Source organism: Heterocephalus glaber, unplaced genomic scaffold (genome assembly GCF_053883595.1).
Source record: "Heterocephalus glaber isolate CG9 unplaced genomic scaffold, H.glaber_assembly_v1.0 deba00001141, whole genome shotgun sequence".
Classification (NCBI taxonomy): Eukaryota; Metazoa; Chordata; class Mammalia; order Rodentia; family Bathyergidae; genus Heterocephalus; species Heterocephalus glaber.
Window position 1 is genome coordinate 611,401 of NW_028258201.1, and position 121,223 is coordinate 732,623.

General features: G+C 55.0%; 7 protein-coding genes and 1 long non-coding RNA gene across 48 annotated transcripts; 4 read left to right on the forward strand and 4 right to left on the reverse strand.

Moving 5' to 3' along the window:
- The first annotated feature begins 1,846 nt into the window (after positions 1–1,846).
- Positions 1,847–26,036, forward strand: Ddr1 (discoidin domain receptor tyrosine kinase 1). 20 transcript variants are annotated; one of them, XM_087210400.1, is made up of 20 exons: positions 11,035–11,075; positions 11,539–11,626; positions 14,849–14,938; positions 15,814–15,952; positions 16,040–16,142; positions 16,289–16,517; positions 17,433–17,580; positions 17,745–17,844; positions 18,226–18,412; positions 18,513–18,759; positions 19,187–19,282; positions 19,377–19,528; positions 20,785–20,950; positions 22,033–22,143; positions 23,134–23,375; positions 23,493–23,620; positions 23,727–23,945; positions 24,273–24,507; positions 24,881–25,030; positions 25,141–26,036. In XM_087210400.1, the coding sequence occupies exons 4-20, from the start codon at positions 15,862–15,864 to the stop codon at positions 25,279–25,281; spliced, it is 2,745 nt and encodes a 914-aa protein (XP_087066526.1). In that variant the 5' UTR covers positions 11,035–11,075; positions 11,539–11,626; positions 14,849–14,938; positions 15,814–15,861; the 3' UTR covers positions 25,282–26,036. The 20 variants fall into 20 exon arrangements, 19 of the variants coding, with proteins under 19 accessions (XP_021115812.1, XP_012928356.1, XP_087066530.1 ...); XM_013072901.3 differs by lacking the exons at positions 11,035–11,075; positions 11,539–11,626 and adding an exon at positions 11,840–11,858; XM_021260151.2 differs by lacking the exons at positions 11,035–11,075; positions 11,539–11,626 and adding an exon at positions 11,842–12,180.
- A 4,475-nt stretch (positions 26,037–30,511) lies between these two features.
- Gtf2h4 (general transcription factor IIH subunit 4) lies at positions 30,512–36,328 on the forward strand. 6 transcript variants are annotated; one of them, XM_004847056.4, is made up of 14 exons: positions 30,513–30,757; positions 31,296–31,438; positions 31,660–31,764; positions 32,268–32,399; positions 32,747–32,843; positions 32,930–33,018; positions 33,313–33,424; positions 33,566–33,634; positions 33,813–33,896; positions 34,105–34,237; positions 34,400–34,530; positions 35,260–35,307; positions 35,464–35,542; positions 36,040–36,328. In XM_004847056.4, the coding sequence occupies exons 1-14, from the start codon at positions 30,521–30,523 to the stop codon at positions 36,210–36,212; spliced, it is 1,632 nt and encodes a 543-aa protein (XP_004847113.2). In that variant the 5' UTR covers positions 30,513–30,520; the 3' UTR covers positions 36,213–36,328. The 6 variants fall into 6 exon arrangements, with proteins under 6 accessions (XP_012928339.2, XP_012928340.1, XP_004847113.2 ...); XM_013072885.3 differs by lacking the exon at positions 33,813–33,896 and having other exon boundaries at positions 30,512–30,757; XM_013072886.3 differs by lacking the exon at positions 31,296–31,438 and having other exon boundaries at positions 30,512–30,757.
- Positions 36,329–36,337: 9 nt separating this feature from the next.
- Positions 36,338–50,623, forward strand: Vars2 (valyl-tRNA synthetase 2, mitochondrial). 14 transcript variants are annotated; one of them, XR_015450986.1, is made up of 30 exons: positions 36,338–36,488; positions 36,856–37,086; positions 37,211–37,292; positions 37,382–37,482; positions 37,726–37,847; positions 37,933–37,999; positions 38,098–38,195; positions 42,563–42,644; positions 42,773–42,892; positions 43,317–43,428; positions 43,978–44,066; positions 44,709–44,799; positions 44,916–45,043; positions 45,149–45,252; positions 45,411–45,492; positions 45,747–45,838; positions 45,919–45,994; positions 46,210–46,315; positions 46,479–46,549; positions 46,621–46,746; positions 46,841–46,945; positions 47,060–47,128; positions 47,207–47,321; positions 47,417–47,544; positions 47,655–47,807; positions 48,565–48,771; positions 49,487–49,611; positions 49,764–49,939; positions 50,064–50,192; positions 50,295–50,623. XR_015450986.1 is itself a non-coding variant. In XM_087210409.1 (30 exons), the coding sequence occupies exons 1-30, from the start codon at positions 36,393–36,395 to the stop codon at positions 50,388–50,390; spliced, it is 3,366 nt and encodes a 1,121-aa protein (XP_087066535.1). In that variant the 5' UTR covers positions 36,338–36,392; the 3' UTR covers positions 50,391–50,623. The 14 variants fall into 14 exon arrangements, 12 of the variants coding, with proteins under 12 accessions (XP_087066535.1, XP_087066536.1, XP_012928333.3 ...); XR_015450987.1 differs by having other exon boundaries at positions 47,243–47,321; XM_087210409.1 differs by having other exon boundaries at positions 49,500–49,611.
- A 3,536-nt stretch (positions 50,624–54,159) lies between these two features.
- Positions 54,160–59,456, reverse strand: Sfta2 (surfactant associated 2). 2 transcript variants are annotated; one of them, XM_021260148.2, is made up of 4 exons: positions 59,407–59,456; positions 54,697–54,957; positions 54,457–54,545; positions 54,160–54,321 (listed from the first exon to the last, which is right to left on the reverse strand). In XM_021260148.2, the coding sequence occupies exons 2-4, from the start codon at positions 54,755–54,757 to the stop codon at positions 54,235–54,237; spliced, it is 237 nt and encodes a 78-aa protein (XP_021115807.1). In that variant the 5' UTR covers positions 54,758–54,957; positions 59,407–59,456; the 3' UTR covers positions 54,160–54,234. The 2 variants fall into 2 exon arrangements, with proteins under 2 accessions (XP_021115807.1, XP_004847101.1); XM_004847044.4 differs by lacking the exon at positions 59,407–59,456 and adding an exon at positions 58,892–59,130.
- A 2,785-nt stretch (positions 59,457–62,241) lies between these two features.
- LOC147828305 (uncharacterized) lies at positions 62,242–75,635 on the reverse strand. 2 transcript variants are annotated; one of them, XR_015450989.1, is made up of 4 exons: positions 75,054–75,635; positions 65,206–68,400; positions 63,772–63,872; positions 62,245–63,024 (listed from the first exon to the last, which is right to left on the reverse strand). It is a non-coding gene; the product is annotated as an uncharacterized LOC147828305 (long non-coding RNA). The 2 variants fall into 2 exon arrangements; XR_015450988.1 differs by having other exon boundaries at positions 62,242–63,024; positions 63,772–68,400.
- Positions 65,721–68,205, forward strand: Mucl3 (mucin like 3). The gene is made up of 2 exons (XM_021259446.2): positions 65,721–67,568; positions 68,059–68,205. The coding sequence occupies exons 1-2, from the start codon at positions 65,721–65,723 to the stop codon at positions 68,203–68,205; spliced, it is 1,995 nt and encodes a 664-aa protein (XP_021115105.2).
- Positions 75,636–84,530: 8,895 nt separating the features above from the next.
- Positions 84,531–103,702, reverse strand: CUNH6orf15 (chromosome unknown C6orf15 homolog). Of its 2 annotated transcripts, XR_015450990.1 has the most exons (3): positions 103,556–103,702; positions 98,202–103,370; positions 84,531–89,244 (listed from the first exon to the last, which is right to left on the reverse strand). XR_015450990.1 is itself a non-coding variant. In XM_004847166.3 (2 exons), exons 1-2 carry the CDS (start codon positions 103,620–103,622, stop codon positions 102,547–102,549), a joined length of 891 nt encoding a protein of 296 aa, XP_004847223.1. In that variant the 5' UTR covers positions 103,623–103,702; the 3' UTR covers positions 89,288–102,546. The 2 variants fall into 2 exon arrangements, 1 of the variants encoding a protein (XP_004847223.1); XM_004847166.3 differs by lacking the exon at positions 84,531–89,244 and having other exon boundaries at positions 89,288–103,370.
- A 1,634-nt stretch (positions 103,703–105,336) lies between these two features.
- On the reverse strand, positions 105,337–111,045 carry Cdsn (corneodesmosin). The gene is made up of 2 exons (XM_004847043.3): positions 110,946–111,045; positions 105,337–108,860 (listed from the first exon to the last, which is right to left on the reverse strand). The coding sequence occupies exons 1-2, from the start codon at positions 111,028–111,030 to the stop codon at positions 107,458–107,460; spliced, it is 1,488 nt and encodes a 495-aa protein (XP_004847100.2). The 5' UTR covers positions 111,031–111,045; the 3' UTR covers positions 105,337–107,457.
- Between the last annotated feature and the right edge of the window lie 10,178 nt (positions 111,046–121,223).

Consider the following 121,223-nt stretch of genomic DNA (forward strand, 5'->3'; position numbering starts at 1 on the left):
CTAACAAAAACCCAACCAAACAAAAAACAAAGAATAACTTGATCTCTTCCTCCTTCTAGTACATATTTAGATATATTCAGGCTCCTTGATCTTATATTTTCTTGTTTTGTGACTGTTAGGAAGTGGGGCAGTGATGGTCATTCTAAGTGGGAAATTTGCCTCACTCTCGATATACTAGGAAAACTTCAGGAAATATTATTTTAGTTGTTTATTTGAAATAAATATCCTTTAAAAAATAAAATAAAGGGGCCTGGGATTTAGCTCAGTGGTTTCCCCACCTGCTGCACAAGCGCAAGGACCTGAGTTCAATCCCTGGTACCAAAAAATAAAATAAAATAAAATAAATATCCTTTAGCATAAGAAAGTACCCTTTTACTCCCAGGTTCTAAGAATTCTATTAAAAATATATACATACAGGACTGACTGTCCAATTTTTATCAAATTTCCATATATTTTATTTCCTTTGGCCTGTATACATGATATATTTGAAAATATTACGCTATCTTTGTACTCTTGGTCACGGTGTATTATTCATTTAATATTTCATGCTCAATTAACCTCCTAAGTCCACCCGGTTCCCAGAAAACCACCTACAAGGAACTTCTCAGAAGAAAGACATTTTCACTTTGCTCTTTGTCCAACATCAAAGGAAACGTCCAAGCTTGAGGTGGTCTGGCTGCTGATACCCACAATTCAATTCTGATGAAATCATAATATAATAAATAATCATTGCATATCGAGCGCTTACTCTGAACCAAGTGGGACTGAGGTAAATTATTATTTTGCTTAAGCCTTAAAATTACACCTAAAGCATACTTGTTTGAAAATGATGAATAAACAATGTCTTAAGCAATATCCCTATAATAAAGACAATAGGGGAGTTTCTCACTTGTGTTTGAAAGAACTGCTTGTGATAGTAATTTTCAAACATACACAAAAGCCATGAGACGAATATAATGAACACTGCTGTCGCAACGTTTTAAGGTCAGCCAGAGAGTGGCCGTACTCACTTAATCTGCCCCTCGAACATTTTCTCTGGGTATCTTTTAAAACAAACTCCGGATGTGCTATTTCAGCCATAAATTCATCAGCACTATGTCCGGTTCTGATTAAGTCTCCCTGAGATGGGAATGCAATGCCAAGGCATAATTCATTGTAAGAGATTCTATCAAGGTCTGAAATAGTCTGGTCAAAATTCACGGTGCTGTGAGTGTCTGAAATCGAAACACCCCAGAGCTGGAGCAATGGACGGTGTATTTTTCAGGATTCCTCTCTGTGCTTCATTTTCCTTAACTGAATTTAGTGGGAGGAAGTAAAAGAGGGTTGATGTTCAAGTTTATATGTTTTGGCAAAAAATTAAGAGTGCAACTCATTCTTGTTTGGGTTTAAGAAAGATCCATTAACCAGAAAGTAGTCTTGGCACCCTCGAAGAAAAATTCTACAGCCTGACAAGATGTGTGGCACCCAGTCTGTGCACAGCCAGCAGCACGACTCCGGGCAGGGCTCTCCGAGCTCAGCTCGCTTCCCTTGGAACAGTGTCTGAAGACTGACAGCTGGATGAAATAAGCCAGACCAAGAAAGACTGTACACTGTATGCTTTCATTTATACAAAACTCTAGAAAATGCAAACTAATCTACAGAGACAGAAAGCAGACCAGCGGTTGCTTGGAAATGGGCTGGGGAGGGGCAGGGATTATGCAGGACTTGAGAAACCTTGCGGGAGGGTGGACACCTTTGCTGGATACCTTGATTGGGTGTTGGTTTCCACAGGACAAAACTTGTCAAAGGGCATACTAGAAATCTGTGCGGGTTTGTTGTGTGTCAGTTGCTCCTCAATAAACCTTTTTTCTTTGTCTTTAAGTGAATAGCCAAGGGGCTGAGTGGCGGAGTAGATGCTTCCCAAGGTGTGTGACCAGAGCCCCAGGTCTGGGTGGTGAATGCGGCTGCGACAAGAAGAGACAGGTCTGAGGCGGACAGCGACAGCTGAGCTCCCAGGTCAGGAAGCCGCTCTTCGGGCGCACACAGCCTTTGGTGCAGAGTTCTCGGCAGCCTATTTGAAATAAGCTTCAGTCTTTCTGTTATCACTGCTTAGCCTAACCTCATGGAGGGAAGGTGGGATAAGGAAGCAACTGTATTTGCATTTCTCTCTCTCTGTCTCTTTAAGTCCATTACGGGGTTTGTTCTCTTTCTGCCTCTCAAAATTTGGGGCAGGTTTGATGACATTTCAAAGGTAATCTGAGCACTGTAATTCCACAAACCTATAATTAAATGGCTCAATTTCAGGTAAGGGTAAGGACACCAAACTTTATTTGGAGGTCTTTTCCCTTTGAGGTGCATGGTGATGGTCTCTCATTTCCCACCTTGGGCTTAGTGGCACAAACTGCTATTGTCCCCCAACATCCACCCCCTCTTCAGTTTTTTGTTGGACTTGAAGCCACCCTGAATAGCGATTGTCTCTGCTGGCATCCCTTGGAGCTAGGTATGGCTCTGTCTGTAACTTTTGACCAACAGCGTCAGAGTCAGCAACAACCTTTGTTCCTGAATGGCTGGGGTAATGCTCTCTCCCTTGGCTACAGTAGGGAGCCAGGTGATGTGGACATAGGGCCAGGTCACCTTCCCAAGTGGAAACAAAATCGAAGCCCTCAGGGAGTGGCAGAGCAGCAAGGTAGAAGGAAGTGGGGTCCTCAGCAACACCATGGTGTCTCTGCAGTTAAGTCCCTGACTTATGAACATTCGAGCCGCGAACTTTCACAGCTGCACTGTATAAGACTCACTGTGTTAATTTATCAGTGAATCCAACTTCTGAACAATTCTAGACTAGAACTCATTCATTAGTCAGGGACTTACTGCACTAACCACACGGGCTTGTTTCGTATGTGCATTTCCATCCTTCCTCTCTCATCTTGCTACTTTGGACCTTGGACCTCTCTGGGTGCTTTGGTTTAGATGGAGAATGTTTCTCCTGTGCTCAGAGGTGGGGCTTTTGGAAGGTGATTGCATCCCAGGCATGAGGTGCTCATCAGTGGACTCATCCACTAATGAGTTAAGCAACTGAGTGTGCTGTTAGGAGGTGGAGCCTGGATAGAGGTGGGCCACTGGAGCCTGATTGGAAGGGTGCATCTCCCTCCCTGGCTTCTCCTTTTGCTCTCTATTTCCTGGCTGCCATGATATGAGCAGTTCTCCTCCGCCCAGGCTCTTCCACCATGCTGCTTCTGCATTGCAGCTGGCTAACCATGGACTGAAACTTCTGACACCCTGAGCCAAAGGAAAATTCCCCTTCTCTAAATTGTGGGTGACAAGTATTGTGTCTCAGTCATGAGGAAGTGACTAAGACGCCAGAAGAGGACTTCTCTGGCTAGAGGCATTGTGAGGTGCCATCAGCTCTCCCTGTATTGGTGGGCATAGCTGACATTCTCTCTATTTAGCACTTTCATCGATTTTTTTTAACATAACACTTTCCCTTTCTGGCATTGCTCATCTCCTGACTCCTTGATGCAGGTGAAACTGTTCCTTGGCCTACTGCTCAGCCAAATGTCCTCCTGTGGCTTCTAGGATCCCTCTTTTGGGATCACTGAAGCCATCGGGTGACCTTTGGGGCAGAACCTAACATAATCCTGTGCCAGCTCTGTTATACCAGCCCCACATCCGGTCCGTAAACCAATCCCCCAGTCTTGGAAGGCTAGTAGGCCCTCAACCCCGCAATCCTCCTGCTCCACCTCCCGGGCAGCGAGCGAGCTTCCCGTGCCTCTTCTTCCCAGACAGGAGCCTCACACTAAGGTGCATCCCCAGCCTTTTAAGGTTTACAGTCATTCATTCATTCATTGATAGGGTCTCACTAAGTTGCCCAGGCTGGGCTTGAACTTGTCCTCCTGTCTCAGTCTCCCAAGTCGCTAGGGTTACAAATGTGCAGCACTGGGTCTGGCTAAGGTTTAGACTTTCGAGCAGCTTTTTGTCTTGTGTGAGAGCTACTGTGCTTTGCAGACGCCAAGCCCAGCCCCTCAGCCTGTGTCTTTGGGGCTCCACAGGGGCACTGATACCCCTTGAGTCTCTTGCTATCTGGACTTCTGGTCAACTTCGACCAAGGCCATTTGCAGCCAGGCCTTGGCCTAGGACCTGGGGCTCTTCAAGGTCCTGGTTTGCTTGGGGCAGGAGAGTGGGGGCCTGAGCATGGTGGGGTGGGGCTTTGCCCTCCCGTGTTCTGCTTCACTGCAGGGCGCCCAGACCCGCCGAGTGCTCCGAGTCCTGTAGAGCCCAGGCATCTGGTGGGCACTTGGCTCTCTGCTGGGCTCGGGAGGGGCCAAATCAGACATGGTGACGAGCAATGACCACTTACCCTTTCTACTCAGCAAAGGTTCCCTGCATTCCTTTTCTGCACCAGCCGCATGGTGCACAAGACAAGCACAGTCTCTGTGTCCACAGAGTTTATAGTCTGCTGCAAGACCAAAAACACACAAACAAAGAAAGCTCTCAGGGTTTAACATCCAAGACTTTTTCACTGGGTCAAGTTCATCATGCCTGGCTGCCGCTTCTGCTTGGGTGAGTTTTGTCTAAAGCCTGTCACTGCTCAAGCAAATAGGCCCTGACAGCCTGCCTCTCCACTGGGCCTCCAGCTCTAGCCAGCCTGCTGTGGGCTGCCACCCTGTGGGACATGAACCCTTGCTGTGCTGGAAGTGTCTGGTGACAACCAGACGGAAGCACCATCCCCAGGATAGCTCCTCCCTCCTATCCTACACGGTTCCCAGTGGCAGGAACAGGTAATAGAGAGGCTGGCCAGGCCTACGGTGACCTCACAAATGCAGCAGGGACCCGGGCTCTGCCAGGCCCAGAGAAAGCGGGCTGCTTGGCGCAGGACCAAGAGGAGCTGGGGCCTCTGGGAAGGCGAATGGAGGTGGACTGTCGAGGGGAGCGGGCAGGTGGAAGGCAGAGGAAGGAAGTGCGGTGAGGAGCAGAAGGAGGTCTCAGAGGGACTTGTCCCTGGGCTAGCAAACACTGCAGAGATCCAGGGCCCGGCGCGGCACTGTGGTGCAGTGACTGATTCATCTCAAGGCCTCTGGCGAAGATGAGGTGCCATAGCCCAGAGCCCCAGCCGAGGCTCCTGCTGGGACTGGGGGCAACCAGACCACACTCCAGGCAGAACTGTAGCCTCCTGGCCAGGACTCATCATGGAAATTATTCCATTGCTTGCCATTGAAACTCCAAGGCCAGGTGTGGTGGGGCACAACTGTAATCCCAGCATTTGGGAGGCTGAGGCAGGAGGATCACCACAAGTTCAAGGCCAGCCTGGGCTACATAGCAAGTTCAAGGCCAGTCGGAACTGCAGTGAGACCTTGTCTCAAAAAAACAAAAAACAAAACAAAACAACAAAACAAAAACAAAAGAACAGAAACTCCAGATTCCTCTGTTATTTGCCTCCCTTCTGACTGATTCTGATTGATTCAGAACACGGGGACTTTGGGTCCCCCCCTCCCCTGTCTCTGCCAATCTGAAAAGCACAGGATGAAGACTTTAAGAAGACCCTGAACAACTTCATGCTGTCATGAAGTCAGTTCAATAAATTAAATGGCCAATCCCATTAGATCCCCATAGACTAATGTTCTCCCTCCCTCTGCCTGTGGTCCTCAGGCCAGGGCTCAGCCAGGCTGTGGTGGGATTCCTCTGGGAGAACAGGTCCGGAAGCAGCCAGCAGGCTGCACCTGGCCGGGTGTGGGTGTGGGCAGGCGGCTGCTGCAGTGAGGGAGCTGGAAGCGCCCCAGAGCCATGACGGGGCTTGGGTCTCTGCGGACGAGCAATGGCTGTGCGCTGGCGGCTATGGGCTGTGTGTCAGCACATCACTGTCACCCTGAGGCGGGGACAGGTCCTGTGAAGTCCTTGCCAGTGTTTTCCCTGCAGTCCAGCTGAGAGGTGCAGGAGAGCTGGGGACCCCCCCCCCCACCGCCGTGTCTGAACGGGCCGCAGTGATATGGTGGGGAATTGCAGAGGCAGACTTCCCCACTCACGTGACCGCCATATGTGAAGCCTCCCACCTTGGCCTTGAGCCTTCAGGAAGCCCCACCATCCGCCCCAGGCAGGGGCAAGCCTGCTCTTCCCATGGGTCAGCTCCGCATACGGCTGCAGAGCTGGGGCTCTGCTCCAGGGTGCCCAAGTGGCCATTCCTGCTGCTGTGACCCAGCAGGCGCGCCCCTCCTGGGTTCCTCCCGTGTGCAGGACTGGGAATGAGACACACACACACGGAACAGCCCCTTCCTGCCGCCTGTGCCACTAACCTCATTTCATCCCCCCTCATCTGACTGTGCCCAGGCTCCATTTTCTTCATTTTAAAGAGGCTTCCCGGAGCCCACTGGGTAGGGGCCAGCCCCTTTGGCCCGGTGGGCAGTTCCCTTGCAAAAGCGTGTCCGATGTTCCGGAAGCCTCTCCCAGGAGATGCTTTTGGAGCCCACAAAACAGCCACCCCTACTTCCTTGCTGCAAGGATTTCACAGCTTACTACACTGGTGAGCCTGGGTGGGCTCAGAGGAGTCTGAGGGCTCTTCCAGCTTCATTTTGGGGCTGCCCTTCTGTGCACTCAGGGACAGGATCCCTCCGTGGGCCCCGGGTTGCTGTCAGGATTGGTCCAGGTGGCCAGGCGCCTCCCTTGCTCCTCTTGAAGGGCTGGGCCTGGGCCGGGGTGGTGAGTGTGGCGGATCCTAGGGTGGCTGAGGGCGCTGAGCTGCGAGTGGCCATGGGACCACTCCACACGCGGAGCAGGGACACGAAGGTGGAAAGAAGCCATGTCCTTGACGACGCCATTAAGCCCGAATTAACCCAGAACCTTCCAGGGTTTCTGTTCAGGCGCCTGACACTCGCAGCCACAAGCATTCGGGGAAACTGACCTAGAGCCTTTCCCCTCTTTCTGCTTGAAGCCATTTCCTTTTTAAAATTGTGCATATTTAGGGAAAGATTCTAAACAGTCTCATTTCAATCTCGATTGTGCCCTGTAACACTGCCCCCATGCCCGCCCTGTGACCCCTCACTTGTGAGCCCCCTCTCTATAGCCCAGGAGCCCCAAATTCTAACCTCCCCATACTTGGCCTTGAGGCTGGGGAGATCTGTGAAAAGTATCGAAGCATGTTTGGATCATACGTGGCTGGTCGTGGACCTGCTTGTGAATGCCTGATTCACGCCGGGTTTACTTATGGCAGGTTTTCTTGGAGACTGCTGAAATTTAGTTTAGTTCCACTGTGAGGACGAACACTTTGGGAGGAAAACAATTTTCATGGACTTCAGCTCTTTCTATAATTCCATGTTTCCCCAAGACCTATGTGGAAAATAAACCCTACTGGTGGCTGCCATGGTGCTGCCCAGTGTCCTGCCGGTGACAGCTCGCCGGCCTCTTGTGCGGTGGCTTCTCTGCTAGGCAGCAAAGGCCAGGATAGGCTGATGGGGGCTGGTGCGTTTGATCTCTAGTTTTCCAGGCTGGTGATTTTCCGGCTAGGTCTTACTTCCCTGGAAACATGATTTAATCGTGTGCAAACTACATGCAGGCCCAGCTAGCCAGGAATTCCTTATGCTTCTTTTTTTTTTTTCCTTATGCTTCTTATTTAAGACATTACAAGGCCGGGGATTTAGCTCAGTGGTTCCACCGCCAGCCTTGCAAGCGCAAGGTCCTGAGTTCGATCCCCGATACCAAAAAAAACGCCCCCCAAAACAAAGTAGCAATTAATACAAACAAAAGTGGAAAGGTAATTTTAAACTAACATTAAGTTAAAGTGATGAACAGTGTTGCTGAGGCGGGCTCTCGGGAACTGGCTGCCTCTCACTGTGGGCCGGTGCCTGGATGACTCAGCTCTTCCCTTTCCCCAGTCTGTTCACAGAGCTGCAGAACACGTTAGTGCTTGCCTCTGGCCCTCTCACTGCATTGGCACAACCAAGACAACGGAAGCGCTAATGGATAAACAAACTTCAAGCAGGCACGCATGAGCAGGCCAGGACGAGTTACCTATGATCAAGTGCCTTTTTCAAAAATTTCCAAGGAAATGAAAACATGGGATTTAATAATTCTCCTGGGGTATCCATGGTTCCACAGGAGTTCAGAAACTTTACTTTGAGGAACACGGGTTGTTTTTTTTTTTTGGTACCGGGGATTGAACTTGGGACCTTGAGCTTGTGAGGCAGGTGCCAGAACCACTGAGCTAAATACCCGGCCCAAGAAACACTGTATCAGCACTGATTTGACTTGCAAGGTGGCTTTAAGTAAGTCATTTGCCTTTTTTCTTTTTCTTTTTTTTTTTGGTACCAGGGATCGAACTCTGGTTCTTGCGCTTGTGCAGCAGGCGGTGAAACCACTGAGCTAAATCCCCAGCCCTTTTTCTTCTTTTTTTTGAGACAGGGTCTCGCTGTGCCATTCAGGCTGGCCTTGAGCTCATTATGTAGCCCAGGCTGGCCTCAAGCTTGTAGTGACCCTCCTGCCTCAGCCTCCCAAGTGCTGGAATTACAGGCATGTGTCATCATGCCTGGTGACTGTTTTTGGGGACAAGGTCTTGCTATGAGTCTGCCTGGCCTTGAATTCCAGTGATCCTCCTGCTTCAGCCTCCTGAGTGCTGGGATTACAAGCATGCACCACCATGCCTGGCTTTCATTTGCCAATTCTGGATCTCGATACTTCTCTGTACACAAACAACAATGAGTTGAGTAACAGTATTCTTGGGAGATGAAAGAAGTTGGAAGAGTTAAAGACCTCATCCCAAGATCTTCAAGGACTCTGAATTTATAAATTATAGACCTTAGGGCCGGGGATTTAGCTCAGTGGTTCTGGCACCTGCCTCACAAGCGCAAGGTCCCAAGTTCAATCCCCGGTACCAAAAAAGAAAAAAAATTGCACACTAAATTATAGAGACCTGTAGCACTCGAAGTGATGATGGCTAAGACCCCGCAGTCTAAGTTTGGGCTAAGGCTGCGGGTCAGCAGTATAGTGCATGCATGAAGACTCGGGTCTGAACCCCAGCTCCAGCTCCACAGTGCTGCTCACAGAGGGGCTGCAGGCAGGAAGAGGAGTCTGCAGGGTGCTGGGGGCAGAGTTGGGCCCGCTGGGCTCATGGTGAAATCCCTGCTACTGAATGTGGTGATGTCGCACCCTAAGCAGCCCTGTGGACACCTGCACTGCATTCAGCCTTGCTCAGCTGGGTGCAGTGCGCACCTGTGGCCCAGGCCGGGGCGGCCTGGTGGGGTGGGCAGCCTGGGCTACACAGCCAGACCTATCAAGCGGCTTTCAGTCCTTTCCCAGTGGCTGGCACCAGTCACCTTGCCACGGGCGCCGCCCGGTGGCCTTCCTGCTCATTGCAGGAGCTGTGAAGCCCACCAAAGGGAGGTTCCCCGGGGAAGCAGGACTCAACCCTTTCAAAAACCCAAGTGATGGGCCGGGGATTTAGCTCAGTGGTTCCGTCGCTTGCCTTGCAAGCACAAGGACCCGAGTTCGATCCCTGGTACCAAAAAAAAAAAAAAAAAACAACAACCCAAGTGAAGGAGTCTGAGAAGTCCTGGGCGGGAGGTGGCGACTTGCCATGGACCTAGGCAACTCCCAACTTCTCCGGGCCTGGTTCTCTTCCTAAGAGCCTGCTGCACCCACCTCGGTGGGCAGGGAGACCCCTCCCCAGGGCACAGCTCCCGTCCTCCGCTCCTGGGGGTGGGGCCCGGGACCACCGAGGACACGGGCAGGACTCCACAGGCTTGGCTCCTTCCCTGCAGCCACTGCCCTGAGGGAAGCCACGCTGGAGAAGACACAAACCTGATCCTGTCGCAGGCCCTTCCTCCTCGCTCTTGGAACAGCCCAAGCTGCTAAGGAGAGGCCCAAGTCGGCCTTTCTGCCCTTGCTCCCCGTGTACCCTGCTTCCAGCCCCAGCTGGCTCCCACACACCCATGCCAGCTCGGCCTGCAAGTCTCACCCTGATCTAAGGCCGGTCAGGGTTGGCTCCTGTGTGACACCCTCCTCTGACTCCTTGGGTCCCCTCCTGCCCGTGCTGGAGCACCTGGGTCCCCAGCCCTTCCCGCTACATCTGCACATCGGCCAGCCTGGCATGTGCAGTCCTGTATACATACACACACCTGGCCCTGGAGGAGGCCGTGGTGCCTGGAGGGCAGGCGTGCTTGCCTCAGGGAGCTCCCAGAGCTCTGAGTAACGGTTGGGGGAGTGGATTAGGAGGGGCTCAGAGGCAAGTGATGCATCTGAAGGCTTCGGTCAGGGCAGTTCGGTGGCTGCTTCATCAGCCAGGCCTTACTTGACAGACGCCACCTCGTTACCACCCCGACTCCTGACTCCTGGCGCTCGCGGGAAGTGGCTGGCAGAGAACACAGCCCAGGGGAGCCGTGTGGGGGTGACAGGGAGGCTTCTCCCCTGGCAGGTGGCCTGGCTTCCCCTCTGCCGGTGCCAGTGCCAGAGCGATGCCAGCACTCCCCAGCCTGGTCAGCTTTGTGGGGCTTTGGGGTTGAGAATTGGAGCGCGCTGTTTGACAGTGCCATTTGTTACAGGTGACAACTCGGTGCGCGTTTGAAATTGGAGGCCCCGGGTGCTTCCTGCGGCCCTCGGTGTGATTAGGCGTCGCTGTGGAACAGGTCGGGGTGGCCGGCTACAGGTTCTGCTTCTCCCCAGGATGCAAAGCCAAGTCCGGGAGGAGGGAGGCCTTGTCGGGACCCGGAAGGAGGCCAGGACACCAGGGCCACCTCGGGTCGCTCTTCTCCCACTCTGGTCCTCCCAGCCCCCTTCCGCCGCCCTCCATGCCCCAGCTACAGCTTCTCAGGGCTGCTTTGGCTCCTTTGCTTCCCTTTGTCTGGGTCCCTTTGTCTGGGGTCTCACAGTTCTCAGTTCTCCCCCTTGCTCCCGGCCTGGCTGTCCCCTCCCTCTCTGCGGGGGCCGAGAGGCTCAGTGAGGGGAGCGGGCTGGGTTGCCATGGTCACATCGAAGCCGGCCGCAGCTGGCCCGGGCAGCTGCTCCTGGGCCTCGGCCCGGACGCTCGGACAAAGCCAGGCAGCCTCAGCAGCTCCAGAGCCGGAACCCCAAAGGCCTGAGACGGCGTGACGGGGACCCAGAAAAACCCTGAGCTGGAGGTGAGAGCCGCTCTGGGAGCTGCGCCGCCCTGTGGGAGGGACCTGGGGGCCGTGGGCAGCAACCAGCCGGGGTGGGGGGCAGGGCTGCCCGGGGAGGCAGCGGCGCGCCCTGCAGCAGGACGAGGTCGGGTCCCGGCCGCTCGCCCCCTCCCGCAATACGCTGCCCACTCCTGCGCATCTCAGTCCCAGCTCTGTGCGCCCATCTGCTCCCACCCCTTCTCTCCTTTGTCCTTGACACCTTCCGCTTCACACTCCTTGCCTCTGTGTCCATCAGGTTCCCGGCCTCGGGCCCCTTCCTTCCTGTCCGGGCTCCTCCTGAGGCCCCCGCTGCCCACCCTCTGCTGTGCGCTCCTTCCCCCCCCCCCGGCCCCCAGCGTCCCCAGCCTCAGAGCTCCCTCACCGTCGTCGACCCATCTGACCCCGTGTCCCTCTGGTCCCCTGCCTCTTCCTCCTCCCTCCCCAGGCCACCCAGAGCTGTGACCTTCCTCTCAGAGCCATGAGCTCTCGCACACTCCAGGCCTCGGTTTCCCCTCTGACTCGGGGGCCCTAAGGTTTGACTCCTCCTGGGGCCTCCTCCACCCCCCTGCCTGTCCCCCACCAGCGGCTCCGCACTTTCCCCAGCTGCTGACCCAGGCTGCCCCCCAGAGGCAGCTGCCGCGCGGGGGAGGGGGCTGTCTCGGCGTGCGTGTGTGTGCGTGTGCGCGCGCGTGCGTGTGGCTCCTTGCTCCCGTCCTCCCATTTTCTCAGCTGCTTCCTGTTCTCCTTCCTGGGCAGCAGGCCAGGGTGTGAAGGGCAGGCCGGCCGGGCTGGGCCCACCTGGGCAGTGGCGGGGTTGGGTGGGGAGGTCGCAGGGCACCGGTGGCCGCGGGTGTGAGCCGTGGATGGCCCGGCAGGCTCCCGTGGTCTCTGGCGCCGCTCTTGGCCCGGTTGGCTGGGGTTTCCCTCTCTGGCCCCTAAGACTCTCGGCTCCGGGCCCCACATTCCAGCCGGCTCCAGCCCCCTTCGGCTGTCACTTGACCCCGGGGGCCCCAGCCCGGGCAGGGGCGCGGTGGGCACCAGCGCCTGGGCATTTCCCCCGGAGGGCGGGAGGAGGGCGCGGCGCCAGGTGAGCTCCGAGGGTGTCCCGCCCCGCCGGCTCCTCCCCGCCGCCGCTCGGGTCCAGACGCGCAGCGGCCGGCGGAGTGGTAGGCGCGGGTCGGGCCGGGGCGGGGGCTCCGTGTTGGGGCCGGGGCTGGATGCGCCGCGAGGGCCCGAGGACCCGCGGCTGGGTGTGGGCGGAGGCGGCGCCCGACCCCGCCGGGCTGCTCCTTAGGGTCTCGGGTTCCAGGGTCTGGGGCCGCGCCCGACCCACGGCGCTGCCGCTCTGCTCTTCCCGCGATCGACCCGGGCCGGGAGGCGGGGAGCGGGCAGCGGTGCCGACCCGCGGGCCCCTCCCTGCTGCCCGGCGGGGCGGGAGGCGGAGGCGGCGCCGGCCCGGCCGCGTCCCCGAAACAGGCCCCCGACAGCTGCCGAGCCGCCTCTCGACACCCGAGCTGAAGTCGCCGAGGAGGCCCCGCTGCCGGCCGGGCCGGGGCGCGGGGTCGGGAGCGGCCGGGCCGGGACAGGTGCGCCGCAGCCCTGCGCGCTCGGCGGCCCGGGGCGGCCTGGCCTCCCCGGCTCTGTCCGGGGCCTGGTAGCCTGGGCAGGGCGTGGGGGCTGGGCCTGCTGCGGCCCGCACTTGGCCGCGGCAGCCCGGCCTCCCGGCAGCGCTCGCAAGTGCGAGCCGCGGCCGCCTCGGAATGGGCGAGACCCCGGGAGGCCGTGCGGGTGCCCGAGATGGGGCGCCGCGCCCCGCCCGAGTTTCCAGCCGGCCCGGGCGGTGTGCGGTCCGAGCGGCGCGTGTGCTCCGCTGCGGGGCCTGGGCGGGGAGCGGCCTGGAGACGGGGCCAGCGCTGAGGCCGCTCCCCCCCCCGCTGGCTTCTGGCTGAAGGGGCCCAGAAGGGCAAGTGCGTCTTCGGACCCGCTGCGGCGTGGGTCCGACCCAGCGGAGGGGTGACCGGCGCCGGGGGCTGAGTCCCCACGGGTCGCTGGGCAGCTCTTTCTCCCTGGGCCCTGCGCCTGTTTCTGAGCCTGCTCTGTTTAACTCTTGCTTTGTGTCTCTGTCCCCCACCCCCGTCCTCTGCCTGGCTTTGTATCTCTGCCCTGGGCTCCTCTCAGCTCCGTCTGGCTCCAATGACTCATCTGGGAGAGACATGAAGGTTACTCAGGGAACAAGGGCCTGCTGTTCCCAGGGAGGTGGGGGTGGAGAGGCGCCCAGGAATCCCCCACTGCTCCTGGGACCCGGCAGCCTGTCCCTGGCCCAGGGCAGCGGGCTCTGGGAGGGGCCACAGTGCCTCCTGGTTCCCGCCTCACCTTTGATACCCTAGGGCCTCACAACTCACTCAGGCCCCTCAGCTGGTGCCTCCTTGCTAGGGGGTCTCAGCTGCCTCTTACATTCCTGCCCTAGAGGATTGTGGGAGCAGCTGGAGGAGGACAAAGGGATGGGGAGGTGTCCCCCACTCCTCCTACCTCCTGGGGTGACCTGGCTTCCCAGTTGCAGGCCCGCCCTCATCTCCAAGGCGACTCAGCCTTTCCCCTGCCCTGCCCTCTTCCTTCTGAGGCAGCTGGTGTAGAAAGTGGACGCTGGGGCAGGTGGGACGCCACAGACAGAGCAGGGATTTGGGGGGACCCGGTGGCAGGGGTGGGTAGAGGCGTGAGAGGTGCAGTCGGGGCCCCTCAGGATCACGGGGGCTGGAGAGTTCAGTACCAGCTCCGGCACGGGACAGGAGACAGCTTTCCCTGTAGCCAGGCAGGGACAATAGATGTGTGCCTTGCAAGGAGAGCGCGGTTGGAATGGTTTTGGGTTGGGTGTGTGGCCCAGGTTACGATGCAGATTTGACTTGGCAGATCCAGGTGGGCCTGAGGCTCCGCATTTCCCCTAAGTTCCCGAAAGATCCGAGGTTGTCGGTCCAGGGATGCAGTGGGCCTAGGGGACTTCAGGGGCTTTGGGATTGGAAGGCGCTGGGGTCCTGCAGTTCTCTTAGATTCTGGGCTCGACGGTGGGAGGGGCCCAGGGTCTGCTGGTGCAGGCTTAGCTGAGGTTTAATTCATGGCGTACTCAACAAGGAGTGCCCAGCCTTTTCTAGGACACCTACCTGTATTAAATAAAAATAAAAGTAATGTTTATATTCTCTTCTATACCCCTACATGAATATGTGCTACTATATTTACTAGTTTTAGGAAAACAGCCAGATTGTCTTTCCCTTTTTGTTTGCTTCTCCCGTCACGCCATTCATTGCTGGCTCCTGTTCTGTTGCACACCCTGTCTATATGTGTGCACAGACGTGCACAAGCCCAAGGGCTCATTCTTCCTTTTCAGGAGGTGTGCTTTTTCATACATCTGTGTATGCTTTTCACGTTCTATAGTGGCACAGAGAAATCGCCCCAGTCAGACCTGTATGGCTACTTTGTTTCTTTGCATAGCTCCATGCAAGCTCATGACCCTGAAAGCAATTTTCTGTGGCTTGCCGGCTGGGATGCTCACTGAGAAGGCCGCAGTGGACGTCCTTGTGCATCTGCTCTTCCTCCTAGGGCTACACTGCTCCCTTTGCTCAGAACCCTGGGGGCCTGGGGTTCAGAAGATGGGGTCTTTAATTGTATCAGATACTGCCGGATTGCTTTCCACATAGATGATGATATTCCATGCCTGCCATTGACTGCAATGGCTCCTTTTTGTCACTCATCTGTCACCACAGGGGACATGGCCTGCCATAATCTCAGCCGCTCGGAATGCTCAGGGGTGATCTGTGGAGCCCAAAGTGTCCAGGGCCTGCCTGAGCAACACAGTAAGACTTGGGTCAAAAATTCTTTTCCTGGGCCAGAGATGTAGCTCAGTGGTGCCGCCGCCTGCCTCACGAGCGCAAGGTTCTGAGTTCAATCCCTGATACCAAAGAAAAATTCTTTTCATTAATCTGATTGGTATTTTCCTGACTCTAGTGAATTTCACTATTTAAAAACAAATATGTAAACCAGGTGTGGTGGCGCACCCTGTAATCCGAGCACTGTAGGAGTCTGAGGTGGGAGGACTGCACATTCAAGCTCAGCCTGGGCAACTTAGCGACTGAGCAAGATCCTATCTCAAGATAAAAGAATAAAGAAGAGCTGGGACAGAGCTCAGTCAGGACGAGGCCCTGAGATCAGCCCCCAGCACTGCATTGCAAAACATAAATAAAAACAAATAACAAGCACAAATGTTTGTTGGTGGTTGGGCTTTGCTCTTCTATGACATGACAATTCAGATTCTTTGGCCATTTCTCTACTGGGTTGTTTATATTTTTTTTCCTTGTCAATTTGAAAGTCTTCCTTACTTTTCTGTTACACTTATTGCCCACTTTTTTGCAGCTGTGTTATTTGTTCGAAGCTGCTGTCCGTGGGTATTTTGCCTCTTAATGGTTGGGGGAAGGGGGTTGAGGCACTGATGATCTCCACTCAACTCTCTAAAGGGTTAAATATGGGCAGTGACAGAGTCTACCTTATAGCGTGGCTGCGAAGATAAAATTATGGATTCCACTGAAGGGCTTATCCCAGGGGCGGGTACTAAACATAGAGCCACGCTGCTGAGCAGTGACCATTCTTGTGATTTTACTGCTCGCATCCCCAAAGCAGTGTCCTGTCTACCCGTCCCCTGCTCACACCTTCCTGCCCATCTCGTCCCCTGCAGAGATGCAGATGCTGCCCCCACCCCCTTAGGCCCGAGGCATCAGGAGCTATGGGGCCAGGGGCCCTCGGATCTCTACTGTCGCTGTTGCTGCTCTTGCTGGCAGATGGAGACGCCGACATGAAGGGACATTTTGACCCGGGTGAGGACTGAATCTTGGGTTCCTAAGGGAGGGCTTGGAGGGCAGAGGGCTGGGGGCCTTGACTGTCGCACGCCTGTGTCCATCCAGCCAAGTGCCGCTATGCGCTGGGCATGCAGGACCGGACCATTCCGGACAGCGACATCTCCGTCTCCAGCTCCTGGTCGGACTCCACTGCGGCCCGGCACAGCAGGTACCTGCACACCTCGGCTGCCCCTGGGCCTCGGGCCTCTGCCTGTCCTGAGCTGAGAGGCAGTCGACAGGGTGCATGCCCACCTGCAGTCCAGTGCCAGTGGCAGGGCAGACCCAGCCAGGCAGACTAACCTGTGCTCCCCCTAGGCTGGAGAGCAGTGACGGGGATGGGGCCTGGTGTCCCGCGGGGCCTGTGTTCCCCAAGGAGGAGGAGTACCTGCAGGTGGATCTCCGGCAGCTGCACCTGGTGGCCCTAGTGGGCACTCAGGGACGCCACGCTGGCGGCCTGGGCAAGGAGTTCTCCCGCAGCTACCGGCTGCGCTACTCCCGGGACGGCCACCGCTGGATGGACTGGAAGGACCGCTGGGGTCAGGAGGTGAGGCTGGCCCTTCCCTCCTCCAAGCACACTCCTCGGCCCCTCCTGGGCCTCACTGCCTCGCCTCGGTGCTCAGGGCATCCCATTCCCACCACGGACAGAAGAGCAGGCGGAGCTTGCTCCCCGCCCCGCTGTGCTGGTTTCTCCTGTGTTTTTCTGCCTGCAGTCAAAGCTCCACCTCTGCCCTACACACACTGGGCCGTAAAGTGTAAATCAGACCCGACACAGCCCCCTCCGGCCTCCCCAGCTTCTCGGCAGTGGGCAGAGCGCTTGGCTGCGCCTCCTGCCTCTTGCTCCATCTTGGCCACACTGCTTTCCTGGAACAAGCCGGGGCTCGCTCCCCAGGGTCGGGACGTTTGTGCTTGCTGTGTCTGCGCTGGCCGCTCTGCGCCTGGCAGGCTCCTCCCCCAGACTCTGCAGGATCTCCCGGCCTAGGTGCCTTTGGGCCCCTGCAGGGCTCTGTCCCCACAGCTACCCCCTGCTCCTCACAGCTGCTTTCCCTGGAGTCTCCGTCCTGGGAGGGGAGGGGTTCGTGCCCACGCTGAGAACGTGCCTGGCACAGAGCGGGCACTGGGCTGAAAGCTGCTGAGTGAACAGAAGGAATGCGGTGAAGCAAGCAGGGAGCTGAAGTGGGGTGCAGGGCTCTACAGGACATGAAGGATCCGGGTGCAGTGGCGTGAATACCTGGAGACAGGCGAGGAGTGGGGGACTTGGCGTGCAGTGTGGCCTGTCAGGGCTTCGGGAAGAGCCCAAGGTCTGCGGCAGACCCCGTGTCCCCGTGTCCCCGTGTCCCCGTGTCCCAGTGCGGGCTGCACCCGAGCACCGTTCTCAGCCCCTGGGTGGGGAGCAGCTGCTGCCGGGAGGCTGGATCCAGCCGCAGTCCCCCCCACATGCACCCCGTTTCCTGACCCACAGGTGATCTCAGGTAACGAGGACCCCGGGGGTGTGGTGTTGAAGGACCTTGGGCCCCCCATGGTAGCCCGACTGGTTCGCTTCTATCCCCGAGCCGACCGCATCATGAGTGTGTGTCTGCGGGTTGAGCTCTATGGCTGCCTCTGGAGGGGTGAGTTGGCCGCGCCCCGAGAATCTGCTTCTGGGCTGGGGACTGAACGTGGGGCACCTGGGATCCTTGCTCCTGCCTCTGGGAGGTCGGGGTCTGCCCAGGCCTGGCGCAGGGGTGGGGCAGGGGCTCAGGTCGGTAACCTCCCTCCTCCCGCCCTGCTCCAGACGGGCTCCTGTCCTACACAGCCCCCCTGGGGCAGACCATGTACTTATCCGAGGCAGTGCCTCTCAACGACTCCACCTACGATGGATTCACGGTCAGCGGGTGAGATGCATGGGCCCTGCAGGGTGTGGAGCCGGGGATGGGAGGGAGGCCAGGCTGTGCAGCGGGTGCACACCAGGGGGGCCTCAAGGGATAGCAGGGTGAGCGCTGGCCCGCGGGGCGCTTAGGGGGAGTGGGAAAGCGCGTCTGCCGGGGCTGCAGCACACGCACACATCGCAGGTTGAAAGGCGCTGCCTTTCTGCAGCGTGCGACCTGCCAAGGACCTGGGATGTCCTTGGGGTGGTGCAGGGGAGAGGAGAGAGAGCTTCATGGGGTCAGGGTGGGAGGGGACAGGTGGTCAGGGGCCGCGGGGGAGTGTGCAGGGCCAGTGGAAGTTGCTCCCTTCTCCTCTCCGACCGGCCTCCTGTGGTCCCTGCCTCTCAGGCTTCAGTACGGTGGTCTCGGCCAGCTGGCGGACGGCGTGGTAGGGCTGGACGACTTTAGGCAGAGCCAGGAGCTGCGGGTCTGGCCAGGGTATGACTACGTGGGATGGGACAACCACAGCTTCCCCAGCGGATACGTGGAGATGGAGTTCGAATTTGACCGGCTGAGGGCCTTCCAGGCCATGCAGGTGGGCCAGCCCGGCGCTTGGGCTCTGAAGCGGGGCGGGTGACACTGGGCTGGCCCCGGCTCTCCTGGCCTTGACTCTGCGTCCCTGCTCCGTCCCCCAGGTCCACTGTAACAACATGCACACGCTGGGCGCCCGCCTGCCCGGCGGGGTGGAATGTCGATTCAAGCGGGGGCCTGCCATGGCCTGGGAGGGGGAGCCCGTGCGCCATGCTCTGGGGGGAAGCCTGGGCGACCCCAGAGCCCGGGCTGTCTCTGTGCCCCTGGGCGGCCGCCTGGGTCGATTTCTGCAGTGCCGCTTCCTCTTTGCGGGGCCCTGGCTACTCTTCAGCGAGATCTCCTTCATCTCCGGTGAGCCCTGGGAGTGCCCAGCCCCTGGCCCGAGACTGCCGACGACCTAGCACACTCCCTCCCGGGCTACTATCTGCCCTCCCCCACGGGCAGCCCATTCTCTCCCGCTCCCTGGGTCTGCCTTTTCTCTCCGGGCCCCTCACTGAGCCAGGACGACAGGAGGGGTCAAGTCTGAGATGTTCTGACTAGTTGAGAGACAGCCTCTTCTTTAAGCCGCTCATGCCCCACATCCTTCTGGGGGAGCACTCCGATTCCCTGCGGCACAGCACTGGTGCTAACGGGCTGATGTTCCCAAGCGGGGTTCCCGCGCTCTGGCCCTGGTCGTGCCTGGTTGCTCAGAGGCTCACGTTGTGGCCCCTGCCCTTGCTCGGTTTCCCTGGCTCCCCTGCTTCTCGCCCAACTCCTCCTTGCTTCTCTTCCTCCCCAGATGTGGGGAACGACTCCTCTCCAGCTCCAGGGGGCACCTTCCCCCCAGCACCCTGGTGGCCGCCCGGCCCTCCTCCCACCAACGTCAGCAGCTTGGGTGAGCAGCCTCGGGGCGCATCCTGTTCCTCCCAGGGCTCCCCCTGCAGTGGGTGCGGAGCTTTCCCGGGTGCTGACCCTTCTGTCTCTGCTAGAGCTGGAGCCCCGCGGCCAGCAACCTGTGGCCAAGGCAGAGGGCAGCCCGACCGCCATCCTCATCGGCTGCCTGGTGGCCATCATCTTGCTGCTGCTGCTCATCATCGCGCTCATGCTCTGGCGGCTGCACTGGCGCAGGCTCCTCAGCAAGGTGGGCCAGGCTGGTGGGACGTGGCCAGGCGAGAGGGCCAGCGTGCGTCCAAACCCCTGCGTAAGGCAGGCTCTCTGAAAGCATAATCACACTCGAAGTACTCACAGTGGCGGGCCAGTTCCCATCCCAGTCCTAACGGGTGAGGGGACACTGCCGTCACCAGGCTTGGGAGACCTGAGTCTGGACAGGGTCCCCGAGAGGGGCACTGAACTGGGGAGAATACAAGGGATGATTGAAAAAGTTTAAAAATGTATTACCGTAAAGACACATTACCATTAATCCCCTCAAAATAGTCCCCTTTGCTTCAAACACACCCACTTTTCTTGCTACTTTCTGAAGCAGCTCTGGAAGTCCTCTTTCCTATCTTTCCGAGGTTGGATTAATAAAGCATTTCATGGTGCTGCGAGCGCCATCTAGTGGAAAGGCAGGCTCATTAAAACAGTACGGAGGGGTTCTGGGGATTTAGCTCCGTGATTCCCCCGAGCCGAGCCTGACCCGCAAGAGCAAGTATTCGATCCTCGGTACAAAAACAAACAAACAAAAACAGTGTGAAAGGTCCTCATCCACCTGATTCACTAGACCTGGAACTTGTGGCTCTTTCTCAAAGTCAAAATGGCCATGAAAGACAAACGTTTTGAGTTGTTTCAGTACATCCAGGAAGCCAGGACAGTACAACTGAACACACTCAGAAAGAGGACTTCAGCACTGCCTAGAAAGTGACAAGGACGATGGATGAGTGTGTTTGAAGTGAGGGAGAGGATTCTGAGGGGGACTAATGGCAGTGTCTTTTACTGCAGTAAATTTTAAAAAATGTAAACACTACGTTTTCTGACCACACCTAGTAAGTGCCCTGCCTGCCCCCCACACTGTCGGGCTCTTCTCTGGCCCCACTAACCCACCTGTGGCCGCTGCTCAAGTTGGTCAGCCTGCTGGGGCAGAAGCAGGTGGGGAAAGACAGAGACGGGACCGAGGGGGACAAATGGAAGGTTTGTGGCCCCCGAGCCCATGTCTTCCCTGTGGTGACCAAATTAAGGCTGATAAATACGGGTGGTCAGATTTGGGCTGGGATTCCGTCACGGGACGTCAGGGCCTTACGTGCATGCCCTTGAGGTCCAGTTCCTTTAACGAGGAAGTGGAGCACACAGGATCCACAGCCGCAGGACTGCTGTGAGCATGACAGGGATGGCCAGGAGACTTGCGGAGCATGGGAAGCCCTGGTGGCTAGGGCCATGCCTAACACTGCCCCTTCCCCACAGGCTGAGCGCCGGGTGCTGGAGGAGGAGCTGACGGTTCACCTCTCTGTCCCTGGGGACACCATCCTCATCAACAACCGCCCAGCCCCCCGGGAGCCACCCCCTTACCAAGAGCCCCGGCCGCGGGGAAACCCGCCCCACTCTGCGCCCTGCATCCCCAATGGCTCTGGTAAGCCCGGCTGGCTCCAGCCCCACTGCCATCCTCTCGGCCAGTTCCCTCATCAAATCCCTCTCCCTTTCCTTTCCTATTCTCTTCTTTTCCTGTCTTCACCAGTTTCAACTCATTTCCTTATTTCCGTGTCCCTAGTCACCCTCTATCACTTCATGTCTCTACCATCCCATTGTCCTCAAGGATTTCCCATCTGTCACCAACAATCCCCAGGGGTCTCATCCTGTCTCTCATGTCATGGTACATTTCTCCACCTTCTCAGTTGTCCTTTCTTACTGTGTCTCCTTGGACTGACTCACCATGTTTGTTCCTTCCGTCCATCTTTTTGTGCACCCAACCATCCATCTCTATTCACACATCCATTTGTCCCTCATGCATCCATCCATCCATCCATCATCCATCCAACCATCCATCCAACATCCATCCATCATCCACCCATCCATCAATCCAACTATCCATCCATCCATCATCCATCTATCATCTATCCATCATCCATCCAACCATCTATCCAACTATCCATCCATCCATCATCCATCATCCATCCATCCAACTAGGCATCCAACTATCCAACCATCCATCCATCCATCCATCCATCATCCATCCATCCACCATCTATCCATCATCCACCCATCATCCATCCATCCATCATTTATCCATCCATCATCCATCTATCCACCATCCATCCATCCATCATCTATCCACCCATCCATCATCCATCCATCCAACCATCAATCCATCTATACAACCATTCATCATCCATCCATCTATTTATCCATCCATCCAACCATCCATCCATCATCTATCCATCCATCATCCATCCATCCATCCATCCACCATGTATCCATCCATCCAACTATCCATCCATCATCCATCTGTTCATCCATCATTCATCCATCCATCATCCATCCATCCATCATCCATTGGTCCATCCATCCAACCTTCCCGTGCTCCTTCTTCCAGCCCATCTCTGTCTCAGCACACGATTCCCATTGGCCCTGGCCTGCCCTATTCTGGGTCTCCCTGTCTGTCTAGCCTTGAGTCTCATCCCTTCCCCGTGTCTCCCCCCCTCCTTCTCCCGACAGCGTTGCTGCTCTCCAATCCAGCCTACCGCCTCCTTCTGGCCACTTACGCCCGTCCCCCTCGAGGCCCGGGCCCCCCCACACCCGCCTGGGCCAAACCCACCAACACCCAGGGTAAGCCCCTCTGCCCGCTCCTCCGGCCCCCACACTGCTGGGGCAGGGAGAAGCCCTCACATCGTGCACTCCTCCTCCCCCGCTGCAGCCTCTTCTGCTCTCCTGAGCTGGGGCAGGACGCTCAGTGCCCTTAGCTCACTCTGCAGCTTCTTGCTCCTTCTGCAGCCTCCCCTTGAGCCTACCCCAGTAGAAAGCTGTGGCCTCAGCTCTGCTCCTGCTCCTCTCCCACCCATCTCTGCAGCTCTCCAGAGCCAGAGGGGCCGCTCCCTGGTAACGCCGCCTGTTCTCCCCTCTCTCTAGCGCTCCGAGGAGGAGGGCCTCACCCCGGGCACTCGCCCTCTTCCCCTGTGTCCTCTCCACAGTCCCAGAGGTGAAGGCCCCCGCCCGCCCTCCTGTCTGCTCCTCCCCCTCTGTGTCACCTTCTCACTGTGCCCCCTTCCCCGGGGCCAAGAGGGGACAGCTCTGCCTCCCTCCTCTCCTGTCTTCTGTGGTTAACTTGTGGGGCCCATGAGGAGTTGTTGCCCCCTTCCCCGTGTGCTCTGTCTCTCCTGTCTCTGAGCTTGGTGTGCAGGGCTGGGGTTGGTGACAGGGCAGGGAGGGGCCAGGCTGAAGGCCCTGGGGGAACTGAGAAGGGAACAGGGGAGCGGGCTAAGGCTTGGGGAGTGGCCGCGGCCCGTGGCTGGGCCACCCTCTTCCTGCCCCCTCCAGCCGCGATGCCTCTGGGGGTCTGGGGGCTGCGCTGGGAGGGCTGAGAGGGCACGACTTCACAGCTGCTTTTGCTCCCTCATTCCCAACGGCGTGCCGCTCTCCCCAGGATAGACACTCTTCTCTCTGGCGGTGCTTCTCCGGTCAGCTTTGGTGTTTGGTGTCGGGGAAACGCGGGGAGAGGCACAGACCTGGTCCCTGCGGCTGAGAGGTGGGGTATGCAGCGCAGCCCCGGGCTGTGCCTGATGCCTGTCGCCTGTCTGTCTTCTCTCCCTCGCCTTCTAGCCTGCAGTGGGGACTACATGGAGCCTGAGAAGCCTGGTGCCCCGCTCCTGGCCCCTCCCCCCAACAGCGTCCCGCACTATGCCGAGGCTGACATTGTCACCCTGCAGGGCGTCACCGGGGGCAACACCTATGCTGTGCCTGCACTGCCCCAAGGGGCAGCTGGGGATGGGCCCCCCAGAGTGGACTTCCCTCGGTCGCGGCTCCGCTTCAAGGAGAAGCTTGGCGAGGGCCAGTTTGGGGAGGTAAGGAGGACACCCGCCCAGCCACCCAGCGTCTGCCTCGGTGCCCGGCCCGAAGCCTTGCCTGTGCCACGTCACTCCACCAGCCCTGAGACCTTCTCGCCAATGGCCCTTCTCCAGGTGCACCTGTGTGAGGTAGAGAACCCTCAAGATCTGGCCAGTCTTGACTTCCCCGTCAGCGTGCGCAAGGGACAACCCTTGCTGGTAGCTGTCAAGATCCTACGGCCTGATGCCACCAAGAACGCCAGGTGAGGGCTGGAAATGGCTTCTGGAAGCAGGGAGGGCGGGGTGTCCGGTGCGCCTGAGCACAGCGCAAGGTGCAGCCCTCGCCCCTGCCTCTCCCTGCTGCTCCAGGAACGACTTCCTGAAGGAGGTGAAGATCATGTCTCGACTCAAGGATCCAAACATCATCCGGCTCCTGGGCGTGTGTGTGCAGGACGACCCCCTCTGCATGATCACTGATTACATGGAGAACGGTGACCTGAACCAGTTCCTCAGTGCCCATCAGCTGGAGGACAAGGTGGCTGAGGTGGCCCCTGGGGACCAGGAGGCTGTGCAGGGGCCCACGATCAGGTACCCGAAGGCCCAGTGCATCCCAGGAGGGAGGGGAGAAGCAGAGGGCAGAAGAGGGAGAGGCCCCAAGAAGGGACTGGAGGGTGGCCACGGTAACCAGGGGCAGAGAAGGGGCAGAGCCCACCTGGAATCCCTGAGCCCAGCCGTGCATCCAACAAAACAGGAGCTGGCCGGCCAGAGGGGCTGAGTGGGGACTGCCCTCCTTTCCACACTGGACAGGAGTGGCCGACCAGGGTGGGTGCAGGGGCTCCCCGCTCTCCTGGTAGGCATGGTGTGACATGGGGGAGCCCAGGGACCCCCGTGACCCTGCGGTGGCTCCCTCCTCAGCTACCCGATTCTCCTGCACGTGGCCGCCCAGATTGCCTCAGGCATGCGCTACCTTGCCACACTCAACTTTGTGCACCGGGATCTGGCCACACGGAACTGCTTGGTCGGGGAGAATTTCACCATCAAAATCGCTGACTTTGGCATGAGCCGGAACCTCTATGCTGGGGATTACTACCGTGTGCAGGGCCGGGCGGTGCTTCCCATCCGGTGGATGGCCTGGGAGTGCATCCTTATGGTGAGAGCCCTTGAGGCCGGCAGTGACTGGACAGCAGCAGTCTCCCAGCTGTCACTGAGGAGCCCTGTGGCTCGGGCCCAGAGAGAGGGCGTGGGGTGTGATGGGGTGGAGTCAGGGAGGCAGAGGGCTAGAGGAAGCAGGGAGCTGCAGGTGGAAGGGGCTTAGGGGAAGACAGAGGGCCAGGACCGGAAAGAGGAGGGCAGGCAAGGAAGGACCAGGGGCACCGGAAGAGCACAGGGAGAGAAGGCAGGGCCCAGGAAAGGCCTGCTCAGAGGGAGAGGGGTGGGGAGGATCAGGCCGGGGAACTTGGGCTTTGCCACAGCTTCACTGCCTGAGGTCCTTCTCTGCCTTTGTTGCCCTCTCCACGTGCCAGGGCAAGTTCACGACGGCGAGCGACGTGTGGGCATTTGGGGTGACTCTGTGGGAGGTGCTGATGCTCTGCAGGGCCCAGCCCTTTGGGCAGCTCACAGATGAGCAAGTCATCGAGAACGCCGGGGAGTTCTTCCGGGACCAGGGCCGGCAGGTCAGAGCAGAGGGAGGGGAGCTGGACCCACTGCCAGGCTGGGAGGGTGGGGTGCGTCGTCCCAGAGACTGAAGGAGTCTGTTCTCTGCTGTCACCATGCTGCTGTGCAGGTTTACCTGTCGCGGCCGCCCGCCTGCCCCCAGGGCCTGTATGAATTGATGCTGCAGTGCTGGAGCCGGGAGCCCGAGCAACGACCACCCTTTGCCCAGCTGCACCGGTTCTTGGCAGAGGATGCACTCAACACAGTGTGACGACGCCCAGCTGCCCTCTCAGGAGCAACCTGGGGGAAGCCAGTGACACTAACAAGAGGACCTGCGCCTCCCTGCCCCCCGACGGCCCGGCACCTGAGAGGCAGTGAGACCGTGGGGGTGGGCCTGCCCACCCTGGACACAAGCTCACATCTCTTCCCTGAGACCCACTGCCCACCCAGCTGGCCCTGTGGATGGGATCCTCTGACTTCCACCAGCCATCCTTGGGGAAGGGGGCACATGCAGGGCAGACACTGGACGTGGCCCACGGGAGCTCCTGGGCCTTACTGGATGACACTGGCTCTTGGGGAGGTGGCTCTGCCCAAGCCTCCCTCTTCCTGTCATACACTGGACCCCGCTGGCTGGAGACGGGGTTGAGGAGGACACGAAGGGACAGAGCTGCTCCCTGGTGCTTATCCCTGGAACTGGACACACTGGACCTGGGGTGATCCCAGCCCTATCCTCCGATCCTCCCGCATCCCCACTTCCCACCTGCCGTGCTGTAGCTAGGACTTCCCTAAGCCTGTATGTTTCTGTGGAGTAAATATTGGGATTAGAAGGACAGAGGGAGCAATGGCCTGTGGCCCTGGGGTTGGACATCTCTATCGTAGCTGCCACATTGGTTTTTCTATAATCACTTGGGGTTTGTACATTTTTTGGGGGGAGAGACAGATTTTTACACTAATATATGGACCTAGCTCGAGGCAATTTTAATCCCCTGCGATAGGCAGGTAATAATAAAGGTTGAGTTTTTCACAGGTGTGAGTGGGTTTCTTGGGGTTTTGGTCAAATCTACTTCCTGCCCCATCCTTCTGCCCCACTCCCTTTCTTTCTTCTCCTCTTGCCATTACCACCACCTATGTTGTCGGGCACGGAACGTCTCCCAGCGAATGCGTGAAAGTACGACTCAGGAACTGGACTCGGCAGCAGCGCAGGCCGGGGTGCTCTTCCCACACGTTCAGCTCCGTGGCCTGGATAGTTCTCGAATCAGACAGCCTTCTGTCATCAACCGTGGCCCGCAGAATGGGCCTCCCCAAGACAGCTCTGCAACGATGGAAATGCTCTGTATACCTTTCCCACTCAGTAGGTGGCCACTAGCTTCCTCCGTTGAGCGTCTGAAATAAGGCTAGTGAGATTGGGAAGCAGACTTCAGTTCATTTAAATTTAAACAGCCGGCAGGTGGCTAGTGGCTACCACACTGCACAGCACAGCCTTCAGAGCAGAGGTGGCGAACTTGACACCTGTGCCGCAGCCGGCAGAGCCCTCTGTCCCTAAGCGAGCCAAGTCGCCCCAGTCTCGCCAGCAGCCCAGCATCAGATGTTGCACACAGGGGTCACGCGCATGCTCAGAAAGGAGCGGCGGCGCTGTATGATGACGTCACGAGCAGCCGTGGGCGCTTTCACCGGGTTGTCAGTATTCAGGTTTAACTGCAGTGTTGGCGCTTTGCCATAGTTAAGTGAGTTTTGGGTTGCTCCGTCTCTAAAAGGTTTGCCCTCACTGTTTTAGAGTATAGGGAGCCATGACGTGATCTGCCCAGCTCCACTTTGCCTGCTCCCCTCAAAATGAAGCATATGTCCTCTTTCAGGTTTACAAACACACAAAAGTTTCTTACCAAGTCAGGCGTGGTGGCACACGCCTGTAACTGTAATCCCACCACTCTGGAGGCTGTGACAGGAGTATCGCCATGAGTGAGTTCAAGGCCAACCTGGACTACGTAGTGAGATCCTTCCCTCCTCCCCCCCAAAAAGTTTCTGACAACGATGCCTCAAGCGTATATGCCATTTTGTATTTGCTTTTCTCTCCCTATTGATCAGTCATAGATAGCTCAAGTATGCCTACAGGGATTTCCTCTCTTAGGAGTCCCCAGTATTCTACATTGTTACAATGACCTACATTTTATCTAAGGAACCCCCAGTGTTATACATTTGGGATGTTACCATAACAACAACAAAAACACTTCAATAAACATCTTGGCATGTATATTTCTGTACCTATGTGGGGGAATTCCAGTATGATACATTCTCAAAGGTGGAGTTGCTTGGTTAAAGGAGAATCACCTTAAGATTGTTCGTAGGTACACAATCTCATCATATATGTATATATGTATGTATGTTTTTTCTATACATACATATTTGTGACAAAGTTGATTTTAAAAATTAGGCAGAGGGCCAGGTGCTCAGTGCTGCTGCCGCCTGCCTTGCAAGTGCAAGGTCCTGAGTTTAATCCCTGGTACCAAAAATAAATATATAAATAAATAAAAATTAGGCAGAGTGATAAAAAGGAACAACTATAACAATATACTATAATGTTATTTACATTTTTATTTACTTTTAGAATTTTCTATTTAATATTGTTGGATTGTCTGAGGGTACCTGAAAAACTGCAGAGGTAGAGCTATAGCTTGTATTTAGAATATCCCCCAAAAAGGTGTGTTAAAAAGGCATGACTGGCTGAGGGTGAGAGAGAAGGCCACATTCCAGGTTGAGACTCTGAAAATAACCCATTTCTCCCTCTGTTGCTAGCCTTGCACTGCGCAGTGGAAATTCTCAGTTGTGATTTTTCAAAATCTGGGCTTGGATTCTTGGAGCAGCTGAATTGCTATTGCTCAGCACTCTATTTTCCAGCAGTTGAGATTTGAAGGCTTCTGAGTCCTCAACAAGAAGTTCTTGCTGTCCTCATGGCTTCCAGTCAAAGGAGTCAATCCTGTGAGGGTTCAAGCTCCTAGCAGGATACACGCTTCTCTCACATCCTGCAAGATGTGCTCCTAAATGCCAAGTTATGTAAGTTGGTTCCATTTCTGCTCCATAAGTATCAAAAGAAGGAGCAGATCACCATGAAAGAAATGCTGCACGTTGTGCCCCATGATTACTGTAAGGACTTTCGTCTGAAGTTTTGGGAACTTTGGGTTGCATCTGGGCTTTGGCATTGAAATCAGGAAAGTGAATCTTTCTGGCAACACAGATGAGCTAGTTCCCATTTTGGGTCTTACGTACAATGGGATACTAGATGGCAATGATGAAAGAATCACTCTGAAAATCGACATCATTATATTTGTACTGTCTGTAATCTTCATAGAGGGCAACCATATCAGTGAAGAGGACCTAATCCAAAAAGTGAAAAGATGGGACATGTTAGCTCGGTCTGAGCGTATTCATTTTGAGGAAGCCTGGAAATTCATCACTGAGGATTTAGTACGGAAAGAGTACCTGATGTACACACAGATTCCTAACAGTGATCCTGCTCGCTATGAGTTCCTGTGGGGTCCAAGGACCCATGCTGAAACCAGCAAGATGAAACTCCTAGTTCATAAGGCCCATCTTAATGGAACAGATCCCAAGTCTTACCCAGAACTACATGAAGAGGCTTTGGAAGCAGAATTAGGTATAGAGCCAGTGTCCCTGAGAAACGGGATATTGCACAACTGTGTCACTGACTTTGTTCCCACCCCAGAAGAGATGAGGCCCATTTTCATCTCTCTGGAGAGCAGGCAGTTTTCTAAGTAGGGAAGGGCCAGGGGAAGGGGTAATACCACGCACAGCATCTTGCTGTCTTTTCTATTTGGGTTACTTAGAAATGGACAGGGGCCTTCTTTATGGTTTTTTGAAGTATTCTTCCTTTTTGGGGGAGACTGAAGTAGCTTGCATATTTATCTGAATGGTATTGATCTCCCACGTATTTTTAGTTTTGTGATGTTGATGTTTGCGTTTTCTGATGGGAATGTGGTTTTGTGTGACATTGATCACAAATGGAGTACCTTTTCCATTCCAAATATCTTTCCTGTTTTATCATACAAACAGGGAAACCATTCAATTTATTTATGGTAAAATAGGAGTGGAATAGGAATTTCCTTGGAAATTGTAAGAAGTTTACATCAAGTTAGAGGGACCCTAGAAATAGTGATAAGGATGAAAATCAAATCTTGGCTTCTTATTTTTTTTCCCCTGTTGAGCTATACTATTAAAATTATATTTATTGCAAAAAAAAAAGGTATGACTACATCAACCTCCAACACAGTATGCTCTATACCTGGCCAACACAAAACTGCCAAACTCTAACTTGTTTATTTTGCTTATCTTTTATTGTTTAATTTCTGATATTTTTGATCCTTTAACTTATTTTTCTTTAGTTTCAAATTAAGTTTTAAAGTCATTTCATCTCTTTAAAGCATTTGTATTTTTTGTTGATTCCTTGTTTTTTCTTTTCCAATCTGTTGTTTCTTTTTCTTTTACTACTTTGTAAAAGCTGTATGCATTTTGTCTTTATGAAACATTTCTTCCCAAGTTCTGATTTGTCTTTTTAAACCTACTTAGCAGTTGCCATAATGAAGCTTTGCCAGTTTTGTGGTGAACTTGAAGAATTTTAAACATTGATTGCTAAACAGGGAACAACAAAACACGGAAGGGTGAGCTACAAAGCAGAACAGTCTTGTGCATCCTTACTATTTTGGTTCTGGCAATCCTGCTTCAAATCCCAGCTTGGGTACTTTCTGTCTTATCAGGGCCACATCTTAGTCTCTCCAGCCTCAGGTCTCCTAGACTGTGAAGTGAGAATGACAGAGTTTGCCTTACAAGAATTTGGGGGAAATGTGAGGCTCTGGCCTTGGCTGGAGAGTTTCCCTTGGCTTTGAGAAATTTATAAATCAAATCAGAACGAACAGTTGGTTTCTTTTAGAAACTATATTTGAGTCTTCTCACTACACGGGGGTTGGAACTGTGGTGGAGGTAGAAATGATTTTTTTTTTTTTTTTTTTGGTACCAGGGATCGAACTTGGGTCCTTGTACCTGCGAGGCAAGCAGCGGAACCACTGAGCTAAATCCCCGGCACGAAGCAGAAATGATTTATTGAGTACTGACTTGCCAAGGAAGGTGCATGCATGGACCGTGTTAACCCTTAACTCGTAAAAACGCTCTGCAGTGGGCGTTGCCCCAATTTTACCGGGGAACAGCTGAGCTCAAGGAACCCAGTTTTGCCGACTCTCAGCTTAATTCTTCCCCTGCCTGGAAGCCCTCGGGTACTGTGACTCGCTGGTCCGCCTGCTGCCCAAGCCGATTTAACTCGCCGTTAGCTCCGAAGTCACAGAGCGCGGCGGAACCAAATAGCCAGGCTTCTGGGGTCGGGAAGCTCAAGGAATGAAAACCCAGCTTCTCTGCGCCCGGCACCCTCGCTGTGACTTTCGGGAGTTGTAGTCAGACGCTCCACAGCCTGCTCCGGGGCGGGCGCGGAGAGGACTCCAATTCCTAGCATGCTTCGCGGCGGGCGAGTGCCGTGCCTCCTCTCATCCCTAGCTCTTTGGACCCTTTCCCTCCCTTCACTTGTAAATTCTCTACTCAGGGCTCCTGTCTGTGAAGTCTTTCGTCGCTTTCCCATCGTTTTCTCGTATTTTTCACCATCCTTTGTCCCCGGGAGCCAGAGCGACCCATTGGCTCCGATTAAGGGACTGCTTGAGATCCGGGGTGCGCGACGGGATCGACACCAAGTGGTGAGGAAACCCAGGAGGGCGTGTGAGAAGGGTCGCTGGGCGAGGGGCGAGGGGTGGAGGGGAATGGAGAAGTTGGGAGGCTGGGCAGTGTAGGCCTCAGCGAGAGGGGACGGGGCAGAGGCGTGTTTAGCTTTGGGAGGCATGGAGGGGAGAGGTAATTCATTGCCGCGTCCAGCAGACGTGGCCCGAGAAGATCGGAAGGACAGCTGGAGCTTGTAAACTGACCTACCCCGGAGCGGTGGGAGAGAGGACTAGGCTGGAGCAAGAGATAAGATGAGACAGTCCTTGAAATATGGAATGATCTTGCAAATACAGGACAATAAGTAATTCCGTCACTTGGAAATTGAGAAAAAACTGGAGTCTAGGGCAGAATTGGGATGAGAAAGCGGGAAGGGAGGGGCAGTTGGTGAGGTTTTTGAGGAAGGAGAGGAGGTGAGTGACATGGCAGAGGAAATCCCGGAAAGGACAGGGTTATTGTGGGCCTGATGGGTGGGGTCAGGGGGTACCCTGGCGGGGACCTGACAGCAGCATCTCCCAGGTGATGGAGAGCGCCCCTACCAGGGGTGGGCTGAGCCGAGTGCACCTACAGTGCCGGAATCTGCAGGAATTCCTAGGGGGCCTGAGCCCTGGAGTACTGGACAGGTTATATGGGCACCCTGCCACGTGTCTGGCTGTCTTCAGGTGAGGGGTGTCTTTCCTCGGGAAAGAGGGACTGGTGGGAAGCATAACGGAGCCTGCAGACCACATCACTTATCATGGGTCGAGGCTTTGCAGCCTACTGGGGTCTCCTGGGCAGCAGGACGGTGAAGATGTGGACATGAGATGTTTGAGAGGTAGCTGAGGGCAGAGATGCAGCTACGAAGTAGCTTTTGCTATTAATATTTGACCTCTGCCACCTGTAGGGAGCTCCCATCTTTGGCTAAGAACTGGGTGATGAGGATGCTATTTCTGGAGCAGCCTTTGCCTCAAGCTGCCGTAGCCCTGTGGGTGAAGAAAGAATTCAGCAAGTGAGTCTCTACTGTATTCCCAGACAGACACAGATTTCTTACTGCTGAGTTTTCTTAAATTCCGTTCCTTGGAATGCTTCAAGGAAATTTCGTGTGTGTGTGTGTGTGTGTGTGTGTGTGTGTGTGTGTCTGTGTGTATTTTTTTTTCCCCCTGGTGGATGGTTCTTGGATTGAACCCAGGGCTTTGTAATGATGCTGAGCAGATGCTCTATCACTGGGCTGCATCCCAGCTCCTCCAGGAAATATTAATGGTTATGCCACGAAACTTGAATTAAATACATTTGGGAAAGAACCTGAATTAAATAAGTTTGCTAAACTGCATGTTTTTCCTCTTGGAGAGTTTTGATGTCTTATCTGTAACAAGGCTCTTCTAGGCGTTGTGGTAAAGCCATTTGTTTTAAGAAGACACTCTAACTCTGTAGGAGTGTTCCGGGGATCACCAATTCAGAAAAGGCAGAAGTGGGGGCCTCGTTTTTGCTGCTCATCTCTTTGCTCTGTTCCAGGGCTCAGGAAGAAAGTACAGGGCTGCTGAGCGGCCTCCGGATCTGGCACACCCAGCTGCTCCCTGGTGGTCTCCAGGGCCTCATCCTCAACCCCATCTTCCGCCAGAACCTCCGAATTGCCCTTCTGGGTGGGTATGTTACTTCCATCTCTCTCTCTCTTTTTTTTTTTTTTGGTACTGGGGTACTTTGTGCTTACAAGGCAGGCGGCAGAACCATTGAGCTAAATCCCCAGCCCACTTCCATCTCTTCTTAAGGTAGGCCAGGGGAACTGCTAATTAAACTGCTGGAGTGGCAGCTCCTGAGGGGCCTCCCCAGAACCCTGGGTGGCCACTTTGGGAGTTCTGTCAGGAATAAGTAGGACCAGATGTGGCTGCAGGATAGAAGAAAAGTTTCCCACTCATGGGGTCAAGGTGGGAAGGGCCGAGGAGCAGCGGGGAACAGAGACAGAGCTCCTTACCCTTGGCCTGTCCTGGCCATAGGGGCAAAGCCTGGTCTGATGACACAAGTCAGCTGGGACCAGACAAGCATGCCAGAGATGTTCCCTCGCTTGACAAGTACGCCGAGGAGCGATGGGAGGTGAGGATGCGGGCCTCCATGTGTCTACCACGCTGCTCCCTGTGACCCTCGGAGGCCTCTGTTTTGCTTCACTCCTCTGTTCCTAGGTGGTCTTGCACTTCATGGTGGGCTCCCCCAGTGCAGCTGTCAGCCAGGACTTGGCTCAGCTGCTCAGCCAGGCTGGACTCATGAAGAGGTGAGGAAGCCTGAGCCACAGCTGCTCCCTGCTTCGCCGTGCCCTTGGGTTCCTCATAAATGGGGTGTTGGGGCTGGGGTGTGGCTCAGTGCAGAGTTCTTGCCTAGCATATACAAGGCCCTGGGGTTGATCCCCAGCACCACAAACAATAAAACAAAAACCAAACAAGGTGTTTGGGGGCAATTTAGGATTGAAGGGAAGTGACTGAAAAGGGAGCTGGAAAAGCCTGAGGACACCGGTGGGGATGGTGGAATTGCTCTGCTTATCTCCACTCTTGTCCCTCTCTGTCTCCAGTGCTGAGCCTGGAGAGCCCCCCTGCATCACCTCCGCCGGCTTCCAGTTCCTGTTGCTGGACACCCCTGCCCAGCTCTGGTACTTCATGCTGCAGTATCTGCAGACGGCCCAGGTGAGGAGGCCAGGCCCTCGCCAGCGTGCGCTGCTCTTCTCAGGTCCCACCAGGAGACACCCTGTTCCTGCCTCTCCTCTGCCCCTCTCCTCCATTCTCCCCTCCCATCTCCCTTCCTTTGTCCCTCCTCTTTCTCCCCAGAGCCGGGGCATGGACTTGGTGGAGATTCTCTCCTTCCTCTTCCAGCTCAGCTTCTCTACACTGGGCAGGGTAAGCAGGGGGCTGGAGGACCTGCAAAGGGGAAGGGGAAGTCAGATTGGGGGCAACAAGCAAGAAGATAAGAGCTGCCACAGAACAAGCAGAGAAGGGGAAAGGGCGGATGAGTGTGTGGGGCTGAGGGAGGGAAGTGGGATATTTTTTGGACCCTAGTTGGCTTTCTCTTCCCCAGGATTACTCTGTGGAAGGTATGAGTGATTCTCTGCTGAACTTCCTGCAGCATCTGCGTGAATTTGGGCTTGTTTTCCAGAGGAAGGTGTGAGCACCCGAATGCCTGGCTTGTAGGGCAGTGGGGTCCTGGGGCAGTAGCAGGAAGCAGTGCCAGGACTGAGAACTTGAGTTCCATGGGGGAGGAAGTTGAGGGTTTAGGTTCTCTGTGATGGACGGGATCTGATGTTCCAGGCAGGACGACGTAGGGCAGTGGCACCTGAGAGAGGGTCTGTCTTCTCCTTCTGTCTTCCCAGAGGAAGTCTCGGCGTTACTACCCCACGCGCCTGGCCATCAACCTTTCGTCAGGTGTCTCTGGTGCTGGGGGCAGCGTGCATCAGCCAGGCTTCATTGTCGTGGAAACCAACTACCGACTGTACGCCTACACAGGTGCGGCTGGACGGGGTCCCTGGAAAGTGGGTGAGGGTGGGAGAGGGAAGGAAAGGAACAGCAGGGAAGGCCGCTTGTGCTCGGGTTTGCCCGCTGCAGAGGGGCTGTAGGGAGGCCCGGGGCAGGGGCCACCTTCTCATCGTCTCTTCTGTGCCCGATCAGAGTCAGAGCTGCAGGTCGCCCTCATCGCGCTCTTCTCTGAGATGCTCTATCGCTTCCCCAACGTGGTGGTGGCTCAGGTGACCCGGGAGAGCGTGCAGCAGGCCATCGGCAGTGGCATCACGGCCCAGCAGGTCTCCACTCGGGGTGGGGGAGGGCTGTGCCTGGCTGCAGGCTGCAGGGCGGGCCCAGCGTGGAGGCTCTCGGGTCCGTCGCAGCAGTTAGGGTGAGTTGTCTGTGTGTGAGCAGCGGTCACGTGAGGAAAAGGCAAGGCTTCTGGTGTGGGACTAAGTAGACCCGTGCAGGGGAAATACACACAGGAAGTAGGCAGTGCTCTGGCTGTGTCTGCCCCGCGACTCCTAGCTGTGGAAGTGGCCTGGCTGCTCTCCCACTGTGAGTCTCCATTTCCTTATTCGGTCAGTGACAGGTCTCACCTCACACGTTTGTTGGAGGGATTTGGCGGAAGCTTCGAGTTAAAGCATTTAGCTGGAGCCTGCTGAGCAGTGGGTGCTCAAAATATAGTAGTCACTGCTACTTTAAAGAAAGAAAAACAAGACTATGGAAAGAACAAGTGTGCTGGAGAAGGAATAGCAGACTTGACTAGTGGGGAGCAACCGGGGATAAGAGCTGAGCGGGGGACAACAGGGCTGTGGGTGAGTTTTAAACAGTAAGCTGTTGGGGCCGGGGATTTAGCTCAGTGGTTCTGGAGCCTGCCTCACAAGCACAAGGTCCCGAGTTGGAGCCCCGGTACCAAAAAAACCCAACAAAAATAGTAAGCTGCTGCTCCAGTGATGCTAAGTGGCACTTAACGGCTTTTCCTGCCTTCCCGCTTGAGCCCTCACTCCATTCTCCTGTTTTCCTAGATAATCCATTTCCTAAGGACAAGGGCCCACCCGGTGATGCTCAAACAGGTACGGACAGGTACCTGGATGCCTGTGTGGCATCCCTTGGCACCTGCCAGCGAGAGGTGGAAAACAGAAAGGAGCCTCCAGATGTGGGGCCTGGGAGCAGGCTGGGTTGTGTGGGGAGGTTTTCCCCGAATCCCTACGGCCACCCTTCCCCTTCAGACTCCTGTGCTGCCCCCAACCATCACCGACCAGATCCGGCTGTGGGAGCTGGAGCGGGACAGACTCCGGTTCACGGAGGGTGAGTGGCTTCTGGCCCTGCTCACTGGCCAGAGGAATGGCCAGCAGTTTTGTCCTGATGACTTGAAAAGGGTTTTTTGGGGGGGGGGGTTGGTACTGGGGATTGAACCCGGGACCTTGTGCCTGCCGCAGGTGGCGGAACCACTGAGCGAAATCCCGGCCCTTTGAAAAGGTTTTTGTGCATTTCATGTTTTGCTTACTGGAATGGAAAGAGAAGCTGCCAAGACACTTTTATTTAGGAGTCGGCGCACTCACAAGTTGTCCCAAATCAGTGCACTTTGGGTTTGCTGGGAGGGGCGGAATGGGAATTTGCTGTCTCCCCGAGTCTGGGGAGCAGCCATGGGCTGAACGGAGGAGTGCCTTTCTGACCATGGCGAGATCAGGAGGGCGAGCCTGAACGGACAAGCTTCGAAGATCCTTGTAGAACTGCCGGGGCCGCGCGGACCCGCTTGGGGGCTGCCCACCGCGGCCTCACCTGCCTGTCCCGCCCGCCTGCAGGCGTCCTGTACAACCAGTTCCTGTCGCAAGTGGACTTCGAGCTGCTGCTGGCCCACGCGCGGGAGCTGGGCGTGCTCGTGTTCGAGAACTCGGCCAAGCGGCTCATGGTGGTGACCCCGGCCGGGCACAGCGACGTCAAGCGCTTCTGGAAGCGGCAGAAGCACAGTTCCTGATCGCTCGGGGCGGGGCCGGGGCGGGGCCCGGGGGGGGGGGCGGGCCTCACAACTCAGGTGTTTTCATTTATACGCCGGGACACTTTAATAAAGCCGTCGGAATGAGCTTCGCGGCCCGCGGGCGCGCCTCACTGCTTCAGCAACCGGCCGCGAGCTCGCGGGGCGGGGCGGCTGCCGCGCATGCGCCGCGCTGGCCCCGCCCCCACGGCCGCCGGTTCCGGGCTTGTGTTCGTTCCTCCAGCCGCGGGGCACCCTGGGACAGCGGCGGGTCGCGGGGTGAGCGCGCCGGGGCGGCCTCCCGGAGGTGGGAGCCCTTCGCGGTGGGGCTGGCGGGGAGGCGGGCCCGCGCGCGGCCCCAGGCAGCCGCGATTGCCGTGACCCTTGGGGCTCTCAGCGCGCCGAGGACGCTCACGTGCGGGGTCCGAGCCCTCCGCGCCCCGTGTGTCCCGGGGCAGAAGCGCCCGGTCTCTGACCCAAGGCTGCTGGGCTTGTACCACAGCCCCCTGCCCTTCAGCCCTCGAGGAAGGGTGTGCCGGATAGGATGAGACCACCGCTAGCGGGAAGCAGGGAATAAAGGGAGGGCTTTGAAGCTGTGAACCCCTGCACACCCTTGTTCTCCTAATGTGCTGTCTGCCCGGGACAGATCTCGCTCTTTCTCCAAACACTCCGGATGCCTCATTTCCCTCTGGCCACTTTTCTTCGACCGCCACTTTGGGGGCTGAGGCCCTCGCGGAGTCTTCCCAGGCCACGGCGCCTTTCTGCGCAGTCAGAGCCCCATGGATCACCCATCACCAGGAGGAACCGAGAAGCCAAACGGAAGCGCCTGCGGGAGAAGCAGGCGGCGCTGCAGGCTGGAATAGCCGGGGAGAGCGAGGTTGGGGTGGGACAGCTCGGCCCTGGGCCTCTGAGACGAGGAAGGGGGTTGAGAGGCTGAGGTGGGGTCCAAATGGCTGGGTTACCTGGGAAGCGCAAGCCTGCCCCTCTACCCTCCCCCATAGTCACCTGGAGAAACCAGGAAGACCTGGAGTCCCAAGGAGAGAGTAGTATATGGAGTTCCCACGGAGCCTGGCGAAAAGAAAGGTGACCAGGGAACCTGATGCCCATTTGGTCTGCTGAAACGCAGCTGGGAAGACAGATCGGTATTTAGTGGTGCCCTCCTCTGTCCGCAGATGTCTCTGGGGCCCTACCTCTTGCTTACAGCCCCCAGTATGTGGAAGCTGTTTGGTACCAGTGGTGGGTGCGAGAGGGCTTCTTCAGGCCAGAGTATCAGGTTAGTGGAGCTTGGCAGAGGCTGCTAGGTGGTCTCCAGATGGGCACCGCTGAGCAGAGTCAGGCTCGAGGTGCAGCGCTCGGCTTCCTTTGCCTGTGGCCCTGCAGAGGTTTCTCTTGGCGTCCGACCCCGGCCATTTGCTGTTGCTTGCCCAGGACTTCCTTGCGGTTCTGTCTTGGAGGTACCAGAGCGTACTGTTCCCCCAGGCATCTCTTGCCCTTTGACTTTCCTTGTTCCTCCTAGGCACAGCTGCCCCAGGCTACAGGGGAGACTTTTTCCATGTGTATCCCACCTCCCAATGTCACAGGTGCCCTGCACCTCGGCCATGCTCTCACTGTGGCCATCCAGGACGCCCTTGTGCGCTGGTAAGGGCCGTGGGGCTGCTGCAGTTCTTGGAGGGGAGGTAGAAAGCACAGGTAGAAAGCTCACATGAAAGTGTTTCTGTTGTAGGCACCGGATGCGTGGGGATCAAGTGCTGTGGGTCCCTGGCTCGGATCATGCAGGAATTGCTACACAAGTGGGTCTTTCCTCGTGTTCTCCTCTGGTTGGTTGAAAGTATGTTTCTCCCCAGAGGCGACCTGACTCGCTGTTCATTTGCCCCTACTCCGACTGCAGGCTGTGGTAGAGAAACAACTGTGGAAGGAGCGGGGAGTGAGGAGACACGAGCTGAGCCGGGAGGAGTTCCTAAGGGCGGTGTGGCAGTGGAAGGACGCGTGAGTATGCAGGCAGGCAGCAGGGCCGCCCAAGGATGGCTGCTGGGTCTGCGCACCCACTACTTCCGCTCCTGGCTTTTGCCTCAGTCCTTTCCATCCGGCCCTTACCTGAGATGGGAGCTCTGGAACTCCTTGGTATTTGGTGGGGTCTCCACGTATTTTTTAATTCTTTGTTTTTGTTTGGTACCGGGGATAGAACTCGGGACCTTGCACTTGCAAGGGAGGCAGCGGAGCCACTGAGCTAAGTCCCTGGCCCCCTTTATTTTTTTATTAGTACATGTTTGGAGTAGATAATGATACCTTCCTCGTGGAGAGCTGGTCCATGTGCATAACAAATCTTAATTCTTTTTATCATCACCTTATCCCTTTTTCTCTGTCTTGGTTCCCTTCCACTTTGCAAAAGATCTATAACCTTTTTCCTTTTATCTGTCTTTTATTTTGTTCTTTATGTATGTTTTTTGTTTTAGTCTCAATTTCAGTAATTTCTGCTCTGATCTTTATAATTTCAGTCATTGTACTAGCTTTGAATTTGGATTATTCTTGTTGTTCTAGGACCTTAAGATGTGGTACATCATTAGATTGTTTATTTGGGCTCACTGTATTTTTCTGATGTTGGCATTCACAGCTGTAAATGTCCCTTTTAGGACTGCTTTCATTGTGTCCCATAGGTTCTGGTATGTTGTACTGGCATTATTGTTTGATTGTAGGAACTAATTTCTTGCACGATTTCTTCTGTGACCCACTGATTGTTTAAGAGTGTATTATTTGTTTAATTCCCATATGTCTACATAATTTCTGTGGGTTTTTGCCTATTGATTTCTTAGTTTCACTGCACTGTGCATATTATCAAATGTGCATGGGGTAACCTTGGTTCTTTTACACTAGCTTAAGCATGCTCCATGGGCAGTATGTGGTCTGTTTTGGATACTGTCCCATGTGCTGCCGAGAAGAATGTGTATTCTGTTGTTGGGTGGAACAGTCTAAGATATCTATTAAGTCCATTTGTTCCAAGGTTTGGTTCAACTCTTATTTTCCTTTGTTGATTTTTTTAATCTAGCTGATCTATTTCTGCCAGTGTGGTATTAAGGTCACCCACTATAATTGTGTTGTTTATCTGATCTTTTACATTCTGTAGTGTTTGTTTTATGAAGTTGGGTGTGCCAGTATTCAGTGCATATATGTTTTTAATTGTTATCTTTTCCTGTTGGATTGTTCCCTTAAGCAATATATAGTGACCTTTGCCTCTTCTGATCAGTTTTGGCTTGAAGTCCACTTTGTCTGAAAATAGAGTAGCTATTCCTACTTGTGTTTGGGTTCCTGTTGCATTGATTTTTTTCTTTGAATTTCTTTTTGGGTTAAATGTGTTTCTTGTATACATCATACCAATGGATTTTTTTTCTTGATCCATTGTGCCAGTCTGTGTCTTTGGGGAACTAGGACCATTCACATTGAGAGTTATTACTGAAAGGTATTGAAACATTCCTTTCACTGAATTACTTTCCTGTTGCAGATTCCCTTTTCCCCCGTCTGTTAACTGCTCACCCTCCCTAGTGCATTCATTCTATTAGTCCTTTTGGCATTGTTACCTTCATTATCTCTTTCTCGAATATTGAAAATTCTTTGGAGTGGTGGTTTGGTGATTCTGAGTTTCTTAAGGTGCTGTTTGTCGTAGAACAACCTTATTTCTTCCATCACTTTTGAGAGATAGTTTTGCAGGATTTATCAGTGTGGGTTGGAAGGTGTTTTTTTTTTGTTTTTTTTTAAGAGCTTGAAATATTTCAGTCTCTTCTAGCCTTTAAGGTATGTGTTGAGAAGTCTGCTGTAATTCTAAGGGTTTACCTTTACGGCTAATTTGTTGCTTTTCTTGAACAGCTTGTGTTGGACTTCTGGGATTTTGGCCATCATGTGTCTTGGAGAGGTTCTTTTCTGATCATGGCTATTTGGAATTTTACATGCCTCACTGCTCTGTCTGTCTAATTCTTTCCCTATATTTGGAAAGTTTTCTGCTGTTACTCCTGTAAACAGTCTTTTGATAATTTGTGCTGTCTTCTCATTTTCACTAATTCCAGTCCATCTTAGGTTAGTCTTTGAGTCATCTAGCAGCTGTTGGACCCATTTTTCATATTCTCTTGGTTTTAAAGTTTCTCTGAGTAATGATCACCTTAGTCACATCAGCCTTATCTTCTAGTTCTGCCACTCTGTCCGACGTTGCTCATTTTTCTTTTTTGGTACCGGGGATTGAACTTGCAACCTTGTGCTTCTGAGGCCGACAAGCGGCACTGCTGAGCTACATCCCCGACCCCTGACATTGCTCATTTTTGCTGCCCATACTTTGAATAGAAGTTTTATCTCCCAGATTTCTGATACCTGTTAATTGACTAATTTTTTTCTAAATTGGTCATTTTTAAAAAATCATTTTGTTTAGCTCATCAGGCTTTTTAATGGGGTCTTCTGTAAACTTGCTAATTGTTTTATTATATCTGTTATCTATTTAGTTAATTGGAAAAATTAATCAATGGAAGATGAGACAGAGAAACAAAGTGAGATGAAGGATCCTCTTAAGAAGTAAAAGGAGGGGCTGGAGATGTGGCTCAGCAGCACAGCGCCTGCCTGGCAAGCACAAGGTGCTGAGTTCAATCCCTGGTACCAAAAAAAAAAAGAAGTAAAAGGAAATTAAAAGAATTAGATAAAAGCGACAGGAAAGAACAAACAGGAAAAAGAAGGGAAAAAACAGAGGAAATTAAGGGCAAAATGAAATATTGGAAAAGAATTTAAAAAGGGGGAAAAAACCCCAATCCCCTAAAAAAAGTAATAAAACATTTTTTAATTGAGTGCAATAAAAACAATTCCTCTGTATATTTGAATGAGTGAGGTTTTTTTCTAGGATCTGCAGTCCTGAAATCCAGCCAGCTCATGGTTTTCTCTACCTAGCTTTATGGTTTGTAGCTTTGTTCTCCTCCCAGTCCACCGGTCCGTTCACCCCAGACTGTGGCAGCTGTCTGTTGAAGTGTGTCCTTGCCACGGGGGCAGAAGGGGAGGCAGTCACACCCTGTCCGTGCTGTTCTCAGTGGGGCAGCGGCCCAAGCCGACCACTGCCCTGAGGGCCAGCATGTTTGGGCCCAGCACAGCCGCACTGCCAGGCCTGGCTTCTCACTGTGGAAGACCTGGCCTCGTGCTGTCCTGGCCTGAGCGTGACCTTCTCAGGGGTCTCTGTATCTTGCCTGCACCCTCTCTCTGGCTGTCTCACCTAGTCACTGTGATGGGGTGACATTGCAGTTGGAATGAAGTTCGGTCCTGAACAACCCCTTCCTGCAGTGGCTCCTGATTAAACCCTCCCCAGCCTGGTGGGTGCTGCACTGAATTCCTCTTCAACTCTCGCCCACTGTGAAGGAGTTGCTTTCGGAGTAAAACCCCACAGTTTTCAGTTTACAGTGGCTGTGGGCTTTCCTGGGGGTAGTGCTGCTGGCCTTGCTTTGTTTCTCCCTGGTGTGCCAAGCCTGTGGCACTTGCCACTTCTGGGGCATTGTCCTCACCTGCAGTCAGGTCGTTGGGTCGTTGGCCCCTCTGCTGCCCCGTGCTGAGGGGGAACAAAATGCAGTGCGGGCCCAGAGTTGGCAGGTGGCCAGGGCGCAGAATGCATGGGTCACAGAATTGGCTGTTGCACGTGTGGCTTCTACCCTCTAAGGTCTGTGCATAGGAATGTCCTACATGGACATTAGAATGTACGTGTTTATGTGTGTGTAGATGTATGTGCATGCCAGGTGTGGTGGTGTACACCTGTAATCCCACCACTTGGGAGGCTGAGGCAGGAGGGGCTACAAAGTTGGCTCAAGGCCAGTCTGAACCACATAGTGAGACCTTGTCTCAAAAAACAGAAGCAGGCCGGGGTTTTAGCTCAGTGATGCCGCCACCTACCTCACAAGCATAAGGTCCCAAGTTCAATCCCCGGTACCAGAAAAACCCAAAAAACAAAAAAAGATTTGTGTGCACGTGTACGTGTGTGTATGTATTTTTTTCTTTCCTCATCTCATTTTCCTTGCTGAGATTTCATCCTCTTGCCACCAAACCATTCCTTTCCTCCAGGTGCCATAAAGTCACCCTCACTGTTCCAGGTCTCTTCCCGCATGCCGTCTTCTCTATGCAGCTTTCTTGGAACCCCCAAGTGGCTGCCCCTCTGTTCCTGCAGAGCCTCGTGCTTCTCCTGTTGTCACAGAAAGCCCCGACTGTCTGCCCATCGCTTTTAGAAGCAGGACCGGTGCCGTGTGCCTTTGTTTTCCTCCAGCACGTGGCACGGTGGGGCATCACTGGGACTGGGATATGGGAGGCGCTTGGCCCCCTTTTGGTGACCAGAATCCCTGTGGGTGCAGGAAAGGAGGAGAGATTTGTGAGCAGCTTCGCGCGCTGGGCTGCTCCCTGGACTGGGGCCGAGAGTGTTTTACCATGGATGTGGTGAGTGTTCCGTGCCGGGCCCGAGGGTGCTGCTGTTGGGCCTGTAGGGCAGGGGGAGTGGTGGGGTCCTCAAGCGGGCAGGGCGTGGCTGAGAAGGGCTGGTAGAGGGGACACTCAAGTGCCTCTAGGGCTCCTCAGTGGCTGTGACTGAAGCTTTTGTGCGACTCTACAACGAGGGACTGCTGTACCGGAGCCGCCAGCTTGTCAGCTGGTCGTGTGCTTTAAGATCAGCCATCTCGGATGTTGAGGTGAGGCGGGAAAGGGGGCTGGTGAGGGCCCTGAGGCCGGGCAGCCCGCGGTTAGGCTCAGGCTCTGCAGCCAGACTGGCTGGATTCTGGGCCGAGTGCCGTCGCTCCCAGCCGTTGACTCCCAGGGCTGCGGAGCCCCGGCGCCCTCGGCCTGTCAGCCAGAGATGACGGGACGCCTGCCTGGAGTGCGGGCGCAGGGAAATGTGAGGAAGTGTGCTCAGCACAGCACCCTGGCCGTGGCTCACGTGCGCGTGGATATTCACTGTCACTGACTGCGTGGCTCGGGTGAGGGGCGGGGCTGGCTCCCGAGTCCTCTGAACGGGGCTTGGGACCGGAGCGAGGCCCGGCTGGGAACATAGGTGGCAGTGGGAGCCCTGGTGTGAGCTCCCCGAGCGGCTGCCCTGACCGCCTCGTGGCCCCACAGGTGCAGAGCCGGCCCCTGGCTGGGCGCACAGAGCTCCAGCCGCCAGGCTGCCCCAGCCCTGTGTCTTTTGGGCTCCTCATTTCTGTCGCCTTTCCGGTGGACGGAGAGCCGGGTGAGTGCAGTCCTCGGAGGGTCATGCGCTGGCCTCCTCTCCTGTGATCCCAGGCCGTGGCAGGCACCTTGGTGTGTGCGTCAGGTGGCTGAGCCCTGGGGAGCTTGGTGTAATTCTAGTCTCCCCCGCCCAGGGAAGAGGCAGATCAGCCAGTTCTCAAGTGTGGCTTATAGGCGTTGCACAGAGTTCAGAGGAGGGGAGAGACGGGCAGGACATCCCGGGAGTCTTGTGTAGTGGAGGCTGGTGCCAGCCCTGTGGGGTGCAGAGAGACCTGTGCTGAGGCCCGAGAGCCCTGGCTGCTCTGGGCACGCGCAGCGTCCTGGCTTCCCTTGCACGGTCCTAGGTCCTGTCCTCTGCAGGCTGCCGAGTCGCCCTCCCAGGCCTCTGGTCATTCCCCATGAGAAGCCCTGGCCCTCAGTGCAGCTCCTAGCTTCCCCACTCACTGCTCCACCTCGACTGCTCCCTGCCCTTCCCGCTTCCGGTTCTCCTGGCTTTTTCGGTGGGGGCGAGGTGATGACCAGCTGTGGATGCTCCAATGTTTGTTTTCAGATGCGGAAGTCGTGGTGGGAACCACGAGGCCGGAGACTTTGCCTGGAGACGTGGCGGTGGCCGTTCACCCCGATGACCCCCGATACTCGGTAGTTAACACAGGGTGCTGCGTGTACCCCGGTCCTCAGCCCTGTGGCCCACTCTTCCTTCCTTGTAAGATTCTCGTTCCTTCTCTCTGGCTCCTGCTTCATTTTATAAAACTTCTCTCAGTCTGGCTGTGCAGTGGTTTTTAACTCTATTCCCTTCTTTCTCTCAGTCTTGTTTTGAGGCGGAGTCTGGCTCTGTCTTCTAGGCTGGCTTTGACCTCACTCTGCAGCCCAGGCTGGCCTTGAACTCGCTGCCATCTGAGGGCTAGGATTACAGGCAGTGCCACTGTGCCTGGTCGCACTTTTCTTCTTCATGTTACACTTTGTCTGATTCAGTGGTTGACCAGCTGTGGCCCCTGGGCCAGATCCAGGCAGCCCTGCTTCTGTGTGAGCCACACTCGCATGTTCACGTGTCCGCTAGGGCTGCTGTGATCGTATGTTCTCTGAGTGTCACAATGGCAGCTAAGCTAAGCTAGTTGTGCAGACTGAATTTGCCGGTTGGCCCAAAGCCTGGGCTGTTCACCCTCTGGCCTCTGGACAGAGACTTGGCTCCCTTTCCTCTTGCTCTCTGCCTTCTGGTTTCCACTCTGCTGTCCTGGGGCCCCCGTACCCCCGAACCTCCCCGAGCCCTGTCCTTCCCTTCAGCATCTCCATGGGCGGCAGCTGCGTCACCCCTTGACAGGGCAGCTTCTGCCCCTCATCACGGACACTGCTGTGCAGCCGCACGAGGGCACAGGTGAGTGGTCTGGAGAGGAAGGAAGAGGGGGCAGCAGCCGGCAGAGAGGCGGGCGGTGGGGCGCTCGTGCAGCAGAAAGCGAAGGCAGGGCCGCACCCACCGCCCTTGTACCACAGGCGCAGTGAAGGTGACTCCAGCTCACAGTCCCGCGGATGCCGAGATGGGAGCCCGGCACGGCCTGAGCCCCCTCAGTGTCATTGAGGAGGACGGGACCATGGCGTCGCCTTGCGGGGACTGGCTGCAGGTGGGGCCAGCCGCGGGTCACCCTGTCCTCGGAGGCAGCCCTGCCCGCCCGCCACGCTCTCCTGTTTCTCTGGAGGCCCTTAGCGTCCTCTCACTCCTCCCACAGGGCATTCACCGGTTTGTGGCCCGGGAGAAGATTGTGTTGGCCCTGAGGGAGCAGGGCCTGTTGCGGGGCCTCCAGGACCACCCCATGGTGCTGCCCGTCTGCAGGTAGCCCTGTTTTAACTTCTCTACTGAGGCCTACCCTGAAAGGGAGAGGGTGGGCTTGCCGGCCCCCCTGGCCCCCATCTGAACGCAGGCTCTGTCAGTTGGGTTGCTGCTGGGCCCGGGTGCCGAGGGTGTGGCGGACTCACCGGGCTGCCTTTCAGCCGCTCTGGGGACGTGGTTGAGTACCTGCTGAAGAGCCAGTGGTTCGTCCGCTGCCAGGAGATGGGGGACCGAGCTGCCCAGGTGAGGCCTCATGCGGGGGCCTGGGCCTGGGATGGCGGAGGCCCAAGGCTCGGGATGTGGAAGAGACCCCAACCCCCTTGGCCGGGGCGGCGGAGGGTGCGCTGTGTGGGTGGGGAGTGGCCCAGGGGGGCGGCTGGACCTCGGGCAACCCCGGGTCCTCTTGGGATGCTTCCGAGGTCCTTTCTGGGCTTCTGACCACCTCCGAGCCCCCTCGTCTGGGCCTGGAGGTGCAGGCACGGGAGCGCTGGCTGCAGCCCCTTTCCCTGCAGGCCGTGGTGTCGGGTGCCCTGGAGCTCTGCCCCTCCTCCCACCAGAAGAGCTGGCAGCACTGGTTTGCCCACATCGGGTAAGGGAGAGGCAGCGCCTGCGACGTGGGTGGGTCCTGCCAGGTGCCCAGCCCTCACTCACGTCTCCGTCTCCGGGCAGGGACTGGTGCATCTCTCGGCAGCTGTGGTGGGGCCATCAGATTCCAGCCTACCTGGTGGTCGGGGAGCCCTCGGAGGTCAGTGGCCGGAGACTGGGTGTGGCAGGAGTCGGAGGGTGGCAGGGCCTGTCCCGCTTCTGCCCAGCAGCCTGGGCCCCATTGCCTGCGGGTGGCCGGGCGTCTTCCTTTGTTCCAGAGGGGCCGGTCCCTGAGGCCGCAGGAGAACGTGAGAGCGGAGAGCAGTGTCGCGCCTGCTGCTGTGCTTCCCCTCAGCCCCGCTCTGCATCTTGCAGGGTGACGGGGAGGAGTGCTGGGTGGTCGGGCGGTCGGAGGCTGAGGCCAGACAGGCGGCAGCGGCACTGACCGGAAAGCCAGGCGCCGAGCTGACCCTGGAGAGGGGTGCGTGCTAAGCAGCAGGGCGGGTGGCGGCCTTTGAGGGGAGCAGTTACTCGGTGGGGACGGTGGGCTCAGGGACCCAGAGCGGAGCAGGGCCGAGCCCTCGGGTCAGGCAGGGTTGGCCCAGAGCCTGTGCAGACGCGGAGGTTTGGCTGCTCTTTCCCAGATGCTGACGTCCTGGACACGTGGTTCTCCTCGGCTCTTTTCCCCTTCTCCGCCCTGGGCTGGCCTCGAGAGGTGAGGAGGCTGGGAGGGCCGGCGGCCAACCGAGGCGCAGAGGGAGCCCTTACGGCCCGTCTTTCTCGCAGACCTCCGACCTGGCCCGTTTCTACCCCCTGTCGCTCCTGGAGACGGGCAGTGACCTCCTGCTGTTCTGGGTGGGCCGCATGGTCATGCTGGGCACCCAGCTCACGGGCCAGCTCCCCTTCAGCAAGGTAACGGCCTTCCGTGTCCCCAGGCCCTGGTGCGGCACTGTCTGTGCTCCCTTTTCCTGGTTCACTTCCTCCCTGCTGGCCCTCCACTCTCCAGGTGCTCCTTCACTCCATGGTTCGGGACGGGCAAGGGCGGAAGATGAGCAAGTCCCTGGGGAACGTGCTGGACCCGAGGGACGTCATCCATGGGGTGGAGCTGCAGGTGCAGATGCAGGGCGGGCTCCAGGCGGGCCAGTCTGGGAGGCAGAGGGTAAGGGACGGGGCGACCCTTGCAGGGCAGGCCTGTAGCCCGGCCGGTGACTTCCTCACCCCCCAGGAGCTGCAGGCAAAGCTGACCACCGGGAACCTGGACCCCGCGGAGCTGGCCATTGCGGCTGCAGCACAGGTGAGTCTGCGGCCCCCGTCTGGGCCTCCAGCTCTCAGCCTCCGCTTTCCCCTGAAGGCCAGGCCTCTGGTCCTGCAGCCGTGTAGGCATCTGCCCCTTCCTCCACGGCTGCAGAAAAAGAACTTTCCTCACGGGATCCCTGAGTGCGGGACAGATGCCCTGAGATTCGCACTGTGCTCCCACGGAGCGCAGGGTAAGCTGTGGAGCAGAGGGCAGTGGCGCCAGAGTGGAAGGTGGCGGGATTCCCGGCTCCTGCCGCCCGTGTGCACACTCCCGCTTCTCCTGCAGGGCGCGACCTGCACCTGTCTGTCCCTGAGGTCCTGGGCTGCCGTCGTTTCTGCAACAAGATCTGGAATGCCCTGCGCTTTATCCTCAGAGCCCTGGGGGAGGGTTTTGTCCCCCATCCATCAGAGGAGGTGAGAGAGGCAGCAGCGGTACCGGGAGTGGTGTGGTCGCATGTCCAAGGGTGGGGGCAGGAGGCAGGCGAGCAGGGCCGAGCCATGTGGGGCTGGCCCTCTGCCCGCAGCTGTGCCCCTCCTCGCCGGTGGACGCCTGGATCCTGAGCCGCCTGGCCCTGGCTGCCCAAGAGTGTGAGCGTGGCTTCGTCACCCAGGAGCTCTCGCTGGTCACCCACACCCTGCACCACTTCTGGCTGCACAGCCTCTGCGACATCTACCTGGTGAGTGGCCGGGTGCAGCTTGGCATTTCCCGCCTGTGGCCTGTTTTCCGTTTCCCGGAAGTCGATCCAAGCCCGAGAGCTCTGGAGTTAGCGCCTTCCTAGTTGTCCCCTCAGTTGGGCAGGGAAAGCATGGGGAGTCCTGGTCCCCTCTTCCCAGGCCCTGCTGCCTGTCTGTCCCTGGCCAGAGGAGGGGGCAACTTCCTGGAAAGAAGCAGGCTTCGACGCAGGGAGCGTTTCAGTCCCCACCGTTGCCGGGAGGCCTTGGGCAGGTGGACCCTGGGGACCCTGAGGGCAGCGTGGCGGGCTGCAGACTCGGGGTCCTCATGCGGGGATCAGCCTGCTGCGGGGCTTGTGGACCACATGTGACCCAGCTGTTTCCAGCACGGCTCTTCCTGTGACGGGTGTGGAGGGTGACGTCCGTTTCCTGTCCCCGGCTGCTGCTGCTGGCTGATGCCCCTGCTCGCTGTTTCTCAGTTCTCTTGAAGCTTTTGTCCCTTGCGATAAGCAAAACACTGATTTGTCCCCTAAACCGCACGTCTGCCTGGGATGTCCTTCTCACCCCCTCTGAGAATTGCTGCCCTGGATCTCCCCATTTTCCTGTTCATGTGCCCCATGTCCCGGGACAGCCGGTGGCCCACACATGCCAGGTGCTTTGTCCCTGTCCTGGAACTGGCCCACCGCGCTCCCCACGGCTGGGACAGTGGCTGGAAGGCGGTCGCCATGGGCCCTGCGTCCTGACCCTTGGTGCTCCCCACAGGAGGCTGTGAAGCCAGCGCTGGCCCGTGTGCCTTGCCCACGAGGGCCGCCTCAGGTCCTCTTCTCCTGCGCGGACATCGGGCTCCGCCTCCTCGCCCCGGTGATGCCCTTCCTGGCCGAAGAGCTCTGGCAGAGGCTGCCCCGCAGGCCCGGTGGGCCCCCTGCCCCCAGCGTCTGTGTCGCCCCCTACCCCAGTGCCCGCAGCCTGGTGAGTCGTGGATGTGGGACTTGGATGGGGATCTGGGGAGGCTCCGGACCAGGGCTCGCTGCTGTGGGTTGTGTTGTGTGGTTTGCAGCTGGCTGGAGCCTCTGGGGAGATGGCTTGTTCTGCAGGACCGCGGGGGACCAAGGGTCAGGGCAGAGCTGGGCCCTTGCTGTCAGACTGGTATTCCCAGCCACACGACTGTGACACTGTGACTCAGTTTCCCCGTCATATTAGTAAATGTCACAGTGCTGAAGGTTAGATGACTTAGTATCAAGGTGTTCCCCCAAGCCTCAGGGCAGCTTTCATAACCCTAGAAAGATAAATGTTACAAATTCATCCAAAAGTTGTTTTAAAGTCTAAGTTTCCTTCACATTTAGTTTTGTGAATTTTGAGTAGTGTTTTTTTTTTTTTTTTGGTACCAGGAATCAAACTCGGGACCTTGTGCTTGCGAGGCAGGCACCGGAACCACTGAGCTAAATCCCCGGCCCTTTGAGTAGTGTTTTAAATTCTAATTTGGTTTTAGTTCTTGGTCACCATCAGTCAGAGTCACTAAACAGACAGGAGCTGGTGGTCGCCCCAGGCCTTCTTAGCTGGAGGTGGAGCATTTTGTGTGCTGTTGAGGGCAGATCTGTTGTCCTGGGACCCGAGGCTGGATGGGCCAGGGACAGAGCCAGGAGAGCTGATGCAGGGTCCCCGGGATCCCCTTTCCAACTTCCAGTCCCCCTTGGCAGGAGCACTGGCGCCAGCCTGAGCTGGAGTGGGGCTTCTGCCGGGTCCAGGAGGCTGTGCAGGTGCTGCGGGCTCTCCGAGCCACCTACCAGCTCACCAGAGCCCGGCCCCGAGGTGAGGGGGTCCTGGGCCCCCGGGTGTCTGCAGGAGGAAGGGGCTGGTGGGCAAGGGGACGACCTGGAGGGCAGAGCCAGGGCAGGGGTGCAGGATGGCAATGAGGCGGGAACTGATGCCTGGGCCCTGGCCTGCCCTCCCCGCTCCCCCAGTGCTGCTGCAGAGCTCGGAGCCAGAGGAGCAGGGCCTCTTCCAGGCCTTTCTGGAGCCCCTGGGCGCCCTGGGCCACTGCGGGGCTGTGGGCCTCCTGCTCCCAGGCACAGCAGCTCCCTCTGGCTGGGCCCAGGCCTCTGTCAGTGACACCATTCGGGTCTACATGGAGATACAGGTGACCAGGAGGGATTGGAGGGACTGGGGAGAGTGCTGGGCAGGGGGGAAGGGCTGGAGAGGGGCCTTCGGGTGGGATGAGTGGAGGCCTGGGGATGTCTTAGCTTTCTCTCTGTTTTCCTCAGGGCCTGGTAGACCCCCAGGCCCAGCTACCTCTGCTGGCTGCCCGAAGGCAGAAGTTGCAGAAGCAGCTTGATGGCCTCGCAGCCCAGACTCCATCAGAAGGGGAGGCAGAGACACAGAGGCAGCAAAGGGTGAGGCTCAGGAGGCCGCGAGGGAAGACCTGGATCCTGAGGGAGTGTGGGCCGGCCTGTGGGCTCAGACCTGTATGCTCACCGTGTTGTCTCCTCACCCAGCTATCCTCCCTCCAGCTGGAATTATCAAAGCTGGATCAGGCGGCCTCTCACCTCCGGCAGCTGATGGATGATGCTCCCAGCCCCGGGGAGCGCTGAGCTCTTAGCTCGACCTGTCTGTGAGGACAGTGAGTGTGCACTGTCTGGGTGCGACGAGAGCTCAGAATGCTCAGGAGTGCAGTCCACCACCTTGTTTGGTAGGCGAGGAAGCACTAGGATGGTCACTGGTGGTGTGGCCGCGAGATGCGCATGTTGTCTCCCGCCACCTCCTGTGCAGTCCCATCTGGAAGTTTGGGAATGAGGAGATTCAGATAAACTTAAGAACCCAAGCATATCTGCCTGTGGCCATTTATTTATTTATTTATTTTTGTTGTTGGTACCTGGGATCGAACTCAGGACCTTGCGCCTGCGAGGCAGGCAGCAGCACTGCAGAGCTAAATCCCCAGCCCTGTGGTCTTTTGTGCTGCTTTTTCGTCAGTGGTGACTTTCTTGTCTCTGCATTGTTCTGGGAGGGCCTGGTCTGGGGAAAGAGGAAGGCGGCCTCTCAGCTTCAGGCTCTGGGCCACGGGCAGTGCAGGTGCTGGGCTGTGCCTGCCTCACACTTTTGAGTGGTGGGACAGCCAGGAGCTGCCATTTCCACCTGCTTCCCAGACTTGCAGTGCCCTGGCAGCTCAAGCCCTTCCTCTTCCTCACCAGATGCAAGGCTCTCTGCTCCTTCACCTACCCCTAGAGATGCTGAGAAAGGGCTGCAGGCCGTGCTGAGAATTGTGTGTGCCTCTGTGACCTGAGGCCCAAGCACTAGAGGTGCACCCTGGCCCTGAGTTACATGTGATGCACGGCTACCGAGCCCCAAACCCCTCCTCGCATCTCGGTGGCATGCAGGACCTTGGTCCTTTGAGCAGATGTGACTGCTTATGGTGAGCTTGTCCTCACTTGTCCTCCATCCTCGGTCAGATGTGCAAGGCCAGGTAATCCTACAGAGCCTCACAAAGTGAGTTGCCCTGTTTTGGAGATGAAGAAATGTGCCCAGAGAATGGAAGTAACTGTCCAAGCCCTCACTGGGGAGTTAACCTAGTAACTGACTTAGGTCCTTTCTGGCTGTTGTAAGCAAACTTCGTAGTAATAGTGGCTTCGACAAGGAGGCTCTTTCTGTTGCTGGGCATGAACAGTAATAGGCTGTGTGGCAGTGGGGCCCTACATCTTTTAACATGTTCACAGTGGGCCATAATTCATATGTCTCACTGCCAGGCAGCTCTGGTTTAAATGTGTTCTGTTCACCCTGACTTGAACCACTAGTGGTACACGCATGACTGTCCCATCAGGCAACATGGGACTGTTTCATTGGGTGGTTCAAGCCAGCAGGATGCGTTAATTTTTCCTTCCAATCTGATGTACTTCCCGACTTCAGGTCCAATACCTGCTCCAGTCTCCACCACCGGGTCTGCGTTTTTATCCACAGGGAAGAAGATAAGGGGCTGGGAGGTTTCCTGCCTCTTTTCCCTGGGTTCATTGAGTTTTTCTTGAGCACCTACTCTGTGCTGGTCCTACTCTGGACACTTGGATTCATCAGTGATGGAAACAAAGATCTCTGCCCTTGTTCTTTCATCCCACCAGAGGCAGTTAGAACAGACCAATGCACGCAAGTAAGTAAGTTACATAGTGTGTTTGAAAGTCATAAATGGGCAAGGTAAGGGGACCTGTGTGTGTGTGTTGGGTAGGTTATAATTTTATAATTTTACTGGGGGTCTGTAGATCCTGTAAAGTGAGATTTGAGCAAAGACCTGTGGGAGGTGCAGGAATTAGCTATATGGTTGCTGGGGTGAAAACTATTCCAGATAAAGTGAAAAGCCAGAGGAACACTAAGATGGGGGCATTCCCAGGATGCTCAGAGCAGCAAGGAGGCCACTGCACAGGGCAGAGCAAATGAAGGGGAGTCCTGGGAGGTGAAGTCAGAGAGCTGGGGATGCGGTGGGGAAGAGGGAAAGCTCAAGGGGGACCTTTGGGGCTGTGCTAGTTGACTACTTAAAGCAGTTAAAATGAAATAGCGGGAAACATTCAGTTCCTCAGCTACACTGGCCAAATTTCAAGTGTTGACAGCCCCACGTGGGTAGTGGCTACCACATTAGCCAGCGCAGTTATAAAAATTGCTATCGTCACAGAAATTCTATTGGAAAGTGTTGATTTAAGACCGTGTGGGCTGTTTTAAGAACTGGATCATTTCCCTCTGAAGTGGGAGGGAATCCTTTCCATTCAAGGATTATCACCTGGAAATTTACACTTCCTTTCTACATCCTGTGGGACAGAGCCTATTCACATGTCCACACCTAGCTGCAAGGGAGCCGGGAAATATAACATGATGAGCTGTAAGCCCAGCTGAAATGCTCATGACTATCCAAAAGGAAGAGAATGGCTGTTGGGGGTTGGTTAGCCCTTCTGCCACCCTCAGCTCTTGTGATACTCTCAGCTTTTCTCTTCACTGCACTGCTGTATCTTGGGTCAGGGAAAATAATTTTTGGAGCATAGTCTGGAAACCACACTCTGCGGATCACAAGTCCTAAGATCTAGGGACCAGGCTGAGGAGCAGTTTGTTTTCTGCTTCTCCAGCCTTTTGGGGATTCAGATATCCAGTCCCCCAATTTGTCTGGGGCAAATTGTGACCTGACCTATGGAGGTCACCTGCCCACTAGTGCAGGCGAGGGAGGGACAAGTCATGAAATACTGGTTCCCTTTGGAGCCTTCTGACTACCTCCTTAGGCTGAATGTCCCAGGACAATTGTAAAGGAAAGTAGATGAACTGTTTTTGTCCCCTTCCCACTTTCTGTGCCCCCTCATCTTCAGGGATGAACTCTGCTCTTCCCATGGGGAGTCGGGCTTTGCTGTCTGGTGGTGGTGGTTGGATGGGGATGGTGGACTGGGGTGGGGGCTGGGGAGGACAGAGCAATCATCTTAATTCCCCCACGTGGCCAGGGCATCAGGGTTTTTTTTTGAGACTAGAACTTAGGCATCAGGATGGGTTTCCACCCTCAGGGCTGCCTCCCTGTATGACAGGCTTTGTGGTTTGTCCCCAGGAAGCTTGGCCCTAGACCCTCACAACAGTCCCCCACACAGGCACTGTTGTTGTCTGTTCTGCGGATGAGGGCATAGAGGCTTGGGGAGGATGAAACTCACCCACTCAGACTCAGCCTGTGTAACCACATTCATGTCACCAGCTGCCACAAGCTCAGCTGCTGCCCTCTCTCTACCACTTGGACCAGGCTGGGCACCTCTCATCCCTGAACCCCTTGCTGTGCCCCTGAGTTGTCCCCATCCCACTTCCCACCCCGACTGCTGGTGTGAATCCCTGGTTGGGGGACTGTCCTGGGGGTGTCTCTTCCAGCGGCATCCCTGTCTGGAGTCCCTGAGCCCCTAGCCCCAAGCTTAAGTCAAGAAGGATGAAATTAAACCTTGGTAAACCAAGGCACATGCCTAGGGCCTGATCTGCGTTGCTGTTGGACTCAGGCCAAAGCTTTGATTTCCTCATCTGTAGAATGGGACAAGGGTACCTATCCTGCTGCATTCAGGATCACCCTAGGCACCAGGGCAGGGCAGCAGCAGTCCTGGAACAAAGGAGGAATTTGATAACTTACTTTCCTTCATTCCAGGGTTAGGGCCAGGGATTTAGCTCTGATTCTTCAGGTGAAAGTCTGTTCGTGTGTGTGTGTGTGTGTGTGTGTGTGTGTGTGTGTGTGTGTGTTTCCCAAGCAGTTAATCAAATCCCCAGCCTCCCGCTGTGGTGTGGGACCAGGCCCTCCTTGGTGCTGGCCAGTCCAGTCGGGGACTTGGGGAGCCCTCTCGCTTTTCCTGCTGGCTCTGTGCTCGGGGACCCGAGTCAGCTGCTGACGAGCACATTTATTGGCAGGCAGCAGGCCTGGTGAAGGTGGGTTGAGCATGGCCCACAGCAGCTTCAGGCTTTGCAGATGAGGTGGTGTCGGGGTCCCTTATGATGGAGGGTGACATTGGTCCCTGACGGGAGGCAGAGGAGGAGACAGAGCTGGGGAGCAGAAAGGGACAGAAGGTGAGGCATAGGAAGGCTCCTCCTTCTGGCCCCTGGAGACAGCCAAAACCCCTTGAATCAGCAAGACCCAGGTGACTCAGAAACAGCCCGCCTGCCCCTCCGGAGAACTACCTTTCTGAGCAATTCCAGGAGGCTGGAGTCGTGGGAGACGCTGGCCTGAGAAGCCTCCTTCAGCTTGACTTTCAGAGTCACACTTGGCCCTGGGGGTCCAAAAGTGCAGCTCAGGACCCTCGGGGGACCCAGGTGCCCTGCTGCCCTCAGCTCTCTATGCAGGGGTTCAGCACAAGTCCTCCAGGTCAGGCCTCACACCTCCGCCACCCTTCCTCGGCCCAGGGCTGCTCCAGTGCTCACCTGTTCCTCTCGAGCTGCCAAGGAGGGCCAGGAGGAAGAAGAGCAGCAGCTGGGATCCCATGGTCGCCCCAAGGTCTCTGGTGGGAAGAGGTGTCTGAAGTCTCCTGGCGCCAGTGTTCGGGCACCGGACGTCCTGGTTCTCCCTCCAAGGAGAGGGCTTTGATGGGCGCTTGGAGCAAGTGGAGGGAGGGCCCCTTTCTTCAGCTCTGTGCCCCACCCAGGCCCAGGTCTGCGGGCTTGGGGGAGGGTTGGTGCCTGGGCCTACGAAGAGGGGAAGGGAGAACGGAGGGGACCAGGGAAGTGGCCTGCAGGTGCCTGGGCCCCGCCCAAGCCTGGGCTTCTCAGTGCTCTTAGGAATTAATTATTAACTATATTAATTGTCATTCCTGCCACCAAAGGGTTCAGGAATGTGGGTCCAACAGGGAGGGGTGGATTAGGCCAAATTTCACTTAAGTCCGTGTCCTGCTCCCTCAGTCCTGGTGACTTTCTAGGTGAGAAACCTAGCAAAAGAAACATTCACCTTTGAAAGTTCAGTTGCTCTAATACACCCTAGATTCTGGGTGGACACCCCCACCCCTTCACACCCATCTAAGGCAACACTGGGGACTCCCCACCAAGACCTGTATCAGGTGCACCGAAGGGCAGGCAGGAAGGCAGGTGTGTAATGGCTGTGGGCCCGAGCTTACTGCCCTTCTTTACGAACTAGGAATCTGAGGCCCCTGTGCAGAGGGCTCAGGACTTGCTAAGATCGCCCAGCAGGTTGTAGGAGTGGTTAGAGCCCGACCTGCATGATGCCGGACACGCGCTGAACAGGCTGACAGTGCTATAAACCCCCTCACTTGCAAGGGCACAGGCCCTGTGTCTCCCGCCTGCCTCTTCCCTCGTCCCAAAATCAGGGGAACCAAACGCAGAGCAGTGGAGGCAGAGGGCACTGGGCAGAGCCAGGGAGAAGCAAAAAGCCAGCACTGGGAAATGGGCGAGAAAGATCGTCTGCAGCCTGAACTTGTGCGATAGAGCAGCAAAACCTCAGCAGAAGGAAAATGGGCGAAGAGCAGCAGACACAGGAGCCATGAGAGAAGAGAGGGCCTGGAGGGCTTGGGGCGTCTGGTCTTCCTGAGGCAAGCGTGGGGCACCCCACTCCGGGCTCGTGTCCTCCCTTCTGCAGGACCGCAGCTAAAGCGGCCGTGTGCTGGGTGTTGCTTGAGCACCCGTAACAGCCCTTCGGAGTAGGTCCCTGCTTGCCCACATTACAGGTGGGCGTTGATGCAGGCAGAGCTCGTGACTTGCTGGAGGAGGCGCAGCTCGCCAGCTTCAGGGCTGTCTGCACTGTCCCCGAAGGTGGCTCGGGTGTCCAGCCTTCCGCCCTGCCCCAAGGTCGCCTGAGGGTCTTCCCCTTCCTGGACTTGCAGGAGTCAGGTGAGCTGTGGACGCTGGACTCAGCCAACTCTTCAAACTCCACCCCGTTGCTTTTCTTTGTCCAACAGCTCAGCAGACCCCACCAGGGAACTCTGAGTGTACGGAGGTCTCCCCACCATCTCTGGAAGTTTCTCACGGTCTCTCCGACCCCTGGGGTTTTCAGGCTTCAGCGCCTCTGTTCCTGGAAGCACTTCAGAACTTTCTCCGAAGTGGAGGGATGTTTCTTTCCCCACCCATCCCTGGAGAGCTCTCAGGCTCTTCTTAGGGCTCGGCGGGGCTTCCTGTGCTGAGTGGTAACGGAAGCTCCCAGCCCCTCGTGGGGAGCAGCACCCTTGCTCTGTGGTTGGTGTCTTTTATGCCTGCCTAACGCACTGATTTTATTGTTTTGTTTTGTTTTGTTTTGTTTTTTGCTTCAAAGTCATGAAAGTATTCTCCTTTTCATGCTCTTGGGAGCTTTACCATTTTAGCTTTCAAATTTAAGCCTATGATCCATTCCAAAGATCCATTCCAAATTAATTCTGTGCTTGGAGTAAAGCAGAGGTCAGGATTAATTTTTTCCCTTTATGAAAAGCCAGGTACCTCAGAACTATTCTTTTCAAAGACCTTCCCTTCACACCCCCTCAAGTTGTGAGGAGTTTTACTGAGCCAGGTGAGCACATCGGTGTGGTGTCTGTCTCAGCTCCCTCCTGGCCTGTGTCTCCCATCTTAGCCGGCACCACGGGGCCTGATGGAGCTTTGTGGCTCCCGAGCTCTGACGGTGCAGGCCCTCCACATTTACTTTTCTTTAAGGTTGTCTTGGCCATTTTCAGTGCTTTGATTTTCATAGAATCAGCTCAGCTACTGCCAAAGCCTGGCAAAGGTTTTGAGGGAGGGTGGGTGCATTGGATGTGATGTCAGCCTTGTTCTCTTGGGTCCCCTCCAGCTGTCCTAGGACCTCCCTCCACCCAGCGGGCCTGGCACCACCCAAGGGTGGACTCCACATGCAGCATGGCTATCTCAGGAGGCTCCGCCACCATAATGGCTGGAGTGGCCACCATGTCCCTGGTACTCCTAGTCACATGACACCTCATGATGGGGAGCATTCTGAGGACTCTGTCCCCAGGTAATTTTGTCATTGGAGTGTGGATGGGTCAGTCCCTCAGGGCAGCCTCTGGTGCTCAGGGAATGTGTTGGGGCCGGGCAAGGGCTCAGTGGTAGAGCACTTCCCTCACAGGCAGGAAATAAAAATAAACATGGGGCCGGGGATTTAGCTCAGTGGTTCTGCTGCTTGCTTTGCAGGCACAAGGTCCCGAGTTCGATCCCTGGTACCAAAACAAAACAAAAGTAACCCAGGAAAACATGACAGGCGGGAGGCTGCTGCCGGCAAATGCATACTGTTGTGCAGTAAACCATGGCGGGGGCCGGAGGGACTGTGGTTGAACCCGGGGCCTTCACACTGAACTACATCCCCAGACCTTTCCTTTTGTTCTGAGACAGGGTCTTGCTACGTCGGGAAGTTGTCCAGGGTGGATTTCAACTTCAAGCCTCCTCCGTCTTCAGCCTCCCAGAGAGCTGGCGTAACGGAAGGTTTTTTTTCTTTTTAATCAGTAGGACCACACTCTAATGAGAAAGGAATAGTAAATCATAGGCCAGCTGCTCCTTATCACTGTCAAGCAGTGTGTGCCATGCATAATGACTGGCAGTTTTTACCACCACAAACCACAGGCAAGGCCTTGTGCCTTGCCACAGTGCCGATGATCTGAAGTGGCAGGGACTTTTCCTCCACTGCGCCATGTGTGGCCCTGGCTAAACACCCTAATGTGGGTTACCTCCCCATAAAATACTGGCCAGGCCCCCTCTGGGCAGCGGCTGGCGGGGGACAGGAGCAGGGGGACACTGGCCAGCACCCTCCCAATCCCGTGCAGTGTGGAGTCTGCGGCGATCCTGCTCCCTCCGTGCAGGGTCCTGGCGGGGAGCTTGTCCCTCCCCACCCAGGTGGTCTGGGGGCAGGAAGTGAGTGGGGAGAAGATGGGACAACAGGCTCCGGTTCCCCTCAGGGACTGGGGTCGTGGTGGGAAGGGGCTGCACAGGGCCCAGGAAGGAGAGGCCCACCTGGCGCCCCTCAGTGCCAAGGGGGACACAGTGCCGCTGCTGTGGCACAGTCCTGGGGGGCTGGGGGGCTGAGGAAGGGCCAGGTCGGGGTCTCGGGGACTCCAGCCCTCAGGGGGCCTGCGCCCGGGGCTCGTCTGGGCTCTGTCGCTGAGCAGGTGCTGGGCCAGTCGGGGGAGACGGTGCCAACTTCCTCGGCTGTGACTCAGCAGTTCAGGACGCCCTGCGCCCCGCTGAGTCAGGCCCACCTCTGCCGGCCACAGCTCGGCCGTCTTGGCCTCCGCATGCCCGGGCGCCTCCTGTGCGGGCCGTGCTCCGTGCAGAGTTCTCCCCTCGGCCTGCTGACCGACTGGGCTGGACCGTTCTCGGGCGGGGCGGGGCCGCTCCAGCATCGTGTGATGCTCACAGCACCCGCAGCCCTGGCCCCAGCAGCACCCCCCCGACTGCCCAGACTCCTCCAGAAATGGCCCAGCGTCCTCACAGAGAACCGCTGCCCGAGAGGCAGGGTCCCTGGAGAGGGGACGGGGCTGTGCAGAGAGGGGTGTCAGTCGCCCTGGGCCCCACGGAGCGGCAGGGAAGGGGCCGTCTGTGCCCCACGCACGTCCCTGTCCCGCTGCATGAGGCGCCTGGTGCTGCGTTCCTGCGCAGTCCCTCTCGGCCTGACCCGGCAGCCTCATTAATCCCCCATTACCTGAGTTAATGAGCACCTGCCACTGCTCCTCCCGGCCCAGCCCTGCCGGGGCGAGGGACCAGTCACGCCAGCGTGACGCGGGCGCACGGTGCCCAGCCCGAGGTGTGGCTGCCCCTCCCTCCGCTGCACACTTTCGGCCAGGGCCGCAGCGCCCGGCTTCCCCGCGGGGAAGCAGCCACGGACGAGGCCGCGGCACCCAGGCGCTTCCTTTCCGCCTCGGGAGAGCAGCAGCACCGGAGAGAGCAGCGCCGACTCTGACTCCCTGTCCTGCCCTGCGCCGGCCGGCCCGGGAGAGCGCGGGCTGTGGGCGGGGAGTGAGCAGGGAGGGGCGCGGGAGCCTCTACCTTTCCGAGTGGGGAGACGAACGGGGAGACGGCTTCGGCAGGGCCAGCCTGCGGGGCGCTGTGCCCTCAGCCTCGCCTCCGTCCCTGCTGAGCCTGAAGCCCCTGTGCGGCTCCTGGGCCCGCGCGGCCCGCGCGTGGGCTCCCTCCCTGCCCAGAGCCGTGCTCTCTCACCTGGTCCTGCGGCCGCTCCACCCAGCGCAGAGGAGAGCGCGTGTGTGAGGACCGGGTGTGGACCTGGACACCAGCCAGGCCCGAGCCTCCTCCCGCGCCCGCCCCGCAGCCCTGCCCTCGCCGGCTCACTCTCCCCAGCCCTGGAGGCCGCGCGAGGCCAGTCCCCCTCCAGGGCCTGTCAGGAGCCACCCTCCCAGCCCACAGCGGCACCCAGGTACCTGGCTCCGTGACAGGCAGCTTCAGGGACCCTTATCAGAGGGCTCTCAGGGTGGGGCGGCTCCATTTGCTTAAGGCTTAGTCGTGAGGGCCCCAGCCCCATTACGTCAAGCCCGGCCCCATATAAGACGAGGGTCCCAGCCCCTGGTCCCAAGCAAGTGCCCAGCTCCAACATGGCCCAGCTGCGCCATAGCCTCTGCTCCACTTTTGGCCTCCTCCTCCTCCTTCTAGTGCCTTGGGCGGCAGGTAAGATGCCCTCAGGGGTGAAAGGTCCCCATTGTAGCAGGATGGACGTCAGAGCGGCTCTTCCCTTGGTTTTGTTGGGTTGGATGGCCAACCCTAGAGGTGAGTGAAGGATGGCAGGCATGGAGGTGCTGCGTACAGTTGCCCAGAGTGCTCACTGCTCAAGTTTGCCAGCTAGGGGACATGTAGGAGGCGCAAGCCAGCCCACGCTGTGTTCCTTGAGATGTGGCCTGCAGGGCTCCCTCAGGATCGGGCTTCTTCGAGCTTGCTTACGGCACGGGGTGGGCTGGCAGCCCTAACTGGCAGGGGCAGAGCTCTGGCATTGGTTGAGCACCTGCTATACACAAAGAACTGGAAGAACATGGGCCGGGGATTTAGCTCAGTGGTTCTGCTGCCTGCCTCACAAGCAAAAGGTCCCGAGTTCAATCCCTGGTACCAAAAAAAAAGAACTTGAAGACACTCATGATGCTGCAGCTCAATTCATCTCCTCACCGAGGTGGTCAGTAATCCGCATCTTCCAGCTGAGGAGCCTGGAGAAGTGAAGGGGCCCAGGCAGAGACGCAGGCTGCAGTGGCAGGCGGGGATGCCACGGCCTGCCTCCTGGGTGGAACACGGAGCCGCCTGACTCTGCACCTGCCCCGGGCTTGTGGCCAGGGTCCCTGGGCCTCCTGGTGCCCGCTGTGACCTGGCCTCCCTCGCCACATTGCCATCCTCCGGCTCCCAGGTCCGCTTCGTAGGTGGCATGGGGTGGGGAAGTTGATGGGTGAAGCAGGGACAGAGAGGAGTCCAAGTCACCTCGTCCAGTCAGGAGAGGGCAGGGCTGGGCCGGGCGGAGGGGCCAGACTGGGGGCTGGGCGAGGCCAGGGTCTGTGCCCCCCCCGTATAGGGGCACCCCTGGGCCTGTGCCCCGGAGCAGGGGGTGCAAAGGGTGACCCAGCTCGCACAGGACCTGGCAGCCGGGGAGCTGCCCTGGGCTCTGTGGGCTGCGCCTGCTGGAAGGCGGAGAGGCCGGGCGGGCGTTGAGCCAGGCAATGCTGGACCCCCCTGCAGTCACTCTCCAGTCCCCACCCGGCCGGTGTAAGACGCAGGCCCAGACAGGACAGAGGGAAAGCGGGGCCAGGCACTGACTTCTGCTGGCAATCAACTGGGGCAAAGGCGAGCTACGTGCAGTTTCTATGGAAATTAATGTAAACACGGCACAGAAAGGACAAGACAAAGCATTCTGGAATTAGGAACAGAACAGACCAAATATGTGGTTGTAACTGGAACACTGTCCTTCTGGTCAGAAGGTTTTAGTTGTGGGAACGGAATTTGGATGCGAGCTGCTCTGGCCTTGGCACCAGCTGGGCCCACTTCTATACACTGCTTGGGGCACGATCAGTGTCGCCACCCTCTGCGGGGCAGGAGGGAAGAGGGCGCCTGGAGAAGTGACGCCCTCTGCAAGACGGTCTTGGGGGCCCCTGGCATCTGCCCTGAGCCCAGTCCCTTAAACCAGCTAAGCCAGCCCAGGGAGCTGGAGCTGGGTCCTGAGGGGACCCGCTTTTCATGACTTTGCTTTGGGGGGGGCCACTGGGGATCAAACTCGGGACCTTGCACTTGCAAGGCAGGCACTGGAACCACTGAGCTAAATCCCGGCCCCAAAAGGACAGTTTTGTACCATAAATGTTATTTAATTTCATATTTTTGACAAAGGTAATGAATGCTCATTGTAGAAACTGGAAAATCGAAAGAGCATAGACTCTCTGAATACCCTGTTGTCCCCAGGCAGTCGGTACATTTCCCTCCAGCCTTTCTTATACCTTTATCTGTGCTTTAAGTCACATATTGAGCCCAGAGCTGGGCGTGGTGGAGCACACCTGTCATCCCAGCAGTCAGGAGGCTAAGGCAGGAGGATCACTGTGAGTTTGAGGCCAGCCTGGGCTACATAGTGAGTTCAAAGCCAGTCTCAACCACACAGGGAGACCTGTCTCAAAACAAACAAAACAAAAGCCCCACATATTGAGCTCATACTGCAGACATCTAACAAGTGCTTATCCGCCTCCTCCTCATCATCATCACTATTGTTTGTGGTACTGGGGATCGAACCCAGGACCTTTGCCCTGAATCACACCCCCAGCCTTTTATGTCTTATTTTTATTTTGAGACAGGGTCTTGCTCAGTTGCTAAAATGCCTAGGCTGGGCTTAAACTTGCAACCCTCCTGCCTCGGCCTCCCAGAGTGCTGGGGTTACAGGCATGTCCCACTGTGCCCAGGTTATTTTTCCACATTATTGCAAGTGGGTTAAGCTACTTTGTCAGGGGCGGGAGAGCAAGAAACACTAGGAATAATGTCTTGACAAGGCTTCCCTGACAGGAACTCCAAGGCATGACTCACTTAGCAGGATGTCTGACATTTCAAACAAGCAAAGGGAGCTGATGGAAGAGACCTTTGGAATTGTACAGATTTGATGTTGTGAGATTTGTTTTTATTTTTTAAATCCAGGTTGAGCAGCTATTTACATTAAGACCACAATTTACTTTTTGCACTACCTGCAAATACTTCAGTGGCCAAAACAGTTCTTTCCAGGCCCTTATTGCTGTAAGTGAAATAAAGATCCCCTGATAAAAGCCTTGTAGGGAGATAAAACTGCCACCAAGTAAATCTACTGGGGAGAGACAGGTATCCCATCCTGGGGTTTGGTCACCGAGTTAGCCTGAATTCTAAGATCAAATCAAGAAATTTCCCGAACTTCAACTCCAGATTTTACCATCTCTGGTCCACGACTGCACGATTTGAATCTGGGATTTTAAGAGCTGTGACCTGGCTCCAGTTGCTGACTGAGTTTGTGGCAGGGCAGTTGGCGTTCCAGCTCTGGCGGGCCAGAGGCTTCTGTCCACCATCAGCTCACTTCAGTCACTTCGCAGACGTCACTGCTCGGTCTTGCAGCCTTTGGACTCACGAACGTGCTTGCTTTTGGATAACGCGCACAGCTGGCAGGGCTTCCCCGGCCTTTCCCAGTCTTGAGCATCCTCTCACGGGTCTGTTCAGCAAATGAGCACGCGGAGCCGCCTATGGGCCAGACGCTGCTCTAGGCTGGGGTGCAGCCCTGAACGCATCGATCGGAGTCCCGGCGTGAGGGAAGCTGAACCGAGTCTCCCGCGTGCTGTGCGGGCGGGAGGGCTGTGGACAGAGCACGGCGGGAGGCCCGGATGAGAGGGGGGCCGCGCGAGCGGAGCAGGGGGTGAGGGGGAGTGCGCGGCGCGAAACAGTTTCAAAGACCGCAGTTCAGATTCAGCCGCACCTCAGAAGCTCTCCTCTGCGTCGCACCTAAGCTCTGCAGGCGACACTGACGCCAGTCTCGGTGAGAGCTGAAGACTCGGGCTTCAGCCAGCGGAATGGTCTGGGCAGAAGCAAAGCTGAGGACGGCAGAGCCTGGACTCGGCCGGCCTGGGTCTGCGGGGCCGCTGGGCTGTGCCGCTGTGTGCCGCCTGCTCACCAAGCCCTCGGGGAGCCTGTCTGTCCCTTGGCATGCTTAGCATGAAGCCTGACTGCCAGTTACTTTGCCTCTTTGTTTTAAGTATTATTATTGCTTTTTGAGACAGAGTCTGGCTCTGTAATTCAGGTTGGCCCCGAACTCATGGTGCTACTCCTGCCTCAGCCTCCTGAGCGCCACCACACCCAGTACTATGCCCTTTGAATATCCTTTCCTCATGCGAAAAACTAAGCTCATACCTCTTGTTGCATGGGTTTGTGAAAAACATGAAGTAAACAGATATATGAACAGCACAGTTTAGGGCTTCTACAGATGTGTCCTTCCTTTCCCAAGAGACAGGGCTGATTTATAAGGTGTTTGCTATGGTCTTAGCCCGTAAGACAGTGCGCCTGGAAGTCAAGAACGTGTGTTCAGATTCTGGGTTCACCTCTTACCTGCTGGTTGCCCTTGAGGAGATGACTTAACGACTCTGAGCCTTGTTTCCTCATGCAGGAAACTGGGAGAATAGTAGATAGTTCTCAGCCACAGTGGGCTCCTGAGAAGTCAATGCGTTAGTGTCTGTTGTCCTGCCTGCCTCAGTAGTAATGGCTCAGAAAGACTGGCTGTGACTATTGCTGGAGGACTATGTACAGTTATGTTTCCTCCAAGAGACTCCAGTCAGGAGAAGTTGACATTTTCCAAGGAGCCTTGTTGGGGTCAGGTGATAGTCACCAAAGAGGGGAATCCAGAAAAAGAAAGTCTGTGAGGGAACCTGGCAGTGTGTTAGCATTCTATTACTGTAACAAAACACCTGAGATAACCAACTTATAAATAGGAAAGGTTGATTTCAGATCATGGTTTTGGAAGGCTGAGTCCATGAGCCCTTGGCACCTCTGCTGTGGGCCTGTGGAAGCCCATTATGCTGGGAGCCCGTGGCAGAGCAAAGCCATGGTCAGAAATAACGCACATCTGGGGCCCCGCTGTCCTCTTCAACCTGAAGGCAGGCCCCAGGTCCCATCTCCTAAGGGTTCTACCACCTCCCAACTGGAGACCAAACCTTTGAAACATGAGCTTTGGGGGACAGTCCAGATCCACTACAGCACTTAGAGAAGGTGCCTGAGAAGTGACAGCTGTTACTGGGATTGCTGTCACGGGAAGCAGAGAACGGAACTGGCAGAGTGGAGTGAAAGCCTGAGATTTCAGCCCTTCTCTCTCCCCGAACCTCACCTCCCTGCAAGGGCGAGGCCTCCTCCTTGGCCCTCACCCTCTTCTTGTCCCACCCGTATTTCCTTTGAGGCCTGTGTCCCCCAGCCCACCCTCCTCATCAGCAGAGAGGTGGGTGGGCCGTGGTTTCCCACAACTGGGAATGGGCCCAGGTTCTGGCTGCCACCTTGAGCTAACAGAAACTTGAATCCCAGTTACATAACCACACAATCTCCCTCACGTGTTGGGATCTCCTGGTTCTCATTCTTCTTGCCAGATATCAGCGCGTGTCCCATGTGCCCTATCCAGTTGTTTCCCCGTGGAATTAAGGCCCATATCTGCCCCTTGATAGGGGTGTTTCCTTCACACCCTGTCCTTAAACATAGTTGGTTCCTCCTAAGACCTCGCTGCCTTGTTCACTCCTGTCAGGACCTCCAAGGAGATGTCTTTTCCTGTCAAGAGGCCCCTTCATCTGTCCCCAGATGGCATTAGGAGCGTAAAGAAGAACCTAATGGAACCACAAGGGTTAAGTCAGCTTATCTATTTCCCCTTCCTGACTAAATTTCATCACAAAAATGGAAGTTTCCCATCTCGCTCCCCTCCCCATCCGCCATTTCTCTCATACTCCTCTCACTCACAACTTCTGTCTGCCTAATTTCTACAGAAAATTCTGCCGGAAGTCTTACCTCAGCCTCTCACACTATTACATTTGGAATGCAACTGGAGCATCATGAAAAGATGGAGACTCTGATATTTGTTCCTTTTCCTCGCAGTTCTGCCATGGAAAGGGAATTCTATTCCTTAAGTCTGTGAGCCCTAAAGGAACACCTGTAAAGCAAAATACTGGTCAATCCTTGCTCTCACTACTTCACATTTGATAGGCATGGTAGGAAGCTGATGTTGACAGGGACCAAATGACTATAATGCCAAGGTGAAGGTGACAGGATGGAGTGATTAATAAAGATATTTTTGAGCACTGCAATGAGTCCTTTCTGCTTAGTGGAACCAGGGAAGATGCCGGAAGGACTTGAAATTAAGAGTTGAGGAGGAGGCATGGGAACAGAAGGAGGCAACATTTTTGCAGAAGGCATGGTTTGAGAAAAAGTCTAGAAGCTGGAAGTAAGAATGGGTATTAGGTATTGTGGTATTCTGAGGAGACTGGCTGGGGAGACATATCTGGGAGAACCAAGGGACCCTAGAGATGGAGGGAAGAGGGAAAGAACTTAGGGGGAAGATTCTTATTTGCTTCTCTCCCTCCACAGGTGCTACATCTCAAGAACTTCAGAAAGCTGGTGAATCCTCAACACCTGATCACTTATCCTCCTTCACCCCAGGCCTTGTCCATAATGCTCCCTCTGACCACACTGCTCTGCATTCAAAACAAAGACCTCCAGACCTCCCCAAACCTACTGAAATTCAGAGGTCAAAACGCCACTGCAACACCACACGCCGTACCAGGCCAACTCCCAAACCTATAGACAACTCCAGAGGTGCAGACTATGAGGGCTCTGGAGTTCACCACAGACCTCCTCCCACTTCTAAACAAAACAGCAGCAAGCAAAAAGAGGAGCCAGTTATCCAGGAAAAACCCTCTAACCATCATGTGGACTCCACTAACATACACAAAAGATCACCTAACCAACAGCATTCAACCTCAGCACCCACGAGGAAAACAACTTGTAAGTCCACAATAAGAAAAACAAGAGTAACAAAAAACACAGCTACAACCGTAACACCTGTGGAAAAGACTGCCATTAGTTTGAATAATACAACCATCATCTCCCACAAGACTACAATTCCTTTTCACAACTCAGTCAATTCAGAGACCAACATAAAAAACACATCTTCCTCAGAAAAAAACACGCAAGCCACAATGATATCATACAAAACTACAAAAAGCCCAGAAAAGTCAGATGGAGCTGAAGACTATAGGACTACAGTTGTCTCAGGCAATCCCCTCACAAACACTATGAAAGATATAAAAGAGACATCAGCCAGTGAGAAGGCCACAGGAGCGCAAACAACACCTCCAGAACATGGAGGAAAGACCACGTTGGCCCATAAGCTCACAGGACCCCACACAATACTTCCAGAACATGGTGGAGAGACCACGTCAGTCCATGAGCTCACAGGACCCCACACAATACTTCCAGAACATGGCGGAGAGACCATGTCGGTCCATGAGCTCACAGGACCTCACATAATACTTCCAGAACATGACGGAGAGACCACGTCAGTCCATGAGCTCACAGGACCCCACACAATACTTCCAGAACATGGCGGAGAGACCACGTCGGCCCATGAGCTCACAGGACCCCACACAATACTTCCAGAACATGGCGGAGAGACCACGTCGGCCCATGAGCTCACAGGACCCCACACAATACTTCCAGAACATGGCGGAGAGACCACGTCGGCCCATGAGCTCACAGGGGCCCAGGTGACACCTAAAGAACTTGAACAAAATACCACATTGGCCCAGGAGAAGACCACAAAAGCCCAAACAATGCCTCTAGATCATCAAGAAAAGACTACATCAGCCCAGGAGAAGACAACACAAGTCTCGCCAAAGTCCACAGAACACCCAGAAGAGACCACATCAACCATAGAGAAAACCACAAAGATCTCCAAAACTCCTATCGTGTACCCAAAGAAGACCACACTGACCACTGAGACCACAAAAATCCTCGTAAAATCCACAAAAACCCCAGAAAATACAGCACCAGCAGCAATCACAGAGACTACAAGACATACAGTCAAGGTCCCAGGAGCCACATCAGGTGCCTCTCCTCATTTGAACACAACTGAGGTCACCCATCAAGAGTCGGCTGGTTCTTTGCCATTCACCACCTCTGGAATGGACCACAGCTCCATCACGTTAGAAGCCCCAGGCAGTAAGAGTCACCCACAGCAGAGTAGCGGTGCCTCACAGACAGGCCCCTACACTGGAGAGAAGGGGGCAAGCGATTCATTCCCTGCATGGGCCATAGTTATTGTGGTCCTGGTGGCTGTGATTCTCCTGCTGTTGTTCTTTGTTCTAATCTTCTTGGTAAGGGACAGAGAAATGAGTCCATGAAATAAGGATTGAGGAGGGATCAGGGGCCAGAGTGAGAGGAAGTGGTGTGTCTAGGAAAAGAGGTGGTAGAGGTGGAGCTTGGAAGCGGATGGGTGGTAGTGAAAGGTAAGGGAAAGGAATGAACACACAAGATGTGCAAGTGGGAACTGGGGAGAAGGCTGTGGCTGAGACAAAAAGGGTGTGCAAGAGAGGGATCTGGAGATTGGAGGTAAGAGTTGCAGGTGTGAGAAAGACAGGTGTAAGGGCAAGAATAGGACAGGGCGGGGCACTGGAGGTAGAGTCTGGGCTCAGAGTGTTGGGTCTGGGCCTGGAATAAGGCTGGGAGCTTGGACGGAATCTTGGGAAAGGAGCAAACTGAAAGGCCGGGGACTGGAAGAACAGAATCAGGCCTGAGATGTGGGTGCTGAGGAAAGCGAACATGGGGCAGATGGTTCTCATCCCTCCTTTCTTGTTGCAATCTCAGGTCTCCTTTATGACTCGAGTACGCCGTGCCCTGACCCGGAACATGGAGGACGATGGCCTACAGGATCACGAGGGCCCCAATTCCTACCCAGTCTACTTGATGGAGCAGCAGCATTTGGGCACGGGACAGATCCCTTCCCTGCAATGATCTTTTAGCAGGCACCCAATCCCAGCTCTTCCAGGCTCTACCACTCCCCTGGATGATGAGTCAGACTCGCAATTCCTATTTCCTGGACTCCAGGAAGGGCAGAGAATCCTGACAGTGGACAGCATTAATCCGACATCAGCCTTGTTCTCAGTTGAAACTGGTTGGAGGATGAGGTGATTATGAAGGGTGTAAGTTCTGGGGAATGAGAAGAAAGAATTATTAACACAAGCAAGTGTTCCCTGGAGAAGGTGACGATGGAGAATACGAAGGTGCCTTGCGGACGCGTGGGGTGGGGACCAGCACGGGTGCCGAGTCCTGGGCCGGGGAGGGCGACCCCAGGTCCCACTGACTTGAGAGTGGGGATTTGGGGAAGCAGAGAAAATGAGGCCAGGGCTCCCAGCTCCGGGACTGACACATGTGACTGTCTTTTGTCACCTAGACTTGTCTCTCAGTTCCTAGAAAACTTGCCTTTCCTTCTTCAATGGAACCAAACCAAACCAAACCGGATCTAAGCAGAAAAGAGGATTACAATACTTCCTTCTCCACTATCTCTATTCTCGGAGAAAGGAATATCCTGGAAATAATCATAAGTATCTCTCATTCAGATGGTTCCTCTCTTCTCCTGAATCTCAGTTTCCCCAAATGTCAGGGTGGGTTTCCTGCTGGTCTGGGTGGGCGCAGGGCGGGGACTTGCTTTTGGCCTGGGTGTCACCCACCCTGGCTGCCTTCCTCACCAGAAGCTAGCCTGGGGTTCATCTGCCCCGCACCTGTGCCCGGCTCCGTGCTCCCCTGGGCGTTTCCTCTGCGTGTGCTTTATGGATTTTCTCACGCATTGTAGCCTTTCACCTACGAGCGATTGGGTAGAGAGGAAAGGACAGCAACAGATCATTTCCTTCTTTGGGATTTTTTAAAAAATAAAATGCAACATATTTATAAAGTAAGGACTCAGAGGCCCATCTTTGGGGGAACGGACTGTTCAGCTCTGGCTGGGACCTTAGGGATGGCCCCGGGGAGGAGGGGCTGGAGAACAGGACAGGACAGTTCTTCGGAGCCCAAGGGAGGATGGCTGGGTTTCTATTGTAAAGGCAGTTTCTGGGTTTAGATAAGAGCCCGTCTCAGTTTACTCGTACGATCACAAAGTGAGGGGGCAAATGTGTTGTTTAACAGTGTTTAGATACCCATTATAGCATCTGTTGAGGATATAAAGAAATATAAGATGGAGTTCCCATCCGAGACAGGAATATAGGAAAATTAAAATTAACCCACAACAGTTGTCACAAGGAAGTGCAGGATAAAATAAAACAATACCCCAATCACTGAACCCAATATTTATGAGGAGCGACCAGAGCCCTGTTTATGTGAGAACACCAGCCCTGCTCTGCAACCGTTCTGTGCCCACGCCTCAGTCCCAACGGAGCCCTGCCCACCTCCCACACGGGCCTGGCTGTCACTCTCGGGGTGGCGCCGTCGCAGGGAGGAGGGCTAGGGTGCCACACTCGGGCCTTCCAACACTGACTCCACCTGGAATCCACCAGCAGGGCCACTGGTCACCATGTGCTACTTTGGGTGTCCCCTCGTGCAGAAAGGGGACACCTATCCCAGTCCGTACCCTCAGCCTGACATGGTGTCACCCGATTCTCTGGCTCTGGTGGGGCTCCCTCAGGCTGAGGGTCTCTCTGCGTCCCCCTTTGCTGGGAACAGAATAGGTCTCAGAAAGGAGGCCCAGGCGCCCAGCAACCCAACAGGTCCCTGGGGCACGGGAAACATCCAGGTCCTGGAAGAGGGCTGAGGAGCCTGAGGGAAGCAGAGGACCCACCTGGCCTTCAGCTGTCTGGGCACATGGTGACTGGCGGGTGGCAGCTGCCATCACACAGGAGGGGATGCACAGACCCCTGGCCCCAGCCTCTAGCTATTGAATTTCCTGAGTGTGGAATTAATTTTTTACATGAAAAGCCAACCAACAACCAACAACAAAAACCCAAACCCACCTCTGCCCCCAGAGTCCTAAACATCCAAATTCCCCTGCCAGGCACCAGAAATGGAGCCCTGTGGGCGGGTGTGAGTGGCAGGGGAGGCTCTTCCCACCCTCAGGGGACTTTCTTCTTACTAAGTATCCCCGGGAAATCCATGGGAAGCCCTCTAACAAGCCAGGACCTTCATTAGGGTAAGTACTTGATGACAGGTTAGGAGGGAACCCTTCCCTGCACCCCGGCATCTGGTCCCTGGGGCCACCGCGGTGGGAGGAGGGCGCCTGGACGGGACATGAGGAGAACAGTGGGCTTGGCTTGTGGAGTCTTCTGGCTCCTCCTTCCCTCCCCCTGGAGGGTGACTTGGATTTCCCTGGGGAGCAGCCCAGTGACTCTGCACCGCGAGGCTGCACTTCCTGGCTCTTCTAAAATCACGGTTTCTCACCAACTCCACACCAAATCATCCTTAAACTAGCAAAGCATGTCTGTGCTGTCACATGGCAGCTGTCACCCTGGGCTGCTTGTTCTCGCTGCACCTCTGCGCCCCTCTGCTCCTCAGGGCCCCAGGCTCCCAGGGAGGCTCCCAGGGAGGCTGTGGCATGGCCGGGCTGGGCGGGAGCTGGGGCCAAAGCTGGACAGCCCTTCTCCGGGTCAGGTCTCCTCCTGCAGCTCCTTGAACTTCCTGTCTTCCACTAGCCTCAGCCAGTGGTGTCCCCTCCAGCCCGGTAGGTGCTGAGACACAGGAAGTGTCCAGCTCCGTCCTCCCCGCCAGCCAGCACCCTTGGCAGCTGCAGTAATTCATGTTCCTCCCCTCTGCCTGCTACAGAGGCCCCTGATGAGAAACGGGCATCTGCGCGTCTGGGGGGTGACGATCTTGTCCCCCGCACAGCTTATCCCTCGCTCCCCCACCCCGCTCTGTCAAGGAGCTTGGCCTGAGACACAAGAGGGACTAGAAGTGGCAATGATCAGTGCCACAGTATGGCCAAGCAGGGTCAGAAATTCAGCCAAGAGACTGGGGTGCCGGAGCCCGCTGGCCCAGCACCCTGCCTGCCCCCAGAACCTGCCCCAAGCCACACTCCTTGGCAACCGCAACACGCTTGCAGCTTCAGGTCCCGCTGAGACGCCAGACCTCTGCTGTGTGTCTCTGCTCTCGAACCCAGGCCTCTGGATGCCCACTTCCCACACCAGTTATTTCAAGGTGAAGGGAAGGAAATGAGCTCCACTGCCTGCACCTGGGTGCTGCCTCTCTTCGGAATCATGGGACCTGGTAAGTGAATTTTCCACTAAACAACCAGGACATAGGGGCCTTGAGACAAAGAGTCTGAAGGAGACTCTTTCTTGTGTCCTCAGCCACTCTGCCCGCCTATCCCCATCTTTTTCTGGAAGCAAAGATGATGGAGCGCTTTTTTTTTTTTCTGGTACCGGGGATCGAACTCAGGTCCTTGCGCTTACGAGGCTGGCGGCGGCACCACTGAGCTAAATCCCCGGCCCTGGAGCTCTTTTTCTGCTCATCTGGGTGCAAGTCAGCACCGCTCTATGCCCTTTAGGCCCGGCCTCTGCCCCTCCTGCGGCCTCCTCGCGGCCACACCCCCACCCTCTCCCCAGCCTTGGCCCCAAACTAGAACCGGGCCGCAGCTGCGCTTTCTTTCCTATCAATCGATGGCTGTCAGGGCTGCTTGGTGAGTAGTTTGCATTGAACTTGAAAATCCTAGTTTCGATATCTTCCTTAATTCCATATTGGAGCTCGGCTCCAAGCCTAGGCCGAGCCAAATAAAAGATCCCTTTCAGAAACGCAGCCTGGATTCCACTCCGGGGGCCCCAGGCCTGGGGCTGTGGGAGCTGAGCGGGACACTGGCCTGCAGAAAAACTTCTCTCCCCACCCTTCAGAGTCTCAAGTTTTCCCTCGTTACTATAAGCACCACCAAGGACCTACAAAGCTCCTCGCTCCAGGTGAGGAGAAGGTGCCGCAGAACGGGCGTGGGAGTGGGCGCTGGGTCCGCGGAGATGGAGCGGCAGAGTGGGCGGGGCCCGCTCGTTCTTTCCCTCTGGCCGCTGCAGACTGAACCCAGGCTGGTTTCTTCCTGGGTCCCCCCCTTTCCCAGGGGCTCCGGGAGTCTGCGCACCTGCTCTCCAGCTCCCTGCCTCTGTGGGCTGCTTCTTGTGTGACCTCAGCTACGCTGCGGAGACGCACGCCACAGCCATTCCAGCCTGTGTTTGCTCTGAAATCGACCCGTTTCCAGTTGGTTTCCAATAACATGTTGGAGGTCCTGTCATACTCTGCAAATTTTCTGAGCCTCTGTTCTGTGCTGGGTCTGAGGATAAACTGTGAACAAAGCAGCTACAGGTGCTGCCGTCAGGGAGCTCAGATCCACAGGGAAAGGCACCCATTAAGAGGGCACCCAGAAAAGAGACACAGCATGCAGAAATGCCAGCCTCATTTCCGGTCCTTGTGTTTTTCCACCACACATCTCAAGAGCCACCCTCCTGAGCTTCCCTGCTCCTCCGCTTCCCTGGGGCTCTTGCTCCCAGCCCACCCTGCTGGCCGGCCGGGGTCTCCCCACCTCCTGCCTTTTCGAATTCTCCTCTCTGGGCATTCTGGGCACTAAGTAGTGTGCACAGAAAGTGGCTGGATGGGGTTGCCAGCAAACGTGGGTGCCCGCCCTGGTCTTGGGGTACTGAGTCAGGTCAGTACCTGGGGGCGGGGCAGTGGTCTGCATTTAATCAGCTTCCCCGGTGGGCGTCCTGGTGCCTATCCTCCAGCGATCCCACTTGGGAAGGCTCTGCTCTTCCCGCAGTCCGGAAAAAGCCCCCATCTCTCCCGGCTCCACCCCCTTTCCACACCCCTCATTCCTGAGGCTGCCGGAGTAATCTGCTGTGAGCACTGTCTCCATCTGATCACTCCCCGCTCACTGTGTGAATCTCTTCACAAGTTTTGCCAAAGCAATCCACGCCTGTGACCTAAAGACCCTAATGGCCCCATGGGAGTATTACAAAAGAGGCAGCAACGCACCCTCAGCTTCCTGCTCACAGTTTTTCTTCCTGGTATTTGCAACTACAAATATCATGCCATATTGTATTACCACCTATAGGACTGGCAAAAAGACCTTAAATACATCTTTTGAGGGGCTAAATAATAGCTTCTTGTGCCAACCTTTCCTCTGAAAATATCTCACTAATTTTTTTTTTTTTTTTTTTTTTTTGGTACCAGGGATTGAACTCAGGACTTTCCACTTGCGAGGCAGGCACCAGAACCACTGAACTAAATCCCTGGTCCCAAAAGGTCTCACTAATTAAATGTACCTGGTGTGGACTAAACTGTGACTCCCTCAAATTCATATGCTGAAGCACTAATGTCTAATCTGTCTCTAGAGATAAGGTGTTTAGGAGGTAAATAAAGTTAAATGAGGCCAGGGTTTTAGCTCAGTGGTTCCACCCCCTGCCTCACAAGCGAAAGGTCCTGAGTTCGATCCCCGATACAAAAAAAAAAAAAAGTTAAATGAAGTTATGAATGGTACCCTAATCCAGGAGGACTGTGACCTTCTAAGGAGACAGACAGACAGAATCTTTCTCTGCTTTGTGAGGACACAGCAAGAACACATTCATCTGCAAGCCAGGGAGACAGCCCTCTGCAGGAACTTAATATGCCACCTTCAACTTTCAATCTCCAGAACTGTGAGGAAGCACACTTCTGTCGGTGAAGCTGCTCAGTCTGTGACATTTGTCAGGGAAGCCCAAGCTAAGACAGTAGTTAGTCTCCGATATTATGGGGGATGAATTTCCTTGCTCAAACAAAACTAATTTTTAAAATTCTAATTTTTTATCAGTGAACTTTCCTTTTAGCAGCAATTATAGAATAAAATAGAAAGGTCATACTTACATGAACCTAAGAAGGGAAAATTCCACACCTATTGACTCATTTGTTTAGAATATAGTTTATCTAGAGTTTGGCTTGCAGTTTTTAAAATCAACTGTATTAAAACATGATAGTACATTTCCTATTAACACCTGTTTGTGTCTTAGGAAACCTCTTATGGAAAGAAAATAATGATGCTTCACAGATAGTGGACACAGACCAGTGACTTGGGGCCTTGCTAACTAAACATTCAGAATCTTTATTAGTGTTCAAGACCATGGCTGCAAGGAAGCATGCAATTCTCTTCACCTCCAGCTCGGTGAAGTGGCGTGGAATAGTTTTTCCTTTTCTTTTTTGCCTCAGAAATCACCAGCACAGCCCTGAATAGTCACCTTTCCCAGCAGCTGCCATGGTGGTAATGCCACCACGCTTGGCCTGGGGGTTGCTACTGATTCCCTCTACTTCCTCTTTTCTATCTGCTTCTGCTTCTCCTCCTTTTCCTTCTAATTCTTTTTCTTCTGCTTCTCTCCTCCTCCTCTGCCTTCTCCTGCTCATTAAAATTTTCTTTTTAAAAGCTGTGGTGTGTGTTAGCTTTCCAGTTCTATACCAAGACACTTGAGACCCTCAGCTTACAAAGGGGAAAGCTGTACTTCAGCTCACAGTTTTGCAAGTTGCAGTCCACAGTGAACTGCCCCTGCCTCTTTGGGCCTGTGGTGAAGTGGCACATCACAGAGGTAGAGTGTCTGGTGGGACAAACCTTCGTGCCTCCGTGGCCAGGAAGCAAATAGGAGAGAAATACAGATACTGGGGTCCTGCCATCTCTTTCAAAGACACAGCTCCAGTGATCCAAGGGCCCGCTGAGGTCCACGTCCTAAGGCTCCACACCACCACCCAACAGCGCCACCCTGGAGACCGAGCCTGGAGCCCACGGAACTCTGCGAGGCACTCACCCCACCATAGCCTGATAAAACGTACATAAAATCGGCCCTTATGGCGCCTGGGGTGTAGCTCAGTGGTGGAGCACTTACCTAGCAGGTTCCAGGCCCTAGGTGTTGAGAAAAGAAAATAAAAAGGAAAACGAAGTTGGAGAAAATGTATTGTTTCAACCATTGTTAAGAGTTCGCCTCAGCGTCTGTAAGTACGTTCCCATGGTTGTGCCTCCATCCCTGGTGATTTCTTAATTTCTCGGTTTCCCTGCTGGAGCCGCCAACCGTGGGCTGTGCGCGTGACCGCTGGGGGCTGCAGCCTCTGGCGCCTGTCGGTGCGGGAGCCCGGAAGCGGAAGTGCGGCCGTCACTCCACGGCGCCTGCCTGCTGCAGACTGGCTCGCAGCCCTCCCCGGTCAGTGCTTGTGACCAACGAGTTCTACTAGATGCCGTCCCTTTCTGAATGGAGTGCTGCCTTGTGTGTCCTGCCTCCTGGTACTAGTGGCCTTGTGGCTTTTCCTAAGGGTTCAGTGGCCGGGTGAAGTGTTCCTCATTTTCAAACCTGTGGCTGTTCATTGATGCACCTGTCTGGCGCTTTCTGGATTCGCATTTCCTAGGAGCTTTCCAGCTTTTTCCTTCCCCTCCGTGGCTGCTGTGTTGGGCGTCGTTTTCTAGACACAGCATGTCGGCTTTCTCAACTTTTGGGTAGTTTTGCTTCTGTCTCTCTCTTTTTTTTTTTTTTTTTTTTTTTGGTACCAGGGGTCGAACTCAGGACCTCGCGCTTGCCAGGCAGGTCCAGTGCCACTGAGCGAAATCCCCAGTCCAGTTTTGCTTCTCCTTCAGCATCGTACCTGCATGTTCAGAAACCCTGCTTTGCCATGTTTAGAAGGATGTTGTCATAACCTGGTTTCCATTTAAAAACACTCCTGAGGTATTTCTCTGCTTCAGCAAGGAGCACCAGCACCTCCGTTCTCTTTTGAGACACCGTCTCCATAGTCCTTCCTTGAATGGAGGACAAGGGAGCCTCTTCTCTAAGGGGTATATATATACACGGAATATTATATAGCCATAAAAATGAAATCCTGTCATTTGCAATGATATGGATGAAATGGAAATAAGTCGGAAACAGAAAAGTAAATATTTTATGTTTAAGTTCTTTGAAAAAACGTTATAAGTTCTTACTTATATGTAGAAGCTAAAGAATAGGGGATAGAATAGTGATTATCAGAGCCTGGGAAGCACGTGAGGGTGGGGGAATAGAAAAAGAATGGCTAATGGGTATAAGGGTACAATTAGATGGGAAACTTTCTAGCATTTTATAGCACAGAACAACTGGGGTTGATAACAATTAATTGTATAGTCAAAGTAGCGAATGGAGAGATTTTGAGTATTTCCAACACCAAGACACTGCTACCTCATACCCCACATACTGTTCTCTGGTCCCGAGGTCGGCAAAGTCTCTCTGTTATATGCTTCTGTAAATAAAGTTTTACTGGAAACCAGCCACACTCCTTCTCTTACGTGCTGTCTCCAGATGCTTGCTAGCTCCTCAAAGTAGTTGCAACACAGCCTAAAATGTTTACCAGCTGGCTCTTTCCAGGGGAAGATTGCCAACCCTTGCCCCCATCTAAAACAAAAAGGATCTTTTCATCTTTTGGCCTTGCTCTGGATGAGACCATGTCTGCACTCACCAGCGATGTTGGCCTTGGATCTGAGTGTGTCGCTCTTGTGAGCACACTCACCTCTGTTCCAGTGACTGGAACCATTTGTGTATCAGATTTTCACTTCTTTTTAAATTTTTTATTAGTCTGTGTTTGTGCTATATAATGAATATATTTATTGTGGGACATTGGTAGATATACCTATCACATCTCGATCCTTTTTTTTTTTGGTACCGGGGATCGAACTTGGGTCCTTGAGCTTTCGAGGCAAGCAGTGGAACCACTGAGCTAAATCCCCAGCCCCCTTTTTATTTCTTTTCCCCTTCCCCTCCATCCCCTCTCCCTGTATCCCCAATTTCCCTTTCCATCTGATCAAGGCACATCCGTTACTACCTAAGCCACTCCTGCCACTGCCTCTGCTGTGTTAGACCCATGAGCATCAAATGGATAAATGAAAATAGGGCCACTAAGATATTCAGAATTAGAGAAGAGTATCACGAGTCCCTGTGTCCTAACCCAATCAGTTTAAGAACACAGGAACAACCTGTGGTCTCCTGAGTTCAGGTTAATTGACGGGAACAAGGGAAATGGGAGGGGTGTGATGGTGCATCCCTGTAATCCCAGCACTCAGGAGGCTGATGCAGGAGGATTGCCATGAGTTTGGGGCTAGCCTGGACTACATAGTGAGACCCTGTCTCCAACAAACAAACAAAAACAAGGGAGATTGTATACCAGAGGGACTAAGGAGCATCTCAGTGAACAAAAGAAAGTTTCATTACAGTTGTTGTAGTCACTTTTCCAGCACTGGGACAAAATACTTGAGGCCCGCAACTTAAAGGTGGCTCACGGTTTCAGTCCATGCTTGACTGGCTCTGAGGCAGAAATGGCTGGTGGTGGCCTGGCAGAAGACAGCTGTTCAACCCAGGAAGCAGAGAGAGAAGGAAGGAGCCGGGACAAGAATGCACCCTTCCAGGTTACACCCCAGTGACCACCCCGACCCACACTCAGCTACCAAGCTCGTCAGTGGTACAGCACCTCCAAGATGAAGGCACCTTCCATACACAGGAGACTTTTGGGGGGTACTTCAGATCCAAGCCATAAGAGTAGACTGAGGAAAATGTGGAATTTTAGAGAAATTTAAATGAAGTGGAGTCTTGAGAGATTCGGAACAGCAGGGCCATGTGTGAAGGGATCTACAGAAGCTCTAGACTGGGAAGTGGGCTCAGCCGCCTTTGAAATGACAAAGGTACAGTAGCGTGGGATTCAGTGTTCAGAAACTGTCCCTGAGTTGGACATGAAGGCTGCTTCTTTGGACTCTCCAGACAAGAGTGGAGATTTCCCTCTTACTGATACAGCTTGGAATAGCATGTGGGCGATGGTCTACAATTTCAGAGTAAGACATTTTCCTTTGACTCAGTCACGGAAAGTGAGCCAGTCACTCTAAACCGCTTGCTGTGATGCTTCACAGCTGCTGTTTGTCCTTGGGCAAAGGCTTCTTACAGGGCATGTCAGCCTTACCTATGTGGTCACCCAGCCTGCCAGGCAGCAGGGCAGATGGTTTCCTTCCCAGTCTGGCTTTTACTCTCTGACACAGCACAGTATAAAGACCAGGAAGAGATGCGAGAACCTGGAAGGAAGCTCCCCGCCTCCATCCCAGGCTCCTAGGGCAGAGAAGGTGAGCCGCGTGGGCGCCAGAAGCACCCCCTCCCGTGGAAATGAGAAGACATGTAAACAAATCTCAAAAACAGACTTCTGGATCACCTACAGCAACCCCAAAGGGAAACTAGATGGAACAATCTGATACTCAACCACCTGGACTCTCTGAACTGGCAACAAAAGAGGATCTGGGAAAAATGAAATCAGAAATAATTACTCAGATAACAGCAAAGATTTTGCTCATGGTGCAAGACATGATTAATAAATCTAGAGAGGACACAGATAAAAAAATTGAGGATCTGAGGAACATGATGGAATCCCAACATAGGAAACAAATGGAATCCATAAAACAGATGCAAACAGATTTCCAAGAGATTAAAAACCTCATTGAAAGTCTGCGCAGCAGAATGAACCAATGTGAGTATAGAATTTCACATATAGAAGATAAGATTGCAATTAGTTTGCAATGGATTGAAATTCATCCTGTATGTTTAAATCTATGAGTTCATATTTAGGAAGAAAAGGATGACAATTGGTCACCCTTAGAAAGGGATGGAGAACCAACTTGTTATCTTGAAACTGATAAATAAACAAAATGAATAAAAAATAAAATACCTATCTGTATAAAGTATCTAGTTTTATTTTTTATTTTTTTATTATTTTTGGTACTGGGGATTGAACTCAGGACCTTGAGCTTGCGAGGCAGGCACTGGAACCACTGAGCTAAATCCCTGTCCCCTAAAGTATCTAGTTTAAATTGATTACATCTTTACTCACTATGCTGGGTTTTATGTGGATTATTCATGATTTCAGTGGGTTCCACATTGACAGAAAGACTCTCCTTGGTCCCAGGGATCTCTGATTCCAATGCAGAGATTAAAGAGTTCTGTACCAGATATTTAAAAACAGGACATTTCTAAGAAGAAAGAGTATATTGTTACAGAAAGTTTCAATAGTATAAAGAATGATATAGCAAATCCCCAAGTACCAGCTTTAACAATTTTCAGTGTATGGCCAATCGTGTTTTAAAGTCAGACCTGGACGTATTGTTCATCAGAAGTCTTCTCGTTCAGAAGCGGGAAGTCTGCTTTGGAACCATAGTGTTGCCATTTTAAGGATTGCTTCCATGCCTATTCCTGCGGGAACCTCCAGTTTTTCCAGACCTCTAATTCTGCCTCTCATCTCCAGGGCCCAGTCATATATGTGCAACTAGACCACTCTGGCGGTCATCACAGTGACAAGATCAACAAGTCAGAATCTGTGGTGGACGCAGACATCCGAAAGAATTAGAGAAGACCCAGGACATATCCTAAGCAAGAAGCAAACCCAAACTGGACTCCTGTGCAGAAAATGTAGCCCATAACTACATGTGGCCTTGGGGACCTAGGAAGGACACGCACATGTGTACTCAGAGAGGGACAAAGACATGTATAAAGGGTATGTATAAATGTTCTATTTAATCTTCCTGACGTGAGGAGCTGGTGTTGCATGATGAAATGTTGTGATTCCGTGTATGTATAAATTGTCTTGCTGGTTTTGTACATTCTTTTAGGGTCGTTTACAATTGGGAAATTTCAGAAACATTCCTATCACCGTCATTTAGCTATCGTTTGCCTTAAAGGAGACAGTAGCACACCTTTTAGTATTTCCAACAGACATGGCCTTTTCATCAAGGGCTCAACCAGTCTTAGCATTTATTGTAGTTAGAGGATGGAGATGCTGTGATGCAACTCTAGCCAGGGTGGCCTTTAACACAGCGACAGACACATTTGGTTGTAGCTCTTAGTGTCCATTAACTGTGCCACTTGAAGACAGCCTGAGAAGTTTCTGTTGATGTTTTCCTAAACTACAGGGCATTTTTTTTTTTTTAAAAAAAAGCTTTTATATGTCGTGTAGACTCACCTTAATGGCATACCATTTAAGTACAGGGTATCAATTTGTGGGTTCATTATAGCAAAGGTCATTTCCCTCTAGGTACGTTAGCTCCACGCCATAGAGGTGATTAGAGTAAAAAGCCCAGCCTTTGCTTGAGTACAGCAGCGCTTGGAGGGGAAAGGTAGCTGTTACCCTCCTCGATGAAGTGCTTCCTGCTTGAAGTTGCCCCGTGTGGAAGAAGTGGCAGGCAGGCGTTTCCTTCCTTCCTGGCAGGCGAGAGGGGTGGCCAGGTCACCCCAGAGCTTCAGTCCAACGCCAGGGAAGAGGCTGTTTCTGGCCACCAGGCACAACTTTTATCATAGCTTCCGATACCTCAGATCTGTGAGGTTGAAGGACATCAAGATGTAAACAAATCAAGCAGGGCTAGAACTGCTGCTTTGAGACTCTCTTCTCTGTTCTGGGTTGGTTTGGGGTTTTTCTACTTTCCCCCATGACTTGGAATTGATAAACAGTAAGATGAGGAAAATAATAGATCATGAATTTTCTTTCCAAAACTCTTTCTCCCACTGACTATCCTCGACCCCGCCTTGAATCTGGGAATGACAAGCTTGGTGAAGATCATTAAAGTTATTTATATTGTCAAAAAAAAAAAAAAAGATTGCAGTTAATGAGGAGGAAAAGAAAAATTGCTTTAAAATTGTAAGGGAACACGAGAAATCAATCCAGCAGCTGCTAGACGATGCAAAGAAGAATAACATAAGACTGATTGGAGTCAATGAAGAAAGAGGAGAGAGTGCAGATGACATAAAAAAACTGTTCACAGAAGTGATGGCAGAAAACTTCCCAAGGAGGGGAAAAGAACTTGACATACAGATAAGTGAGGCATATAGGACTTCAGCTAGCCCTTATCAAAAAAAAATCTACACATAGGCATATAATAGTTAGGATTCCAGAAATCCAACAGAAGAATAAAATTCTACAAGCAGTGAGAGAAAAGAAACAAATCACATACAAAGGAAAGCCCATTAGAATCACAGCAGACTTCTCAATGCAAGCCCTCAAGGCAAGAAGAGCTTGGAGTGATGTATTTCAAGCCCTAAAGGAAAACAGCCTCCAACCCAGATTGATGTACCCTGCAAAACTATCTTTCAAAATTGATGGAGAAATAAGATACTTTCATGACAAAGAGCACCTCAGGAACTTCATGAATACCAAACCAGCACTCCAAAAAATTTTAGACAATACCCTAGGAAAAGACAATAAAGATCACAACCCCAGGAAACCCAGCAGAATGAATCCATTGGGCATGACAAATTAAACGCAAAGGGGGAGAATCCAACAAAAAGAAAAAGTCATGATAAGGCTTTTAAAACTTTTAACTTCATCTCCCTAATGAGTGTATAATTCAATCTTATTATTGTACTGATTAGTATTTTTCTGATTCTAGAGTTGCACACCATTCCTTGTGCTATACTGGCTATTTATCATCTTCTTACGTCTACATTTTAATTGGGTTGTCTATTAATGAGCTCTAAGAATTCTTTATATATTCTGGTCATAGGTTATATGTATTGTAAATATAGTCTGTTTAAGGACTACTTTTCATTTTAATGATGTCATTTAACGTTCTAAATTTTGATGGAATCCCATCTATCAAGTTTTTTCTTTTATACATCATGTTTTTTGTATCCTAGGTAGTTCTTGCCTACCCTGAATTCATAAATATTTTCCCTTATAATTTCCTCTTAAAGTTTTATACTTTTAGGCTTTCTTATTTAGGTTCATAGATCCCTTCAAGTTATTTTCATGTATGGAAAGAAAGGGTTGAGGTTAAATTTTTATATACGGATACCAGGTGTTCTAGTGCCATTTGCTGAAGACACTATCTCTTCCTTGGCTCTTGAATCAAGTTTATGTTCTATAAAATGCTAATGTTAAATAATCTTTCAAAACTCAGTGGACCATATATGTGTGGTTCTATTTCTAGATTCTCTGTTTTATTCCAATGATCTATATGTCTTTCCTTACACCAACACTGCCTTGATTACTGTAGCTTTAGAAGAAGTCTTAAAATTAGGTACTAAACATCTTCCAACACTGTTTTTGTTTTTGGTTTTGGTTTTAACTTTTCTAGGTCCTTTGTACTTCTACATAACTTTTAAGTTTCAATATCCAATTCTTCATTTATAGCAAGTATACACAGACCTGAATTTTTATATATACCTTGTGTTTTCTAATCCTGCTAAATTCAAGTACAAGTTCTAGGGGCTCCTAGAGATTTCTTAGTATTTCCTCTGTAGATGATCTTTTCATCTACATATAAAGATTTTGCTTCTGCCATGCCAATCCTATCCTAGTTGTGTCATTTTATTGCCAGGCTGTTTTGGTGGGGCCTAGGTTTCAAAGTTTAATGGACAGATAAAGAGTAAGCATATCTGCCCTTGTTCCCCACCTTAAGGAGAAAGCACTGTATCTTCTCCATTCATATAAGGCATCCTCACTGGAACTATGGAATACATGTCTTTGATCTGTTGAGAAGTTTCTGTTCTACTTCTAGGCTCCTGATAGCTTTTACCATGAACAGCTGTAGAATTTAGTCCAATACTTTTTCTCCAACTACTGACAAGATCATATGGCATTTTCCTTTCCTCTGTTAAAATGATGACTTTCGGGGGTGGATCTTCCAATGCTGAACCAACACTGCCATCCCTATAACAAAACCACTTTCTGCATACTGCCAGATCTGACTTCCAATAGTTTGTTAAACAAATTTCTATCTATGTTCACACTTTTTTCTTCTATTATCTTTATCCAGTTTTAGGATTAGCACAATGTTGAGTTGCTAAAATGAGGGGAGAAGTGTTCCTTCCTTTTTCTGCTTTAATTGTTTGATATAATTTATCAGTTAAAATGTTTATGAGCCTGCTGTTGTCATATAGGTAGGTTTTCAAGCTAGGAATATACTTTCTTTAATGGGTACTATTCAAATTTTATATTTCCTCCAGAGTTAGTTTCATTAATTTGTCTTCCAAGGTACTTCTTAGAAGTTGTCAAATTTATTTCAAAAAAGATTTTTGTAATATGCTTTCTATATCCTTTTAAATTCTGTAAAATCTGTGGTAATGTCTCCTAGATCTTAATATTATAATTTAAAAAATGTATAACTGATATTGTGTAACAGGAAGAAAAGGTCTAAAAGACCAGGGGAATTGGAAGGGGTAGGGGAAGGGAAAAAAGGGAAAGGAAAAAATATGAAAAGAGGAAAAAAATGGAAACAAGGTCTCTGCAAGTAGGGAAGGGTGGAGGGGGTGAAGGGAGGGCAAGGGAAGGGGAAAAAAATAAGAACCAAGAGACTCATGTAAAGGTACAAGATCCCAATGATGAATGTAACTGTATTTTATACCTAAAATGTACCAATAAGCTTAATGGGGGAAAAAAAAAAGACCAGGAAGAAGAAAGATAAACCAAAAGGCAGAAAGAAAGATGAATTTGGTCTCAGGAGAGAGGGGTGTGTGTGCACGCACGTGCGTCCATGTGTGTTCCCAGCGTATAACAAAGAGCACATCATAAACCAACTGGGAACTGTAGCATTAGAAAAGGGATCCTTCAGCGCTGATAAACCTCAGCACCTCAGTAGGCTTTTCACTTCCTCGGGAGACACCGCCACATCCTCCTTCTGGGGTGTGGGGGTGGCACACAGGCCCAGCATCCCCCTGTCTGATTTTACCACATGAAAAAAGATTCACTTTTCTAGGTAGCCCGAACCACAGCTCAGACAGGCTGGAAATTTTAAAACACTTCACTGCATACTAAGGGAGAATAACAATGAAAAATCCTTTGGGAGAACAAAGGTATTAGAAATGCTGGCCCCCACTGGGGTGCTTTTGATGTTCTCAGTTTTAGTGCTTTCAGAACAGATGTGTTCCCATTCCCCCAGGAATTCTCTGTGCTACACAGCAGCTTTCTGTTTTCCTTTCTGGTCTTGATCTTTTCTGATCTACATTCCTCTTCCTTTTCCTCTTCTGCTGCTGCTGTGCTGGGGATTGAACCCAGGGCCTTGAGCATGCCGGTTAAGCACCATAACCACTGAGCTACACCCCAGCCTTTTGTTTTTGATTTATAATTTTGAGGGCCAGGAATTTAGCTCAGTGGTTCCGCCGCCTGCCTCACAAGTGCAAGGTCCCGGAGTTCGATCCCCGGTACCAAGTAAATAAATAAATAAAATTTTGCAACTAGGTTGTCCAGCCTGGCCTCAAACTTGGGATCCTTCTGCCTCTGCCTCCTCATAGCTGGGATTGCAGGTATGCACACCGTGCCTGGCTCTTCCATTTTTAAAAATGTATTTTCGCATTTTGGCTGTGTTCATTCCTGTAAATGGTCATCAGAATTTTTAGGATCAGCCAAACAGAATACACAATAAATAAATGAAAATTTCACCCACTAGACTCAAGCAATTGACTTGAGATTCTTATTTCAGACTCTCTGATCCCTCCTACTGGGGAGAACAAGATGCAACTCACCAGCCACAAGTGATCCTCTAAATGTTTAAGATGGAGATGGAATAATAATGAGCATTTTATTGACTATCTGCTAGGTGCAAAGTCCAAAGCCAAGTGCTTGGAAAGCATTTTGTCTCCTCTGCTGTGCTTAAGCAGCCTTCAGCAAGGACAGCTCTCTCCTCACCCATTTACAGATCAGGAAACCAAAATCGAGACAAGCCGTTGGCTGAAGACCAAGGGTGAGGCAGCACTGAGCAGGTTCTACCTCAAGCCTGCTTGCAGGAGAGCCAGTGCTCTTAGCCAGTGTTTTAGAGACAATTCTCTAATCTTAGCTCTGGCTTCTCCCTGTCTGCCTGTGTCCCTGTCCCCATGTCCCTGTGCTCATGGGGTCCAGGCCCCGGCTCTGCCAACGAGAACATTTGGGGAAGTTCTCCCCACAGCAGCAACTCTACAGCCTCCCTTTTTAAGGTGCTGCTTGACACCGTAGGAGAAACGGAGTTACTTCTCAAATGTGATACAGGGGATTTATCTAAAGCAAACCCCTCTTCCCGTGTCTGTTGCCCTGTTCATCTCCTTTACGAAGCTGGTGGCAAACTGGACTTGGTGTATTTGCTGCTCACTGCCTGTCTCCTTCCACTAGAACGTCAGTCCCTCGAGGACGAGGGTCAGAGGACTACGCATGAAACCAAGCAGATACTCAGGGATCAGCCAAGACACACATTGCTCGGTGTGGCATTGTCACCTCGTGGGCACGTGTGCGACTATCAGTGGTGTCACAGAGCAGGCAGCAGTGCTCCCTCCTCCTTGGCAGGACATCAGTAATGCTGCATTTCTCCCCAATATCACCTTAGATTTGATGAAATGCATATTTTGGGATAAATGCATGCACACAGGGTTTCTTCATTGCTATGTTTTCTGTTTTGCTCTTGTCTAGAAACACAAAGAAAGATTCCCTTAAGTGTCTAGTGTGTGCCAGGAACGGGGTTGGAGGCCGACTTGACAGGACTTGTGCCCAGGGATGAGAGCAGCAACAGTCACGAAGCAGCTGTAACAGAGGTGTGTGTTGGGGTGGACCCCGGAGGGGACCTCGGCCCTGCAGATGCGGGAAAGTCCCCAAGGACAGGATAACCCAGGCAGGCGAGGCTCAGCGCATTCAGAGAGCTCTCTGTGTGATCTGGGGGAAGGAGCCCTGACCCTTCTGACCTTCACATTACGAAAGGCATCCTGGGGCTGGGGATTTAGCTCAGTGGTGCAAGGACCCGAGTTTGATCCCCGGTACCAAAAACAAACAAACAAACGAAAGGCAACTGTCTTAGGAATGAAAGGACTGAGGCTCAGGGCAGGCAAACAAATCGTCCTCCCCCAAGAAAGGGAGAAAGGAAAGGAGCTCAGCTCGTTCCTTGGGCTCCAGGATCCGCTACTTTTGCCTCATTTGCAGTGAAGCCCAAGTGAGAGTAGCTGTTCAATCCCGCTTCCCGAGTCACCGCAGGCGTGAACCTTTGTCCCAGGCCTGCCAGGACAGGCCCAGGGCCTTTCTTCCACTGGTTCTGGGTTTGCACCCAGAGAAGAAGCAGACACCACCCTCACTCCAGGGGAGCCCCAGGCTGCAAATGGTTACGGCACAGAAAAATCACCCTGGCACCGACAGAGCAGAGTGGGGAATGAATACATCATCGGTTTCGACACTTACAGCATTTGTTTGCCTTTGCTAGTGAGTTGCGCTTTAACAAATATTTTTAAAAAATATTCCCAGCATCCCAGCCCACTGTCCGAGAGTGTGATGACTAGACACCAGCAGAGAAGCTGTTTCCAGCTCAAAATCCCACCAGGAGCGGCGGGGGCAGTGACCCGAACCAAGTCGCTTTACACCTGAGCGGAGGAGCGCGGGACTCACTCAGTCTCTCTGCGCGCAGGTCTTTCCTGAGGACTCGCAGCCAGCTCTGAAGACTCCCTGGAGAGCCATGCAAATAGCTTCTGCCTTTACAGCGCCAGGCAGAGCTACAGGTGCTGTTATGTAGATGCAAAATGCCTCAGTGCACACATGCTGGAGACCAGGGCAGCTCTGGGCAGTGGCATTCCCACCAGCGAGGTGACCACACAGGCGAGGGCCCAGAGCTGTGCCTGCAGCGGGGAGCAGGGGCTCTGTTCTCGGGCCCAGACAGCTGACCCATTCTCCCTGGTTGGGATTAGTATCTGCTCCCTGTGTGCAGCCGGTTGCAGCTGACACGGGGAGTGAATGGAACAACAGTGGAAGGCAGTGTTGGGTACCAGATCACGGAGGCTGCAAAGACTTTCAAAAGCAGAACTCACGAATAGAGTGAAATTCTGTGAATGTCATGATCAATGAAAACTGGCAATGACAGAAGGTTTGGATATGGAAAATTGTTAAATTGACACGGATGAAAATCCGATCAGAATATATGTGCAACATGCACAAAAAACATGGAGAAAAAGGTAATGACAGTCAAGGCAACTATGGAAACAGTATCCATGGCGATCAAAGCCCAGGGGAAAAGAGGCTGTGGCTGCTGCGTCCTGCTCATGAACACCTTCCCGAGCCACCAGTGGCAGTGACTGTGCGTGGCCCGGGGTTGGGGACTCCTGGAAACTGGTCCCTCGCTTCTGGGCACCCGTGGCCGCTCAGGGCGGCACCCTGACTCCACCCTGGACTGGCACTTGCTGGCATGGAGGTGCAGCAAACCATCTCACACTAGCTTACAGGCTCCACTCGCTGGAAGACAGAGCGTCATTCTATACTGCTGAGAAGGAGCAGAGCTGCCGGGCCTGGTGGCGTAAGCGACCTCAGCACTGGGAGGCTGAGGCAGGAGCACTGTGCATCCGAGGCTACACAGCGAGGCCCTGTCTCCAAAGGAAAAAGAAAGTCAGCCAACTATGACACCATGTGCCGCTGAGTATAACAGGCAGCCTTTTTTTTCTTTTGGTACCGGGGATCGAACTCGGGTCCTTGCACTTGCGCAGCAGGCAGCAAAACCACTGAGCTACATCCCCAGCCCAGAGGCGTCCTTTTTGAGAAGATCTATCCCTTTCTGAGAGATGTTAAATATAAAAATGATTATGTTTTATACTCTACATAATGTAAGCGACGTGGTGGGCCACTTGACATTTCTGGGCTCCGTCTCCTCGAGTAGGAGGTAAATGTTTGCTCCACTCTGTGGTCACTTGCTAAGAGCTAATTCTGGGACATGCGCCAGCTTCAGTGCCAGGAGCAGGTGCTGCCTTTTCTGGACTTTGGTCCCAGGGACCATGGGTTTCTGGTGGCCTCTGCCAAGCTGCCACCTGTGCCGGTGAGCCCAGGAAGCTGTCTCAGCAGAGCACAGACACCAGTAAAACATGAAGAAACCTGGGTCCTGTCCCGCTCTGCTCAGGAGAGCTTCATCTCCCTCGGCCTCAGTTGCTCCGTTTATCCACTTTGGCAGACATGGTCCATGCGTTGGCTGTCCTGCATTGACCGTGGTTAGATAAAGAGATCACTATCGTTTTCCCCTAGCATGACCCTTCAAACAACACGTGATGATGGTCAATGCAGCACAGCCGCTGGGGCCCCAGTGTCCCTGGCAACTGATGCTCCATCTTCCTTTCCTGCCCCTGGATCAGGAAAGATCCAGAATTTTCTCATCACCTGTAGGTGTCAAGCAGTGTCATTTTATGTAGATAAACCCCTCATCATACCTCTTTCTGTTGTCCAGTGTAGGGCTTCTAGAGCCCTTGGCCGTGGCAGGCTGGTGTCTGACAGCCCAAGCCCCTCGGGGGGAGACCGGCTGGTTTACCTGCTGGTGCAGGCGAGGAGGCTGGGCTGGGCAGCTGAGTCCCAGCCTTGGCAGGACGAAGGCCGCACAGTCACCAGGCTGAGCAGCGCTGGACAGCGAGCCCCAAAGAGCCCAGCGAACCCTGTCCTATGTGGCCACCTCGAGGCGCAGCCAGGCCTGGAAGGGAGATTTCAGCTGGAGGGAAAGAGTGAGAGCCAGCCAGAGCTGGGACCCAGCGTCACAAGGTAAGAAAAGCCTAGGGACAGTTCGCCCGCCCCCAAAGCCCCAGGCATGCACAACACCGGAAGTCTGGGCCCAGGCCTCAAGCAGCCCCGCCTCCGGTAACCCTGGACCCTAAGAGGCCCAGCACCTGCCCTTTCCGGGGCTGTGAGGCTTCTCCCCAGCCAACGCCCCCGAGAAGGCACCTGGCATCTCCCACCCGGAATAGACCTCACTTTGCTTCTCCTTTGGAGAGTCCTCTCAAACCGGGAGCAACTCGGCGAGACGCGAGGGAGGATGCAGGGCCTCCGCAGCGGGGGCCTCAGCAGATCCTCAGGTGCCACCAAGGGAGAAGCAGCAGCCTTGAGACCCGCCTTCCCTGGGTGCAAGGCCCAAGGCACGGCGAGGAAGGACTGTCCAGCAGGGTGGGAGGAGCGGGCGGAGGTGGAGGGGCGGAGAGAGGAACCATGCAGTTGTTGCGTGGCCTTAACGTCCTGACCGGCTCCTGCTTCATGTAGCTTCTGAGCAACCACTTTGCTTCTTTCTGGTAATGTTCCTGAGTTTGGGCTGCCAGGGTCCTCTTCCGGAGACTCAGCCAGGCCGCTGCGAGTGTACACCTGTGACATCCAGAGTTTACAGAGAGAAAGACCATGATTTTCCAGGGCTGGGATTGAACTGAGGCCTCGAATAGGTCGAACGTGTGCTCTACCTCTGAGCTACAGCCCCAGCCCAAGAAGGACGACTTCAACACAGGGTCGGTCCCCCTGTGTGAGCTGCAATCCTCTTGCTTCAGCCTCCTGAGTGCTGGGATTACAGGTGTGCAGCACCACACACAGAAGGATGCTAGAAGGGTGACTCTTAATGTATATTTATTTATACTTCATTCTTTCCATAGGTTACCTGAAGTGGCCTATAACAAAAGCCCATATAATAAAATAATAATAAATAAGCATACATGAAAAATTTACACATATAAAGCAAGGAAAAAGGAGACTACAAATATTGCAAAGCTTGGGGATGGAAATATTGAGCTATTTGGGAAAGTTGCTGCTTTAAATTTTCCGACAACTGGGCGAAAAGAGGGACCTGAGCAGCTTGTGCTACTTATGAGCAAAGCGGGAGCACACAGAACCTTTCCCGGTGGCAAATTCTAAAATAAATTTCCCAGGCTGTGTCTTTAGCAAGGAACAGAAGGTAATTTCAAGGTGAAAATTCTCAGCCAGGTGTAGCAGGGCATCCCTATCATCCCAGTGCCCAGAAGACCAGGCGGGAGGGTCTGGGCTGCAAGGCCAGCCTGGACTACTCTGAGACCCCATCTCAAAAAACAAAACAACAACACCTGCTACGCAAGCGCAAGGACCAGAGTTCGATCCCCGTACCAAAAAAAAAAACCAGGCTGGGTGTGGTAACCGCCTGTAATCCCAGCACCCAGGAGGCTGAGGCAGGAGGATCACTGTGAGTTTGAGGCCAGCCTGGGCTACATAGTGAGACCCCGTCTCCAATCGAACAAACAAAAAAACAAACAAGAACGCTAGGTAATTTAAAGGAAAAATTCTCCACAAACTTTCTGTAGCATACTTGATGACCAATTTCATGTGATTCGTCAACTTAGACAGAGAGAAGGGCAGAACAGAAACCTGGCTTGGTGGGAGGGATTCCAGGGAGGGCTAAAAAGGGCAGTGCAGGAGCAGCCGGCAGACAGCCAGACAGGACTGTGACGGAGACAGAATCCTGAGAACGCAGAGGAGAGAGAACCACACTCCCCTTACAGTCTCGTCTAAAACACCTCCGTCCCTGCAGGCTATGAATAGGCGTCGCCACCAGAGCCCGCTGGCACTGGCTGGCAGCCCCGGGTGGGTCTTTCTGCTGCTGGCGGAGAACTTGGCGCGCGGTCGGGAGCCACTGGCTGGGCCCCGTGTCCCCAGGAGACACCCGAGCCCGGTGCCACGCCTCCCTCTGGGATGGCGCCAGCTGGCTCCTGAGATTACCCAGTCCAGCCGAGTCACAAAGCTCTGCCGCAGCAGGGCAGTCTGGCCCCAATCGTGTCTCCACAGAACTAAAATTGTTCTTGCTTTGGTCTTTTGGTTTTCCTGGATTTTTTTTTTTTTTTAGTACCAGGGATCAAACTCAGGAGCTTGCAAGGCAGGCGGCAGCACCACTGAGCTAAATCCCCGGCCCTTTTCCTGGACTTTTTAAAGACACGGTTTCCCTATGTAGTCCAGGCTGACCTCAAACTTGCAGTGATCCTCCTGCCTCAGCCTCCCGAGCCCTGGGATTACAGGCATGCACCACCACGCCCAGTGAATCCTTCTTACTTTGAGAGGAAAAACGCAAAAACCAAACCAGGGTCAGGGAGTCACTAGACACAGAACACTCAGACCTCACTCAGTGGCTCTCCTGGGGTCGAAACCAATTTCCCAGAAACCCTGCAAAGTGTACAAATTTAATTTTCTAAATGCTTACTTGAAATATACCAAATTGATTCTAGAAGACATCTGCCAAGAACAATTACTTTCTATAATAATGTGGTTGCTGTTTAACCTATTTAGTTATCAAAATCATTCCTCTCTTACTTTTTTCTGGTTGACTGACATGGTGGCACACACCTGTAATCCTAGCTCTGGGAGGCTGAGGCAGGAGGATCGCCACGAGTTCGAGGCCAGCCAGGCCTTCATAGTGAGTCCAAGCCCAGCCTCAACCGCATGAGACACTAAGCGCAGCCCTTGCCACCTGCGACAGGAGCGCTTTCCTCCACGTCCCTCTGGTGCCCTCTAATGACCAAGCTTGCTACTGCGCTCCGTCCGCGGAGAGCTGCTTCCCCCGCGGTCCCGGCAGTGGACAGCGCGGGTTAAATGAGCAGCGGTCACTGGTGACCATCGCGCTCATCTTGAGACGGAAGCCACTGACGTGAAAGACGTGGTGAAAACGTCTTTGAAGGAACGGAGACAGCGCAAAGAAGCAAATAATAAAATTTGCTGCATAAAAATGAAAGGAGCTGGACACCGCAGCACACAGCTGTCATCCCAGCACTCAGGAGGCTGAAGCAGGAGGCTGAAGCAAGCCCGAGGCCTGCCTGGGCTACACAGGCTCTGTCTGAAAATAAAAATGCAAAGGGCTAGGATGTGGGTAGGTGGCCAAGAGCTTTCCTGGCAAGTAGGAGGAGGCCCTGGGTTCAATCCCCAGTACTACACAAAACAAAAAAGAAAACAAAGGAGGATATTGTCATATGGAAAGAGAACAAGAGGTTGCCCCGTGTGGAGGCGCACGCCTGTGATCCCAGCACTAGGGAAGCCGAGGCAGGAGGATTGCTGAGTTCAAGGCCAGCCTGGGCTACATAGTGAGCTCAAGTCCAGCCTCAACTACACAGGGAGACTGTCTCCAGAAAAACAAAACAAATCAAAAAATAAGACTGGGAATGTAGCTCAGTGCAAAAGCCCTGGGTTCAATCCCCAATACTGCCAAAAAAGAAAAAAAAAAATCGAGACTCCAGTGACACTCTATTTAGGATCTTTTTTTTTTTTTCTATTTAGGATCTTAAATGTCTCCCAGAGCCTCGGGAAGTGAAGGCTCAGTCCCAGCCGGTGGCACTGTTGGGGGTGTTGGAACACTTAGGAGGTGGGGCCAGTGGGAGGAAGTTAGGTCCTGGGGGGCATGGCCTTGAAAGGAATATGGGGACCCCAGCCCCTCCTCTTCCTTGCTCTGTTTCCCGTCTGTCATGAGGTGAGTAGGCCTCCTACACTGTGCCCTCCCACCACGACATAGCGAGCTGCCACGAGACCAAGCAACTATGAACTGAGACTTCTGAAACCGTGAGCCAATATAAACCTTCCTTCTTTTAAGTGAATTATCTCAGGTATTTTGTCACGGTAATTGAACGCTGACTTATACAGATGGTACAGGGCTTTTTAACGGTGGCACTGGAAGCTAGAAGACTAGAAAGCTTTCAAACAGATGTGATATGACAACGTGGAAGTCTGTCTTCAGCAAATCTATGAATCAACTGTGATAATAATAAAGAAGACATTTTCAGAAAAACCTCAATTTCTCTCCTTTGCCCCTTTCCTCAGGAAGTTACTAGCAGTCAGGGAGAGGAAATTGAGTTGAGTGTGTGCTCAGAGCCCTGGGAGTGGGGCTCTGTGTTCCCTCGGTGTGGGGCGTAGCTCCAGGGAGATGAAGACTCGGGGTCCTCCAAGGAGCAGGGTGAACGGAGGCCCCACAAGGTGCGTGCAGGAGGCAGCTGTGGGGAGAGTGAGGCCAGGCCCAGGTAGAAGCAGGGGTTTGGGACCCAAGGCCGAGGAATAAAGAGGAACCTTTCCTGGCTCAGGAGGAGGCCACTGAGAAAAGACGCAAGTGATTACAGGTCTCCCTCGTCTGAGGACTCACCTGGTTACCGACTGTCGGACTTAGGACACAGGAACAGGAGCGGCAGTGAGGCCTTATGGTGGCTTCTTCTACAGCCCAGTACTGTAGTTCCTGCTGATTGTACTGCACAGTACAGCACTGTAGTTTTGTGTTCTGTTATACATTACAACACTTCACATAAGAGCTGTGGAAATTAAAGCAACTCTGACCGTTTCTTTGTTCTGAATATAGTAATGTGCATACTATGCACAAGTCAGTCCTCATTGAGAGACCAATTCAGTGAACAACCCAGTGGCAAGAACGGAACTATCCTTAAACAAGGAATGTCTGTAATTATCATGCATTTGAATGGAGAGAAAAATTACACTCTGGGGAAATTTTAGTAAAAAATCAGTGATAAATTCATGACAGGTGACCAAAGAAAAACCTAGTCCATGTGCACTGGAGTGGATATCATTCCAGAAAGCTTAGCGCCTGCCTTTTCAGGCCTTCGAAAGATTTCAAAAGCATCTAAGGCCCCTTACAAAAGCCTCTCCTTTTTCATGAGCCTGAACCTTGACTGATAGATACCAAGGTTTAAGAAACAGGAAAATAAAAACCACTGAGAATGAAGGGTCTAGCTTAGTGGTAGACAGCTTGCCCAGCAGGCATGAGGCCCTGGCTTTTGCTATAAAGCCTTGTGGAGCCTGTTGGCTCTTCAAATTACATGCGTGTACAAATTTGGTAAAACATTAAAATAGTCAAATAGAAATTCATTTAGGAGGTAATACATATTAAAGCACTGGACATGTACCAGGTCTATTTAATTTTGTTTTGTTTTGCTTTGTTTTTTGAGACAGGGTCTCAGTATGTGCCCCAGGCTGGCCTTGAACTCAAGTAACTCTCCTGCCTCAGCCTCCCGAGTGCTGGGATTATAGGGGTGTGCCACACCCAGGTGCATTGGGTTTAAAAAACAAACAAAGAGGGCCGGGATTTCGCTCAGTGACACAGCGCCTGGCAGGTGCGATGTTCTAAGTTCTATCCCTGGTACGGGAACAAACCAACAAGCACAGAACTCCAGGACCCATGGACTGCCTCTTCTCTGTAACAGTGCACCTGGGCATGCCTGCATTCTGGACTGGCCAGTGTAGGGTGGGACTTTTTTTGTAAATTCCTGAGCCTCCCAGTTTGCCCCTCTAGTGCAGTGAAGGAGGAAACTGTGAGGACCCTGGACAGACCACTCTTTTTTTTTTTTTTTTTTTGGTACTGGACTCAAACTCAGCTCCTTGCGCCTTCGAGGCAGGCAGCAGAATCGCTGAGCGAAATCTCTGGCCCTGGGTTCCTATTTCTGAAGGGCTGTCGGTTGCCAGGCATGGTGGGGCACCTCTGTAATGCCAGCACTCTGGGAAGCTGAGGCAGGTCCCAAGTTGGAGCCCTGTCAGGGCAATTTAGTGAAACCCTGTTTCAAAACAGGACAATTTTAAACTGGGTGTGGAGCACACCTATAACCCCTGCTCTCAAGAGGCAGAGGCAGGAGGGTCACTGCAAGTTCAAGGCCAGCCTGGGCTACGCAGTGAGTTCAAGACCAGCTTGAGCTACATAGTGAGATCCTGTCTCAAAAAACTAAAAAAACCGAATTTTCCACCCTATAACTTTTTCAGAGGGGTGAAACAGAACATAATGTGAGGAAATAAAGCTGCTCCAGGGTTAGCAAACTTTAGTTGCATATGAGATAAAGAGGTTCATCGACCTGTTTTCTTTCAGGGAAGTTAAGTTTTTTCCACAGTAAAATTGTTTTATTGTGCTAATAATAAAGATTTAAAAATCTGTTGGCCTTAATGGGAGAGAAGAGGGAGTGAAGACGGGAACTCCCGTCTCAGCTACTGAGTCCAAGGCGGAGGGATGGGGCCGACAGCGCCCCCTCGGGGTGAGAACGCGCCAGCGCGCTTGCTTGAGAGGCCGCGGTTAAGGACCCTGGGGCGACGCCAGCTGACAAAGGGCAGTGCTGTCCGCCATCGAATAAGTTAATAAAATAAGAAATTATGAGAAACATAGAATTTGAGCTGAGATACGTATAGCTCAGTGGTAGAGTGCTTGACAAGCATGTGCAAGGCCTTGGGTTCAATTCCCAGCACAAGCTAATTAATTAACTAAGTTTAGAGAGTTAGAATCCATGAAAAATACACAAAGTGCACAGAAATGCTTTCATTTTGAGTTCAAGGTCAGCCTGGATTACACAGTGAGACCTTGTCTCAAAAAAAAAAAAAAAAAAAAAGAAGCAGCAGAAGCAGAAGCCCCAAACAAAGGAGAAATCCAAAGGCCCCAGGGATTCCTTCCGCTCTCTTTTATTCGTTCCAATGAAAGAGGCCCAGGTGGAGGGTGAAGCTAGGGCTTTCTGAGGGGCCAGGTGGTGCCCTGCCCTACCAGGTCTTCATGCCCAGGCCACCCCAGCCCTTTTGTCAGTTTCGATTTCCAGACAAGGTCTCAGTAGATTCCTAAATTGCCCAGGCTGGACTCTCCTGCCTCGGCCTCCCTGAGTGCTGGGATCAGGCTGGGCACAGGCCCGGCGTGGCTCCCTTCCCTCCGCACAGGACTGCAGTGAGGCAGGTCACGACCTCCACGTGTCATCCACCTAACGCCCACGGGAGGGAGGCGAGCGTCACCCGGCTGCATACTCGAGGCACACGTGGGCACAGACAGCGTCTCCGGCCGTGCGGTCACAGCTCTGCCTGAGGGACGAGCGGTCGGCCCAAAGCGCCTGGCCTGGAGCCCGCTGCCCGGCTCGACCCCCCCTGCCCCTTCTCCCCCTGGGCAGCCGCGTCCTGGGAGGTCAGGTGCGGCCTGGGGCCTGTGTGTCTTGCCCGGGAGCCCTTCGCGTTGGCTTCGCAGATCGGGCTCACCTGGGGAGATCCGTATTCGCACCCGGCGCTTTGATCACACGCGCACGGGCACACGCGCACACGCTTGGGGCGGGCCGAGCCGGGGCGGACTCCAGGCCCACCGTGAGGCGGAGACCCTGCATTCTCGCGTCACAGCGACCTCCGAGCCCCCTGCACCACCCTTCCGTCATTTGCGGTGTGGATTAAAGTGGTTCGTGACAGTAGCAAGGCAGCAAAGCTTTACTGAGTCCTTGTGCCCAAGACGATACTAAATTAGCGTCTAGCTCGTAAATATTGATGGAGTCATGGCAACAACTGCGTCCCGGGCGGGCGCCGATGACCCCATTTTGCAGGTGAGGAAACCGGTTGCAGCCCTGGAGCAGGGGAGGAGGGCCTGGCCTGAGTCACTCGCAGGGGAGGCCCTGTGTGCTTGTTTCTTTGCATTGTGCGCTTGGTGCTGCGCACGGCCGGCCGTGGGGAGCACAGAGAAGAGTTCAGAAATCTGAAGGCTTGGCCCGCTGGACAGCGAGAGCGGCGCAGTCTCTCACGTCTTCGTGAACCCCGCGCTCCGAACTCAAGCTGTGCAGCGTGATTTCCCCCCTTTTCTGGGCAAGGCCGCTTTCCCCCCTGCTCTGCACGGGGAGATTGCTTTCCAGAGGTCGCTCCAGCCGTTTCACACCAGACCCTTAGTTCTCTCATCTAGCTGCTGATCACCCTTACGTTTCTTTCTTTCTTTCTTTTTTCTTCCCTCCTTCCTACGCTGGGGGTCGAACCTAGGGTCTTGCTCACGCTAAGCGTGTGCTCCAACAGTGAGCTACACCTCAAACCCTATTTCACCCTTACGTTTCTACAGAGTATTTGAAATTAATTTATTTGTTATTAGCACGTTTGCCATACATAATGATCGCATTCATCATGGAGAATTTGTACCTGTACATAATATATCTAATTCTTTGTTTCCCATTCCCCTCCCCTCCCTTTAACCCTTCTTCCCTTCCACATTTACAAAAGTTGTTTCCATTTTTTCCCTTAAATTCTTTTTAAAAATCCCTTTCCCTTCCTTCTCTTTCTCCTCCCCTCTCTTGTTCCCTTCCCTTTTGAGAAAGTGCTTCTCCTTGCCAATATTGGTCCTCCATTTTGCTTCTTTTTTTTGTACCTGGGATCGAACTCGGGTCCTTTTGCTTGGGCAGGAGGCGGCGAAACCACTGAGCTAAATCCCCGGCCCTCCATTTTGCTTATTTACCCTTTCGGTTTCTCACACAAGAGAAACAATGCAATATTTAAACTTGTGTGTCTGACTTATTTCACTTAAGATTATACTCTCAAGATTTACCCGCCCCCCCGCAAAAAAACCTGGTTTATCTTCTTTATGGCAGAGTAATATTCCTACTCCGCTGTATACAAATGGATCAAGAGCGTGTGGTATTTAAAGACACGTTTTCGCCAGGGCCAGGCACTGCTATGGAGACGCTGAGGTCCCCGGGCAGGCAGAGGGAGGTGTTATTTTGTTATGAAGTTTATTTTTTCATAAAATTGTTAACACTTCTTTTCTTTCTTTCTTTTTTTTTTCTTGGTACCGGGGATGGAACTTAACACTTCTTTTCAAAAATACTGCCCTCCACTTAAAGTAACAAGGGCCCTCAGCATGTGGGGCTCAGGCCACAGCTGACTGCTTGCATGCCCCAAGGAAAGAATAAGGTGGGACGCGGGTGCCCTGTGGTAGCAGAAAGCAAGGCGGCCTTGGAGCCTGGAGGGGAGCTGACAGGACAGAGGGGCAAATGGAGGCGCCCCACGGCTCAGGCAGGGGCAGCTGAGCCTCGGACCACACTGGGGGGACAGAGGTGGTTGTGGTGAACTGAGGTAAACTGAGGCTGCGGCCGGCCCTGAGGTCACTTCCACACTCAGACCCGCGTCAAAGGGCACACAGGTGGCTGCCATAGTAGAGAATGAGTCCCTAAAATGCACTTGGCTGCGAAGAGAGCTGTCGGGCTCCTCCTGTTACTTATGCGTCTTTCACAAGGCCCAGGTAAGTGCTTATGCTCATCCACAAAAGCAGAAAAGAAACCCACGGGGAAAGGCGAGAAAGCCAAGCAGTCCCACTGCAAGTGTGACCTTTAGGAGAAATAAGAACATTTGGCCCGGCGTGGTGCCGCACACTTGTGATCCCAGCACTTGGGAGGCTGAGGCAGGAGGATTGAAAGTTTGAGCTTAGCCTGTGCAATTTAGCAAGACCCTGTCTCAAAATTTAAGAAGAAAATGAAAGAGCTGGGGATTTTTAGCTCAGTGTGAAGGCTCTGAACTCAATTCCTAGTACTGCAAAAAAAAAAAAAAAAAAAAAATTGGAACCCACGCACCTCTCACTGCGTAGTAGATTGAATGTGCAACTTCGCGCTGTGGAAGTCGGGACACAGCTGCCACGTGACTCGGCAGCTCCACCTGTCAGCGCATGGCAGGTCCCGGGGCCCCTTCCGGGTTCTGGGCGTCCTGGACAAAGAATGGGACAGGACAGGAGGAGAGGGCAGTGGGGGTGGGGACACGCAGGCAGAGCCCGAGGGAAGGGCTTCCGAAGCCCGGATGCCCGTGCTGGCTCCTCAGGGACAAGGCGCTGGGGCGGTTGTCCTACCAAAACCCAACTTAGCGGCACCAGATTCTGATGGTTCCGTCGAAAGGCTTCCCCGGCTTCCCCAGATGTGATGAAGACTTGAAAACAGCACTTTCCGGACTGGTCCCGTGCGCCGTGCTCAGCAGCTGCGGTGGCAGGGATCCTGGGCCCCGCGTGTCCCCGGGTCTCCCTGACCAGGACACGTCTGCCTGCTGTTGGACCCCTCTGCCCGAGTCCTGATGCCCTTCCTCACACCCACAGGAAAACATCTCCGAGAAATGAGATGCAGCTGTGTGCAAATCTTCACTACAGCGGTGTTCATAATAACCCACAGTCACCAACTGATGACAGGAAAAGAGAATGTGGGTCTCTGTCCAAAGGAGTTGGGAGGGACGAACAATAAAAGCATCGAAGGGCCGGGGATTTAGCTCAGTGGTTCCCTCGCCTGCTACGAAAGTGCAAAGACCTGAGTTCGATCCCTGGTACCCAAAACAAAAAAAAAGCAGCGAAGCACTGGCACCCGCTGCAGCGTGGGGGAACTGGAAAGCTTTGTACTGAGCCACGCAGCCGATCACGGTGTCTGCATGTTGCCGTGCTCATTGGTGTGAGGTTTCCAGGACGGACAGATCCCCAGGCACAGAAGGCGGAGTGCTGCTTGCTGGGGAGCTTCGGGAAGATGGGGACTGAGTGCGAATTAGCCCGGACTTTCTTTGGGGGCAGACGAAAAGGCACGAAAACTGATGGCGGTGCCGGTGCCGGTGCCGGGTGCGCGGCCCCGTGAATAAACCAGAACCACCGGCGTGCACGTGTTAGCGGGCTCGCAGCTCCTGCTGTCCCCCACGTCCCGGGCGCCAGACTGGAGAGGCCTCCCTGAGCAGAGCGGCACCCCGGCCGAGGCCGCGAAGGCTGGGCTTCCGCTGTGTGGGAGCCAGCATTGCCGTCGCCCGCGGGTGTGAGTGAGAAACGCCCGGCTGGCGAGAGCTGTCGCCGAGGGGCGCGGGCCTGCGCCGGGCCCTGTGAGACGCCCTGTCCTCCGAGGGAAAGACGCCCGCACCCGGCTCAGCCCAGTGCGGAGCGGGTTTGGGGCCGGTGGAGTCTCCCGCTCCCACCGCCCGGCCCGGAGGGTCCTGGCGCTGAGCACAGCGGCCGGGCAGGGCTGGGCGGGCGGCCCGCTTCCTGGCAGCTCCAGAGCCAGCACGGGTGAGGTGGAGCCACCCTGGTCCTGAATTCGGGGTCCCCTCATCGACAGGGAACACGACCCCGGCCTGGCAGGCTGGGCTGTCACGGCTGCCCCGCGAGGAAAGCAAGTCCTGAACTTGTCACCCGCGGTCAGTGAAGTCACCGGCACCCGCACGCGCGGAACGGGGACAGCTGTGCGGCTCCCTGGGGACACCGCTCCGGAAGCCGGGGGCGGAGCCGCCGCGTCTTAGGGGGACCGGAAACCGGGCGCCGCCCCGACTTCCCGAAGCGCCGCCCAGCGCGCGGCCGGCCGAGAGCCACCCCGCAGGACGGCACCGCCCTGGCCGCCGTCCCTGACGCATGCGCAGGGCTTTCCACCCGCAAGGGCGCCTCATCGTTGTCTTAATACAACTTCATAGCAACCCTGTGGAGTAGGCCGGCCATCTGCTTTCATCCGGTTCCACAGATGAGGAAACAGAGGCCCACAGAGCTAACGGGCCGGCCTACACCAGCATGGCAGGGGAGGCTGTGCCCGATGTGTCCCCGACGGGCAGCTCCGGTCCTCCAGCTTCTGAACACCTGCTCTGTCTACCCTGGCACCTTCCCTCCTCTCGTGGGAGAAATGACCCCTCCTGCTTCAGCCACAGCTTCTTAGCACTACTAGAAATGTACCAATCAGCATACTAGCAGCGGACCTCCGTTATACACGAGGTCGCCAGCCCTTCCTTGAGGCACCAGCCTTGAGCCAGACAGCGCTCCGCTGCGACCGCCCACAGCTGCCCAGCACCCTCCACCATTGCAGCCCAGCTTCTGGGAGCACCAGCACTGAGTTGCAGATCAACCTCACCCCCAGCTCAGGGCTCCCAGCCCACCCTGGGCCTCAGTATCTCCCTGCACAAGGGGCCCTGCAGTGGACCTGACGCAGGTGACAGAAGTCAGTTGATATTTCTGCTAACTGCATATTGTGTTTGAACACTCCCTGGACAGATGAGGAAAATGAGGTCAGATTCACTGCCCGTCACTGTAACCTGTGTGAGTTGCTTGGTCTCTCTGAGTCACCTTTGTCACACAGGGATGAGGGCTGAGTGACCAACTGTGGAGCGTTGTGTGAGCAGAGAAAATGTCAGTGGGGCACTGGCAGGGCTTGGGTTAGACTCTGTGTGCAGCTGGATGGCTCGGGAACAAAGTGGAAGAGGAGGGAAAACAGCAGAGACTTAGGTGTTAGCCAGCTTTCTGTTCTAACAGATCCCTGAAGCGATCCACTCATAACCAGAAGAGGCTTATCTGAGCTCACAGTTTTGGAAGGTGCAGTCCATGGCGGTCGGCCCTGTTGCTTTGGGGCCTGTGGGAGGCAGCACATCATGGTGACACCAAGAGCCAGAGCAAAACACTTACTTCATGGTGAGCATGGGACCAAAGAGAGAGGGAGGGCCAGGGTCCCGCAGCCCTGCCGTCAAGAGCGCACACACGCGCGCGCACACACACACACACACACACGCACTCCCCCCGCCCCGTGGCCTGAAGACCTCCTGCCTCTCACATCTCCCACCACCTCCCAGGATGCCCAAGCTGGGGCTGAGCCGGGGACACGTGGCCTTTGGAGGCCTCAGAGGGAGAGACGAGAGGATCCCCCTACTTGCTGAGGGCCTCCCCAACACTGTTCTTGGTGCTGGGGTGAAAGGGTCAGTGGACAAGGTCCTGTGGGGAATAGAGCAGGGGATTGTTGATTTAGAATCTAAAGGTCCTGGCGGGTGTTGTGACACACACCTGTAATCTCAGCATTCTGGGTGGCTGAGGCAGGAGGATTGAAAGTTTGAGCCAGGGATTTAGCTCGGAGGTTTCGCTGCCTGCTGCGCAAGGGCAAGGACCCAAGTTCGATCCCCAGTACCAAAAAAAAAAAAAAAAAAACCCAGTTACTTATTTAAAAAAGAAGAAGAAGAAAGTTTGAGCCCAGCCTGGGCCACTTAGGGAGTTAGGGAGACCCTGTCTCAGAATAAAAAAGGTGGGCCACGTGGCTCAATACAAAGGCCATGGGTTCAATCCCCCGTACAGGAAAAAAATATCCAAGCGTGAGTGGGGCAACCAGAAGGGCGATAGAGAAAAACAAGCCCTCAATCCTGAAAGAAGGCGCTTGGACCTGTGGAGGAGTCGGGAGCCGAAAACAGCTAGGAAAACCCGAGAGCCCCAGAGGGAGAAGAATGGGGGAGGAGGCGAGCGGACAGCGGGACAGCGGGACAGCGGACAGGACACCCTCCCCTCGCCGTGCTCCTCCTCGGGCCTGGGCGCGCCCTCCTCCGGCCTCCTCTCCCACAGGCTGCCCGGCCGGACCTGGGATCCCTGGATCCCTGAGGGCCAAGCACACGGAGCGAACGAGAACCCAGGACCCAGCACCCCAGCCCTCCCACCGAAGCCGCCCGCCCGGCCGCCCCGGGAAGCCGAGGGAGGCGGGGCGACGGGGCGGGCAGGGACCGCGTCACCCCAGGTCGTCGGCGGCGGATGCTTCGCAGGGCGGGCGTCCGCTCCTCGCCCTCCTCCTGGGCCTGGGTGCTGTTCACTCCTCAAGAGCTCAGTCTGCGGGTCCCTTCCCCTCGCTGGGCCCCGCTCCCCGCCTGCACCGAGCGGCGAGACCCGGGGACTCCGCCGCCTGGGCCCACCCTGAGGACCTGGGCCGGCTCGGAAGGGGGCCCGGAAGCAAGGACACGGGAAGCGCCCAATCCGAGAACTGCGTGTTTTATTGGAGATCAGCACCAGGCAGCCAGGGGGCGGTGCGCGCCGGCACAGGGCTGGAAAACGCGGGTTGAGACCGGTCCCACCCCCGGGCGGGGCGGGGCAGCTTCCCTTTCTGTCTCCCCACCCTGTGCTCAGCTCCAACTCCGCTGCAAGCCAAGGTATTGAGGACTTGGGAAGCCAGCTGGGATCTACCAAGAAGGGCCAGGAGGACTGACGCCCCTGGGAGGAATATTCCCCCAGCTAGCACCCGGATCGCGACTGTTATCCCCCCAGCTGTTTCCTGGGTACCGGTTGCTATCCCCCCAGCTGTTTCCTGGGTACCGGTTGATATTACCCCAGCTGTTACCTGGGAATCGATTATGGCTACCCCAAGGATAGGGCATGGGTCTCGTTCCCCACCCAGTCCCGAGAGCTCCACCTCCCCAAGGCACACTGGGGTTCAGGGCCCCCCAGGGGAGACCAGGCAGCAGCCGATAGATAAGAGACCAGAATGGGCGCTGGGCGAGGAGCTCTCCCTGGGCCCCCAGCTGGCTGACCAGGGTCAGCCATCTGGCTTCCAAGCCCTGGGGGTCGGGCAAAGCTTCTGGTGAGGGTTGTGCAGCTTTTCCAGAGAGTGCAGCCAGCAAAGACCCACTGTACAGAGCGGGGGCACCGGCACTGGAAAGGTAGGCCAGCTCCTCCGGCAGCGCCTGCTCCAGATGCTCCTCAGCTGCCCTGGCCACCATCGGCCAAGGGGCCTCGGGGTGCCAGGACTCGGCGGGGGGCAGCCCCCAGGACGGAGGCCACATCTGCCTCCCTGCACGTCCTGCAGCTGGGGGGCCACCTGGAGGAGCGCTGAACTTGGAAGGACGCCCCACGACATCATCAGGCCCGGGGTCCACACTGGGCTGAGGACGCCCAGCGTTGGCGCGGCCGGTGAAGGGCGGCTGTCCCGGCACAGGCAGGTCGGTGCCCCAGACCGGGTGCGGGGACCCCTTTTCCTCTGTTGCTCGGAGGCTCCGGGCAAGGAGGCCTGGGGAAGACACAGCGGCTGGTGGGCGGGTGCTGGCACCAACTCCTTCCCTGCCCGCCTTCCTCCCGTTCCCTCAGGTGAGACCCCGGGATGGGCCCTCTGCGCTGCTCCTGCCTTTTCTCCCTCTCCTCATCTCCAGTCCTGGGGCCCAGTGCCTCCTGCCCAAGGCCACCCAGCCTCCGCACCTGGGAGATGCAGACAGACCAGGAGCAGACCCAGAAGGGCCCGGCGCGCTGCCACTCGGCCCTGCATCCTGCTCAGCTCCAGCTCCTCCCTCAGCCCCAAGCCCGTGGCCCCTTTATCCCATCAGCGGGGCGGGGGCCACAGGAACAGGCCAGGCCGCGGCCGTGCAGACAATGCCACCCCATGTTCCACCCTGATTCTCGACATGGTCTGTGGCAACAGGTGTCACTTGAATGTCCCCGAGGACGCTGGGCGTCTCCCCACCTGGCCTTCCCTTGAGCTCCTGCCCCTTCTTGTCCCAGGTGTCCTGGTCTGTGGCTGGTCCTGGGCTGCCAGCCCTGCCCCTCCCTGGTCCCTACCCAAAGCCCACAGAGACTTTGCCTTCAGGTCCCCGATGTCTTCATTGCTTCTCTCAGCAGTTAAAAGACCCGTGATCCCCTCTCTCTCTCTGACTCTCAGCCCCTCTCACATCATCCCGATAGCGCCTTCTCTTTGATCCCAGTCCACAGGAGGATCTGGGGTATACGCAGCCCCCTCTGAGGGGCTGCTCCTACCATCTGTTCTGAGGGAAACAAGCCCAGTCCCATTCTTCTGAGATGATGTCAGATTAGTTTCCTGTTCCTGTTCCTGTTCTAACAAAGTACCACAAACTTATTGGGATACAGCAGCACAAGTTCGTTGCTCCAAAGTCCAGCACGGGGCTCTGTGGATGGAGAGCTCGGTGTCAGCCGGCTGCCTCGCATTCTGGAGGCTCCTGGGCAGAACCCACCCCACCCCTCCAGCCTCTCCAGCCACCCTGTTCCGTGGCTCGTGGTTCCCTTGCTTTCCCTTCCAAGCCCCAAACAAGTCTTTCCATACCATGCCTTATGACTTCCTCTGCTGCCTCTCATGCCCTAATTTAAAAACCCTGTGATTATGTTAGATCCACCCAGATAATCCAGGATAATCCCTTATTTGAAGAACAACTGACTAACAACCTTAATTCCTTATTTTCCTTTGCCATGCAATCTAACGTGTGCACAGATTCCAGGATGAGGTCACGGACATCTTTGGGGTGTTGGGTGGGGGACCGTTCTGCCTACCACATGTGGTCAGAAGCGTGCACAGAATACAAGAAACAGGGAGAGAGCAGCTGTTCCCCAGCAGCAGCGGGGGGACATTTAAACCCTCCTGTCGGACAGCCACGACTCAATCGCTGCTTCTTGGATTGATGGGGACGTGGGGACCCGGTCATTATTTGTCTGCTTTAGGTTCTGCTGTGGTTTGATTTGGCTGAAGGAGTCCCCAGTGTGGTCAGAGCAAGGCCGCAGGAGGTGGGAGGTGATCAGGTTGCTCAGGTGATGTGTGTGCTTCTCTCGGAGTGAATTCCTTCCCTGAGAGTGGGCTGTGATAAAAACGAGCCAGGGCTGGGATGTAGCTCAGTGGCGCTGCACCTGCCTGGCAAGCACAAGGTCCTGAGTTCGATCCCCAGTACCGAGACAAAAAAAAAAAAAAAGAATGAGCCAGTCCTAAAGCCCTTCTGCATCCTGCCTTGCCCTGTAATCAATCCCTCCCTCCCTCTCTCTCTCTGTCTCTCTCTCTCTCTCTCTCTCTCCACACACACGCACACATGTTCTCTCCATGATGCCATCTGCCATGTTGTGATGCAGCCCAGGGGCCCTAGCCATGCTCTTGAACCTCCAAAACTAAGGTAATTAAACTTCTATTCTTTACACATACCTAACCTCAGGTATTTTGTTATAGCAACACAAAATAGACTGATACAAATATGTTTGAAATTTTTATAATAAAATGTTATCCACATCACTTCTAGAAACCCACCAGGTAGGCTTCCCTGGCTGCCCAAGGGAACATCCTTTGGCGGCTACCAGAGGAATAAATGCTCCTCCCCAGAACTGGCCAAGGGAGGGAGCTCAGAAAGCTTTTGGGGTCGCACCCACCAGTTTTACAGAAGCTTTGGCCTGGACCACACCAGATAGAGGAACCCCACATCCGGGGCCTCCCTGTCCCTCTGCAATTCCCATCCCTGAGCTTCTGAGGGTCCTGCTGGCTGCAGCCCAGGCTCCAGATGCTGGGCCATGGGTGACTCCACAGTGATGGCAAAAACAGGGCTGTTTTGGAGCCCGGCTTTGTTTCCAGTGAGCTGTGAAGTTTGGGTCAGTAGCCTCTGATCATTTGTAGCTAATGTAACACATCGCTGCTGGTTCTAAATTCAGGAGCAGCTGGGTGTGGTGGGTGTGGTGGTCAGCACTTGGGAGGCTGAGGCAGGAAGCTCACAAGTTCAAGCCCAGCCTGGGCAGCTTAGTGAGACCCAGTCTCAAAATAAAAAATAAAGGGCCAGGGACTTAGCTCAGTGGTTCCGCCGCCTGCCTCTCACGCGCAAGGTCCCAAGTTCGATACCTGGTACCAAAAACCCCCAACAAAATAAAAAATAAAAATGGGGTAGGGATACAGCTCAGTGTGAAGGCCCGGGATTCAGTCCCAGTACTGAAATAAACAATCTCAGAACCAGCTTATCCACCCCAATAGGAGGGAGTGGGTCAGCCCCTCCCTGGGGTGAATTCCTTCGCAGCAGCCGGCAGAGGCAGCAAGAGGCAGGCGGCCTGCACTCAGAGTGAGGCCCTCACCCCTCATCCGCCCGCCCGCCCGGGTGAGAGCTTCCTTGGGGACTAGTCCCAAGGCGAGGTCTGGCCATTCACTCCGCTTCCCCTCCCCACGCAGGCTCTGCCCGCTCCCCGGGACCTGCAGCAGGAGCAGCAGAAGCATGGCAGCAGAGAGGACATGTTGCTCCACTGCCACAGGCCGGGACCTCGCTAAGCAGGCCAGGGAGTCCCTGCGCGGAGCACTCGCCGCCCGCCGCCATCCTGCCTTACACTGTCCGCCCTCAGCTCCCAGCAACCGGACTCCGACTCAGTGGCCAGGAGCCTTGTCCAGGGAGCTGTGCCCCAGCCTTCCCCGGCTCCAGGCATCCCAGAAGCCCAGGACATTGGTGCTGGGGGCCGGAGAGGATGGTGCCTAGAAGGTGAGAGGCGTGGATGGAGAAGGCCAAGGGGCCGAGGAGACCCCATGCGAGGGCGGGAGCTCCCCAGGCTGAGGCGGGCAGAAGCACCTGGGACCGGGCACCTGTGCTTTCACTTCAGTGAACATCGCTGTCTCTGTTCTTTGTGGGAGAAGTTGCAAAGTGAGGGAGCTGTTGGGTGAACGAAGCCCATGGGGCCTCTGCAGGCGGAGATCCCAAGGGGAGACACAGGGCTCCAAGATGGCAAACGGTCTGCCTGGAGTTCGAAGTTTATTGAGCCGGCCGGGGCCTGGAGAGAGCAGGCCGCCTGCTCCAGTCCTCCCAGCACCTGAGCATGGAAGGGACACCTGGGGGCTGGGTTGAAGGCCCAGGGGCGGGGTGCTCGGGGAGTGTGGAGCTGCAGCTGACCCAGGGCTCAGCGGGCTGGCTGAGCAGGTGACAAACGGCTCAGTGCGGAGTGCGAAGTGGGCATTGTTTTGGGGCATGGCTTGGACTTTGCTTTATTTGGCAAAGGGGAAGAGTCGGGGAGGATGTGGATGGATCTGGGCGTTGAGGTCCAGGAGCGACCCTGGGTTTCCGGCCAAGGACTTGCATGGGTGGCTCAGCCAGTGGTCACCTCAGTCAGCCAGAGAAACCGCAGGGAGGCCGGGGGAGGCCTGGCACCGAGCACACAGCAGCAGGGTTGGGGGTGTTGGGCTGAGCAGCAGGAGAGGGAGAGGAGACGGACCGGGAGGCTGCCTGCCATGGGGCCGAGGGAGACAGGTGAGGGGCACCTGTGGCTCTGGGCTAAGGGAGGGCGCGAGCACTCCGGGAGGAGCAGGGTGAGGCGGCCCAGGCCCGGACGCCTCCCAGCTGTGTGCCCGAGATGCACAGTGAACACCTGGCTCAGGAGCTTGCAGGGCCCGCTCCTTGGGGTAGAAAGACGGCCGGGTCAGCGAGCTGGGGTCCCAGAGGCTGTATCTGGGCCAGGATGTCCCGGATGGAGCGGCAGGGAACCCTTCCAGGGCTGTTGAGGCCACAGGGCTTGGCAGCAGCAGAGGGATAGGGCTGAGGAGAGCCGTCGGGACCCCCGCTCAAGGTCAAGGAGGAAACGGAGATGCAGGGCTGGCCTGCTGAGACGGACTTGCTGCCGCAGGGCTGGAGGACTCTGGTACCCGGCAGGGAGCTGGTGCTGCCACTGAAGGAGCCGGGCCCCGGTGGGGAGCAGGGCCCCTGGGAAGAACCACCACAGGGCTGGGAGGACGGTGAGCCAGAAGCACCGGGAATGCTGGGAGCGAGGTGCACCGTGGAACCTGAGGGGCCACAGGGACCTTTGGAGCCCGTGGAGCTGACCCCGCAGGGCTGGACCCCACCGGAGCCCACGGGCTGGAACACAATGGCCGGGGGCACCCCCCACTGGAAGGAGCCGGAGGAGGTGTGGCTGGGGAGGATGGGGTTGCTGGAGAAGTATTTGCCCTCAGAGACGGGGGGCCCAGCTGCAAGAGGGGGTGCCCCGGGAGCGCCCCTGACAGGGTTATCTTTGGTGAAGTAGCCCACGGGGTAGATCTTGCCCCTGCTGTAGGTCATGCCGGGGACAAGGTAGCTGCTAGAGGAGCCGCCCACCACCTCGTAGCCTCCGTAGGGCTGCTGCACAGAGGTGATGGGGGGACAGGGCCTGCCTGGGGGGCCGCCACTGCTGCAGGGGACACCTTGAATCACACCAGGGCCACCAGAGCCATGCTGCTCCACCACCACCACCACAGGCCTCTTGCCGCCCGACACGGAGTGGGAGCTGGAGATGTAGGGGCTGGAGTGGGAGACCACAGGGCCCCCGCTGCAGGGGGAGTCGGGGACGTCAGAGCTGCAGGGCTGCAGGCTGGAGCTGCGGCTGCTGCTGGACGGCCCGGAGGATTGGGAGGTGTAAGAGCTGCCCCCGGACTGGGACGAGCCCAACCAGCGGGAGGAAGAGGAGTAGGAGGAATCGTCGGTGGGCAGAGCGGAGCCGTCCCCTCGTCCCCGGTTGCTGCCTCCCGAATAGGTGGAGCTGGATGAGCTTTGGGAGCTGGAGCTGGAGCTGGGTCCCGAAGAGTAGCTGATCTGGGAATACCCCGTCCCTGGCTTAAACACCACGGTTCCTGGGGAGCCGCCCTGGGAGCCGCCAGAGAAGCTGGAGCCAGAACCGGAGGCGGAGGCGGAGCCGCTGCCGCTGCTGGGGCCCTTAACAAGGACACAGGGGTCCCTGGGTGAGGTGATCCTCGTGGGGTCCTTGCAGGGGTCTGACAGGATCCCGATGCTCTTAGCCGAGGTCGCTGTGGGGAAAGCAGAGGTCAGAGAGGGCCAGAGAGGCCGGCTGCCCCTCACCCACCAGCCCATCAAGCGCTGGGCCACTGGGCTTCTCCCGACAGGAGCCTGAGCTCTGAGCACAGGAAAGAGAGAAGTGGTGCTCTTGCCAAAGGACACTGAAGTGGCAGAAGAAGGGCCGCCTCTGTCCTAGGAGTGGGGTTTGAGTACGGAGGAAGTTGAATATTTACCAGAAAACAGACGGCGAAATGCCAGAGTGACAGACAGGCACCGAAGGAAGAAGCAACAGGTAACTTCGAAGGGGAACAAATCAGCCTGAAAGAAGACAGGCGGGAGGCTGAAACTCTGAGACAGAGAGATCCAGATGGAAAACGTCCACAGCCAGCTGAGCACGGTGGCGCACTCCTGTACTCCCAATGCTGTGGGAGGCTGAGGCAGGAAGACTGGAGGATCCAGACCAGGCCGAGCAACTTAGTGACTTACAGAGAACCTGTCTCAAAATAGAAAATTAGAGGCCGGGGATTTAGCTCAGTGGTTTCACCACCTGCTGCACAAGCGCAAGGACCCGAGTTCGATCTCCCATACCGGGGGGAAAAAAAAAAATTAAAGGGCCGGGCTGGGAATTTAGCTCAGTGGTGCCACGCCTGCCTCACAAGCGCAAGGTCCTGAGTTCGATCCCCAGTACTGCCAAGCAAAACAACAAAAAGGGCTGGAGATGTAGTTCAAAAAATAATAATGATGATAATCCAGAGCCACAGCATGAGACCGAATAGAAGGAGAAGATAAAGGGCAAAGCAATAGAGGACTAAGAAGGGAAGAAAACACATAAAAAGAGATGGTGGGGCAAGAGAAACCAGTGGCAGCAGCTGACACAAAGGACAGGGTGCCTGAGGGCTGGCGTTGTCCCCGGCTCCCTCCAGAGAGCCCATGCTGGGTGATGGCCGGAAATCCCGCCTCTGTGTCAGCGCTGGCCACACCAGTAAAGCTGGGCAGGGGCCAGGATGTGGGGCATCGCCTGTTGCTTCAGAACCTGCTGGTGCCAGTGGGACCGGGCACCACGCCCTGAGCCTCCTCTGCTCTCCAGGCCCAGCCCAGGGCCTCCCACCGAAACCCTCCTGGGAGGCTGAGACCAGATCAGCTGCTCGTCCCACCCAGCCCTCCCTGCCCCAGAGGAGGAATCACTTCCTTCCTCCCTTCCTCGCCGGCCACCTAGGGCCTCCTGTGCACCCTGCAGCCCCCGAGGCGGTGGCAGGGAGGAGCCACAACCAGCAAGTTAGGAACCCCTGGGTGCTCCCTGGGCATCCAGAGAGCAGCTCTGTGCCGAACACCTCCTCTCAGCTCCGGTGGACCTCAGTGGGGTCACCTACCCGGAGATGCTCCTATCACACAAACCCTTGGGCCCCGATTCACTGCTGTCACTTGTCCTTGAGCCCTGCGACTGCTGCTGCCTCCCCACAGGTAGTGCTATCCCCATCCACTCCTCCACGCCAACCCACTCGGCCCTGCCAGGCTTCCGCCCGCCGGCACCCACGCCCACCCGGCTCGCACCCCCATCCACAGGGAAGGTTGCAGAAACCCTGGCGGGCTGGGAGCCCAGAGTGGGGGACACACAGGCCCACCTGCGCCCGCCTGGACTGCGCTGCTGCTAACAGACCCAGCCTGAGTCCTGTCCTCTGGCCTCAGGGTCCTTATCGGCAAAGCGGGCACAGGTCTCCTGCGGTTCTTGTAACCATCAGAACTGCTATGATGACAGAAAAAGGACTCTAAAAATGGTAGCAGTTTTTATGACTATGAAATATCTAATCTTCATCTTCCGGCTTCCATCATCACCCTAACATGTGCCCGGCCCTCGAGAACTGCTGAAGCATGAGTCCTGACACGAGTGGAGACGCGCCAGATGTTACTACAAAGCCCTTTAGAGTTTCAGAACTCGAGGGTCGGAAAGTTTAACCTTCCCGAGGTGACAGGTGGTGCGGAGCAGCCGAGTTCCAGGCCCTGGCCCCTGGGCTCTGTCCTGAGGCCCCGTGGGCCCAGCCTTCCCCACCGGGTCTGCGCCCGCTCCCCTGCCCTCCCCCGGGGTCCCAGCCTCCTACCTGGCAGGAGGAGCCCAGCCAGCAGCAAGACCATGGCCCCGTGCCCGCCCACACGCCCTGTCCGGGGTGCCCGAGAGGAGCCCATGGTGGAAGGTGCAGCCTTCTGACTGACGGCAGCCTGTGGACACCGGGGCCTTTATGCCAAGGCTGGACATTCTCTGGGCAGGAGTCACCATGGGGAGGGGCGCAGGGCAGAGGGGGTGGGCGCCTGGGGGAAGTTGGTGTGGCCGGGAAGAGCTGAAGTAATCAGCCCGAGCATCTGCCTAATCAGCACCAGGTGCCCATGGTGTGGGCCGGGCCACGGGACCTGCTCCTCACTGCCTAAGCTACGGCCAGGGCTCTGCCCCATGGCCACCCACTGCAGAGGCCACTCTCACCCAGGACCCGGCGCCTGGAGGCTTCTCTCCTGGCCTCCCCGGGCTGGCCTGGCCTGTCCCATGGCGACCCTCCTGGGCCCCTCGACTCAAAGGTGTGGGCATCTCAGCTCCTCCCTGCACCTGGAAGTGCCTCGTCCACCCCGTGTGGTGATGCCCCGCCGGGCTCCTGGGCCCCTCGCCATTCCCTCGGTCCTACCCCACTTGCGCCTTTGGATGGGAAAATCCATCCCCACCTCATCCCCCGGCCAGTGCCCAGCTCTGGGCTGTCACGGGCCCCTGGGCCCCAGCTGCCTGACATCTCCCCGGGGGACTCCAGGGACAGTGGAGGCACCGGAACCAGAGCTCAGCTGGGGAGGCCCGGGCTGCGGACGCCTCGCAGTGCAGTGCGGCCTCAGTTACTCACAGCTGCTCACCGCCCCTCCCGCCCTGACTGTCCCAGACGCACGGGTGAGCAAGAGGCTAATGAGGCTAATTGGAGAGGCGGGCGCTGGCCTGGATGAGGCAGCAGGAAGCAGCCTCTGGACCGACGGGGCCTGGGTGGCACAGAGCAGGGCTGGGAGGGTTCCCGGCCCCTGGAGGACAGAGGAGCAGAGTGCCAGGACCCGGGGAGGGGCGGGGCCTCTGCACTGCGGGTCCCTGCCTCCTGCCCTGGCCCCGGCCTGGCCCCACCCCAGCCAGCTGCTCATGGGAGCTGCCCAGAGTATCAGTATCGCAGGGAGGGCCAAGGAGCACTCCTCCTCCTCCCTTCGCCTCTGCTTGCTGGCCTGGTGGAGCCCTGTGCCCCCATCCAAGCTCACCTCCACAGTTTCCTGTCCCCCTGTAAGGCACCTCTTCCCCTGGAACCCTTTGGTTCCTTTCTCCCATTCTCTGGGCCTCCCACCAGCCTTGACCCTAGGCCAGTGGTGAAATCAGTGTCCTCTGTGCTGCCTGATCTGGGAGCCACATGGTTACCAAGCACCTGCAGTTAGGGCTGGTATAACCCACTAAGGGCATGAATTTTAAATTTCACTTAAATCTAATTCGTTGAATGTAAGTAGCCACAGGCAGCTACTGGCCACTGCCTAGGACAGCCCTTGACCACCCGCAGGCACAGAAGGGTGGAGGGGCCCGAGGGTCGGGGTTATTGTTAGGATTAGCATTAGGACCAGGGTTAGAGGGTTAGGGTTGGGGGTGAGGGTTCCCATTAGAGTTAGGGCTTGGGCTGGGTTGGGAGCTGTGCAGAGCTGATAGGGCCATGCAAACCCTGTGTGTTTTGTCTGTTGGTTGGTTGGTTGGTACCGGGGATAGAACTTGGGTCCTTGTGCTTGCAAGGCAGGCACCGCTGGAACCGCTGAGCTAAATCCCTGGCCCCTGTGTGTTTTGTTTGTTTTCAGTGGGGAAAACAAAGAAAAACCCTGTCTTTGGAATCAGAATGACCTAGGTTTAAGTCCTGGCTCATCCTCTGACTTCATGCAACTCACCAAAGCTTTCTGAGCTCAGTCTCCTTACCTGTAAAATGGGGATATCTTCCTGGTCACCATGGTATATGTCTGTACTGTAATCTCAGCACTCTGGGAGGCTAAAGTAGGAAGACTGCAAGCTTGAGGTCAGCCTGGGCAATTCAGCGACTTAGAGACCCGGTCGCTCAGCGTGAAGGCTCTGGGTTTGATCCCCAGTACCATGAAAAGAAGAAAAGACAGAGGATATTTTAAATAATGCCTGTACTGGGAGGGTTTGTGAAGATCTAACAATTATCAGAAAGGATAAATGGGTAAAGGTGGAGCCCCCTGACATCAGCCCTCAGCAGATGGAGTGCCACAGCTGCTCCTGACCGCTGTCCTTGGGTACCCGCAGCCCGCCCCCCAGTCCCTGCCCCTTCCCCTGCAGGCAGAGCAGCAGACACAGTGGAGACAGGGAGGCCGTCAGGAAGCCTTGGCACTTTCGGACCTCGGGGCCTCCACACCCTCCCAGACTCTGGCCCCATCCTGGCCAACCCAGAAGGAGGCACTGTGCTGGGGCGGGAGGGGGCCTTGCGGCCGGTGGGTGGGGAGGAGGCAGGCGACTCGGACCAGACCGGGACGTGGGTTTTCTTTTTCAGCACCAGTCAGAAGTGGCAAAGTTTGTTTTGTTTTCTTCTCCACATTCCTCCCGGCTGCCATCAGACCTTGGCGGGCACAGCCAGGCTGGAGGAGGCCCAGTCTCTCTCGGCCTCCCGCCAGCTCTCCAGCCACCCACGGGGCACATTCCAGGCCGCTCTCCTCCTGTCCTCTGGGCCGCCCTCTTCGCCACTCTGCCAGTACGGGTCCAGCGTGCCCTGCCCACCTTGGGCCTCAGCTCCCTGCAGCCCGCTGTCCTGCCCTGCTGCAGTCCCCTCTTAGTGCTTTCCCTTTCTGCAGTTTCAGTTCCCATGGTCAACCAGGGTCTGAAAAGAAATGGAAAATTCCAGATTCATACCTTTTAAATAACTTTTGTTATAGCACATTGCTATAATTGTTCTATTTCATTTCCTACTGTACGTAATGTAGACATCAAGCTTCACCTAGATATGTACAATTGGGGAAAGTCATAGCACGGTACATACAGGGTTTGGCATCACTGGGGTCCTGGGTTGTGTTGCATTCCCTGCAGATAAGGGGAACAACTACATTTTATGCTCACCATTAACCTTCCTCACAGCTCAGGCAGTGAAAACCTGAAGCTAACAAGACTAAGGAGGGAAGAGAAGGGACACTGGCTGAGTGTCCACACAGGCCACGCCGATTCCTGGGAACGTGGCCACTGGCGATGTCCACAGGAGTGCAGGCAGGTCTGCTGGGCTCTGCGGCAGGATTCTACCTCGGCCCCACCAGGGAGAGCCACAGATGGATGGGCAGGGGGAGAAAGTGTCGGTGCCATGGAGCATCCCCTTCCCCCAGAAGGAAAACCAAGCTCCAAGCGGAGCCTTCCCTGCATGCCTTGTGTTTCTGGGAGGTCACCGTCCACTGCAGCAACTCCGTGCTGTGTCTGCTCTGCATGGAGCACTGGCCCACGTGTGCACACACGAGGTTGCTGGAAGTTGCAACAAGAAGGAGGATTTGTGCTTTGCCCCAAAGGACCAGGCCAGCTGGGGACCTGGAGCACAATGTGGAGAAGGGGGGGACCCTTGGTTTGGAAGAAGTGGTGGGACTTTCCCCGGGCCTGGGGGAATGATAAGAATTGCAGGGTACAGGTGGCTCGGACCTGGGGCCTGGGTGCTGGGGAGGGGAGCATGGAGCATGAATGAGCGGCTGGCCTGGCACAGGCTGAGGAACTGCAGGGCACAGACAGACAGGCTCTTGCCGAGCAGGTAATCTATAACCCCAGGCCAAAGGGATTTAGGGTTACAGGAGACAAGAGTAAATTCAGAAGGGCACAGGGGAACCAGAGGGCTTCTGGGAGAACCACACGGTCAAAGAGCAGCCAGGGCAAGCCCACTTCCTGCGGCCCACTGCGGGCCACACGCTGCCTGGATACTCCGCCTGTGTTGTCTTGTTTGATCTTCACAGCGCCCCTGTGGGGTACATCCTTTTTCTCCTTGTTTCACAGAGGAAGAAATGGATTTTAAACTATGCGTCAGAAATAGCTACCCACAGCAAAAAATTTGGAAAAGACTCAAACCCAGGGCTGTAGGACTTCGGAGCACATGGGATCCCTCCACTCGGCCCAGCTGGCACCCTGTGTGAACGGGTGGCAGTGGTTCAGGACAGTGTCCCAGCCTCCTTACACCTCGTAACCCTGTGTGCAGAATTCCCAGACAGAAGGTGCCCGCTGCTCTCAAAATCACAAAAGAAGCCCCACGCCAGAGGGTGCCTGGCCCCTGAGGTCCCTCCACCTGGCTGTTCTCCTCTGTGGGCCTAAAGTCAGCACAGAAGGGGCTTGGGCTGGGGAGGAGACAGTGGACAAAGACGAGAAGGGTAAAAGCCTGAGAGGGGCCCTCATGTGTGGCAGGAGAGGTGGACAGAGGCTGCCCAGAGCCACCCTGGGGCCCAGCACCTGTGGGCTCTCCTCTGTCTCCCCTCTGTCCTTCCCTCACTCTGCCTGTGTTCCTTTCTCTAGTCACAACCCCCTCTGCTCCCTTGTGGAAGGTGACACTCCCGGCCTGGTCCCTGGGGAGGGCCTGAGCCGTCCTCAAGCTTCCTGCTGAGCCTGCACCCGGCCCTCTTCAGCCCGGCGTCCCCAGGTGACCGGAAGAGGGCTCCCTTGGTCCTCATGGCTACCGCCCCTTACTCTAGGGCCTCCCACGCCCCGCCGGGCCCTGACTGCTTGGCCCTCTGCTCAGCTTTTCACCATTTGGGAGAAGCTGCTTCCCCCGGGGAGCGGGCTCCACGGCGGGCGCACAGCGCATGCTCACTCGCCGGGCTCCGGAAGGCCCGCCGTGGCAGCGCCCGGGCTTTGGGAAGGGGAGAGTGAGCGGCTGTGGCAGCCACGCTTCCCCTCCCCGCCTTACTCGGGTTCAAGGCTCCCTCCTCTCCGGCTCCTAGGCCTCCTTCCCTGCCAGCCACACCTACCACGCGCACAGCCCCAGGCCTGGGCCCGGGAGTGGGAGTGGCCGTCGGGCAGGCCGGCGACCCGTGCTCCCGCTCAGACGCGAGCCTTCCCCGCGCCCCGCGCCCCGCGCCCCGCTCCCCGCCCTCGTTCCTCATTCCTCTCCCGTGACTGACTCCCCAGCCACTCTGCTCTACAGCAGAGATTTTCCCAAGCAACGCAACGCGCTTCCATTAACAAACCGCAGCACTCACTTGCCGCAGGGAGCGGCCGGCGTTCAGCTGCTGCTGGGCGGGATAGGACAGTGCGGGGCAGTCAGGAACTCACCCCGGGGCCCCACCCAGCAGCCCCTTCCCACCAGCAGCAGGGTCAGCTGAGGGACAGTCACGTTCTCTGAGCCCAAGACTCCATGGCTTTGTTTAGGCGACATCTGGCCTGGCCACCACCTCCTCTTCCGCGGGAGGTGCAGCAGAGGCGTGATTAGCTCTCAGAGTAACAAAATATTTTCCCCTTCTCCGTTCTGTGGATCCGGTGTCAGGGAAACCAGGGTTCAGCGCCTGCTCGTGATGCCTACCTATTAAACAGTCATTCTTCCCACGGTGGCCATTAGTGCTTTTTATTGTTATTGCTCAGCCGGAATGAGAGAGGGCAGGCGCAGGCCGGGGTCTCAGGGTCTTGGGAGAGGCTGGGAGAACCTGTGCCCAGAGGACCGCGGTGCGGGGCGTGGCGCTCCGACCCCGTGGGCCGTGCTCCCTCTTGTCTTCCGGCCACGCTGAGCCAGGGGCTCCTGGTGGGCAGAGCCTCTCCAACGGTCTCCGGGAACTCCCTGCGTGGAGGTGACCAGCGCGCCTACTCCTGCTGAAGATGACTCGGGGCCGCACCATCTTCTCCAGGGAGAGCGCGGACTGCTGGGGCGCTGGAGGCTCACGGCTGCGCGTGGGATTGGTCTGGATCTCAGCGACCCGAGACAGGGTCAGCGCTTCTCCTGCAGAGTGCGGGGGTGAGGCAGATGCCTCCTACCACCAGTGGGGCTGTACCCCGGAACCCCATGATGTAGTCTACGCGCTGCCCAAGCTGGTTTTGCCTCTTCTCCAGATATTCCCCAGGCCGGGCTTGCTCCTTCCCGGGTTCAGTTCTTGTCGCCTGTCATCGCCCCAGACAGGAACTCCATGACTCTTCTACTTGAAAGCGTGGCCCAGCCCCACAACCCCTCCCCGCCCTCCTCCTGGGGCCTGCTCTGCGCAGCTGCGCCCTCACTGCCCCCAGGACGGAGGGACCCTCGACCCGCGCCTCTACCGCCTGCCTGCCCGGAAGGAAGTCAGAAAGTAGAAGCGACCCAAGCAGTCTGCGCCCGCATTCTCCCGAGGGGTCCCCAGCCTGCCCTGCCGCAGTCCCATGCCTGGGTCTCCTCGGTGACTGAGAGGACTGTCCCGTGTGCCGACAGGGAGGGGGTAACCGGGGCAAAAAGCGAGGAGGGCGCGGGGAGAAGCGGCTGCCAGGCTGCCCTCGGGTGGCCGAGTGGGAGACACGCACGCGCTCCGCTCAGCACCGTGCCGGGGTCACGCAGAGGACGGCGGGGGCGGGGGGCTTCTCCAGCGAGATCCAGAGCCGATCCCAAGCTGCGGCTCTCGCCACTGTGAGCGGAGTTGGGATCATGCGGCAAAGGGCAGGCTGGGGCGTCTGTTACTGCCTTTGAGAACTTTTGCGTGGATTTGGACACGTCTTTCAAACCAGTGCCGGGTGCCGAGTGCGCCTGTAAGGATGTGGAGCCAGGGCGATGGCTCGCACCGGGTCCTAGGTACCCGGGGGAGAGCTGGGAGGATCCCTTGAGCCTGGGAGACCCCTTCCCAGAAGCAGGAGAGGGGAGGAGGAGGAGGGAGGGAGGGAGGAAGGGAGAGAGAGAGAGAGAGAGGAGAGAGAGAGAGAGAGAGAGAGAGAGAGAGAGAGAGAGAGAGACTGTCTGTCTGTAAGAGAGCTCAAGTTTAAAACAACTTTTCAGTCAAAGAGATCTGAAACAAGTAATGGGCAGAAGACCTGGGACTTCCCTCCTGGGCTCCTACCTCAGCTGTGCCCTCTGTAATTTAACTTTTATCACATCTTCTTGCCACAGTGGACGTGTTTGTTTCCTCCCTAGACACAGAGCTCCTTGAGGGCAGGGAGGGCTGAAACTGCTTCCTGAGACCGGCACCGCCACCCAGCACCCACACAGCAGCAGCTCGCTCGGCAAAGGCTGGCTGTGTGGGCAGACAGGGAACAAATGGGTAGGTTGGAGTTCCCTGGCTGGCAATCTTCAAGGCAGGGCGACAAGCGTCTTCCCCGTCTCATCCAAAGACAGCAGTGGCCGGCCCAAGGCTGCAGGCCGTGCCCGACGTGCTGCCAGGCAGCTCAGCTTCCGTCATCACACCATGACACCAGTTCTCAGTTCTTGTCTTCCCTTGGTCAAGCGTTCATGGACTTTCTGGCATCCCCGAGGTCCTGGGCTATTGTTCCGTAAACCTGTGATCCTATCTATTATTTAATCCCATGACTCCATGTTGACACTGGATGTGACAGTGTCTCTACCATACGCACCCATGGGTGGGGTCAGACATGGCAGGTGGAGAGGAGTGGGAACTGCCTAACCCGAATGCATCAGCGGGCACAATGGGTCTCCCTGTGTGAATGCTGCACCCCACCGGGTCCCACGCAGACTCCTGCCCAGCTAATAAACACGGCATGCTTGAGTGCCAATACCCACTGCCTATTAATAGGTATAAAAATCCCCAGCTACCTCACGCCTCCTCCTCCTCCCTCTCACTCACCCACCTGTTGTATCAAAGTGAAAAGGATTGGTTTGGAGCCGAGCAATCCTGCACCTGGTCCTAACTTTGATATGCCTTCGACAGGAAGTTACCTCTCCGAGTACTCAGTGGAGTTTCCTCTGTGAGTGGGGGGAAGCAGACTGGCCTCAAATTCACGATCGTCCTGCCTCAGCCTCCAGGTAGCTGGAATTACAGGCACATGCTATCACGCCTGGCTTCAGAGTAACTGCCTCATCTGCCAAATGGAGCTAATAATGTCTTTCAGAGAAGTAAAGAGCAGAAAAACAGGCAAAGCCAAGTCCCTGCTTCAGGAAACTTGAACTTTATATGAGAAGAAAGACATGGAAACCGATATGACCTGTGGAGCTTAATAAGGCAGCGTGCGGTCAAGAGCCCTAGCAGCTTCCCTGGGCCACACCAGGAACTCAGTCTCCTTCCCTCCTTTCCTCTCTCCTATAAGAACATCTTTCTCTTTCCTTTCCCAGCCAACTCCATCTCGGAGGCTGGGTTAGTGGGAGGGGTCCAGACTTCCTTCTTCCGTTCCATCCCAGACCCCCTACCTCTCTGCCACGAGGTACCCAGACGCAACCCCCTCCTCGCCTGGGCACAGGCCTGACAGAGGAGCTCTCGGACCTGAGCGCCCGAGCCTGCACCAAGACCCGCACTCATCTTCCCAACTCACCTGGCCAACAGCACCTTTTTCTCCAGGTATAAACCCCTCACTGCAGCCAGCTCAGTCTAACCTCTTGCCAGAACCTGACGTCCTTAACGGACTCTGCCACTCATAAGACACACAGAAGCATCCAGTACGGCCCAGGCGCTGTACTGTGTCGGGTCCCACAGATGGTAGGGACAGAGGAAGGCGTAGTGGTTAAAGTCAAGAGTTGTTAGCCTAGCACGGAGCAGAATTTACATCCCTTGGGGCCGGGATGTAGCTCAGCGGTACATGGCCTGCCTGGCAAGTGTGAGGCCCTGAGTTCGATTCCTAGTACCAGAAAAAAAAAAAACTTAAAGGAATTTACATCCCAGCTGTGTAATTGGTCCCAAGTGACCTTGCATGAATCACTGCCTCCCTCAGCCCTGTTCTCTTCTTCAAAATGGTGACAAGACAGGGTTATTGTGCAAATTAAGCGAGAGCTTAATTTATGAAACATTTAGCAACAGTGCCCCAGGGCGCGTGCCAGGTAAAATGCTGCGGTGATCAGTAGCAAATCATTTTTCTTCTTAGGGTAGATTCCCCAGAAACAGACTCTGAAACAGAGATTCAAGTAAAAGAAAAAAAAAAAAGATTCAAGTAAACTTTAATCTCAGCTCCTGGGGAGGCTGAGGCAAGAGAATCGCAAGTTGCAGACCTGCTTGGGCAATTGAGCCAGACCCTGCTGGAGGACAATGTTTCCATTTGCTCAGATACTGGTTCGTGGAGTGGCCTTCCTGGGGAGAAACGACTACCTGGGAGAGGGACGCCACCCGCAGAGGGAGAGGCCACACGGAGACGGGCCTGCCGCCGCCGCCGCCGCCGCCGCCGAGCACCCACGGGCTGGCTCGCGGGCCCCGGAAGGTCGCCAGCATCCGCAGGGAAGGCACAGCCGCAGGGGAGCTCCTACGCCTGCGCGGGCGAGGGGGGTTCGCGCCTGCGCCGTACTGCGGCTGGGTCCCCCTTTCCCCGCCCTCCTCCCGCGCAGCCACTCTTGCGCCGGGTCCTGCGGGCGGCGAACTCGGGCGCCGAACTCGGGCGCTGCTGCAAAGCCCGTCCTTTGGTGTTCACTCTTGTCCTTACTTAATTATGTGTTTCCTCACTACCTGTGGTGTTGGTATTTAACCTTGCCTCTCCTGGCTTCGTTTTCATCCTCCTGCGAGTGGAAACGACGCTGATTCTTCGTGTTATAGCTTCCGAGACTCCGGCGTTGGTGGGCAGAGTAAGGGGCAGATATTGTAAATGGATGAATGAGTGGACTGAATTGAGCTGGTGAATTTGGCCTACCTCTCGGCCAATTAAATTCTACCGGCCTTACCCATACGATTCTTTTTTCAGTTGTTTTATTTGCTTATTTATTGAGACAGTGTCTCCTTGTTGCCCAGGCTAGTCTTGAGCTCTTGGGCTCAGGAGATCCTCCCGCCTCAGCCTCCCCAAAAGCTGGAACTAGGCCGGGGATTTAGCTTAGTGGTTCCAGCGCCTGCCTCGCAAGCGCAAGGTCCCGAGTTCGATCCCCGGTACCAAAAAACAAATTAAGGAAAAAAAAAAAGCTGGAACTATAGGCAAGCACCACTATTCTACAATTCTTATGTGTTCTAAGATAATTCTTTCTCTTCCTCCTCCTCCTCTTCTTCCTTTTTCTTTCTTTAATCCCTGGCCTTAAGATTATCCTTTTTGGTTTATTTTTTTGGTACCAGGGATTGAACTTGGATCCTTGCGCTTGCGCAGCAGATGGCGAAACCACTGAGCTAAATCCCCAGCCCCTAAGATTATTCTTTAACCCTAAACCTAAGAGTTTCATTTTGGGCCGGGGATTTAGCTCAGTGGTTTCGCCGCCTGCTGCGCAAGTGCAAGGACCGGAGTTCTATCCCCGGTAACAAAGAAAAAAAAAAAAGTTTCATTTTGTCACCTGTCGGTTTTAGTG

Bases quoted from the DNA above. Each gene is read 5' to 3' on its own strand.
- Ddr1 (XM_087210408.1), top strand. From the start codon at position 12,311: ATGCGCCGCGAGGGCCCGAGGACCCGCGGCTGGGTGTGGGCGGAGGCG. The intron at 19,529-20,866 runs GTGGGCCAGGCT...ACAACCGCCCAG, and splicing joins GGCGCAGGCTCCTCAGCAAG to CCCCCCGGGAGCCACCCCCT. The intron at 23,376-23,492 runs GTAAGGAGGACA...GCCCTTCTCCAG, and splicing joins GCGAGGGCCAGTTTGGGGAG to GTGCACCTGTGTGAGGTAGA.
- Gtf2h4 (XM_004847056.4), top strand. From the start codon at position 30,521: ATGCTTCGCGGCGGGCGAGTGCCGTGCCTCCTCTCATCCCTAGCTCTT. The intron at 33,019-33,312 runs GTGAGGAAGCCT...CTCTGTCTCCAG, and splicing joins CAGGCTGGACTCATGAAGAG to TGCTGAGCCTGGAGAGCCCC. The intron at 35,543-36,039 runs GTGAGTGGCTTC...GCCCGCCTGCAG, and splicing joins CAGACTCCGGTTCACGGAGG to GCGTCCTGTACAACCAGTTC.
- Vars2 (XM_087210409.1), top strand. From the start codon at position 36,393: ATGCGCCGCGCTGGCCCCGCCCCCACGGCCGCCGGTTCCGGGCTTGTG. The intron at 45,044-45,148 runs GTGGGGCCAGCC...CTCCTCCCACAG, and splicing joins CTTGCGGGGACTGGCTGCAG to GGCATTCACCGGTTTGTGGC. The intron at 47,545-47,654 runs GTGAGAGAGGCA...CTCTGCCCGCAG, and splicing joins TCCCCCATCCATCAGAGGAG to CTGTGCCCCTCCTCGCCGGT.
- Sfta2 (XM_021260148.2), bottom strand. From the start codon at position 54,757: ATGGGATCCCAGCTGCTGCTCTTCTTCCTCCTGGCCCTCCTTGGCAGC. The intron at 54,546-54,696 runs GTGAGCACTGGA...TTGGACCCCCAG, and splicing joins TGGCAGCTCGAGAGGAACAG to GGCCAAGTGTGACTCTGAAA. The intron at 54,322-54,456 runs GTAGTTCTCCGG...TCTGCTCCCCAG, and splicing joins TCCTGGAATTGCTCAGAAAG to CTCTGTCTCCTCCTCTGCCT.
- Mucl3 (XM_021259446.2), top strand. From the start codon at position 65,721: ATGGAGGGAAGAGGGAAAGAACTTAGGGGGAAGATTCTTATTTGCTTC. The intron at 67,569-68,058 runs GTAAGGGACAGA...TTGCAATCTCAG, and splicing joins TCTTTGTTCTAATCTTCTTG to GTCTCCTTTATGACTCGAGT.
- CUNH6orf15 (XM_004847166.3), bottom strand. From the start codon at position 103,622: ATGCAGGGCCGAGTGGCAGCGCGCCGGGCCCTTCTGGGTCTGCTCCTG. The intron at 103,371-103,555 runs GTGCGGAGGCTG...TGTCTTCCCCAG, and splicing joins GGTCTGTCTGCATCTCCCAG to GCCTCCTTGCCCGGAGCCTC.
- Cdsn (XM_004847043.3), bottom strand. From the start codon at position 111,030: ATGGGCTCCTCTCGGGCACCCCGGACAGGGCGTGTGGGCGGGCACGGG. The intron at 108,861-110,945 runs GTAGGAGGCTGG...CTTTCCCCACAG, and splicing joins GGCTGGGCTCCTCCTGCCAG to CGACCTCGGCTAAGAGCATC.